The sequence below is a fragment of the Elephas maximus genome, chromosome 1 (genome assembly GCF_024166365.1).
Source record: "Elephas maximus indicus isolate mEleMax1 chromosome 1, mEleMax1 primary haplotype, whole genome shotgun sequence".
In the NCBI taxonomy this organism is placed as follows: domain Eukaryota; kingdom Metazoa; phylum Chordata; class Mammalia; order Proboscidea; family Elephantidae; genus Elephas; species Elephas maximus.
Window position 1 is genome coordinate 243,691,319 of NC_064819.1, and position 124,974 is coordinate 243,816,292.

Genomic DNA, 124,974 nt, shown 5'->3' on the forward strand with positions numbered 1-124,974 from the left:
CCCAGCACCCGCACCCCAGCCCACCCGGCCCAGCTCCAGGTGCCTCAGCTGGGCGTCGAGCCTACGGCTTTGAGAGCGGCATAGAGCCTTAGTCCGTCGTTCTGTCTACCCAGCGCGGCCTCGAGGACAAGCCTTCCACTGCCACCGGCCGGCTGGCCCGCGAGATCTGAGGATGGGCGGGCGCCGGCAGATCACCAGCTGGCCGGGCGGCTCCGGGCGGGGAACATCTGTGCCCCCGTGCTGTTCCGCAGAGCTGGGCGGCTGGGAACAAACGGGTCATTATTAACAAGCAGCGGCTGCCCGGCGGCCTGGGAGCGTGCGCTGCGGCCCCGCACCAGGAGGCCCCTGGGCGGCAGAGGCAGCTCTGGGTTTTGATTTGGATCACCGAGGGAGCTTCTCCCGGCGTACAGAGCCCCAAACCACCGCTTCTTGGCGGGAGACCTTGACAAACTGTGGAGCTGTGGGGCGAGGCCCTGCAGCCCAGTGTCGAGGGTAGGTCTGGGTCCTGTGTCTCCGGCTATTTGCTAGTGTTCACCTTCCTGTGCCAACGTGTCCTGCAGGGATGGCGCATGTGTTCTATGCCAGGGCACACGCTGGGTGCTAGCGACACCAGGGTGCCCTCACACCCTCCGGATGCTCACAGCCCGGCCACTTCAGGGGCAGAGCGAGGGTCCACCAGAGGGCCGAGCATGTTTTATTGCTACCCGCCAGGGAGAAATGCGCTTGGCTGTCCCAAAGGTGCTGAGTGGGCTGGGCCAGGGGCGCCCACTGCAGCCTCTACCAGAGGCTCCTGCGGGGCCCTCCTTGTGACCGCCCTCTGGCAGGCAGCTCAGTGAGCCATGCAGAAGGCGCAGGTGACGTCCCTCCATTCCACAAGCCCGCTGGAATGACTCTATGCCGACACACTCGATCAGGGAAATGGAACTGGACACGTGATCCCGGATACAACAGCCAGTCAAGCTGAACATGGGAGCTGGGGTACCTGAGCCAGCAACTCAGTCCTGGACACAGGAATCAGACATGGAAGCTGAACACGAACGCTGGGACATGAAAGACAGACTCAAGTAGTACTCGAGAGCCAGGACACCCGAGCTGGGACACGGGAGGCAGCCTCCTGAGCAAAACCTGGTGGCTGCTAAGCATGTCTGCCTGCTGCAGGCCAGCAGGCACCCAGGATAGACAAGGTGCCCCCAACCCTGGGCTACACCCCTTGTCTGGTGTGGGTGCGACAGCCCACCCTCAGCATTTTACTGAATGTGCTTTTAAAGTTAGTTTGTGGTCCTGTGATGTTAGAGTGATCTCCTTGACACTGAGGTCCAGGGATCCTTGCTGAGACCCAGCCCCCTACCTTCAGCCCACACGACTTCTCAGAGCTTCCTATCTGGCCTGGTACCCCACTGGAGTGCATTTTGGCTCCTTTCCCACCCACCCCCCAAAATTGCCTAGTTCCCCCCTCCACCCCAGGGCTTTCCCCCTCCTTGGTGGTCTCCCCCCAGCCACCTCTATACCCTCCAGACCCCCCACAGCCCTTTCCCCAGCCCCCCTCCCCCATGCACTGCTGAGCCCCACAGCCATTTCCCCAGGCCCCCTCCCTCATGCACTGCTGACCTCACACAGCATTTTCTCCAGCCCCCCATGCACCGCTGACCCCCACCCCCACAGCCGATTCCCTGGCCTACCCCCCCCCCCATGCACTGCTGAGGTCAATTGTCCAAGACTTTCAAGGATGCATGCCTCCTTATGGTCGAGAATGCCAACCTCCTCACAAACAGGGCCTCTGTTGCTTATTAAGTTACATTTTCCTATGTCTTTCTTCACTGCAACTGATGAGGATAAAATTGTGTTGACTTAGTCACCTAGTGCTGCTATAAGAGAAATACCACAAGTGGGCGGCTTTAACAAACAAAGTTGTTTTCTCAGAGTTTTGGAGACTAGAAGTCCGAGTTCAGGGTGTTGGCTTTAGGTGAAGAAGGCTTGCTTTCTATCTCTGTCAGCTCTAGAGGAAGGTCTTTGTCTCTTCAAAGCCTCCGCTTCTCGGTCATCTTCATATGGCTTGGCATATCTCTTCCCGGACTCTACTTCCTAGCTTGCCTGTTTAATCCCTTTATACCTCAAAAGAGGTTAACTCAAGATACACCCTACTTTAATCCTGTCTCATTAACATAACAAAGGCAATCCATTCCCAAATGGGATTATAACCACAGGCATAGAGGCTAGGATTTACAACACCTATTTAAAAAAAAAACAAACCCAGTGCCATCGAGTCGATTCGGACTCATAGCGACCCTATAGACAGAGTGGAACTGCCCCATAGAGTTTCCAAGGAGCGCCTGGTGGGTTCAAACTGCCAACCCTTTGATTAGCAGCTATAGCACTTAACCACTCACCACTACGCCACCAGGGTTTCCACACCTATTTTGGGGGGACACAATTCAATCCATAGCAGGTGTCATTTAAATGCAGTTAAAATCTGGCCTCAAACAACTCCAAACTAACCAACAAACGTGTTCAGCACCAATGGATTTAAAGGCAAGTCAACTTGACATTTTAGCCAAAGCAATACTCCTACTGTCAGACTTCATTGTCTGAAGATCTCATTTATCTTCTAATTTCCGACCTCTTCCCATGAAAAATCCATTTCCATCCAAGTCTTTGGGCAGAGTGGGAGACCTCAGTTCTCAGCCGAACCATTTTCACCTCTGTCTTGACATCTGTCCCTACAGCCGCTCCACACACAGACATAGAAGGAGCACTTCCAAGAGCTTTGGCGAAGCACACATAGTATTGGCACCATTTCTGGAATGTGTTTTCCACTGTTTTGGAGGTGCTGGTTCATTGAATTTAGACAAAAGAAATTGGAAGTACAAAAATGGAAAAGCAAAAGAAAAAATGGTAATCACTTATAGATTATTTCATTCTGTATATGGAAAACCCGGAGAAGCAACTGAAAGAAAAAAAAATTTTACAAAATATAAGAGAATTTGTCAAGGTGTAAAATTAGGTATAAAATTAGAATATAGAAACACAAAGCTTTCTTGTATAGGAATAAGAACCGTTAGGAAATATGATAGAAGACCTCATCATAGCATCAAAATAGATTAAATATCTAGGGATACAGTTAGGAAGAATTATGAAAGCTATGTGAAGAAAACTTTACAGTGTCTCCAAAGAACACACACTTATACATGTGCACACGTGTACACACTTGTGCAAGCACACACATACGCATGTGTGCACATACACAAGTGCGTACTCTTGCATCCGTATACATGCACAAATGTATGCTCACATACACTCAAGCCACATGTGCACACACATTTACAAACACACACGTGCACACACACATACAGGCTTGAGTGGATGGACAAGCCTGCCATGTGCTTGGATCAGACTCAGTGTCCTAAAGATCCAATGTTTGCAAATTTCTTCTGTACATTTAGTGCAATCCCAGTTGAAATGTGCCTTAGCCATCTAGTGCTGCTGTAACAGAAATACCACAAGTGGATGGCTTTAACAAACAAAAGTTTATTCTTTCATAGTCTAGTAGGATAGAAGCCCAAATTCAGGGTTCTAGCTCTAGGGGAAGGCTTTCTCTCTATGTCGGTTCTGGAGCCAGGTCCTTGTCATCAATCTTCCCCTAGTATAAGAGCTTTTTTGAGCAGCAATCCCAGGTCCAAAGAACATGCTTTGCTACCAGAGCTGCTTTCTTGGTGGTATGAGGTCCCCATTTCTCCTTGTTCGCTTCTCTCTTTCATATCTCAAAAGAGATTGACTTTTGATTCAACCTAATCTTGTAGATTGAGTCCTCCCTCATTAACATAACTGCCTCTAATCCTGCCTCATTAACATTGTAGAGGTAGGATTTACAACACACAGGAAAATCACATCAGATGACAAAATGGTGGACAATCACACAATACTGGGAATCACGGCTTAGCCAAGTTGACACACATATTTGGGGGCACAATTCAATCCATAACAAAATGCTAACTTTTTTTTCTAACCAGACCAGCTAAATCTAAATTTGTATGAAAAAAAATAAACAAGACTAGACAGGGCAAACCTAAAAGATAAAACAAACAATAAAGAGACTAGTCCTATCAGATATTAAAATGTACTATAAAATTATATTTAAAGCTATATGCTATTGGCAAGGGAATAACTGGAAAGTCTGGAAATAGACCCCCCCAAAATACATGCTAACTTATTGTACCTTGCAAACATTTAAATCATTTGGGAAAACACAATTTTTCTGTAACAGTTTTACAATAAGTGAGCAGTCAACTTGAGAAACTATACTTCACTAAAATAAATTCCAGATGGGTCAGGGATTTAAATGCCAAAAAGAAAGAAGTGTGCTAGAAGAACCTCTGGGAGAGATGCTTCATTATATTGAGTATGGAGACCTCAGTATGACACAAAACTCAAGAGCCATACTAATATTAATCCCCCATGTGTCTGTCAGTTTGTCATACTGTGGGGGCTTGCGTGTTGCTGTGATGCTGGAAGCTATGCCACCAGTATTCAGATACCAGCAGGAGGACAAGTTTCAGCTGAGCTTCCAGACTAAGACAGACTAGGACGAAGGACCCGGCAGTCTACTTCTGAAAAGCGTTAGCCAGTGAAGACCTTATGAATAGCAGTGGAACATTGTCTGATATAGTGCTGGAAGATGAGCCCCCCAGGTTGGAAGGCACTCAAAAGATGACTGGGGAAGAGCTACCTCCTCAAAGTAGAGTCAACCTTAATGACGTGGGTAGAGTAGAGCTTTTGGGACCTTCATTCGCTGATGTAGCATAACTCAAAATGAGAAGAAACGGCTGCAAACATCCATTAATAATCGGAACCTGGATTGTATGAAGTATGAATCTAGGAAAATTGGAAGTCATCAAAAATGAAATGGAACACATAAACATCAATATCCTAGGCATTAGTGACCTGAAATGGACTGGTATTGGCCATTTTAAATCAGACAATCATGTAGTCTACTATGCTGAAGAGGAATGGTGTTGCATTCATTGTCAAAAAGAACGTTTCAAGATCTTTCCTGAAGTACAATGCTGTCAGTAATCAGAAAATACCCATACGCCTACAAGGAAGACCAGTTAATATGACTATTATTCAAATATATGCACCAACCACTAGAGCCGAAGATGAAGAAATAGAATATTTCTTCTTTCACCGACATAAACGGCAACTGTACACATAGACCTCGCCAGATGGAACACACAGAAATCAAATTGACTACATCTGTGGAAAGAGACAATGGAAAAGCTCGATATCATCAGTCAGAACAAGGCCAGGGGCCGACTGTGGAACAGACCATCAACTGCTCATATGCAAGTTCAAGCTGAAACTGAAGAAAATCAGAGCAAGTCCATGAGAGCCAAAATATGACCTTGAGTACATCCCACCTGAATTTAGAGACCATCTGAAGGATAGATTTGATGCACCGAACACTAGTGACCAAAGACCAGATGTGTTGTGGAATGACGTCAAGGACATCATACATGAAGAGAGCAATAAGTCATTGAAAAGACAGGAAAGAAAGAAAAGACCAAGATGGATGTCAGAGGAGACTCTGAAACTTGCTCTTGAGCGTCGAGCAGCTAAAGCAAAAGGAAGAATTGATGAAGTAAAAGAACTGAACAGAAGATTTCAAAAGGCGTCTTGAGAAGACAAAGTAAAGTATTATAATGACATGGACATGGAAAACCAAAAGGAAAGAACACGCTCAGTGTTTCTCAAACTGAAAGAACTGAAGAAAAAATTCAAGCCTCAAGTTGCAATAGTGAAGGATTCCATGGGGAAAATATTAAATGAAGCAGGAAGCATCAAAAGAAGATGGAAGGAATACACAGAGCCATTATACCAAAAAGAATTAGTCGATGTTCAATCATTTCAAGAGGTGGCATAAGATCAGGAACCGATGGTACTGAAGGAAGAAATCCAAGCTGCTCTGAAGGCATTGGTGAAAAACAAGGCTCCAGGAATTGATTGAATATCAATTGAGATGTTTCAACAAACAGATGCAGCGCTGGAGATGCTCACTCGTCTATGCCAAGAAATACGGAAGACAGCTTCCTGTCCAACTGACTGAAAGAGATCCATATTTATACCTATTCCCAAGAAAGGTGATCCAACCGAATGTGGAAATTATAGAACAATATCATTAATATCACACTCAAGCAAAATTTTGCTGAAGATCATGCAAAAACGGCTGCAGCAGTATATCAACAGGGAACTGCCAGAAATTCGAGGGAAGGAAATTCTGCCATATCCATCAAAATTGTTGATGCCCATAGCACTTGGCCTACCAATTCTATTTCTGTGAGTTTATCTGCAGACACAATCATGGACCCAGGCTCTAGTCACCCTAGATGTTCCAGCTGGCCCAGGAGCAGCTGCTGCCCAGAACAGGCCCCACTGTGGGTAGATTCTCCGTTCTCCGGCTACAGCCTGGGCACAGGGTCAGTGCGTGCGAATGCATGCATGTGTGCGTGCATGTGTGTGAGTGTGCATATGAATGTGAGTGCATGCGTGTGTGAGTGCATATCAGTGTGTGCATGTGAGTGTTGCACGTGTGTGTGTGCATGCATGTGAGTGGGTATGAATGTATGTGAGCATAAGCATACGTGTGTGGTTGTATGCAAGTACATGTGAGTGTGTACAAGTGTGCACTGTGTGAGTGTGCACACATGTATGCACGTGTTTGTGAGTCTGTGTGCAAGTAGGGTTTTCCCCTCACCTTTCTTTTCTTCAGTTCCAGACTGCTCCTGCTCATATGGTTGGAGGGACAGCAATGGCGGGGCAGCAGAACAGAGGGTGCCCTGTGGCTCTGCATCCCATCTGCCCCTCCAGGGCACAGAGGAAACAGGCCAGAGAAAGGATTAGACCTCATGCCCCTATTAAAGGACCAGCGCTCAGTCCAAGAGACCAGGCAAAGGCTGAGAAGACCTCCTGCTCCCTCCCACTTCACCCTCCAGAATTTTCAGAAGCTGAGAGCCTGGGTCTCCAGCAGTGTGTCTTTTCCAGAGGCTGGAGCTGCTGGCCCACCCACTGTGGTCTGTCAAGGCCACCTGCCTTTGGTTCTGACTGGCCCAGCTCCCTGCTCTGAGCCTGGGGAGCTTCTGTTTGCTGAAGATAGGCAGCTTGGAGGGAAGGGCAAGAAGGAACCACTCCACATCTGAGTTGAGCCCCCAGAGTAAGGCCCCAGCACCCAGTACTTGATGCTGCTTTCTGTGAACCTTGTCATGGGGAAGAAATCCCTCCCCAGTCACCCCGCTGGGGATAAGGAGGCCCAGCCAGCCTGTTGGGTCTGGGGCCCCAGGGAGCAGGGCAGGAGGCTGATCTGGGGGCTCTCCAGCTCTCCCAAACCAGAGGTAGGTGGGCCCTGTGGGCCTGACCCTCATGCCACCCCATCTGCTGACAGCTGAGAGTAACTTCCCCCATCTGGAGCGGCCCCCGTTCAGGGTGCCAGATTTAGTAAAACAGAACAACAAACAGGATTAAAATTTAAATTCAGATAAACAAAAAAAAATTTTCAGTGTGAGTATACCCCATGCGTTATTTAGGACATGTTGTGTTGTTGTGTGCCCTGGAGTTGATTCTGACTCGTAGCAACCCTGGAGGGTAGAACTGTCCCATAGGGTTTTCCAGGCTGTGATCCCACTGGAGCAGATCACAGGTCTTTGTCCGGCAGAGCCGCTAGGCCAGTTTGAACCACTGACAGTAACGGAGCTGAGCCTTGGGGGTTGCTGGGCAGTGAGGTGAGCAAGGTTCTCCTGCGCTGTGCAGAATCCTGATGGTGTGTCCTCTGTGAAGCTGGGCAGATTCTCAGAGGCCCTCCACTTGACCAGGCCCTGTGTCTCGGCCTCTTTGAATCCAAAACATGAATGAGCAACTCTCCAGCCTATTTTCATTTCTTGATTTTTTTTTTAAATGCCTGATATGTGCTAAGCGCCTTACATGCTTTTTCATCTATTAATTTACATAACTCTCGTAACAGCCCTATTGTTTTTAGGTGCCATCGAGTCAGTTCTGACCCATAGAGACCCTAAGTACAACAGAACGAAACACTACCCAGTCTGGGGCCATCCTTACAATTGTTGTTATGCTTGAGCCCATTGGATCAAACACAACAGCCCTATTGTTTTTACTGTTAGATGTCATCAAGCTGAATCTGACTCATAGTGACCCTATACACAACAGAACAAAACACTGCCTCGTCCTGCACCATCCTCACAATTGTTGCTATGCTTGAGCACATTAACTGTGTCAATCCATCTTGCTGAGGGTCTTCCTCTTTTTCCCTGACCCTGCACTTTACCAAGCATAATGTCCTTCTCCAGGGACTGATCCCTCCTGATAACATGTCCAAACCATGTGAGAGAGACGTAGTCTCGCTATCCTTGCTTCTAAGGAGCATTCTGGCTGTCCTTATCCCAAGACAGATTTGTTCCTTTGGCAGTCCATGGTATATCCAATATTCATCACTAACGCCACAATTCAAAGGTGTCAATTCTTCTTCAGTCTTCTTTATTCATTGTCCAGCTTTCACGTGCATATGAGGTGACTGAAAACACCATGGCTTGGGTCAGGCGCACCTTAGTCCTCAAGGTGACATCTTTCCTTTTCAACACTTTAAAGAGGTCTTTTGCAGCAGATTTACCCAATGCAATCCATCTTTTGATTTCTTGACTGCTGCTTCTATGGGTGTTGATGGTGCATCCAAGTAAAATAAAATCCTTGGCAACCTCAATCTTTTCTCCATTTATCATGATGTTGCTTATTGGTCCACTTGTGAGGATTTTTGTTTTACTTTGAGGTGTAATCCATACTGAAGGCTGTGGTCTTTGATCTTCATCAGTAAGTGTTTCAAGTCCTCTTCACTTTCAGCAAGCAAGGTTGTGTCATCTGCATATCACAGGTCATTAATGAGTCTTCCTCCAATTCTGATGCCAGCGTTCTTCTTCTTATAGTCCATCTTCTCAGATTATTTGCTCAGTTTACGGATTGAATAAGTATGGTGAAAGAATACAACCTTGATACACACATTTCTTGACTTTAAACCACCTAGTATCTCCTTGTTCTGTCTGAACAACTGCCTCTTGGTCTGAGTACAGGTGCCTCATGAGCACAATTGAGTGTTCTGGAATTCCCATCCTTTACAATATTATCCATAATTTGTTACGATCCACACAGTAGAATGCCTTTGCATAGTCAATAAAACACAGTTAAACACCTTTCTGGTATTCTCTGCTTTCGGCCAAGATCCATCAGACATCAGCAATGATATCCCTGGTTCCACATCTTCTTCTGAATCTGGCTTGAATTTCTGGCAGTTCCCTTCCAATGTACTGCTATAAACATTTTTAATAATCTTCAGGAAAATTTTACTTGCTTGTAGTATTAATGATATTGTTCGATAATTTCCACATTCGGTTGGATCACCTTTCTTGGGAATAGGCATAAATATGGATCTCTTCCAGTTAGTTGGTCAGTTCTTCCAAATTTCTTGGAATAGACAAGTGATCACCTCCAAGTGTTGGATCTGTTTGTGGAAACATTTCAATTGGTATTCTGTCAGTTCCTGGAGCTTTGTTTTTCGCCAATGCCTTCAGTGCAGCTTGCACCACTTCCTTCAATACCATCAGTTCTTGATCATATATTACCTCCTGAAATGGTCGAACATTGACCAGTTCTTTTTGGTACAGTGACTCTGTATTCCTTCCATCTTCTTTTTATCCTTCTTGTGTCATTTAATATTTTCTTGGTAGAATCTTTCAACATTGTAACTCAAGGTTTGAATCTTTTCTCCAGTTCTTTCAACTTGAGAAATGCAGAGTGTGTTCTTGCCTTTTGATTTTCTAACTCCAGATCATTGCACATTTCATTATAATACTTTACTCTTTCTTCTTGAGCCACCCTTTGAAATCTTCTGTTCAGCTCTTTCATGTCATCATTCCGTCTTTTCACTCTAGCTATTCTAGGTTCAAGAGCAAGTTTCAGAGTCTCTTCTGATATCCACTTCGGCCTTTTCTTTCTTTCCTGTCTTTTTAATGATTTCTTGCTTTATTCATGTATCATGTCCTTGATATCATCCCATGACTCATCGGGTTTTCAGTTGTTAGTGTTCAATTTGTCAAATCTATTGTTGAGATGGTCTCCAAATTCAGGTGGAATATAATCAAGGTCATATTTTGGCTCTGGTAGACTTGTTTTAATTTTCTTTGGCTTAAATTTACATAGGAGCAATTGATGGTCTGTTGCACAGTCAGACCCTGGCCTTGTTCTAGCTGATGGTATTGAGCTTTTCCACAAATGCAGTAGATTTGATTCCTGTGTATTCTCTCTGCTGAGGTCCACATATGTAGCTGCTATTTACATTGTTGAAAAACAGTATTTACGATGAAGAAGTCTTGGTTTTCCAAAATTCTATCATGCTGTCTCCCACATCGTTTCTATCCCCAAGGCCATATTTTCCAGCTACAGATCCTTCTTCTTTGTTTCCAGCTCACACATTCCAATCGCCAGTAGTTATCAATGCATCTCGATTTCTTGTTTCATTAATTTCAGACTGTAGACATTGGTTAAAATCTTCAATTTCTTTATCTATGGCATTAGTGGTTCGTGTGTAAATTTGAATAGTAGTCATATTAACTGGTATTCCTTGTAGGCATATGTATATTATCACTGACAGTGTTGTGCTTCAGTATATATCTTGAAATGTTCTTTTCGATGATGACTACAATACCATCCCTCTTCAGTTTGTCATTCCTGGCATAGTAGACCATGTATAATTGATTCAAAATGGCTAATACCAGTCCATTTCAGCTCATTAATGGTGATTGGAATGGGAAAGTTGGAAACAAAGAAGAAGGATCAGAAGTTGGAAAATATGGACTTGTTGATAGAAATGAAGCTGGCTATCCCATGATGGAGTTTTGTAAGACCAACGTCTTCTTCATTGCAAATACCTTTTTTCACCAACATAAACGGTGACTAGACATGTGGGCCTCAACACTTGGAATACACAGGAATCATATCAACTACATCTGTGGAAAGAGACAATGGAAAAGCTCAATATCATTACTCAGAACAAGGCCAGGGGCCAAGTGCAGAGCAGACCATCAATTGCTCATCTGCAAGCTCAAGTTGAAACAGAAGAAAATTTGAACAAGTCCACAAGAGCCAAAGTATGATCTTGAGCCACCTGAATTTAGAGACCATCTCAAGAATAGATTTGAGGTGTGGAACACTAACGACCGAAGAACAGATGAGTTGTGGAATGACATCAAGGACATCATGCATGTAGAAAGCAAGAGGTCATTTAAAATACACGAAAGAAATAAAAACCTAAATGGGTGTCAGAAGAGACTCTGAAACTTGCTCTTGAACATCAAGTAGCTAAAGCAAAAGGAAGGAATGATGAAATAAAAGAGATGAACAGAAGATTTCAAAGGATGGCTCAAGAAAACAAAGTAAAGTATTATAACTGCATGTTCAAAGACCTGGAGATAGAAAACCAAAAGAGAAGAACACACTTGGCATTTCTTAAGCTGGAAGAAAAAACTCAGGCCTCAAGTTGCAATAGTGAAGGATTCTATGGGGAAAATATTAAACGATACAGGAAGCATCAAAAGAAGATGGAAGGAATACACAGAGTCACTACACCAAAAAGAATTGGTTGACATTCAACCACTTCAGGAGGAAGCATATGATCAGGAAAAGATGGTATTGAAGGAAGAAGTCCAAGCTGCATTGAAGGCATTGGTGAAAAACAAGGCACCTGGAATTGATGGAATACCAACTGAGAAGTTTCAACAAACAGATGCAGGACTGAAACTGCTCACTCATCTATGCCAAGAAAATTGGAAGACAGCTACCTGGCCAACTGACTGGAGGAGATCCATATTTATGCTCATTCCCAAGAAAGGTGATCCGACAGAATGTGGCAATTATCGAAGAATATCATTAATATCACAAGCAAGTAAAATTTTTCTGAAGATTATTAAAAAATGTTTATAGCAGTACATCGGAAGGGATTCAGCTGGATTCAGAAGTACATCAGAAGAGATTCAGGCCAGATTCAGAAGAAGATGTGGAACCAGGGATATCACTGCTGATGTCAGACACATCATGGCTGAAAGCAGACAATACCAGAAATATGTTTACCTGTGTTTTATTCACTATGCAAAGGCATTCTATCTACTGTGTGAACCATAGCAAATTACAGATAACATTTTGAAGAATGGGAATTACAGATCACTTAATTGTGCTCCTGAGGAACCTGTACATAGATCAGAAGGCAGTCATTTGAACAGAACAAGGGGATACTGCATGGTGTAAAGTCAGGAAAGGTATGCATCAGGGTTGTATCCTTTCACCATACCTATTCAATCTGTATGCTGAGCAAATAATCAGAGAGCTGGACTATATGAAGAAGAAGAAGGCATCAGGATTGGGGATGACTCATTAACAAACTGCATTATGCAGATGACACGTCCTTGATTGCTGAAAGTGAAGAGTCACTTCAGACAACCACACCGATTTTGCCCCTGATATGTGTCCAGCTTTATTTTCAAGATTCCCCAACGTGTGCCCCTGTTCTCCTCAAGACCCAAAAATATAAAATGTTCCTTCTGTCACTGGCCCCTGGCCACTTTCCTTGCCCAGAATGTCCTTCTACCTATCCTTTCTCTCAGCCCTGTTTGGAAACTGGGTTTTTTGTTGTTAACGAGTTCATGCTGGAGTACCATGGGTCCTAAATCTAATCCCTTCTTAGTTATAAAAACAGGAGTTCAGATACAGAGACATGCACGGGGAGAAGAGAAACACAGACAGTTTGTCTAAAAGGATTGCCAACTTCTGTTGTTGTTGTTAGGTGCCGTCGGGTCAGTTCCAACTCATAGCGACCCAGTGCACAACAGAACGAAACACTGCCTGGTCCTGAGCCATCCTTACAATCGTTATGCTTGAGTTCATCGTTGCAGCCACTGTGTCAGTCCACCTCCTTGAGGGTCTCCTCTTTTCCACTGACCCTGTACTCTGCTAAGCATGATGTCCTTCTGCAGGGACTGATTCCTCCTGACAACATGTCTGAAATATGTGAGACACAGTCTCGCCATCCTTTCTTCTAAGGAGCATTCTGGTTGTACTTCTTCTAAGACAGATTTATTTGTTCTTTCGGCAGTCCATGGTATATTCAATATTCTTCACCAACACAATTCAAAGGCATCAATTCTTCTTTGGTCTACCTTATTCATTGTCCAGCTTTCACATGCGTATAATGCGATTGAAAATACCATGGCTTGGGTCAGGCACACCTTAGTCTTCAAGGTGACATCTCCTGTCTTCAACACTTTGAAGAGGTCCTTTGCAGCAGATTTACCCAATGCAATGCATCTTTTGATTTCTTGACTGCTGCTTCCATGGCTGTTGATTGCAGATCCAAGTAAAATGAAATCCTTGACAACTTCTATCTTTTTTCTGTTTATCATTATGTTGCTCATTGGTCCAGTTGTGAGGATTTTTGTTTTCTTTATGTTGAGGTGTAATCCATACTGAAGGCTGTGATCTTTGGTCTTCATTAGTAAGTGTTTCAAGTCCTCTTCATTTTCAGCAAGCAAGGTTGTGTCATCTGCATAACACAGGTTGTTAATGAGTGTTCCTCCAATCCTGATGCCCCGTTCTTCTTCATATAGTCCAGCTTCTCCGATTATTTGCTCAGCATACAGATTGAATAGCTATGGTGAAAGAATACAACCCTGGCACACACCTTTCCTAACTTTAAAGCAATCAGTGTCCCCTTGTTCTGTCCGAACAACTGCCTCTTGATCTATGTAAAGGTTCCTCATGAACACAATGAAGTGTTCTGGAATTACCATTCTTCGCAATGTTATCCATAATTTGTTATGATCCATACACTCGAATGCCTTTGCATACTGAAAAAAAAACACAGGTAAACATCCTTCTGGTATTCTCTGCTTTCAGCCAGGATCCATCTGACATCAGCAATGATATCCCTGTTTCCACATCCTCTTCTGAAATCACTCTGAATTTCTGGCAGTTCCCTGTTGATGTACTGCTGCAGCTGTTTTTGAATGATCTTCAGCAAAGTTTTGCTTGCATGTGATATTAATGATATTGTTCTATAATTTCCACATTCGGTTGGATCATCTTTCTTGGGAATAGGCATAAATATGGATCTCTTTCAGTCAGTTGGACAGGAAGCTGTCTTCCGTATTTCTTGGCATAGACGAGTGAGCATCTCCAGCGCTGCATCTGTTTGTTGAAACATCTCAATTGATATTCAATCAATTCCTGGAGCCTTGTTTTTCACCAATGCCTTCAGAGCAGCTTGGATTTCTTCCTTCAGTACCATCGGTTCCTGATCTTATGCCACCTCTTGAAATGATTGAACATCGACTCACAGAAATAGAATTGGTAGGCCAAGTGCTATGGGCATCAACAATTTTGATGGATATGGCAGAATTTCCTTCCCTCGAGGTGGGGCTACCTGATACTTCACCTGAGACAGGTGAGTGCTGCTCTGGCCTGCTCACCAGCCAGTGGGGAGGGGTCTCTGTGCCATTTCAGTCTGCGTTTGTCATCTCGTGAGTGAGGTTGAGCATTGGTACACATGTCTCACAGTGATTTCCATTTCCTCTTCACTGAACCCTCTGCTCATGCCCTCTTCCCCTTTTCCTCACCAGCTTGTTAGTCTCTCTTCTACTGATTTCAGTGGTAGGGGAACTGCACTTTGCTGCTGTAAGCTGCAAATGTTTCTTCCCAGCTTGACCCTTATCTTTGGGTTTGTGCATGGTGGTTTTCTGTCCCATACAGACTTATTTCTATGTGAGCAGCTTTATTAATATTAGTTATTGTTGTTGTTGTTGTTAGGTGCTGTTGAGTCGGTTCCGACTCATAGCGACCCTATGCACAACAGAACGAAACACTGCCCAGTCCTGAGCCATCCTTAAAATCTTATGCTCGAGCTCATCGTTGCAGCCACTATGTCAATCCACCTCCTTGAGGGTCTTGCTCTTTTCCACTGACCCTGTACTCTGCCAAGCATGATGTCCTTCTCCAGGGACTGATCCCTCCTGACATGTCCAAAGTATGTAAGACACAGTCTCGCCATCCTTGCTTCTAAGGAACATTCTGGTTGTACTTGTTCCAGGACAGATTTGTTCGTTCTTTTGGCACACCATGGTATATTCAACATCCTTTGCTAACACCACAATTCAAAGGCGTCAATTCTTCTTTGGTCTTCCTTATTCATTGTCCAGCTTTCACATGCGTATGATGCAATTGAAAATACCATGGCTTAGGTCAGGCACACCTTAGTCTTCAAGGTGACATCTTTGCTCTTCAACACTTTAAAGAGGTCTTTTGCAGCAGATTTACCCAATGCAACGGGTCTTTTGATTTCTTGACTGCTGCTTCCATGGCTGTTGATTGTGGATCCAAGTAAAATAAAATCCTTGACAACTTCAACCTTTTCTCCGTTTATCATGATGTGCTCATTGGTACAGTTGTGAGGATTTTTGTTTTCTTTATGTTGAGGTGCAATCCATGCTGAAGGCTGTGGGCTTTGATCTTCATTAGTAAGTGCTTCAAGTCCTCTTCACTTTCAGCAAGCAAGGTTGTGTCATCTGGATAACACAGGTTGTTAATGAGTGTTCCTCCAATCCTGATGCCCCGTTCTTCTTCATATAGTCCAGCTTCTCATATTATTTGTTTAGCATACAGATTGAATAAGTACGGTGAAAGAATACAACCCTGACGCACACCTTTCCTGACTTTAAACCAATCAGTATCCCCTTGGTCTGTCCGAACAACTGCATCTTGATCTATGTAAACGTTCCTCATGAGCACGATTAAGTGTTCTGGAATTCCCATTCTTCGCAATGTTATCCATAATTTGTTATAATCCACACAGTCGAATGCCTTTGCATAGTCAATAAAACACAGGTAAACGTCCTTCTGGTATTCTCTGCTTTCAGCCAGGATCCATCTGACATCAGCAATGAAATCCCTGGTTCCTTCCACGTCCTTTTCTGAAACCAGCCTGAATTTCTGGCAGTTCCCTGTTGATATACTGCTGCAGCCGTTTTTGCATGATCTTCAGCAAAATTTTGCTTGAGTGTGATATTAATGATATTGTTCTATAATTTCCACATTCGGTTGGATCACCTTTCTTGGGAATAGGTATAAATATGGATCTCTTTCAGTCAGTTGGACAGGAAGCTGTCTTCCGTATTTCTTGGCATAGACGAGTGAGCATCTCCAGCGCTGCATCTGTTTGTTGAAACATCTCAATTGATATTCAATCAATTCCTGGAGCCTTGTTTTTCACCAATGCCTTCAGAGCAGCTTGGATTTCTTCCTTCAGTACCATCGGTTCCTGATCTTATGCCACCTCTTGAAATGATTGAACATCGACTAATTCTTTTTGGTATAATGGCTCTGTGTATTCCTTCCATCTTCTTTTGATGCTTCCTGCTTCATTTAATATTTTCCCCATGGAATCCTTCACTATTGCAACTTGAGGCTTGAATTTTTTCTTCAGTTCTTTCAGTTTGAGAAACACTGAGCGTGTTCTTTCCTTTTGGTTTTCCATGTCCATGTCATTATAATACTTTACTTTGTCTTCTCAAGACGCCTTTTGAAATCTTCTGTTCAGTTCTTTTACTTCATCAATTCTTCCTTTTGCTTTAGCTGCTCGACGCTCAAGAGCAAGTTTCAGAGTCTCCTCTGACATCCATCTTGGTCTTTTCTTTCTTTCCTGTCTTTTCAATGACTTATTGCTCTCTTCATGTATGATGTCCTTGACGTCATTCCACAACACATCTGGTCTTTGGTCACTAGTGTTCGGTGCATCAAATCTATCCTTCAGATGGTCTCTAAATTCAGGTGGGATGTACTCAAGGTCATATTTTGGCTCTCATGGACTTGCTCTGATTTTCTTCAGTTTCAGCTTGAACTTGCATATGAGCAGTTGATGGTCTGTTCCACAGTCGGCCCCTGGCCTTGTTCTGACTGATGATATCGAGCTTTTCCATTGTCTCTTTCCACAGATGTAGTCAATTTGATTTCTGTGTGTTCCATCTGGCGAGGTCTATGTGTACAGTTGCCGTTTATGTCGGTGAAAGAAGAAATATTCTATTTCTTCATCTTCGGCTCTAGTGGTTGGTGCATATATTTGAATAATAGTCATATTAACTGGTCTTCCTTGTAGGCGTATGGGTATTTTCTGATTACTGACAGCATTGTACTTCAGGAAAGATCTTGAAACGTTCTTTTTGACAATGAATGCAACACCATTCCTCTTCAGCATAGTAGACTACATGATTGTCTGATTTAAAATGGCCAATACCAGTCCATTTCAGGTCACTAATGCCTAGGATATTGATGTTTATGTGTTCCATTTCATTTTTGATGACTTCCAATTTTCCTAGATTCATACTTCATACAATCCAGGTTCCGATTATTAATGGATGTTTGCAGCCGTTTCTTCTCATTTTGAGTTATGCTACATCAGCGAATGAAGGTCCCAAAAGCTTTACTCCATCCACGTCATTAAGGTTGACTCTACTTTGAGGAGGTAGCTCTTCCCCAGTCATCTTTTGAGTGCCTTCCAACCTGGGGGCTCATATTCCAACACCATACCAGGCAATGTTTCACTGCTATTCATAAGGTTTTCACTGGCTAATACTTTTCAGAAGTAGACTGCCAGGTCCTTCTTCATAGTCTGTCTTAGTCTGGAAACTCATCTGAAACCTGTCCTCCATGGGTGGCCCTGCTGGTATCTGAATACCGGCAGCATAGCTTCCAGCATCACAGCAACATGCAAGCCCACACAGTACGACAAACTGACAGACACTTGGGGGCCAGCTTCTAGAAGCTGAAATAGCCATGCCCTGAATACAGAAGTCTGGCCTCCTGAACTGTGAGAAAATGCATTTTTGTTCTTTAAAGCTCCCTATAGCGGTTCTGCTATGGCACTTCTAGGAGACTGAGGCACCAGCTGTGAAGGCCACCCTCCCTTTGAGCAGCCTCCCTCCTCCTCCTCCTACCTTCTTCCTCTTCTTGTCCTCCTCCTAACTTTTACTCTCCTCCCCCCTTCTTCCAAATCTGCTGCAAAAGACCTTTTTCAAGTGTTGAAAAGCAAAGATGTCACCCTGAAGACTAAGGTGTGCCTGACCTAAGCCATGGTGTTTTTAATCACCTCATATACATGTGAAAGTTGGACAATGAATAAGGAAGACTGAAGAAGAATTGACACCTTGGAATTGTGGTGTTGGGGAAGAATATGGAATATACCATGGACTGTTAGAAGAATGAGCAAATCTGTCTTGGAAGAAGTACAACCAGAATGCTCCTTAGAAGCAAGGATGGCAAGACTGAGTGTTACATACTTTGGACATGTTGTCAGGAAGGACCAGACCCTGGAGAAGGACATCATGCTTGGTAAAGTAGAGGCTCAGAGAAAATGAGGAAGACCCTGAACGAGATGGATTGACACAGTGGCTACAACAATGGGCTCAAGCATAACAACTGTGAGGATGGCACAGGACCGGGCAGTGTTGCGTTCTGTTGTACATGGGGTTGCTATGAGTCAGAAGGAACTCAAAGAGAGCACCTCTTCCTCCTCCTCCTCATCCCTCCCCTTCCCCCTCCACTCCCCCTCCTCCTCTCCTCCCTCTCCCTCTCCTCCTCCTTCCTTTCTTCATCTCTTCCTCCTCCTCCCCCTCCTCCTCCCCTTCCTCTTCCTCCTCTTCTTCTCCTCTCCTTGCCCATCTCAGGTATTTCCTGGGTGTGCCCTCTTCTCAGGCAGAGGGTTGGGTCATGGTCTTTTAGGTCCAAAGTAAACCCTCCAGGACAGGTTTCCACAGAAAGCAAAACCAAACGCCTTGCTGTTGAGTCTATTCCGACTCATAGCAACCCTATAGGACAGTCAAACTGCCCCATAGAGTTTCCAAGGAGCACCTGGTAAATTCGAACTGCTGACCTAATGGCTAGCAACCATAGCACTTAACCACTATGCTACCAGGATTTCCACAAAAAGCTAAGTGAACATCAACATGTCAGAAGACTTGGTCTTCAGCCTTCCCTGCCTGCCCCATCCACTGGGCCCCTGAGAGCCATCCACTGGGGCTCCAGGTGACTGGCTGGGGACACAATAGGCCTGGGAAGTGGGTGCAGTTTGTTTCAGCTGAGGATTTAGGGTTTGTGAATTTCCATCAACACTTGGCTGAGAAATGGGCTATCTCCACCTTCTTCCCCTCCCTCAGCTTCCAAATGACCCACTGTTGGAGATCAAAGAGCTGCTCCACCCTGCTCTAGCCATCTGCCATGCCTCTCTCTGCAGGGTTCGCACCTGTTGTGGGGGCCTGGGAATGGGGCCTGCAAAGGTGAAAGGGTTTGCACCCACCAGGAGGGAAGGAGTTAAAAGGAGCCCACAGAAGGCTTGGAGGGATCTGCATTTGTTCACGGGCAGGCCTCGCTTGAAGGCATTTAGTTCAGCTTCCCACAGACTGAAGCCCAGAAGACCCCCGCCTCCCCACTTCCACATCCCCACACCCCCTCTCTGCTCGGTAACCAGGCCACTTGGATTGACAGAAGGAGTCATCACAGTCATCTAGAAGTGATACAATGCTGCTATCAGAGAATACAGGTGGGTGACCAGCTGTCCCATCTGCAGGGACTTTGAGGGCTAACCAGATGGTCATTCCCTTCACCTGGGGTGGAGGCAGGCCATCTCAGGAGCTTAATTTAAGGGTCTCAGTTTGAAACAAGGAAAAGCCGACAAACTAGCATTTACGGAGAATGTTCTAGATGAAAACTTCATGTGCAGGCTCATCGAGTCCTCACAATCTGGCCGTATGAGCAGGAAGGCCAGCTTCCGGTGAAGACTTGGACCCATGGTGACCAGGGCTCCTGTGCTGTGACTGCCTTCAGTGGAGTCCCACCAGCAGCACATCCAGACCTGCTCGGATGGATGTTCAGGCAGCTGACCTCAGAGAGCCTCCCCAGCTGGGAGCTGTCCTCCACCACTCCTGAGCTCTCTAAGCCTCCGTCCTTCCTACTCGGAGCATTTTACACTCACCTCTGAACTTCAGGCACTGTCCCCTTGGCACCGTCCCAAGCACCTGTTCCCATTGGCGGCCTGGTCCTGTCCTCTGCCCATGGGACCTTTCCTGAACCCTCAGAACCTACCTGGGACCCAGGCTGTGCTGCCCCACCTGCCACTGGCCCTGTTGAGATGGGGCCCTGTGGGGGTCGGGCAGATGGAGGAGAGGGCTCACAAAACAAGCCCACCTCACTGGGGCACTGGAGTCAGGACAGCTGGGCTGAGCTGTGAGCTATATTGGTGTGGCAGCTGGAGGGGCCCAGTGGATTCCTTTCCACAACCAGTTTTCCTGAACTCTCCTCATGGGATGGGCTTTGTGTTAACAAGTGCAACTACACTAACGGTGGAGCCCAGCAGGCAGCCCTTGGTCTGTGTGAGAGAAGGGGGCTCACTCAGACACTTTGCCAAAATGCAGCCCACCATGCGGATCCCAGCCCTGGAGGAGCCGGGAGGTTCTGACAGTCTGCACACAGTAGGTGCTCAGTAGATGATACCACGTAAGTGACTCGATGCAGCAATTCCTGTGGTTTAGCCTCTGAATAGGAGCCGTGGTGGTGCAATGGTTAAGCACTCAGCTGCTAAGCAAAAGATAAGCAGTTTGAACCCACCAACTGCTCTGTAGAAGAAATATGTGGCAGCCTGCTTCTGTAAAGATTACAGCCTTGGAAACCCTGTGGGGCTGCTTCTACTCTATCCTACAGGGTCACTATGAGCTGAAATTGGCTCGACAGTAGTGGGGTGGGTAATCTCTGCAGGGAACGGTAACTCACCTGAAACTCAGCAAATGATGTATCATTGTTTCTATGAATTTTGGATGGGATTTTTGTCACAACGAGTCCAAGAGGTGGGACTTCTGCCCAACCCTCCACCTGCTGGTTGTGGAGAGCTCAGCTCCTTCCCAGTCTGAGCAGATGCCAGGTGTGCAGAGGCTGCCCAAGCCCTGTGCCCCAGAGTCCACAAAAACACTGTTTCAGGAACAACTGTACTTTTGTTTATAGGAAAGTGTTCCAGTAACAGTCGCCACATGCTGTGAGCTAGTGAGAAGGTGGTCAGTAGAAAGTCTTCCCAGAATAGACAGTTTTCTACTCAAATATTTGGGGACATGAAAAACCCTTTCGAAGCTCTGTAATGGTGCCACAGTTTATTACTGCAATAGTGTGCATGTGTGTGTGGGTGTGCATGTGTGCGAATGCATGTGTTCGTGTGCACATCTGTGCGTGTGCCCGTGTGCATGTGTGGGTGTGTGTCCATGTGTGTGCTTGTGTGTCCATGTGTGTGGTAAAATACACACAACATAAAATTTGCATTTTAACCAGTGGCATTTTATCACACTCACCACCATTTGTTTCCAGAACTTTTCATCTCCCTAAGCAGAAACTCAGCACCCATTTAGCAATAACTCCCCACCTCCCCCTGCTCCAGTCCCTGGTAACCACTTTTCTCTCTGCATTTGCCTGTTGTAGATATTTCCCATGAGTAAGATCATACAATATTTGTCTTTTGTGTCTGACTTCTTTCACTCAGATCATCCGTGTCACAGCCTGTATCAGTGCTTCATTCCTTTCCAGGGCTGGCTAGTGCTCCACTCTGTGGCTGGGCGTTTGTTTATCCATCACCTGTTGGTGGGCGCGGGGTGGTGCCCACCTCTGGCCGTTGTGGTCAGTGCTGTGATGAACATGGGCCTTCATTCACGATCATGCCTTGCTCATCAGAAAGCAGCGGCTTAGGGTTTGGGGATCACACTGGCACACCCTGGAAGATATCCGCCTGTGGCAGTGGACAGAGCAAGTGCTGGTCCTGGAGTGGTCGCTCGTGTAGGAGAACCACCACACAAATCCCTCGTCCAGGGCTCCATCCCAGAGTGCAAGGAGGAGGCTGTCAGCCCCCACCAGGGCAGGCCCCACTGACAGCCTTGCATCCCTCACCCAGTCCTGCATCCACCCCTTCTGACCCCATGGCGCTCGGGTGGACAGGGCTGAGTCCTGCTCCTCCATCTCTTCAGCACCTTCCAGTGCCGGCTTGGGCCCCCCCACCTTCCAGCACCAGGTTGGGACATTCCCTCCGGAACACACCTGTCCCTGAGCTCTGGTCGGGACCACACCCATGGCACGTCCCACCACAGCTGTCAGGTGGCTGTGGTCCCTGTTCCCCCAGCCAGGCTCAAGCAGGTGGTCCATGCAGGTCAGGAGCCCCTAACCCTTTTCTGTTCCTAGCATATCCAATTCCCCCTCCTCCCGGGAGGACTCAGAATAGAAGCCGGACGGCTGCTTGCTTGTGATGGGCGCCCTCCTCTCTTCTGCTGCTACACGGTGAGGAGCCTTAGGACGGGCAGGGGGACTTGATCCTTGTCCCCTTGGTGCTTCTTCCTTCCAGAAAGGCTCATGGAGCTGGGAGATGTCCCGCAGCCCCTGACCAAGCCCCAAGCCCAGAAGGCTTGGCTCCTCAGCAACTAAGGCCAGGGAGTGAGCAGCTTGTGGGACGTGCTGTGTCCACCCAGGGACGCTGCCCTTGATGCAGCCCCTCCCTCTGCTCAGAGCATGTAGTATAAACGGCTTGTGTTTGTTCAGACTGTCACAAGGCTTCACTCAGACTGGACCTCGTGTGGGAAGAGGCTCAGACACGCTTGGCCCAGGTCTCCCCAGGCACCCAACACACCCCTGTGGGCTTCAGTCCCCCACGCCAGCCCCGCTCCTGCATGACGCCCTTCATCTGCCCTGTTTCCACTGTGCCCCCTGGCCTGCCTCTGGGCCACCATCCACAGCTCCTGGTCTTACCCACTGCATCATGGAGGGGCAGGAGATGCCGGCCCTAGAATATTTCAAGGGTGGAAGGACCCAGGAGCCTCAGTGATCCTGACAAATCCTTGTCTCTCTGCCTTCCCCAGCACCCCTGGGAATAGGCAGTGTGGGTATGCCTCCTACCCAGGCCACATGATAAAATCAGCAGAAGACCCTACCCGGAGCTCCCACCTCAGGCCTGGCCAGCCTCAAAGCCATGTGCCCCTTGCCAGCTGGCAGTGATATAGGATGCCCAAGCCTCTCTGTTGGGGTGACCCGCTTTTCAGACCTTCAGAAAGCGCCTGACCCCATCCCTCCCAGAGCCCGTCTTGCTGGGAACCACAGCTCCCGGCACCCAGAGGCTTGGGGAGGCCAAAGGTCTTTTAGAAGCCGAGGAATGCCCCACAACAGGCCCCTCCCTGGTGCCAGCACTGGGCTATTTCCTCCCATCCCGGCCCCCACAAGGAAGCGCCTACAGAAATACGCCACGCCCCTCCCAACCCTGCACCCCTTCCCACCCCACGGCCCCTCCTCACCCTGCCCTTCCCTACTCAGGCTCCCTGTCCACACCCCGCGACCCCTCCTCACCCCGCCACCCTCCCACCTCCGACCCCTCCCCACCCCGCGACGCCTCCCCACCCCACCAGTCCTCCCCACCGCGCAATCCCTCCCCACTCCAGCTCCCCCCCCAACACCGCCACCCTTCCCTACCCTATGACCCCTCCCTACCCCCCACCCTTCCTGAATCTTGCTCCGCCTCCCCACCCCAAGACTCCTCCCTACCCTGGGACCCCTTCCCACCCCAGCTCCCTCTCCCCGCCCCCACGACCGCTCCCCCTCCCGGGACCCCTCTCCACCCTGGTGCCCACCAATTAACTAGACAGTGTCTCCTTCAGCCTCAAACTTTTTTGCACCTGATTTCTAGGCCCTCTTCCCTACAGGAGTGACCACAGAACATGACCATGCACCTGGGGCCCCTGCACACCTGGGACAGGCCTGGCATGGTGGTGATCAGAGTGAGCTTGCCAGAGGGCAGGGAGGGCCCAGGCAGGAGCCTTCTGGAAACCTCCCTAGACTCAAAATAAGACCTCTTACTTACTTGGATTATTTTAAAACTAAAACTATGTAGTTCTGGGGACCGTGGTCTCAGGGAACATCTAGGTCAATTGGCATAACACAGTTTATAAAGAAAACTTTCTACATCCTACTTTGGTGAGTAGTGTCTGGAGCCTTAAAGCCTTGTGAGCGACCATCTAAGATACTCCACTGGCCTCACCCTGTCTGGAGGAAGAGAGAATGAAGAAAACCAAAGATACAAGGGAAAGATTAGACCAAAGGACTAATGGACCACAATTACCACAGCCTTCACCAGGCTGAGTCCACTACCAGAAGGTGCTTAGCTACCACTGACTGCTTTGACAGGAATCACAATAAAGGGTCCCAGAGAGAGGTGAAGAAAAATGTTGAACGAAATTCTAACTCACAAAAGAGAAAAGACCAGACTTACTGGTCTGACAGAGACTGGAAAAACCATGAGAGTATGGCTCTTGGGTGCCCTTAGCTCGGTACTGAAGTCACTCCCAAGGTTTGCCCTTCAGCAAAAGATTAGACAGGCCCATAAAACAAAAGGAGACTAAATGGGCACACCAGTCCAGCTGCAAGGATGAGAAAGCAGGAGGGGACAGGAAAGCTGGTAATGGGGAACCAAAGTTCGAGAAGGGGAGAGTGTTGACAAGTCGTGGGATTGGCAGCCAATGTCATAAAACAATATGTGTACCAATTGTTTAACGAGGAACTAGTTTGATCTGTAAACCTTCATCTAAAGTACAATTAAAATAGAAAAAAAAAACTACTGTATCACTCTTTTAAATGCATCCAGTGGATTCTAACTAATTATTTGGAACCCACCAATAACTTCCCATCACTCCTTAATCTCCTGAATTTGTATTTCTAGCTCTCTTCCCCACAGAATTTTATCCTAAAGTAATGTGCTTTTAGGCTTTAAACACTTTTTTCTGGTCACCCCACCCTATTTCTCTTGTTGATCCAAGTAAAATGAAATCCTTGACTTCCAACTTCAATCTTTTCTCCGTTTATCAGAATGTTGCTTTTTGGTCCAGTTGTGAGGACTTTCGTTTTCTTTATATTGAGGTGTAACCCAAAGGCTGTAGTCTTTGATCTTCAGTTACATTAGTTCCAAAAAAAAACCCATTGCCATCGAGTTGTTTCCAACTCAAAGCAACCCTATAGGACAGAGTCAAACTCCCCCATACAGTTTCCGAGGAGCGCCTGGTGGATTCAAACTGCTGACATTTTGGTTAGCAGCTGTAGCTCTTAACCACTATGCCACCAGGGTTTCCTTACATTAGTTAGTAGTACATAATTGATCAAAACTGCAGGAATATGCTACGAATTTTGATAAGTAAGTAAAATATATTAATAGTAAATTCCCACCACCTGTCTGTCAGTTTGTCATACCATGGTGGCTCATCTTCCTGTGGGTGTTGGTGGGGTCTGGACAGGAGGGAGGGGGCCCCAACAGTGTGGTTGCTGACAGTCTTCATGCCCCTCCACCCAGCCCTCTTTTATGGGGGGACCTGTCACATGTCCAGAACCTAAACCTGGAGGGTCTTTCAAATCAGACTCAGCTCCCTTTTTGAGAAGTTGGAAGATTAGAGAAGAAACCAGAGAAATGGAATCTTTGGCTGGAGTTGCGGTCAGAGACATGTTTGTTTCTCCTTTCCAACAAATTTTTCAGAGGCTGGGAAGAGTATCACCCTGCATCCTTGAACCTCTTGTGGATCCTGAGGCTTCAGGGGCCCAGGGCCAGGGAACTGCAAGGTAAACTAGCCAGGGGCTGTGGGCACCTGGCTCATCTGTGTGTGTGTGTGTGTGTGTGCACGTGTGCATGTGTATGCATGTCTGTGTATGTTTGTGTGTGCGCCTGGCTCAGTGTGTCTGTGTGTGTGTATGTGTCTGAGTGTGTGTGTGCACGCGTGTGTGTGCGTGTCTTTGTATGTTCGCATGTGTGCCTGGCTCAGTGTGTCTGTGTGTGTCTGTATGTGTGTGAGTGTATGTGTGTGCACATGTGTATGTATGCGTGTCTGTGTGTTTGTGTGTGTGCCTGGCTCAGTGTGTCTGTGTGAGTGTGTCTGTATGTGTGTGCCTGTGCGTATGTATGCATATCTGCATATGTGCCTGTGTCTGTGTGTGTGTGCACGTATGTATGTCTGTGTACATCTGTATGTCTCTGTGTGTCTTTGTGGCTGTGTGTGTACCTTTGTGTATGTCTGTGTCTGTGTGTCCTCAGATGAGCACGTTCACACACAGACACCATGGAGCCATGGAAAGCTGTGCCACACTGCCAGGAACAAACCCAACCACAAAACCTCTGGGAGTGTCTACAGCTGGACCAGCTGAGTGTTTTAAGTTGAGAAACTCAAGCAACCAGCAGGACCAGAGCTAAGGGAGAGCATGGGTTTGAGGGAGGAGGACAGAGAAAAGAACGGGGAAAAGCAGCTCAAATATGAACAAACTTGTGGAGGGGGAAGGCTGCCTTCCACTGGGCCACGCCCTGGTACAGAGTCACACCAGGCCTCTGTGGGGGCATGTGACAGAACAGGGTTCTCCACCAACACCAAATCCACCAGGTACTTCCTCCCACTCCAAAACCGTCAGCTGCTGTAAAACTGGCCTTTTGTGTTTGCTTGTCTCTGTGTTAATCTGCTCTTTTTATATCCCAAAAGTGAGTAGGTTTAAGACACACCTTATACTGATGTGGCCTTATTAACATGTTGCTGTTAGGTGCAATTGAGTTGGTTCCGACTCATAGCGACCCTGTGTACAATAGAACAAAACACTGACCAGTTCTGTGCCATCCTCACAGTCATTTTTGTTTGAGCCCATTGTTGCAGCCACTGTGTCAATCCATCTTGTTGAGGGTCTTTCTCTTTTTCGCTGACCCTCTACTTTACCAAGCATGATGTCCTTCTCCAGGGACTGGTCCCTCTTGATAACATGTCCAAAGTATATGAGACAAAGTCTCACCATCCTTGCTTCCAATGAGCACTCTGGGTGTATTTCTTTCAAGTCAGTCTTGTTTGTTCTTCTGGCGGTCCATGGTATATCCAGTACTCTTTGCCAACATCATAATTCAAAGGAATCGATTCTTCTTCGGTCTTCCTTATTCATTGTCCAACTTTCGTGTACATATGAGGCAATTGAAAATATCATGGCTTTCATCAGGCACATCTTAGTCCTCAAAGTGACATCCTTGCATTTTAACACTTTAAAGAGGTCTTTTGCAGCAGATTTGCCCAATGCAATACATCTTTTCCTGACTGCTGCTTCTATGGCTGTTGATTGTGGATCCAAATAAAATGAAATCTTTGACACCGTCAGTCTTTTCTCTGTTTATCATGAGGTTGCTAACTGGTCCAGTTTTGAGGATTTTTGTTTTCTTTATGTTGAGGTGTAATCCATACTGAAGGCTGTAGTCTTTGATCTTCATTAGTAAGTGCTTCAAGTCCTCTTCACTTTCAGCAAGCAAAATTGTGTCATCTGCATATTGTAGGTTGTCAGTGAGTCTTCCTCCAATCCTGGTGCCATAGTCTTCTTCATATAGTCCAGCTTCTTGGATTATTTGCTCAGCATACAGATTAAGTATGGTGAAAGAATACAGCCCTGATACACACCTTTCTTGATTTTAAACCACTCAGTATCCCCTTGTTCTGTTCAAAAGACTGCCTCTGGTCTATGTACAGGTTCTGCACGAGCACAATTAAGTGTTCTGGAATTCGCATTCTTCTTAATGTTATCCATAATTTGTTATGATCCACACAGTCGAATGCCTTTGCATAGTCAATAAAACACAGGTAAACGTCCTCCTGGTATTCTCTGCTTTCAGCCGGGATCCATCTGACATCAGCAATGATATCCCTGGTTCCACGTCCTCTTCTGAGACCAGCCTGAATTTCTGACGGTTCCCTGTTGATGTACTGCTGCAGCCGCTTTTGAATGATCTTCAGCAAAATTTTACTTGTGTTTGATATTAATGATATTGTTCAATAATTTCCACATACTATTGGATCACCTTTTTAACACAGCGTAGAAAATCCTATTCTAAATGGGATCACATTCACAGGTATAGGGGTTAGGATTCCAGCACATATTTTGGGGGGCCACAGTTCAATCTATAACATACGTTTATTCACATAAAGCTGTTCACAATGTAGCATTAAATTTTAAAAAACTGAAAAAAAAGAAAAAGTCAAGCTCACAACAAAATGTTTGCTGTCTACATTGTATTATATACCTAACAAAGTACCACAAACCGAGGGGCCTAAAGCAGCAGAAATGTATTCATCACAGTTCCTGAGGCCAGAAGTCTGAATTAAGGGTGTTGGTAGGGCCATGTGCTCTGCAAAAGCTCTGGGGCAAGACCTTTCCTTGTCTCTCCAGCCTCTGGTGGCCCCAGGCATTCCTGGGCTTGCGGCTGCAGCATCACACCATTCCTGCCTCTGTCTTCACACGGTGCCTTCCTCTGTCTCTTTGTCTACTCTCCTCTTCACAGGACACCGCTCAGATGGGATCAGGAACCACCTTACTCCAGAGAGACCTCATGTTAACTGATAGCATCTTCAAAGACCTAAAAAGGGTTACACTTACATATATTATACATGTCTTTCTTGGGGACATAATTCAATCCTTAAGCACCTGTTCTTTTTTTCTTAGGCCAGCACCCTGATTTATTTTGAGAACCACCTCTCTCCCTTTTTTGGTTGTGGTTTTCCTTGGGTGGACCTACCCCAACTTCAGGGAGGGCCTTCTTTATCTCAGCAGGTCAGCAGGGCCCACCCAGCCAGCCCAGGGGGCAGGGAACATCTCCCAATTACAGAAAGTAAGGTTTTGAGAAAATCTCTTGGGGCTTCTGAGAGAAAGAAAGGAGCCATGGAAGGACCTCTTCCTCATCCTGAATGGTGTGGGGTGATGATTAGGTCACTGGCTGCCACACTGGAAGAGGGTGGGGGAGGGAAGCCCACAGCTCAGAAAGCAGAAGGGCCGTGCGTGTGTGTGTTTGTGTGCACATGCGTGTGTGTGTGTGCGTGTGTGATGAGAAGCCTGTGCCATTTGCCCATCTGCCCTGCCTGAGCTGCCCTCACCCTGGATTTTCAGTTCAGCAAGTCTACTGGACTCCAGTACTGCCTGGGTCCATTTGAATTGGGTTTTCTGTCATTTGGAATCAAAATCGTTCTCAACTGATACATGGGGCATGATCCCATTTTGGTTCTCCGAATACATTTTAAAATACTCAGTCAAAATTCTAGAAGGAGTCATCTGAACATGCTGTTTACACCTACCCATTGGTCCCTCAGAGAGCCTGGCTCTGCTGCCCATGAGATGTATTGACACCTGCTGGGAAAGTTGTCTGCAGTTAAACCGTGCAAGAGATGATGGAGGCGGGTGCGTGTGCATAGGAAAATGCCAATAAAGACAAGCAGGAAAATGTTGACAGTGGCTGCTTTGGTTGCTGTATTGCAATCTTCTCTTTTTACTGATCTGTATTTTCTAAACTTTCTAGAATAAATTTGTATTATCTGTGTCATAAATACACCAAAAGTTTAAAAACATAAAAGGAAATAAATAATTTGGCCTCATTTCACCCTCAATAAAATAATACATTACTATGAGTCCCTAATTCAGTTTGCAAATGCTTAGAATATACAACCTGATGGGTACCGTGGGGGCTTTTGTAGAACAGATTGAATGAGGCCAGAACCCAGCCTGTGTCTCCTAACTCCAGGCTCCACTTTAACGTTAGATTTGGTGCCTAGATTTTTGTACTGTGAACAAACTGAGCAAGTCAGAAAGAGAAAACTAAGGAGCACAGAGAAAGGAGCCTTCCTTCTAGGAAACCAAAACAAACAAGCCCATTGCCGCAGAGTCGATTCTGACTTGTGGTGACCCCGCATGTTACAGAGTAGAACTGCCCCATAAGATTTTCTTGACTATGATCTTTATGGAAACAGATCGCCAGGCCTTTCTTGCGAGGTGCTGCTGGGTAGGTTTGAACCATCAAACTTTAGGTTAGTAGTTGAGCACAAACTGTTTGCACCACCCAGGGACCTTGTCCTTCCCAGAAGGTTAGCAATGTTTTCTGAGCCAAAAGTAGGGACACATGGCTTCCTAACCAGTGTTTTTATACTTGCTAAAGTCATGGTGAAGATACTTTGTGTTTATCCTAGAATCAAAAATCTGAGATTGTGCTCATGAAGTGTCCTGGTGACAGCTGGCGTTGCCTTTGGGGTACTAGGCAGTCGTGGGCTCAGACACTTGCCTCACCATGTTTGGGGTGCCTGGGAGGGGGGCGTGAGGTCAGATCGCTGCCTCAATGTATTTGGGATGCCTGAGGGGGTCATGGACTCAGACCCCTGCTTCACTGCGCTTGGGGTGCATGGGGAGAGTGGGCTCAGACCTCTGTTTCACTATGTATGGGGTGCATGGGAAGAGGGTTGCAGGCTCAGACCCCATGAGCAGCAGAGCTGGCCTCGCCTTGTACAGAACCTGGTCAGCCTCTCGGAGGGGCCCTCCAGCTCGCAGGGCTGAACATCTGTCAGGCAAACAAAAGCAAACGAGAAGAACAAAGGAGAGGGATTATTTTCACTCAAGTTCTTCTCCAGGCTCAGCAGGCGACATCCAAGCTGTTGTCCTCCCTTCCTTCAGGCCACGGTTGTGTGCTGCCCAGAAACACAGGCCACACAAAGGAGGGACAAAGTCCAGATGGAAAGTTCAGCAGACCCACACTCAGATGTCCAGATAGCCCACGTGCCCACTGAATGGGGACACAAGACCGTTCTGTATGCACGTGCGAAGCACTGATCCCAAAGAGATGGAGAGGCCCAGCTGATTAAACTCTTGTTCCACCTTTTCTTTTTCCTAAGTTCCGAGGTGGGAAGGATGGGTGGGAACCCAGGGTGGAGACAGCCCGAGGCCAGATCTTTGTAAAACTGATGGAGCGCAGAGGTGGCCAGAGCAGGGAAGGACACACAGACAGCCAGCTTCTCTTACTGCTTCATCTTCACCAAGTCCCTGTGGGGTGGGCTCTGTGATCATCAAGGCCTTCAAGTGTGCCCTAGAGTTGTGAATGCTGCAGTCATGAGTCACCCCATTTTACAGATGACAAACTGAATCAGTCATAAAGTTCTGTAACTGGCCCAAAGTCCCACAGCTAGTAAGTGGCCAAATTATACTGCTTTACACACCTAGCAACAAAGTTAAGATCACCAAATGCAAGTTAGGATCACATTTATTAGGTGGCTTTTTTGGCCACCAAAAAGCTCAGCCTTTATGAATCAAGTTTAGACATGCCCACTGTAGTGATTTTAAAAAATTCTTTGATGTTCCTCCCTTCAAAGACAGAGTCCAATTCCTCTTCCTTTGAATGTGGCAGTACTCAGCAACTCACTTCTAATGAAAAGAATGTGTAAAAATGCAGGTGTGTCACTTCCAAAAGCAGGTCATAAGAAAGTGTTGTGGCTCTTCTTGCTCCGTCTGCTCACTCACCCTGCAGGAGCCATCTGCCATGTTGTGAGGACTCTCAAGTAGCGCTGTGGAGAAGGTCATGTGATGAGGAACCGAGGCCTCCAGCCAACAACGAGGAGTGAGCCATTGTGGAAATGGACCCCCCAGCCCCCGTTGAGCCTTCAGATAGTGCACCCCAGTCTGCAGCTCGACTGCAACCTCGTGAACGACCCTGAACCAGAGCCTTCTGCTAAGACACACTTGGATTTCTGACCCCCAGACTGTGTGCTAGTAACTGTTTTTCATTTTAAACCACTAAGTTTTGGAGTCATTTGTTATCCATCATAGATAACTAATATATCCACTGTCATCAACCGGATGCCCATCATGAGGTATAAAGATTGTCAAGGTTGAAACATAACTTAAATGCCATCCTCCTTTTAGTGTGACATGTGGAGACTACCTACTCACCAGACCCACGTTCCTTGCCAATTGCTAGGAATAGAATCAGCAGGTTGCTCTGAAGAAGAATGAGCCCTCAGATCTCTGAGATTCGGGCAAACCAAGGGGCTGTCGTCTGGGGGAGGCTGGGCCTGTCAGGAGCCAGAAAGGGCATGGGAGAGGGGCCAAGGCTGAACCAGGGTAGATGAATAGAGGCTCCGTAGTTCTGCAGGGAAGGGTCAAGTACGGGTGGTAATAGGGACTTTCACTTTTTACTCTATTTGTGAATTTTTTAATAAAAAGATACAGTCAAGTAGCATGGCATAATTATAAAAATTTTAAACAACAAAAGTCAAGTATTTCCAAGTTTCTTCACCAGCAGTCTCCAGAATTTTATTGATAATAATGGTAAAGAGCTTATTAGTACTTGTAGGAGCCCTTATCTGGTTCCTCCACTGCCATTCTTACCACCACCGACCACTCCCCCAGCAGCCGGAATTTCATGGGAAAATGCAGTCTGGCCCATCGCCCTCTCTGGATGGAAGTCAACATCCTTAACCCACTCCTCAGGCTCACAGGAAAGGCCTTGCCAACCTCTCCATCCCCATCCTCCACACCTACCACCTTCACTCAGACCAGTCTGTACCTCCCAGCCTGTGTCCTTGCCTTCTCACTGCCCTGACACCGCCATGTTCCCCAAAGTAATCAGAACATCAAACTTACCTATGCACTAGTGCCAGTTACAAATGGGGCATTACCCTTTGATTAACATTGGTCAAATTGGTGGAAATGCTTGTTTATATCTGACCCAGTCACTTACACTAGAAGGCTCTGGCCATATTGGTCTAGGTTTGTGCCATTTCAACTTCGGGGCTTACGTTGATGATAGCAGTTCCAACTTTCAAGTTCAGCACCTCTGTGAAAGTGAAATTTCTTTCCTATTTCCAGTGGGTGGCAGTGCTGCCAGACTTTTGCCTCTGACCTCAGGACATTTCTGAGTTCATGTGTCCATGAGCCAAATTCCACCATGGGGCCCAGCAAACGTGCAGCTCAATCATGTTGTCTACAAACAGCCTAATAACAGGACAGAAATTCGAGGTCAGATTGAATCTGATGTTTGAATTCCATCGGCAGCTGGCAAAAATCAAGAGCTTTGTCAACTCCAAGAATCTCTCTAAAATCATGACTCCAATGGTTCAGATTTGTGATTCTTTTGCGGCAGGGCCAGTGTCATGGGAAAATTCAGCAGCAGATCCACACAGGGGTAGACACGGTGTGCAGATGAACCCATTGGCCAAGCACCTGCTTTTGGGAAGAAGGTGCAGGGCTGCAGGCATCTGGGACCCTTACTAAGAGGGGGTCAGACCAAAATGACACCCTGAAGTTCAGAGGCTCCACTGGGGATGGAGACTGTGGAGGTCCGGGTGCAGAGCAGTGAGTGTCTGGCATGGGGAGTAGGTTCTTCACTTATTTGTCAGTGTACGCAAAGTCTCACAAACATTTACTGGCTGTTTGATGTAAGTCTGGCACCATGGAGGCGTGGAACATGCTGGGAAGATGCAGTTTCTGCCTGTAGGGAATTTAGAGTCCAGTGACTCATACCTGAAGAAACTCAAGAATCCAAAGCAGACTGATCAAGAAGCAAACTGTGGTCAATGTTGGGAAAGAAATGAACTTTTATGCAAACGTGATAATGGTATGGAGGATCTTCTCTCCATAAGATGAGAAGTTATTCACAGGAGACACCACATATGCTGAGAAGGGCATCTGGGAATGAGTGATTTGAGCTGAGGGACCAGAGGGTCAAAGCCCGGGTGAAGATAACTCCACACATTCAAGGAAAAGAGAGGAGGTTGGAGGGGTGGGCTGCAGTGAGCCTTGGGAAAGAGCCTGAGGCAAGGGCAGAAGCAGGAAGAGTATGGCAGTGGGATGAGACTACACAGAGGAAGGGTGCAGAGCAGGATTGGCAGGATCCAATGGAGTTTTAGGAGGCCTCTCTAATGCAAGGTAAGATTTGGGAGCGAATAGCCAGGGAAATGTATGCAGCGGCTACTGGAATGGCCCAGGCCTGAGGGACAACCACCTGAACTAGGTTGTGACAGCAAGAACTGTGGTGGACTGAGATTTGTTCTGGAGGTAGAGTTGATGGTGTTGGGTAGATGTAGACAGTGACAGAGAGGTGGGAATCCAAAATGGCTCTTGGGCACGGACCTTGGATGGCTGGGGGATGGGCATGGCAGGAGGGCCCTGAGGGAAGCCGTGGAGTGGGGTTGGGTACCAGAGGCTCAGTAAGGCTTGTGTAAGTTGGGGGTACAGGAGAGACTATGGGTGGAGTTGTCAACTAGATTTTATAGACTGGGAGACAGAGGAAGGTTTGGGCTGGACATGAATTTAGGACTAGTCAGCAGATAGATATGTTTAGCACCATGGGACTTGTTGGAAAGCCTAGGGAGAGGGTATAGGGACAAAAGATAATTTTTTTTCCTCCATTTATCATGATGTTGCTTATTGGTCCACTTGTGAGGATTTTTGCTTTCTCTACATTGAGGTGTAATCCACACTGAAGGCTGTGGTCTTCGATCTTCATCAGTAAGTGCTTCAAATCCTCTTCACTTTCAGCAAGCAAGGTTGTGTCATCTGCATAATGCAGGTTGTTAATGAGTCTTCCTCCAATCCTGATGACGTGTTCTTCATCACATAGTCCAGCTTCTCGGATTATTTGCTCAGCATACAGACTAAATACATAAGGTGAAAGGATACATACCTGACACACACCTTTTCTGACCTTAAAACATGCAGTATACCCTTGTTCTATTCAAATGACTACCTATTGATCTATGTACAGGTTCCTCATGAGCACAACTAAGTGTTCTAGAGTTCCCACTCTTCAAAATGTTGCCCACAATTTGTTGTGATCCACACAGTCGAATGAATTTGCATAGTCAGTAAAACACAGGTAAACATCATTTTGATACTCTCTGCTTTCAGCCAGGATCCATCTGACATCAGCAGTGATATCCCTGGTTCCATGTTCTCTTCTGAATCTGGCTTGAATTTCTGGAAGTTCCCTGTCGATGTACTGCTTACAGCCGCCTTTGAATGATCTTCATCAAAATTTTACTTGTGTGTGATATTAATGATATTGTTCAATAACTTCCGAATTCAGTGGGATCACATTTCTTTGGAAAAGGCACAAATATGGATCTCTTCAGTTGGCCCATAGGTGTCTTCCAAATTTCTTGGCATAGCGAAGTGAGCACCTCCAGTGTGGCATTCATTTGCTGAAATATCTCAATTGGTATTCCATCAGCCTTGTTTATTGACAATGCCTTCAGTGCAGCTTGGACTTCTTCCTTCAGTACCATCAGTTCCTGGTCATATGCTACCTCCATGGTTGAATGTCAACCAATTCTTTTCAGCATAGTGACTCTGTGTCTTCCTTCCAGCTTCTTTTGATGCTTCCTGCTTCATTTAATATTTTCCCCATAGAATCCTTCAGTATTGCAACTCCAGGCTTGAATTTTTTCTTCAGTTCTTTCAGCTTGAGAAATGCAGAGCATGTTCTTCCCTTTTGGTTTTCCATCTCCAGTTCTTTGTACATGCCATTTTAATACTTTGTCTTTGCAATCAATCCTTTGAAATCTTCTATTTGACTCTTTTATTATTTCTTCTTTTTGCTTTAGGTACTGGATGTACAAAACAAGTCTCAGAGTCTCTTCTGATATCCATTTTGGTCTTTTCTTTCTTTCTTGCCTTTTTGATGACCTCTGGTTTTCTTTGTGTATAATTTCCTTGATGTCATTTCACAATCCATCTGGTCTTCAGTCATTAGTGTTCAACGGATCAAATTTATTCTTGAGCTATTCTCTATATTCAGGTGGGATATAATTAAGAATGTACTTTACTCTTGTGGACTTGTTCTAATTTTTTTTCAACTTGAACTTGCAAATGAGCAACTGATGGTCTGTTCTGCAGTTGGTGCGTGGCCTTGTTCCAACTGATGATTTTGACCTTTTCCTTCATCTCTTTACACAGAAGTAATCAATTTGATTCCTGTGTATTCCATCCAGCAAGGTCCATTTGTATGAGGAAGTGGATGGCCTTGCCAAATTCCATCATGTCATCTCCTGCATCATTTCTATCACAAAGGCCATGTTTTCCAACTACCAATCCTTCTTCTTTGTTTCCAACTTTCTCATTCCAATCACCAGTAATTATCAATGCATCCTGATTGCATGTTTGATCAATTTCAGGCTGCAGAAGTTGGTAAAAATCCTCAATCTCTTCATCTTTGGCTTTAGTGGTTAGCGGTTGGTATGTAAATTTGCATAATAATCTTATTAACTGGTCCTCCTTATAGGCATATGGATATTATCCTATCACTGACAGCGATGTACTACACCATAGATTTTGAACATGTCCTTTTTGACGATGAATGCAATATCATTCCCCCAAGTGTCTGTCAGTTTGTTGTACTGTGGAGGTTTGCATGTTGTTGTGATGCTGGAAACTACGCCACCTGTATTCAAACAGCAGCAGGGTCACCTATAGCAGACAGGTTTCAGCTGAGCTTCCAGGCTAAGACAGACTAGGCAAAAGGACACAGCAGCCTACTTCTGAAAAGCTTTAGCCAGTGAAAACCTTATGAATAGCAGGGGAACACTGTTTGATATAGTGCTGGAAGATTGGAAGAGCTCAGGTTGGAAGGCACTCAAAAGATGACCGGGAAAGAGCTGCCTCCTCAAAGTACAGTTGACCAAACACTAAGGCCAAAGATGAAGAAACTGAAGATTTTTACCAACTTCTGCAATCTGAAGCTGAACATGCAAACAGGATGCTTTGATAATTATTGGAGATTGAAATGGGAAAGTTGGAAACAAAGAAGAAGGATTGGTAATTGGAAAATATGGCCTAGGTGATAAAAACAATGCGGGAGATCACATGATAGAATTTTACAAGACTAATGACTTCTTCATTGCAAATACCTTTTTTCACCAACGTAAACGGCAACTATACACGTGGACCTCGCCGGGTGGAATACACGGAATCAAATCGACTACATCTGCGGAAAGAGACGATGGAAAAGCTCAAAATCATCAGTCAGAACAAGACCAGGGGCTGACTGTGGAACAGAACATCAATTGCTCATATGCAACTTCAAGTTGAAACAGAAGAAAATTAGACCAAGTCCGCAAGAGTGAAAGTACGACCTTGAGTATATCCCACCTAAATTTAGAGACCATCTCAAGAATAGATTTGATTCATTGAGCACTAAAGACTGAAGATCAGACAAGTTGTGGAATGACATCAAGTACATCATACATGAAGAAAGCAAGAGGTCTTTAAAGAGACAGGGGAAAAAAAAGTCCAAAATGGATGTCAGAAGAAACTCTGAAACTTGCTCTTGAATGTAGAGTAGATAAAGCAAATGGAAGAAATGATGAAGTAAAAGACTGAACAGAAAATTTCAAAGGGTGGATCAAGAAGACAAAGTGAAGTATTATAATGACATGTGCAAAGACATGGAGATGGAAAACCAAAAGGGAAGAACACACTCTGCATTTCTCCAGTTAAAAGGACTGAAGAAAAAATTCAAGCCTGGAGTTGCAATATTGAAGGATTCTGTGGGGAAAATATTAAATGATTCAAGAAGCATCAAAAGAAGACAGAAGGAATACACAGAGTTGCTATAACAAAAGAATTTGTCGACATTCAACCATTTCAGGAGGTACCATATAAGAACCAGTAGTACTGAAGGAAGAAGTCCAAGCTGCACTGAAGGCATTGGTGAAAAACAAGGCTCCAGGAATTGACAGAATACCAAATGAGATGTTTCAATAAACAGATGCAGTGCTGGAAGTACTCACTCATCTATGCCAAGAAATTTGGAAGACAGCTACCTGGCCAACCGACTGGAAGACATCCATATTTATGCCTATTCCCAAGAGAGGTAATCTAACCGAATGAGGAAATTATCAAACAATATCACATGCAAGCAAAATTTTGCTGAGGATCATTCAAAAGCAGCTGCAGCAGCATAAAGACAGGAAATCCCAGAAATTCGGGCCGGATTCAGAAGAGGACGTGGAACCAGAGATATCATTGTTGATGTCAGATGGATCCTGGTCGAACGCAGAGAATACCAGAAGGATGTTTACCTGTGTTTTATTGACTATGCAAAGACATTCGGCTGTGTGGATCATAACAAATTACAGATAACTTTGCAAAGAAAGGGAATTCCAGAACACTTAATTGTGCTCATGAGGAATCTATATATAGATCAAGGGACAGTTGTTTGGACAGAACAAGGGGCTACTGCATGCTTTAAAGTCAGGAAAGGTGTGCGTCAGGGTTGTAACTTCTCACCATACCTATTCAATCTGTATGCTGAGCAAATAATCCGCGAAGCTGGGCTATGTGAAGAAGAACGGGGCATCAGGATTAGAGGAAGACTCGTTAACAACCTGCGTTATGCAGATGATGTAACATTGCTTGCTGAAAGTGAAGAGGACTTGAAGCACTTACTAATGAAGATCAAAGACCACAGCCTTCAGTATGGATTGCACCTCAACATAAAGAAAACAAAAATCCTCACAACTAGACCAATGAGCAACATCATGATAAACAGAGAAAAGATTAAAGTTGTCAAGGATTTCATTTTACTTGAATCCACAATCAACAAGCACAGAAGCAGCAGTCAAGAAATCAAAAGATGCATTGCATTGGGTATACCCACTGCCGTCGAGTTGATTCCTACTCATAGCGACCCTATAGGACAGAGTAGAACTGCCCCACAGAGTTTCCAAGGAGCGCCTGGCAGATTGGGTATAATCTGCTGCAAAGGACCTGTTTAAAGTGTTGGAAAGTAAAGCCGTCGCCTTGAAGACTAAGGTGTGCCTGACCCAAGCCATGATATTTTCAATCACATCATATGCATGCACAAGCTGGACAGTGAATAAGGAAGACGAAAGAAGAATGGATGCCTTTGAATTGTGGTGTTGGAGAAGAATATACCATGGACTGCCAAAAGAACAAACAAACATATATTGGAAGGACACCAGAATGCTCCTTAGAAGCAAGGATGGCGAGACTGCATCTTACATACTTTGGACATGTTGTCAGGAGGGATCAGTCCCTGGAGAAGGACATCATGATTGGTAAAGTACAAGGTCAGCAGAAAAGAGGAAGACCCTCAACGAGAGGAATTGACACAGTGGCTGCAACAATGGGCTCCAGCACAACAATGACTGCGAGCATGGTGCAGAACCCGGCAGTGTTTCGTTCTGCGGTACATAAGGTCGCTATGAGTTGGAACCAAGTGGATGGCACCTAACAGAAACAACATTTTTAAGACTTATCATCTGCAGATAGTTTTTACCTTGATGATGTCTTGAAGGTGCTTGCAATAAACCACAGACCAGAGTTTTTCACCAAAAGGGACCCATGAAAAGGACTATGGCAGATATTTGGATGTGGACTTCTAAATGGTACTGCTTATACCATTGGACTGAATCAAGTTTTCTAGAACTCTTGTGGAGAAGCCGATGAATTCATGACTGCTGACCCAGGACAAATGGAAAAGAAATTAATTACAGGACCGAGTAGACTATTATGAGTTCTATATATAAAATATTTTTAATGTTTTGATGTCCTATTTTCTAAATATAAGAAACCCTTTTCTCTTTTCTCCTAAACTATCTATAACTTACAGTAATTTAATAGACTATGTTTATCCAAACAAAGATAAAACATTTTTTCATTTCTACCTAACCCCTCTGGGATTGGAAAACTCTTAATGAGTGTTCTTATTTTTTATGGCAATATAATTACTTATGTGAGTTCAGTAAGAATCTGTCCCCCCTGTTAATAGAGCATAATTGGAAATCTCAATTCTATAATCAAGTTTTGACTGGAAAGTCATATTTGAGAACGGTGCTCAGAGAATCAGGTATGACCAGACTTTTTTTTTTTTAATAATTTTTATTGTGCTTTAAGTGAAAGTTTACAAATCAAGTCAGTCTCTCACATATAAACTTATTTACACCTTACTACATACTCCCACTTACTCTCCCCCTAATGAGTCAGCCCACTCCCTCTTTCCAGTCTCTCCTTTCATGACTGTTTTGCCAGTTTCTAACCCTCTCTACCCTCCCATCTCCCCTCCAGACAGGAGATGCCAACATAGTCTCAAGTGTCCACTTGATGCAAGTAGCTCACTCCTCATCAGTATATCTCTCCAACCCATTGTCCAGTCAAACCCATGTCTGATGAGTTGGCTTCAGGAATGGCTCCTGTCCTGGGCCAACAGAAGGCTTGGGGACCATGACCGCCAGGATACTTCTGGTCTTAGTCAGACCATTAAGTCTATGACCAAACATTTTTAAGAGACTAAGATTGACTTTATTGAGCCAATGCTTACAAAGCCCTTTGTTATGGGTTAAATTGTGTCCCCCAAAAATGTATATCAATTTGGCTAGGCTGTGATTCCCAGTGTTGTGTGGTTGTACACCATTTTGTGACCTGATATGGTTTTCCTATATGTTGTAAATCCTAATCTCTGCCTGTGGTAATGAGGCAAGATTAGGCTATGTTAAAGAGGGCTAGGGTGGGATGTAATAGCCTTACTCAGATCACAGCCCTGATGCAACATGTGAGGAGAATTTACTGGGGTGTGGCCTGCATCACCTTTTATCTTACAGGAGATAAATGGAGAGAGAAGTAAGCAGAGAGATGGGACCTTACGTCACCAAGAAAGGAGTGCGGGGAGTGGAGCATGTCCTTTGGACCTGGGGTACCTGTGCTGAGAAGCTCCTACACCAGGGGAAGATTATTGACAAGGACCTTCCCCAAATACCAACAGAGAGAGAAACCCTTCCCCTAGAGCTAGCACCCTGAATTTGGACTTCTAGCCTCCTAAACTGTGAGAGAAAAAACTTCTGTTTGTTAAAGCCATCCACTTGTGGTATTTCTGTTATAACAGCACTAGATAACTGTCATGGATTAAATTGTGTTCCCTCAAAATATCTGTCAACATGGCTAGGTCATGATTCCCAGTATTTTATGACTGTATACCATTTTGTCATCTGATGTGATTTTTCTATATATTGTAAATTCTATGATGTAATAAGACAGATTAGTGGCAGTTATATTGATGAGATCTACAAGATTAGATAGTGTCTTAAGCCAATCTCTTTTGAAATATAAAAGAGAGAATTGAGCAGAGAGACATGGAGACTTCATACCAACAAGAAAACAGTGCTGGGAGCAAAGCACATCCTTCCTGTGCTGAGCTGCTCCCTGACCAAGGGAAAATTAATGACAAGGACCTTCCTCCAGAGCCGACAGAGGGAGAAAACCTTCCCCTGGAGCTGACACCTGGAATTTGGACTTGTAGCTACTAGATTGTGAGAGAATAAATTTCTCTTTGTTAGTGCCATTCACTTTTGGTATTTCTGTTATAGCAGTCCTAGCTGACTAAGCCAGAATTTGGTACTGAGATTGGGGTGTAGCTCTAACAGATACCTAAAATGTGGAAATAGTTTTGAAACTGTGAATGGCTACAGGAATCAGAAGGAAGTGAACTGTCAACACTGGAGACAGCACAGGTGGTGAGAAGCAGCAGCAGAGGACCAGCAGCATCAGAACCAGGAGACCAGTGTGAGACAATGCTGGAAATGGCCCACGGAATGAGAGAGCTGAGTGCTTATGCACAGGAGGGTTCCTGGCAGAGTGGGGTGCCTCCAGGCACTTATCGATAGAGCTACTGAGCTTTGGAACATTTGCCTCAGCAGGGTAGATGTGGGCACAAGGCCTGAGGGGCCAAGAGGCCAAGGAACCAGGAAGCAGAAGCTGAAGGGACAAGGAACACAAGCTGAGCTGTCTCAGTCTCAAAAGGTATGGCCTTGACCTCTGGGGTTTCAAAGGGTGAAGCCGTGGCCTCTGGTGTTTCTAAGGGTAAAGTCATCACTCAGATGGACTAGGAAATGGTGCGCCTAAAGCCAAAGGAGCAGAGTTGCCATCCCAGTGGGCCTGGAAGGTAGGCAGAGCTGAAGCCCAGAACCAAGGGGCCTGCACTTAGAATCTGGATAATGTGACTAATACCTAGAGTCTGGAGGGCAGGGCCATTGTGTAAATGGTTTCAGAGAACAGGGGATTATTTTCAAGCCTTCAGGGCTAATGTAATATGTTCTGTTGACTTGCTTGGTGCCTGTTATCCCTTCTTTCCCTATGATTCCTCCCATTTGTAATGGAAATGTCTAGCTTGTGCCTGTTCCACCATTGTACTTCGGAATCAGATAACTTGTATTCTAGATTACACAGATGAGGAATTTTTGAATTTTGGACTTGGAGTTGATTTAAGACTTTTGCTATGATATGACGGGGTAAATGTGTATTACATGTAGCAATGACATGAATTTTGGGGGGCCAAAGGGTGGAAGGTCATGGATTGAATTGTGTCCCCCCAAAGTATCTGTCAACTTGCCTAGGTCATGATTTCCAGTATTGTATAAAAATTGTATACCATTTTGTCATCTGATGTTATTTCCCTATGTGTTGTAAATCCTATCACTAGGATGTAATGAGATGGATTAATGGCAGTTACATTGATGAAATCTACAAGATTAGTGTCTTAAGCCAATCTCTTTTGAAATGTAAAAGAGAGAAGTGAGAAGAGAGACATGCGGACTTCATACCACCAAGAAAGCAGCGCTGGGAGCACAGCACAACTCTTGGACCTGAGGTTCCTGTGCTGAGCTGCTCCCAGACCAAGGGAAGATTGATGACAAGGACCATCATCCAGAGCCGACAGAGAGAGAAAGCCTTCCCCTGAAGCTGGCACCCTGAATTTGGACTTGTAGCTACTAGACTATGAGACAATACATTTCTTGTTATTAAAGCCATCCACTTGTGGTATTTGTTATAGCAGTGCTAGATGACTAAGACAATAACTAAGACAGAATATGTTACAGGAGTGGGGTGCTGCTCTAACAGATACCTAAAATGTGGAAACAGTTTTGAAACTGTGAATGAGTAGAGAGAGGCTGGAAGAGTTTTAAAGTGCCTCATTTTTTTTTTTCATAGTAAAAGTCTAGACTGCCTTGAAGCGACTGCTGGTAGAATTACGGACATTGAAGACAATTCTGGTGAGGACTCAGAAAGAAATGAGGAGAGCTATAAACCTGGAGATGGCACAAAGGGTGAGAAACAGCAGCAGCAGAACCAGGCGACTGGTGCAAGACAGCACAGCTGACCCAGAGGGCAAGAAAGCTGAGTGCCTTTGGGCAGCAGGCTTCCTGGAAGAGCGGGGTGCCTCCAGGAACTTATCAGTAGAGCTAAAGAGCTTTGTAACACTTGCCTGAGCAGGGTGGATGCCGGGTCAGCCCAAGGGCCTGAGGGCAAAGAGGCCAAGGAACCAGGAAGCAGAAGCTGAAAAGATGAGGAACACAGGAAGCAGAGCTGCCTCATTCTCAAAGGGTAGGGCCACAACCTCTGGGGTCTCAAAGGGTGGAGCCATGGCCTCTGGGATTTCGAAAGGTAGGGTCCCAGAAGTGTGGAGCATGTCAAGATATTCCTCCTAAAGTGAAGATTAAGTTGTTCCATCTGGCCTTCCTACAACTAAAAAGGAGGCACAATGCCTGGTGGGCCTCTTTGGGTTTTGGAGGCAGCACATTCCTCATCTGGGTGTGTTACTCAGGCCTATTTATCAAGTGACTCAAAAAGCTGTAGTTTTGAGTGGAGCCCAGAACAAGAGAAGGCTCTGGAACATGTTCACACTGCCATGCAAATAGCTCTGCCACTTGAGCCATATTATCCAGCTGATTCAATGCTGCTTGAAGTGTAAGTGGCAGATAGAGATGCTGTTTGGAATCTTCCGCAGGCAATTATTGGTGAATCACAGTGCAGACCCTTAGGGTTTTGGAGCAAAGTCCTGTCATCCTCTGCAGATAGCTAATCTTCTTTGAGAAACAGCTCTTGGCTTGTTACTAGGCCTTAGTAGAGACTGAATGCTAAACTATAGCCCACCAAGTCATCATGCAGCCTGAGCTGCCCATCATGAACTGGGTGTTGTCTGACCCATAGATTCATAAAGTTGGGCATGCACAGCAGCACTCCATTATTAAGTGGAAGTGGTATGTATATATGAGATCGAGCTCAAGCAGGACCTGAAGGCACAATAGCATGAGAAAGTGGCCCAAATGCCCATGGTCTCCACTCTTGTCACATTACCTTCTGTCTCCAAGTCTCCACCTGTGGCCTCATAGGAAGTTTCTTATGATCAGTGGGCTGAGGAAGTGAAAACTTATGCCTGGTTCACAGATGATTCTGTGTGATAAGCAGGCACCACTAGAAAGTAGACAGCAGCAGCACTGCAGTCCTTTTCTGGGACCTCCCTGAATAACAGTGGTGAAGAGAAATCCTCCCAATGAACAGAACTTCAAGCAGTGCACCTGGATGTTCAGTTTGCTTGGAAGGAGAAGTGGCCAGATATGCAACTGTATACTGATTCATGGGCTGTGGCCAATGGTTTGGCTGGATGTTCAGGGACTTAGAAGGGACATGATTGGAAAATTGGTGACAAGGGGGTATGGGGAAGAGCTATGTGGATAGATCTGAATGGGCCAAAGGAATAAAGACATTTATGTCTCATGTGAATGCTCACCAAAGGATGACCTCAGCAGAGGAGGATTCTAACAATCAAATGGATAGTATGACACATTTTGTGGAAACCAATCATCTTCTTTCACCAGCCATTCCCATCATGGCCCAATGGGCTCATGAATTAAAGTGGCCATTGTGGCAGGAATGGAGGTTATGCATGGACTTAGCAACTGGGACTTCCACTCACCAAGTTTGGCTATAGCCACTGCTGAGTGCCCAATCTGCCAGTAGCAAAGATCAACACTGAGTCCCTGATATGGCATCATTCCTTGAGGTGATCAGCCAGCAGATTGCTTACATTGGACCACTTCCATCATAGAAAGGGAACATTCTGTTCTTACTGGAATAGACACTCTCAATATGAATTTGCCTTCCACACCTATAATGCTTCTGCCAAAACTACCATTTGTGGACTTACAAAATGCCTTATCCACCGTCATGGTATCCCACACAGCATCACCTCAGAACAACTGACTCACTTCACAGCAAATGAAGTACAACTGTGGGCCCGTGGTCACAGAATTCACTGGTCTTACCATGTTCCCCATCATCCTGAAGCAGCTGGCTTGATAGGATAATGGAATAGCCATCTAAAGATATAACTATGGCACCAGCTAGGTGGCAATACCTTGCAGGATTGGCACAATGTTCTCCAGGGGGCTGTATATGCTCTAAACCAGCATCCAATATATGGTGCTGTTTCTCCTATAACCAGGATTTATGGGTCCAGGAATCAAGGAGTGGGCAAGGAAGTGGCACCACTATTACCCCTAGTGACCCACTTGTGAAATTTTTGTTTCCTGTCCCTGTGACCCTATGCTTTGCAGGTCTAGAGGTCTTAGTTACAAAGAGAGGTGCAGTGTGATAGATCACTTTTGTGTGGCCTTTCTAGCCACGGTCTTGCAACTCCCACCCAAGTGACTGGGCAAGACTGTGTTGACAAGGTAATTGTGGGCCACCAAAGGGATTGGTCAGTTTTGCCAACCCAATGGGCTTGAAATGAGCCACCCCAGAGGCAGAAAAGGAGAAAATACCACCACCACCAAGGAAGAACAGCCAGGAGCTAAGCACATCCTTTGGACCTGGGGTACCTGCGCCAAAAAGCTCCAGAACCGGTAGACAGAGAGAGAAGTGGGAGCAGAGGCCTGGCAGCAGAGACCCAACAGTAGAGACCCGGCAGCATAGACCCAGCAGCAGGAGACACCATGGTGGGCTTCCTGGCCCATGGAGAGAGAAAGCTGAATAACTTTGGGGAGAGGCCTAGGGTCAAGGGGTGTGCCTGCAATCATGGCTGGGAAGAGGCTGCCTTGATGCACGAGCTGTATCCTGAGTGTTCCTGTGCCTGAATTTTAACTGTTACTTCCTTAATAAACCCCATAATCTTGAGTATTGTCTGTGAGTTCTGTGTGGCCACTGCAATGTGAGTCCAGCAGGGAAGTAGAGATTGCTGTGGGAGGGATGGTTGCTTTCAGAGTTGGTAAAGATGGAGGAGAGGGGAGGCATGTCTGACCTCCACCTCATAGGAATCAGCCTTGGGCTGTTCATCTTGAGTCTGCTTCCCCCTCGTGAGAGGTCAGACATTGCCCCCATGCCGTTTTTATGGGAAGAATGCTCCCATATAAGAACTGGCACCACTGAACCGGCAAGGTCCACATGAAGAGTTGCCATTTATGTTGTTGAAAAAGGTATTTGCACTGAAGAAGCAGTTGGTCTTGCAAAATTCTGCCATGCGATCTCTGGCATCATTTCTATCACCAAGTCCACATTTTCCAACTACCAATCCTTCTTTGCTTCCAACTTTCACATTCCAATCACCAGTAATTATCAATGCATCTTGACTGCATGTTTGATCAATTTCAGACTGCAGAAGTTGGCAAAAATCTTCAATTTCTTCATCTTTAGCCTCAGTGGTTGGTGCATAAATTTGAGTAATAGTCATATTAACTGGTCTTCCTTGTAGCCATACGCATATTATCCTAACACTGACAGCGTTGTAGTTCAGGATAGATCTTGAAAAAAAAATTTTTTTTTTTTTTTTTACGATGAACGTGACACCATTCCTTTTCAATCTGTCATTCCTGGCAGAGTAGGCCATATGATTGTCCAATTCAAAATGATCAATACCAGGCCATTTCAGCTCACTAATGCCTAAGATACGATGTTTATGCATTCCATTTCACTTTTGATGATTTCCAATTTTCCTAGATTCATACTTCATACATTCCATGTTCCAATTATTAACGGATGTTTGCAGCTGTTTCTTCTCATTTTGAGTCATGCCACATCAGCAAATGAAGGACCTGAAAGCTTGACTCCATCCACTTCATTAAGGTTGACTCTACTTTAAGGGAAATCAAATAACGCCTTGCATTAGACAAATCTGCTGTAAAAGACCTATTTAAAGTGTTCAAAAGCAAAGATGTCACCTTGAAGAATAAGCTGCGCCTGACTCAAGCCATGGTGTTTTCAATTGCCTCATATGCATGTGAAAGCTGGACAATGAATAAGGAGGACTGAAGAATTGATACCTTTGAATTATTGTGTTAAGAATATTGAATATACCATGAACTGCCAAAAGAACAAACAAATTTGTCTTGGAAAAAGTATAGCCAGGATGCCCCTTAGAAGCAAGGATGGCAAGATTTTGACTCACATACTTTCGACATGTTATCAGGAGGGATCATTCCCTGGAAAAGGACATCATGCTTGGTAAAATAGAGGGTCAGCGAAAAAGAGGAAGACCTTCAATGAGATGGACTGACACAGTGGCTGCAACAATGAATTCAAGCATAACAATTGTGAGGATGGGACAGGACCGGGCAGTGTGTTCTGTTGTGCATAGGGTCCCTAAGATCAGAACTGACTTGACTGCACCTAACAACAGCAACAACTACTCTGAGGAGGCAGCTCTTCCCCAGTTGTGTTTTGAGTGCATTCCAACCTGAAGGGCTCATCTTCCGGCACTATGTAAGACAATGTTCCACTGCTATTCACGTTTTCACTGGCCAGTTTTTTTCATAAGTAGACTGCTGGGTCCTTCTTCTTAGTCTGTCTTAGTCTGGAAGCTCAGCTGAAACTTGTCCACCAAGGGTGACCCTGCTGGTATATGTAATACCAGTGGCAAAGCTTCCAGTATTACAGCAACACACAAGCCACCACAGTATGATAAACTGACAGACGTGGTGGCAATACATGGCAGATTCTGGTTAATTGGCTTAATACCATGTTTAGTGCCTCTCTTCTACCTCCTAGTTCATTGTGTAGTGCCTGGCATCTTAAAAGCTTGCCAGCATCCTTCCAAGATACAACAGTTGGTCTCTATTTACCTGGAGCAACAGAGGAAGAAAAGAGGCCAGTCAGGATAGGAGGAGGAAATGGAATGTGTGGCTAATTGCCTCCATGAACAACTGCCTCCTTTGCCATGAGACCAAAAGAACTGCATTGTGCCCAGCTACAATTACTGAACATTTCTACCAAAGATTCCATTAAAAAATACTGATCGAACTGTGGAAAATACAGACAAGAATTTCAAATATTCATGGAATTCACACTTTCTGGAGCCATGAGTCTGAACGAACCCCTGCAACTGTTGCCGTGAGATAATCTTTAAACCTTAAACCAAAAATATCCCCTGAAGTCTTCTTTAAGCCAAGCAGTAGTTTAGCTTAACTAATAAAGTACGTCTGCTTTGGACACTGTGCTCTTTTAAGTACTATCTATACAGGATCAAGCTGGCAACAGCAACTCCAACGATTAGGTTGGAACCTCAGGGGGCAGTGTTAATACGGGAGGAACAATTTGAAGGAGGGTGAGAATGCTTGCATAACTTGAAGAATGTAATCACAGTCACTGAACTGTACCAGTAGAAACTGTTGGTGTATGTTCCGCTGTGTACAGTCTCAACAATAACAAAAACAAATTAAAAAAAATATATCTTAAACTCATCCCTAAATAAATGGCATAAAAAAGCAAATCATATTTCTCAGAAAAGTCATACTTTAATGTCAGATGCTCCCCCAAAGCAAAGCTGGCTTTCTGCTTCCATATTCTGTCTGGAGAATGGTCACGGGTCACAGGACCCCTGGTGCCTCAGGGCCCCCACCCCTGCCCTCTGGTCTCTGCCTCTCTTGTCCACGCCTCTTCTCGGAAGTGCGGGAGCTGCTCTAGCTGCCATGAGCACTTTCAGAGGAAATCCTCCCAAGTAGTTCAGCAGGAGAATCACAGTGGGACTTTGTAATGTTGGAGGCTTGAGGAGCAAGAAGGTCTGTGGGTCCTCTTGCCCTGAGCCTGTGAACACTTCAGGGCATCCATGTGGCTCCCTAAGGTCAGAGGGGAACATCAAAACTGTTACAGACGGGAGGAATAATTTGAAGTGCCCTCAACAATCACTTCCAGAAAGTAAATGAAAATTGTATGAGAAACAGAGTCAAGAATGCAGAGAAAACAGAAGCCAGTTACAGGTTTTGAAATAGTTAAAAAGAAATGCTTAAAAACAAAACAAAATTAAGCAGGGACTCTTAAAGCAAGTCTATAAAAGTGCTGAGATTTTCAGAACAACCTTGAATTCAAATTATTTGTCAGAACATGTATCATAGTATATTTCAACCTCTGGCTTGGAAATGCCACTGTAATCACAGACCTTCCTTTATCTCCAGTGATGGGATCTGCCTCAGACTTGATTCCTTTTCTGAGCCAAAGAGTAAAAAACAAATAACCTGTGATACGTGCAGAACACATTTTGCCCCTGCCAGACAATGGCAGAGGGCCCACCTAGCCCAAAGGCCCCAGGGCAAGGCCCCTCCCTCAGGTCAGAGTCCCCAAGGGAATAAGCCCTGTTAGACCAGAAGCCCTAACCCTAACCCCGTGTTAAACACAAGGAAGCCAAGTTCATCCAGCACCTCCAGAGGTGGGGAGCATGAACATTGGCACCACTGGGTCCTGGGACTTCCTGAGTCAGAGGTTTGCTACATGACCCTGCCGACATTCTCCAAAGTGTTGACGACTGTTCCTACAGCCTGTCTGAATCCTCACCAGGAATCTCCACGGCATTCAGAGACTTGGATCCTTGGAGCACCCAGATGCCTGGCAAAACTTCTAACGTCCTCTCGGGCCAACAGTCTGTTCATGGGAGCCTGTAGTTCTCACGTCTCCCCACACCACCACAGCCCCACCATCCTTCCCTCCTCTGCTCCATCCACTGTGGTAGCAAGGATGAGCTGCAATTGTGTGTTAGCAGTATCCCTTCTTCCAGGTGATAAAATGGGTAAGATAGCCTGGGCTCCCTCCCAGGAGCAAAACTGAGCTAGGCCCAACTGCTTGTCTACTGACAAACCCATCGCAGTGCACATGGCGGCTGGGTGGGCCAACACCGCCATCTGGTGGCCACAGTGCCAACTCACAGCCCTAAACTTCCCACCCCGTTTCATGGAGACCTAGGCACTGAGAAAGCACGGTGACATCCCACTTAAAATCACCCATGCTTTCCAGAAAGTCCGCTCTTGTGGGTGCGATCCACACCCCATGTTCTTCGAATCAAGATTTTCCATTATAAGAAAAATGTTTCTCAAAGATGACTCGCCAGCTCAGACAAAGGGGCTAAAGAGATGGCTGGAAGCCCGAAAGGCCATCTGTAGAGAGGAGCGTGGGGACCGGGTGGGGGAGCCCGATGAGGCCTGGTACACCACCCCACTCAGCAGAGGACACGTGTCCTGATTGGACTGTGAGTCCATACAGCACAGCTTCCTGACAGACATGAGTGGGCAGGGCCACCACCATCCAAGACAGACCAAGTGGCCCTGGGGCCTATTTCAAGCCCACCTGTGCCGGGAACCACGAGCCAGTGGGTCAGTCTGCCCCAACTTCTGCCTGCCTTCAAGCCACACAGCCCATGCCCCAGACAAGTGAGACTTGGAAAACAGGGGCCCCAGTGGCCTCCAAGTTTAAGCCCAGGCCTGGCCCCTGGAGGCTCCAGGGGTGTGAAAACATCTGGGAACTGCTCACTGGTACAGGGTTTTTCTTATCAGAAGTGGGGGCTGATAGTTTTCAACCAACAGCAACAAAAGTATCCATTCCAGGCCCTTTAAATATTCTTTATCTTTTTAAATCGTAAGTAAAAGTACCCCCCAAGTCTTGTCCAATGGGAATATAGTGATGGGGAGCTGTTATTACTCACTGGGATTCTGACCTGTGGCAACCCCGTGAGTGCAGAGTAGAGCTGCTCCCTAGGGTTTTCAAGGCTGTGACCTTTTGGACGCGTATCACCAGGCCTTTCTTCCAAGGCACCTCTGAGTGAGTTTGAACCACCAACCTTTCTGCTAGTAGTCGAGCACTTAACCCTTTGTGCCACCCAGTGATTCCTAATTGGGGTTGGGGGCACCATTTAAGAAATAGCAATAGCTCTGACATGTAATGCCGATGGCTCACAGAAGACACCCATGAGATCTACACAGGCTGGGACGGCTCACTGGATGACAAAGCTCCATCAGGACTTTGAAGAGCAGTACTGACAAGCCCCAGGGGAGAGTGGGCACCGAGTGTGGTCAGTACTGAGCAGCCGAATCACTGAGACCACAGCTGGGAGCGGCTGAGGGGTTGGGGCGAGGTGAAGCTGCTGTGCAGGCCAAGTCCCCGCAGGCTGGGGTAGGTGGGCACGATCACATGTCCTCATTTGAGGGGTGCAGGGGCACATGGGGCCCCTTGAGGAGGAGCAGCTCTCCCAGGGCCCTCACCACCAAGGCTGCAGGTCAGAGGAGGGGCTGACAGACACCCTCTCCCCTCCACCTCCCTTCCTGGTGGGTATGCTGGGCTCCTGGCCCAGGTACCACGCATGTATCACCAACCCACCGTCCACTGCAGGTCAGGTCCATTTAACAAACCCTCCTCACGTCCCCCACAGGCTACTTCTGATTAAACTGTCTGGCAATAATCACCCGGTATTCAACAAAAACACAGGTTTTTGTGCCCTACCCAGGAGTCAGGGCCTGTAACAAGCCTGCGGTTCTGATGGAAGGCCCTGCGATCACAATGTGGTCCATAGTAAGGACAAAGATCTGGAGTCAGACACTGTCAGCACAGAAAGGTGGGAAAAGGTACCACCTCCGGTAGTCACCAGGAGCCTTCTGGGTGACTTTACCCTTAGGCTGTTTCCCTAAGTGCTACAGTCACTGGGAGCCTTCTGGGTGACTTCATCCCTAGGCCATTTCCCTAAGTGTTCATCTCCCCAGAAGTGCAGCCACTATGCTCACCATCACATACCACGGCCCGGAGGACTAGGATGTGCTGGACGACACTGGCAGAGTGGCTAGCTTACCCCTTCCCACCCACCTCAGGCACAGGCTGGAGCAAAGACCCTCTGCCACCCATCCCCAACCCCCCAAACTGGTATTTAAAACACAAGCATCTACACAGCACCAGTTCAGTGTACAGATCAAGTTGTACCGATGCCACCCAGCAGTTAACATAACCAGTATGGGGCTCCTCAGATCCCACGCGCCACAAGGGGTCATGGCGCAGCCCGGGAGCGGACCCTGCATCTTGGCAGTTTTCTAGTTGGAGCCAGAGGCTGTGACTGAGCACACCTCGAGCTCTGCCCAGTTTCAGAAGGCTGCCCATCAGCCTGTAGCCAGATGGCACTACCACAGCAAGCAGCAGGGTTAGGTAGACCTGGGAGATGCTCATGCAGCCCACTGTCGACCACGCATCTCCAGCGTGCCTCAGAGGCACTTCAAATGAGACTGTGTTCTAGGCCTGTGAGGGTACTGGACGAGTTTGTACCAGAACGTAGTTACAAAGACATCGAGAACCACCACCATGCACCACTCATCTCTTCTCAATCTGCAGAACCTCCTAGAAGCCTTGGGAGACGAGGGCCTTGCAGAACATTTTTGGCACTCACATGTTTACATAACTTAAAATAGTGAAAAACGATGCCAACATCAGCAGGAAATTCCTTGGGCAAGAAATAGATGTAGTTTATGAAATTACAGATAAAAATATGTCTTTGAAACAGGATTGTCTGGTTTTAGTCAGCACTCCAAGAGATGTGCGCAGACCTCACCACCCACCCCAGTGCCTGTGGCTGAGGAACACCTGGGATCACAGACACCTGTTGTGATTTTAAAACGTGTCTTCTAGGAGTTTTTGACCATTTGAATTAAATTCTTTTTAAAACGAGATAAAATAAACAAAAGCAGTTTCTAAGATTAACTGCCAACATGGTGAAGCCTGTAGCACAGACTGTTATGCTACAAAGCAAAGTGTACCCTGCGTTACATGGTCCAATCTAACACAGCACAGGCTGTTATCCTATAAAGCTAGTTGCACCCTGTGTCACGTGGTCCAATCTGACTATAGCACTGGCTGTTATCCTACAAAGCTGGGTGTACCCTGTCACGTGATCCAATCTGACTATAGCACAGGCTGTCATGCTACAAACCTAAGTGTACCCTGTGTCACATGGTCCAATCTGACTACACCACATACTGTTATCCTAAAAAGCCAGGTGCACTCTGCATTATGTGGTCCAATCTGACCACAGCACAGACTTATCCTACAAAGCAAGGTGTACCCTGTGTTATGTGGTCCAATTTGACTTGCTCGACACCAAGAAAAGTACTCCATTATAACGGAGTTAAAATGTAATTAGTAGCTCTAAACAAAAGCTGTTTTAATGCTATCAAAAATCAGGTCCTGCAGTGTGTGTAACAATTTTTCCAGATCTCTGACTAAAGCCTGTTTAGAGAGTTATTTGTCTTTATAATTTTGCATCCACTCTGGTTAATTTCATTAAAAATACAGCCATCCGTTCCAGACTGCTTCTTAACAGTGAAAGGAATGAAAATCCTGAGGTAGCCCACTTTCACCCATGAAAATCATAATAAAATCAGAGTAAGCCACCCCTTTGTGTGGTTTAAAGATAACCCTCCCTGAGAGCACACTGCCTGGACCCAAGAATGCCTAAAGGCCCTCCTCACAGAGTGGGCTGACCACTATAAGATGACTAAGTTGACCCAAAGGTTGACTTTTCTGCATATACTTCTTGCTCATTAACGTAAGGAAAGCTGACATGACCTCTGTTTAGGGAAGTTTTCATCCCTGAAACATAAAAATCACAGAGAGAGAAAAGGGGAGGGTTGGCAAGCTCGCAGCCCAGAGAGGACAACACGGTCATGGCACGCAGGCTCTTTAATAAACCGGGTTGCCCACAGGCCCAGTGATGAAGCAGGTCAGCCACCAGGCCTTGAACTAAGCAGGTGGCCGGCCCGCAGCTGCAGACCACAGCCGCAGATACAGCTGACCTGACTCAACAGTGGTCAGCAGCTCAGTCCCTCCGCAGGGGCACAGTCTCCTCGCGGACGCCCTCTTGGGTGACAATGCAGATCCGTAGTGCGTCCCCAGTGTACACATCTCGCTCAGCAGCAGAGATAAAGACATCCCGCACCAGGCGCAGCGCCCTGTCCAGGGACAGCGGGACATGCTCCACATTCTGCATGTTCTTAAACCCAACCTAGAGAGGAAAGAGGAGGGAACCTGGGCTGGGGAAGGCAGACGGTCCAACAATGGAGCTCAAGTTCCCCAGCACTTGGACTGCCCACGACCCACCCTGACCTCTAGGTTTAGGTGGCCAGGGACCACAGACACAGCTGCCCTCTGGTGAGGACACAGGTGAGGATGGGGGAGTAGACCCACTACACCCGCCCCCCAGAGCACATGCCGAACACAGGGAAGCATGGTGTTACCTGGTTGTCAAGCAACGGCTGCAGCATCGCACTGGCTGAACCCCCGGCCTTGAAGGAATCTCTCTGGTAGGACCCCACTGGGTCAAAGCTGTACACAGCCCCCTTCCCTGGGGAGAGAACAGATTCTGTGAGGATGACACACTGCCACCAACCCTATCATGGTCACAACAGCTCCAGTCAAAGGAGAGAGAAAAAGCACACTCACTGTCTATACCCATGGCCAGAGCTGGCCTCCTCAGGTCGGTCCCTCCCTCCACCCGGACCTCAGGGTGCCAGGGTCAGCCCACACCCACGCCTATGAGGGCTGTGGCCGCATGTCTGCCAGCGGGAACCTCTGCAAGCTAACTGCCATCCTGTGGTCCTGGCCACCAGGCGACATCACAAACAACAGGTAACTGCCCAGGGACCATGCTAATGCAGCATGTTAAGTCCTCGGCCACTCCTATGCATGAGCTCAGTGCTGGTTTGAACCAAGAGCTAGGATTCCAGCGCATGGGTCATAGTGAGCGCACTCCTTGGCATACGGACCACACAACTAGCATTTAATAAAGAATGTCAGAGAAATACAAATGTAACATACAAAGGGTCAGTTTTGCCCAAAATGTGACCACTTGCTTTGCACTCCCAGAGCTACTAAGAACCACTACTTTATTTGGGACCTAGATCTAGCTCATTCCTGACCAGCAGCTGTAGAGGACGGAGAGTATGAGGTTGGGCACTCCTACAGCAGGCATACACTGCTATGCTGTTTTGAGGTGCAATCTGGCCGCAAACCGTCAGAATGTAAAAGTACATAACCTACAGCCCCATCACTACCTCGCCTGAAGGTGAGAATGAGCCTACAAAAAGCTTTTAACAAATACAGAGATGTGTGTTTTATGAGGTCGCTTCTGCATCATGTAAAAGACCCAACGTTACTAGCACCCTGAGCCCACTGGTAGGACACGGTATCCATGCTGTGCCAGGAGAAAGCAGACTGGGACAGGCTGCTGGCTCCCCCTGCCCCCTGCATGGCCTGGCCAAGCTGCAAGTTGGCCATGAGGCCCCTGCCTCCTATACTGTCTGGCCAAGCTGCAAGTTGGCTGTAAGACAGCGTCACTGTGAACTCAGGGGGTGTGAGGGGCGCAAGCGTCAAGCACTCAGAGCAGCTCCCAGGACACAAGTCTCCTGAGAGCTCAGACGCACCTGCTGCCACCCCACACTCTCGGCCTGGGAGAGCAGGCGTGTACACATTGGGTGATGCAAAGTGGGGGAGCCCCTGGCACACACAGTCTACATACATGTGCAAGTACCACACATGGACGTCTAGGGAGACACACACACACCTGGAACTGTTGTCTTTAGATGGGATTGTAGGCAGAAAAGGGAGAAAATCACTTCACATACTTTATATTATTTGGAGGTATTACAAGAGCAAGTATCACTTTGTAATTTTTGTAAAAAAAAAAAAAAAAAAAGGCCTTGTCTTAGTTCTCTAGTGCTGTTATAACAGAAATACCACAAGTGGGTGGCTTTGACAAACAGAGATTTATTCCTTCACAGTGTAGGGGGTTGGCCCTAGGGGAGGGCTCGCTCTCTGCCCACTCTGGGGGAAGGTCCTTGTCACTTTTCAGCTGCTATTCCTTGGTTCCTTGGCCATCACATGGCTTGTATCTTCCCCATCTCTGCTTTTCTTGCTGTTTGCTTAATCTGCTCTTCTAAATCTCAAAAGAGACTGATTTAAAACACACCCTACACTAATACTGCCTCATGAACGTAACAAATAAAACCCATTCATAAATGGGATTATAACTACGAGTACGGCAGGATTTACAACACATACTTTGGGGGGACACAATTCGATCCATAAGGGGCCTTTTAAAAACAACTGTGTTCTAGGTGTGAGAAAGTACGGCTCACAAACACATGTGGCTTGAACAGACCTTACACCAGCACCTAGACACTCCACTGCAGCTCTGAGTGTTGGTCCTCAAAGACAGTAGACACAGACCACCCTCTCACAACCCGAGGGCCACACCCCTGTCCTGAGAGGTGGGAAGGAAATAGGGACCGTCCTGTTCCACCCAAGGGGCACTATTTCCACTCAGAATCACATGAGCAGAATTCCCTGTTGGAAAAGGCAGCATCTGAGGTCACCTGGGAGAACCTAGAGACATATTTCTGCTGGAAGCACACTGGGACAAGAAGTGAGGTCACAGTCGGTGTCCAGTAACCACATCACAAAAAAGAGAGGGCATGAGGGGCACAGCCAAAGGGGATATCTGTTGCTAGACCGATAGATCACAGAGTGAGGCTGAGGTATTCCCGAGGGTAGAGTCATCTCAGAGAACCACATGCTGTAGAAAGAAAACATGGATCAAAAGGGCGGGGTTTGTCCACAAGCAGAGCGTAGAAAAACAAACAAAAAAAAGCCCACTGCTGTCCAGTCAGTTCCAACTCATGGCAACCCTACAGGACAGAGTAGTACTGCCCCGTAGGATTTCCAAAGAGCAGCTGGTGGATTGAAACTGCTGACCTTTTGGTTAGCAGCCACAGCACTTAACCACTGTGCCACCAGGCTCCAAGACCCCCAGAATAGGCAAGTGCAGGTCAGGGCAGAACAGCGAGCCTGGCCTGCAGCCTGAGTGCTTCTCTCATCACCAGAAACCCCAAAAGGCAAAGACCTAAACGAGAAGAGGGAATAAAGCCCAACAGCTCCTAGAAAGAAACAGTGATTCTGGAGGTGGGGAGACCTTGTGCGACAAGGTGGGAGTTGACAGCCACAGAGACAAGACTGGCAGGGCTGACTACGTGAGGCACACACTAACACGTCACCAGACACCCAGAAAGTGAGAGGCAAAGAACTGGGGGGAAGAGAAGAGGTGTTACCCTACGTCACAGGCTGGATGCACCTGTACGAGTGCCAGTAAGGCAACAGGAACAAAGTTAACCTGCAAATAAGCAAGCAAGCAAAGGTTCACACAGGGTCAACCCCAAAGAAAGGCAAAAGGCCAGTAAAAACAACAAGATGCCCAGCATCAAGAAAACTTATCTCTACATACGTAAAGAGTAAAACAGCTACGGAGCAAACTTTGTTTTTTTAATTGTGCTTAAGTGAAAGTTTACAGCTCAAGCCAGTTTCTCATACAAAAACTTACACACGTTGTTACGTGACCCTAGCTGCAATCCCTATGTGACAGCACACTCTCCCTTTCCACCCCAGATTACCCGTACCTATTCAACCAGCTCCTATCCCTTTCTGCTTTCTCATCCTGCCTCAGGACAGGAGCTGCCAATTTAGTCTCATGTAGCTACCTGAACCATGAACATGAGGCACACTCTTCACGAGTATCATTTTGTATCTTATAGTCCAGTCTAATCTTTGTCTGAAGAGTTGCTTCTGGAATGGATTTAGTTCTGGATTAACCAAGCATCGAGGGGCCATGACCTCTGGGGTTCCTGTAGTCTCAGTCAGATCACTAAGTCTGGTCTTTTTACGAGAATTTGAGTTCTGCGCCCCACTTTTCTCCTGCTCCATCAGGGACTCTGTTGTTTTCCCCGTCAGGGCGATCACTGGTCATAGCCGGGCACCATCTAGTTCTCTGGTCTCAGGCTGATGGAGTATCTGGTTTATGTGACCCTTTTGTCTCCTGGGCTAACGTTTTCCTTGTGTCTGTGGTGGTCTTTATTCTCCTTTGCTCCAGGTGGGTTGGAACCAATTGATGCATATTATATGGCTGCTCACAAGCTTTTAAGACTCCAGGAGCCGCTCACCCAAGTGTGATACAGGACATTTTCTTAATAAACCTTGTTATGCCAACTGACATAGATGTCCCCCAAAACCATGGTCCCCAGACCCCTGCCTCTGCTACACTGTCCCTCGAAGCACTTGGCTGTGTGCAGGAAACTTAGCTTTTGGTTTAGTCCAGTTATGTTGACTTCCCCTGTATTGTATGTTGTCTTTCCCTTCACCTGAGATAATTCTTGTCTACTATCTAGTTTGTGGAAACCCTGGTGGTGTAGTGGTGTAGTGGTTAAGTGGTATGGCTGCTAACCAAAAGGTCAGCAGTTTGAATCCACCAGGCGCTCCTTGGCAACTCCATGGGGCAGTTCCACCCTGTTCTATAGGGTCCCTACAAGTCGGAATCGAATCGACAGCAACTGGATTTTTTTTTTAATCTAGTTAGTGAATTCCCCTTTCCCTCCCTCCCCACCCTCATAATCATCAAAGAATGTTTTCCTCTGTGTTTAAACCTTGAGTTCTTAACATAGCTGTCTCATACAATGTTTGTCCTTTTGTGACTAATTTCACTCAGCATAATACCTTCCAGATTCATCCATGTTGTGAGGTGTTTCACAGAGTCATCACTGTTATCGTTATGTAGTATTCCATTGTGTGAACATGCCATAATTTATCTATTCGTCTGTTGATGGGCACCTAGGTTGTTTCCATCTTTTTGCTATTGTGAACAGTGCTGCACTGGGTGTGCACATATCTATTTGTGTGAGGGCTCTTATTTCTCCAGGATATATTCCATAGAGTGGCACTGCTGGATCATATGGTAGTTCTATTTTTAGCTTTTTAAGGAAGTGCCAGTTCGATTTTCAAAGTGGTTGTACCATTTTCTATTCCCACCAGTCTCTCCACAACCTCTCCAACACTGACTTTGTTTTTTGGGTTAACGCTAGCCTTGTTGGGGTGAGACAGTATCTCATTGCAGTTTTGATTTGTATTTTTCTAATGGCTAATGATTGTGAGCATTTCCTCATGTAACTGTTAGCAGCCTGAAGGTTTTCTTTGGTGAAGTGTCTGTTCACATCCTTTGCCCATTTTTTAAATGGGTTGCCTGTTGTCAAGGTTTTGAAGTATTTTGTAGATTTTAGAGATTAGACACTTATCAGATATGTTGTAGCCAAAACCTTTTCCCTAGTCTATACGTTGTCTTTTTACTCTTTTGGTGAAGTCTTTAGATGAGCAGAAGTGTTTGATTTTTAGGAGCTCCCAGTTATCTAATTTCCCTTCTGGTGTTTGTGCACTGTTATGTTTTTTATTGTTTGTTCCATGTATTAGTCTCCTGGAATTGCCTCTTTTTTTTTCCAAGATTTTTATCATCTTAGATATCATATTTAGGTCTTTGATCCATTTTAAGTTAATTTTTGTGCATGGTGTGAGGTATGGGTCTTCATTTTTTTGCAGATGGATATCCAGTTATGCCAGCACCCTTTCTTAAAGAGGACTGTCTTTTCTCCCATTTAACAGACTTTGGGCCTTTGTCAAATATCAGCTGCTCACAGGTGGATGAACTTACACCTGGATTCTCAATTCTGTTCCACTGGTCTATATACCTGTTGTTGTAGTACTAGTACCAGTCTGTTCTGACTACCGTGGCAGTGAAATAGGTTCTAAAATCAAGTAGTGTGAGGCTTCCCACTTTGTTCTTCTTCAGGAATGTTTTATTTATCTGGGGCCTCTTTCCTTTCCATGTGAAGTTGGTTATTTGTTTCTCCATCTCATTAAAAAATGTTCTTTGAATTTGGACTGGGATTGCATTGTATCTGTAGATCACTTTGGCCAGAACTGACATCATCACAATGTTGAGCAAGGTATGTTTTACCACTTATGTAGGTCTCTTTGGTTTCTTGCAGTAGTGTCTTGCAGTTGTCTTTGTAAAGGTCTTTTGTTTCTGGTTAGATTTACTCCAAAATAAATGGTATTGATTTGGTGATTTCCTCTTCGAAGTTCTCTTTGTTGGTATAGAGGAATCCAACTGATATTTTATGTTTATCTTGTACCCTGATACTTTGCTGGACTCTTCTATTAGTTCCAGTAGTTTCCTTGTAGATTCTTCCGCGTGTTCTGTGTATAAGATCATATCATTTGCAAACAGGGATACTTTTACTTCTTCCTTACCAATTTTGATGCCCTTTATTTCTTTTTCTTGCCTTACTGCTCCAGGTAGGATCTCCAGCACAATGGTGAATAAGAGAGGTGATAAAGGGCATTCTTGTCTGGTTCCCTTCTCAAGAGGAATGCTTTCAGACTCTCTCCCTTTAGGATGATGTTGGCTGTTGGCTTTGTATAAATGCCCTTTATTATGTTGACGAATTTCCCTTCTATTCATATTTTGCTGACAGTTCTTACCAAGAATGGATGCAGGACTTTGACAAATGTCTTTTCTGTATCAACTGTTAAGATCCTGTGGTTCTTATCTTTTGTTTTATTTATGTGATGGATTACACTGACTGTTTTTCTAATGTTGAACCACCCCTGCATACCTGGTATGAATCCCACTTTGTCATGGTGAATTATTTTTTTGATATGTTGCTGAATTCTACCGGGTAGAATTTTGTTGAGGATTTTTATGCCTATGTTCATGAGGGATACTGGTCTGTAATTTTTCTTTTGTGTTGTCTTTACATAGTTTTGGTATCAGGGTTATGCTGGCTTCAGAGAATGAGTTCAGAACTATTCCACCCTTTTCTATACTCTGGTATTAACTTTCTTCTGAAAGTTTGGTAGAATTCTCCTGTGAAGCTGTCAGGGCCAGGGCCTTTTACTGTTGGGGATTTTTTTTTTAAATTACCTCTACAGTCTCTTCTTTCGTTATAGGTTTATTTAGTTGTTCTACCTCTGTTTGTGTATTAGTTTAGGTAGGTAGTGTGTTTCTAGAAATTTGTCCATTTCCCCCAGGTTTTCAAATTTGTTGGAGTACAATTTTTCACAGTATTCTATTATGATTCTTTTAACTTCAGTTAGGTCTGTTGTGATATCGCCCATTTCATGCCTTATTCGGGTCACTTGCTTCCTCTCCTGTTTTTCTTTGTCAGTTTGGCCAATGATTTATCAATTTTGTTGATCTTTTCAAAGAACCACTTTTTGGTCTTGTTAACCCTTTCAATGGGCAAACATTTTTAAGTGAGTTAACCCTGCCACTGGGGAGGATGCACACAGTGGCATCCCGCCCCATGGTGGCAGCCAAGTCCTCAAAGTGCAAAGGTTTATCCATTGACCCAGGAGCTTAGCTGCGTGGAATTCACCCCCCGGACAACCAAGCGTAACTACAGAAGAACTCAAAATACACATGCAAGGGTGTCCCATGGAAGCCACCTTCAGAGTGGTCAGGTACAGCCACACGCTGTGCAATGCCCAGTGATTAAGAGTGATGGCACATGTTTGCTCACATGGGTGTGCGGTCTCCTCCGCTGCAGTGCATGTCTACACACATGGGCATGAGGTCACTGCCATAACAGTACATGCAGTGACAGCTACAGGAAGCACGCAGAGGGAGACCCTGTTTTCAGAGTTGCACGTGTATGCACAAGCACGTACGGGCTCGGAGACATGGGAAGCACCTTTACGGAGTGTAACAGGAATGGTCTCTGGGGCCATGGCTTTTTTTCATCTGTGTATCCCCAGTGCTGTGTAACATTTCTCAGCAAGAATTTCTGTCTTCAGTGCAAAGAACCTGAAGTCAGTTTTAATCTAGGGAAATGTAAGAAGAGACCTGACAGCAGCTAGAGAGCAGCAGTGGCCGCCAGACAGGTGGTAGCCACACTGTTCCCTGTGGGCACTGTCCTCCTGGCCCCCTCCACCTCCACAGAAGATGGAGGCAGAGTCTCTCAGAGATTAAGCAGCTACTCTGGGCTTGGGGACGCTGGGCTCACCAGTGGGCGGGGCAAAGGGCAGGAGCAAAAACTGATGCTGTAAGTGAGAACGGTAGAAAGAAAGCAGAGCCCTTGGGCCTCCTTCCTCCTCTAGGCCTAGAATGCTGTACCAGGTGCACGCCCCTGCCTCATCCAGCAAAGGTACAGGATCCTCGCTGGGAAAAGTGCTGCACCCCCTACCACCCATCACTGCAGGGCACCTGTCAGGAGGCAGCTGGCACAGCTCTCTCTCCACCACCAGGTGTTTGGGCCATCCTCTTAAGTAAGAATCATCAGCCAAAAGGAATTCGAAGGAAGCCTCCAACGTAGAAGAGAGATGCCAAAAATCAACAAGCAAAAAGAGAAAAGGCAGTATGATGAAATGCAGAGAGCTGCTGCATTCACTCAACAAGAACAGGACGCTCAGAAAAAAGGAAACCAGAAAACAGGAAAAAGCTCTTGGAAATTAAAGACAGCAGAAATAAAAAGAATTTAGTAAAGGACTGAAAACTAAAGTTACACAAATCTTCATAAAAAAAACAAAGATAAATAATATTAAAAAAAAAACAACACAGAATTAGGGGCTAATCCTGCAGGTGGTGGGGGAGAGGAGGAAAAGAGAAGGGGCACAGAAAATGAAAAAAGGCCTGGATGAGGAGCAGCACCATGCAGCTTCAGAACATGGGGTGTTAAAAAAGATCCTAAAAGCAAAGTCTCAAAACTGTCCCATGAACTCTTGTTTCAGTAATCTACTGAGAGGTGTCTGCCACCTAAAGAAGGAAGTAAACCAAGAAAGGAAAACACGGGGCCCAAGACACAGGGAAGCCAATGCCGGCAGCAAAGCAAAGGATGTTTTCTCGGTGGCAGCTGCCTTACAGAGCGGGACCGAAGGCCTGAAAACACCAGAGAGGATCCACAGGGGGTAAAGGGTACCAAGACAGTGCGAAGAACTGACAGAAGGTTATAAAAATCTTGTTAGAGAGAAACGTAACTCTAGGAAAAACAAGACAGCTGCCTGAGAAAGGTATTTCATCACAATCTACCATGGGCACAACAGAAATCAACATGCACTCCACGAGGAGAGAGACTACCTGTCACGGGAGATGCTGATGAGGAAGAGGGAAAATAAGCCAAGCGCTACCATCTCCTAGAGCAAACACCCAGAGGTACTGTTTTGTATAAAAGGGCACGTAATCTCTGTAGCGTCTGCTCCAACACTAAATAGTGGCATATCCTGTTCGGGGAGCTTGTGGGGGTCTCTAGAAGCATCAAATCAAAACTGGTGACAAGTGGTGACTAAGTAAGTAATGAGGCAAGGCGGAAACACGAAGTAACAAGACAGGTTGTCCAAGGCCCTCCTAGTCTGATTGACAGAAAATCAAAGAGAAGTCTCAAAAAGCTCTGAAAACACCAGCAGATGCATACTAACCATCCCTCACGACCCGGGATGCATCCACCAACCACCCGAGTGACTGGGGATGCACATCCTAGCCACCTGCGTGAACCAGGACGCACGTCCTAACCACCCCGTGTGACACAAGACGCATGTTTGAACCACCTGGAGCAACTGGGGATGCACGCAGAAGCATGTACCCACTACCCCTAATGACATGGGACACATGCACCAACCGGCCCGAGTGACCCAGGACACATACTCTAACCACCAAGTGACCCGGAACACATGTACCAACCATCTGGAGCACTTGGGATGACACTTGCTAACAATGACTGAAGTCAAATATGTTTGCTAACATGCTATCATTACTAGGTCATGCTGAGCTCAACCTTCTCCAGACAGCTTTCTTTCTCTAAGAAACACATGCCAACACTCGACTTCTGAGCTCACACCTGATCCCAACAGTCACCATCAGAGCAACTCTAATCCGCCGTTCGCTGTGCCTTTGGATCATTGCTTCCTTCCCTCTTTTAGCTTCAGTTTCTTGTCACTTTTCTTATCAGAAACTGGGCTCTCAGACTGGTGCGTTTATGCTCCTTCCCGCCTACTTGAAAACACCTACCTTCCTCGTCGAGCCCGCCAATGATGTTGTAGACGTAGTAGGGGAAGAAGCGCCTTGAGTAGAGGATGGTGGAGAGCATGGCAGCGATGGCCCCGGTCGTCATGGCCTTGTTGTTGGAGTGCTTGTACATCTGCAGAGGTGGAGAGGGTGTACAAGCCTCAGCGAACAGCCATGAAGGCCCTTTCTCTCATGCTCACACGGCACAGCACTGCTAAGAGAAACCCACTGCTTACTACACCCTACCAGTTTGGGTCCAAAAAGAATTTTAAAGGGAAGAATGCTAACTCTGCCCTCAGCTCTTTGGCTTAAACATCTGAGTTTGCGTGCCAACCTATCTTGGGCATAGCTAACTTAAAAGCAAATGCGTGCTCACACACAGGCACTCACTCAGGTGACCTGGGCTAAAATCTACTCTCTCCATCACTCCACATCTAGACAGGGGCCAGCAAATTATGGCCCATGGGCCCAACCAGCCTGCTGTCTGCTTCTGTAAGTAAAGTTTATGGAAACAAAGCCATGCTCACTGATCCCATACTGTCTGTAGCTGCTCTTGCACCATGACAGCAGCAGAGGTGAGTACTGCCACAGAGACCATATGGCTGCAAACCTGCCCTAGTCCCAGATATCAAGTCCCTCTTTGCAGATAGTGAGCAGCCTGTGCAAGCAGCAGACACGAGGGCAGTGTCCTTTCTCTGTGTGGTTCTAGCACAGGCCGACAACCATGCTCCTTTAAGCATGTACAGGGAAGAACCGAGTGTCCAGAACAGGGTCTCAGGACAACAGCACCGCAGTTCTCAATCCTAGGTTCGTTACACCCTTGGACTCCTTAGTTATTCAACAGATGGAGAAATTCTACAGAAATGCAAACATATGATGCCTTCGAGTTCACCAATTTCTCTGTCAATCACACAGCAAGCACCTCTGAGGGGTCAAATAATGTGGGCAAAACAATGAGGGTCAGTGGTCAGCCACACTGTGTGCAGCGTCTAAATCACCCACAGCATCTCATCCAAGAAAAAAGCTCCCAAAGCAAAGATTCTTAGTTTCGTTTCATTCACTGAGCCATGTTCATAATACATTACTAAAGTCAGGGCTGTGCGTTAAGGTGAACTCCTTGCTCCTTATTTCATTTTACTAACAAAACACGACCTTGACCTGTGTCCTTGTTTTTGTCCTCTTCTTTTTGAAAAATACGCATTAGGAGTCAGTGTGTAAACACAAATGAGCCTGGTGGCGCAGCGGTTAAGCGCTTGGAACTCATGAGACCCTCCATGGACGAGAGATGCTGCAGTCTGCTTCCATAAAGATTTACAGCCTTAGAAACCCCATGGGGCGGTTCTACTCTGTCCTAAGGAGTCACTATGAATTAGAATCGACTCATAGTGGGTTTGGTTTTCGGTTTGGTGTAAATACAAAAGCCAATAATGTTAAGTCACTGGAGCTTTCAATGTCAGTAAAAGTTTAAGTAAGTTTTACAATTGATAAATATCGAGTGAAATCATTTCTACACACTAAAAAGGCAAGAGTCAATTAAATAAGTCCATTATGTGCTAGGATACCACTCACACATGTAAATAACCTCAAGCTTTATTCACAAACACATAGAGCAGAATGTGACCAACCCCTGCTAATCCTTTCATGTACCAGATGGACTTGGTGAGAATGTAAACATGACAACGTGTATCCTACAAAGTTAAATAACAAAGGGCATGTGACACTGATGCTATAAATCAGAGCTATCTGAACAATCCTACTAGGCTGTACCTGCTTGAGATACAGAGTGACTCCTCTGAACACTGTGCTTAAGTCAGCCCCTGCTCCAAGCCTGCACTGCTGCCACCTGAAAAAGGACCTTAGTGGTCATCACTGCGCACAGCCCACTTTCATACACTCCATCTCCTGGACCCTCTTCTCCCTGAGCCCTAATCAAGCCCAGAAGTGCCTCTGCTCAGCATGGCTCTGTTCCCTGCCTCCCACTCCAAACATCTAGTGGCAGTGACAGTGCCCACCCACACACTGCCACTCAGGCACGCATCTGGGCCTTGTCTCTTCCTGACACCACCCCCTCTTCCATCCTATCCCCACTGTGTATAAAGACTTTTCCTCAGCTGGCTATTGAGTAAAGCTTACCAGGATGCGAGTGGGGTGTGACTGCTGTCCAGGGCATGAGGGGGCAGTGGTGAGCTGGGTCCCACTCCAGGCGCCTGCTCATCCCTCCCCTGCATCTGGTCAACTAGATGGAGCATGTCAGCAGGCGGCTCCAAACCAAGCTCTGGCCTAAAAGGTGATCTGGGCTAACCTCCGCTAAAGAGGGCTTGTTTTGTCTATTTTGGAGGGAAGAGCCTCTTCAGAAGAAATCTCTTCAGCTCCTCTTAAAGGGTAGAGAACGCTGTTCTGCTCTGTACAGAGCCTAACAGGGAACCTGCAGTGGCTTGCACTGGGCTCCCTAATGATGCTCCAGCAGCCTTGTTTTGCGGCTATGACACAGACAGCCTAACTGTGGGTTGATGCCTCTCCAGCTATTCTCAGCCAGTCATGCTGGAGGCTTCAAGAACTGCACAATCCTTTATTGATTTGTCAACAGCATGGACATACACAACACCACCTACCTTTAGTCTTGCTTCAATGATCTTAGTGAGCGTGAGACAGTCACCATGGAAACCGCTGCACCCGATGACCGTTTTGTCTGTTCTGCAAAAGCACATTGTAGTACACTGAGCTGACTGACAGCAAACCACAGCATATCACGATTTTAAATTTAAAACTACTACTCCAATAGACTAGCTGTCTATCAGGCTGTCGTACAAGTATCTCTGTACCTCAACTCCTTACAACAAATAAATTATTGGTGGACCAACAACTAAATGAAACAACGAATGGACCAGAGAAAACATGACTGGGTTTTTATAATCTTGGCCTGGAAAGGTCTGTTTAAACCCAAGAGCACACAGAAAAGTTTCATAAATTTGACTACACAAAAAAAATTAAAGCTTCTGGAGAAAAATATGAACAAAGTCAAGAAAATAACAACTAAGAAGATCCATTGGCCGCACATATGATCAAAGTCTAATTTTAATTTCCTTACTCTACAAAGGGCTCCTGCCGATAAAGATTAAAGAAAAAAAATTACTGTAAACATATGAAGACCCTCCATTGCACTCAGAAGTTCAAATCTAAACAAGAAACTATTTCTATTCATTAGATAACTGAAATTTGAAAAACTTAATAAAGACTACTGTTGGTGAGGTTGTGAAAAACGGGTGCTCCCAGACACTTGGAAAGCATTTGAGTTGTCTTAACTTTTTAGAAGGGCAATTCGGCAGTACTGAGTAAAAATTAAAAAGCATATCCCTTTGACTCAGTCACTCCCTTGGGAGAAGTCCATCCTGTCGAGACTCACAGAAGCAAGCAACGACACACAGTTGCATTAATGTATCTATCGTTTTAAGACCTCCCCAAGCAAAAGAAACAAAAACCATCTTATTCAGGGAACTAATTAAATTATGGTAGGCCCATAAAATTCAACCATGTGTCCCAAAAATTAACTCCTAAATCTTGATACTGACCTATGAGGAAACCTAAATCCAGCTTGTCAGGAAACACTGAGCAGAGGCCACGTGTTAAAAAGTTTTCCTTTAGAAATTTATGAAGCCCTCACACCTACACAACTAGTCTTGTCCACTTGGGAGCCACCGGCACTTCCAGGGTCATGCCAGCATTTAAAGATCCAGTCCCTGGCCAACCTCACTGCACAGTGAGATGCTCCCACATCTCTCCCCAAGATGGGCTGACAGCTTCGACAGGGTTAGACAGAGTCATAGAGCTTTTCCAGACACTTTTGCAAATATGCAGACACAGTGAAGGAATGGCAGTTTTCACACAAAGAATAAAGACTCAATGTGGAGTCTGAAACATGGGGGAGTGGGGAATGCCCGGCTCCAAGTCAGCCCTGAGGCGGGGTTCACGATGACACAGGAGGGGGCCTGAGCAGCTTCCACTGCATTTATCAGTTTGGATTCTGAAGATGGGTGAAAGACACAGGTGTCCATTAATGTTGTATCGTCTACATCTCTTTGCCAAAAGCATTTCATAAAGAAGAGAGAGTGTTTACATGAGTGCACATGCCAAAATGTTACAGAGATGAGCAGAACCTTGTACAAGGACAGTACCTATATATAAACTTCTGTTCTTAAGCTTTTCATGACACTTAATTGCTTTGAAAATGACAGAAGCTACATCTTACAAGAGGAAAAGTGGTGTGCAGGAGAGAGGGCACCAAAGGTGAAGGAAGTGGACAGATGGCTTGAGGTGATGAAGACAGACATCCATCCACTGGCTTTCAGGTTACAGCGTGGGCCAGCTGAGGGCCAGGAAGGAAGACAGACTTTCTTTCCTTCTTTACCTGCTCCCTACCATACCATGATGCCCTGTCCAAAGGACCCAAAGCTCTGCCTGGTCCCACCCTATCACAATTTAGGTATAGCCAGCTTTTGTGGACTAACCTAGAAATTAACCACCATTTATGAGCATTTTCAAAACAGTGAAATACAAACCACAGCTGATCTGCAAGACACACTTAAATGATATATACAGACAATTCTGTTTTCTAATTACATACAGACGTACTTTCAGGTTTTAGAAAAAATTCATCTAGCCCATTAAAACTGGCTAAACAGGTGAAAAAAAGGGAAGATTTTAAAAACATCTAGTGGATTAACGAATGGACATTGGGGTGGAAAACGGAAAAATATGTGATAAAGTAATTACAGCGAAATGGTGCTGGGTAAAGCCAGGAGATGGGTGTTCACTATTAAAGTCTACCTCTGCTGTATATTTCAAAACTTTCACAATAAATGTCAGGGGTAATCATATTATCTCATTAACAAGAATCAGCACAAAGCTGGTTCCTGAGGCAGAGGTCAAACGTGCTCCTCCACATCGTCACCTTCTCCAAGCTGCCACCCCACCATCTCGGACATCAACCATCTCCCTCCCTCAGCTCTCTTCTCTCTCAACTGGGTCGCATAATTTGTTGCAACATCTCAAAGAACTCACAAACTGTATTTAGTTATACAGTTTACTAAGGAAATAACAGGCTACAACTTGGGATTAGGATCAACTTGGAAGTAATAGGCTATAACTCAGGATTAGTGTCAGGAAGCACTTGGGCAAGGTCTGAAAGGCTCTCCCAAGGTGAAGAGCACACCCCTCCCTTCCTCAGTGTAGGACAGCTCTCATACACTCCCCCTCAGGACAGCTCTCCTCTTGGCTGTGCATGCCACCAGGCACGTGTGTACTCTCAGCCTCATACGCTTGATCGCACCTGCTCCCTCTCTAGGCCTCTTGCCATCTTCAGTATTGCAGCACTACAGCCCCTGACCCTCTGTATTACAGCACTTTCAGCTCTACTGGCAAGCCTGCCCGAAGGCTTTCAGTTCAGCTCTCTCTGATTCTTCTCTCCTTGCTTCTTCTCCTTACCTCTGACCATCTCTGCAAGATGACTCCCTATACGCGCAAGTGGCTCAATCCTACTGTGCAAATTTTCAAGCCACTATTTCCATAATAACCAATCCCCTCACTGGACCACAACTGACTCCATCTACTTACATAATAACTAATTCCCTCACTGGACTTAACTGACCAATCCCCTCACTGGACCACAACTGGCTCCATCTATCTGCATAATAACTAATTCCTTCACTGGACTACAACTGGCTCCATCTACTTACATAATAACTAATTCCCTCACTGGACTTAACTGACCAATTCCCTCACTGGATCACAACTGGCTCCATCTACTTACATAATAACTAATTCCCTCACTGGACTAAACTGACCACTCTCCTCACTGGACCACAACTGGCTCTACCTATTTGCATAATAACTAATTCCTTCACTGGACTAAACTGACCAATCCCCTCACTGGACCACAACTGGCTCCATCTATTTGCATGATAACTGTCATTTTCTGCCGGCAGGGACTGCCTTCTTCCCTGGGCCAAAGTAACAAGCTTCTCCAAAGAACTAGGGCACCTGTAACAACTCGGGGCTTAGGGGAAAAATTTCCCAAGTTGCTTTTTTTCCACCCTGTAAGACCTTTTATAAGACCAAGGCACAAGGTCACATGAAGGAACTCATTTCAACACATGGAATAAAAAAAGTTTAGGCTGGCACAGCACTGTTAGTACCTAGATGTGGCAAATCAGATTGTATGCAGAAAAATTATCAGGAAACACTAATTTATAAGATTGTTTTCTACAGAAAACTCAAGATAAGCTCCCAACAGCAAACCTAAAGAAACCTCACGAAACCATTTGTTTAGAAGCATTAAGTCTTCGCAAAGGAGTTGGGAAATGTGTCCTGAGACATTTACTCACAGTTTGTAACATTTCGGGCTGTCCCGGGTATGAACTGAGAACCCTTCACTCAATCGAGTGTCAGAAGCAACAATTGAAAAGTCTTCTCCAGCAATTGCCAGTACAGTGCTGAGGGAAAAAGAAAAAAAAAATTACTGAATTCTTCAGTATGGTAATGTTTCCCAAGTAGGGGAGTGAACAACAGGGGGTGGGGGAGGGGGGTAGGGCAGGGCAGGGATCAGGCTATAAGCCATCTGGAAAACAGCTGTGAGTACTACCTAAAAAATGCCAAGCCTACACCAAAGCACAGGTTCCTCAGGGAGGTAACTGAAAAGCCACTGAATCACCACCATCACCAAACAAGTAAATGCCTACTTCATGTAGGTCCTGATGCCACGAAGCAGCAGGTGGTCATGGCCCTGCCTAGAGGACCAGGTCAGTGGTACCAACACAGCTGTACAGCATATTAAGAGTAGTTTACAGGGAGGCTAAGGGCCCAAACTCCAGAAGCAGCTGCCAGGGTTCTAACCTGGCCTTCCCACTCAGGAAATAGGTTGGGTAAGTTACTTACCTTCTCAATGCCCCCATTTTCTCACATATACAATAGAACCATAATACTAGCTACCTCATTAGAGTGCCTCAAGGACGAAATGGTCAATAAATGTGAAGCCCTGACAACAGTGCTTAGCATATAACTGTACCTTGGCTAAGTGTCAGTTGTTATCACCATGGCAATGGCACGAGGGGTGTAGTTACATGGTTCTGATTACACTTTCTCCAACTCTACATATCATGGCCCTCAACTCTGGCTTCTTATAAACAAGCACTTGGGCTCAGGAGTTACCCAAGACAGAAACCCGTCTCTGCCACTTAGTAGCTGTGTGACTGGACAAGTTCAGGTGGATGACACCAATGGTACCTGTGCTACAGGTGACTGGGAATTAGATGGCATAATTCACATGCTGAACCTAGCACAGTGCCACACAGAATGCAGTACTTGGTTAACCCCGGCCATTATTACTACTAAGATGGAATGTGAGCTAAAGCTTTGAAGGAGAAAAGGATGGCATGCCAGGTAATACATACAGCCATCAAAAGGAAAACCTGAACCCAATGTCACTGAATCAACTATGACTCACAGTCACCGTACAGGACAGAAAAGAACTGGCCCATAGGATTTCCAAGGCTAAAATCTTTACGGAAGCAGACTGCCACATCTTTCTCCCATGGAGCGGCTGGTGGGTTCGAACTGCTGACCTTTAGGTTGCCAGCCAAGCACCGAACCACTGAGTCAATCAAAGGAAGTAGGTAATAATTCAAAGAGTACATTCAAGCAGCTCATTCAGGACCCTTTTTGTGTAAGTCAGTGGAGGGGCATCAGGCTTATGTGACAACAGGCAGAGGATCCCAAATGCCCAGCTAAAGATTTTATAATTACAGAGAAGAACCACTAAGGTTATCTGAGCAAGATGGAGAAAACCTCTGAAAACTACTGACCAGGCAGTAAAAAAGTAAGCATTATTTTGTAGAAGCAAAGAGTGGAGTTTTGAGAGTCAGCAGCAATAGACAATAAAGAACAAAGATTTAGAAAAAAATAATAATCAGAAAATTGTAAGAAATTAACTTTTAGAGCAGTAATGACTTAAGCTGGGTTACAAGAGTTTAGAAAGTGAGAAATGAGTTCTGAATACTGACCACCTTGAAAACCCTATCATACAGAATTTATAACTGTTCTATGAAATGGGTCTAAAGGCTGCCTTACAATTTAACAATCACAACAGGAAGCGTTAAGAAGTGCAAGAACATACAAACTCAGCTGTGACAGAGATGAATTCAAGCCCTGCCTCAATCTCACTCCAGCTTCATGACTTCTAAGAGCCCTGGGTTTGTTTGTAAAAACGGGGCTAATATCATTCATCGCTTGGTTACTATAAGGATTAAACAAGAACTGCTTGCCAACTTACCAAATGCTTCTCATTTAATTCTCCCAGAAATGCATGAAGTGGCTAAGGCAGACAAGGAAACGTGGGTTCAAGAAGCTGAGAAAGGTGCCATGTACGGGCAGAACCAGGGCAAAAATCATAGTCTTTCACTCTTGCCAGCACACTCAAAAATTTCGCAACAATATTTGAAATTCATATGGAGCTGATTTCTACTTTTGGTTTTCTCAAAGAATTATTTGTTTGTTCAAATTGTGTTTGTACAAAATTTGGTTGGTAAACCATAACCACTGCTTCAATTTATAGCTCCACAATCCTGATTCTTTCAGTGTAGTATCAGGCAAAAGTGTTACTAAAAAGGCGCTAGTTTAAAAAAAAAAAAAACCCACCTTGAATATATCCCATTAAAAAGTCCCTCTTCTGAGCTTTTTTCTATTTAAGATAAACATTTAAAAGCAAAGAGAAAGACACACTAATTTACAAAAGTAATTCTGATCAATCCCAGCTTCAATTTAAAGTAACAGAAAATGACGAAGCCACTTTTTGGGAAGTGTTGCATCTACAGCCATTACTGGGCGCCCAGCCACCGGGGCCGCCGACCACTGCGCTGTTTCCGACAAGCCTGTCCCCTCGGCCTCTAGCCGGTGAACCGCTCAGACCCGCGAGGCCCTAAGGCGCATTCCGAAGGCATTCCCAGGCCGGAGGATGGATGTCAACCTCTACCCTCCCGACTCTCGCTGCGGAACAGGCTGTGCGTGAAAGCGTCCCTGCGTGCGGAGGCCGGGTCGCCAGGGAAATGAGGTGGCCTTGCCTGTGGAGGCCGGGCCGTCAGGGAATGAGGCGGCCTTGCGTGTGGAAGCCGGGCCGTCAGGGAAGTGAAGCGGGACTGCGTGCAGAGGCCGAGCCGTCAGGGAAGTGAGGCGGCCTTGCGTGTGGAGGCCGGGCCGTCAGGGAAGTGAGGCGGCCTTGAGTGTGGAGGCCGGGCCGTCAGGGAAGTGAGGCGGCCCTGCGTGTGGAGGCCGGGCCGTCAGGGAAGTGAGGCGGCCTTGAGTGTGGAGGCCGGGCCGTCAGGGAAATGAGGCGGCCTTGCGTGTGGAGGCCGGGCCGTCAGGGAAGTGAAGCGGGACTGCGTGCGGAGTCCGGGCCGTCAGGGAAGTGAGGCGGCCTTGCCTGTGGAGTCCGGGCCGTCAGGGAAGTGAGGCGGCCCTGCGTGTGGAGGCCGCGCCGTCAGGGAAGTGAGGCGGCCTTGCGTGTGGAGGCCGGGCCGTCAGGGAAATGAGGCGGCCCTGCGTGTGGAAGCCGGGCCGTCAGGGAAGTGAAGCGGGACTGCGTGCGGAGGCCGGGCCGTCAGGGAAGTGAGGCGGCCTTGCCTGTGGAGGCCGGGCCGTCAGGGAAATGAGGCGGCCCTGCGTGTGGAGGACGGGCCGTCAGGGAAATGAGGCGGCCCTGCGTGTGGAAGCCGGGCCGTCAGGGAAGTGAGGCGGCCCTGCGTGCGGAGGCCGGGCCGTCAGGGAAGTGAGGCGGCCTTGCGTGCGGACCGGGCCGTTAGGGAAGCGAGGCGGCCTTGAGTGCGCAGGCCGGGCCGTCAGGGAAGTGAAGCGGCACTGCGTGCGGAGGCCGGGCCGTCAGGGAAGTGAGGCGGCCTTGCCTGTGGAGGCCGGGCCGTCAGGGAAATGAGGCGGCCCTGCGTGTGGAGGACGGGCCGTCAGGGAAATGAGGCGGCCCTGCGTGTGGAAGCCGGGCCGTCAGGGAAGTGAGGCGGCCCTGCGTGCGGAGGCCGGGCCGTCAGGGAAGTGAGGCGGCCTTGCGTGCGGACCGGGCCGTTAGGGAAGCGAGGCGGCCTTGAGTGCGCAGGCCGGGCCGTCAGGGAAGTGAAGCGGCACTGCGTGTGGAGGCCGGGCCGTCAGGGAAGTGAGGCGGCCTTGCGTGCAGACGCCGGGCCGTCAGGGAAGTGAGGCGGGACCGCGTGCGGAGGCCGGGCCGTCAGGGAAACCCAGGCCGTGCGCCCAAGCCGGAGCGAATCCCAGCAGCGGCGGGAAGGGCACGCAGGGAGTTGGCGCCCTCACACCCGCGACCCCAGAGGCGCTGCGGTAGCGAGGGAAACGACGGCGGAAGGGAGCGCGCGCTCCCAGGGCGTTACCCTCCGTTGAAGGCGTAGGGCGAAAAGCGCAGCTGCAAGGGCCCCGCGGCGCCGAAAGTCTCCATTCCCAGGTCGCGGCCGAGCGCAGGAAACACAGCAGCGGAGGACAACATCGCGCAGCGCCTGCGACTGCTGTCTCACAGCAATATGGCGGCTCCGACCGGAAGCGGGCCGCTCTGCTCTGCACTCGCTGCCGACAGGAAACGGATCCGCTTCCGGTCTCCGGCGCGCGGCGGGCCTCTCTGCCCCACGCTCTTCGTTGCTCCCGGAAGCCAGCGCCCCTGGCTTTTTGGTAGTGGCGCCAGGTGTTACAGAAAGCCCACATAGGTGTCAGGGTTTTCTTAAGAAACCGCTCGAATTCACTCCAGGTGGACAAAATTTAAAAAGTCTGACCATACCAAAAAAACTAGCAAACACGTGGAACGACAGAAACTCGAGTACACTCTTGGTTGTTGTTAGGTGCAAATCAAGTCGGTTCGGACTTATAGCGACCCTATGTACAACAGAAAGAAAGAGCCCGGTCATGCACCATCCTCATGATCGTTGTTAGCTTTGAGCCCATTTTTGCAGCCACTGTGTCAGTCCATCTCATTAAGGGTCTTTTTAGCTGGCCTTCTACCTTACCAAGCATGATGTCCTTCTCTAGGACTGATCCTCCTGACCACTATCCAAAAAGCGTAATGAGATGAAGTCTCACCCTTCTCCCTTCTAGAGGAGCACGCTGGCTGTACTTCAACACAGATGCGCGCATTTTTCTGGCTGGAAGAAATCCATATACATTTCCATTCCGAAGAGAAGTGATCCAACGGAATGCGGAAATCATCAAACAATATGATTAATATCAGAAGCCCTGGTGGCGCCATGATTAAAGCGCTGGGCTACTAACCGAAAGGTCAGCAGTTGGAACCCACCAGCTGCTCCTTGGAGGAAAGACGTGGCAGTCAGCTTCAGTAGAGATTACAACCATGGATACCCTATGGGGCAGTTCTACTCTACCTTGTAGGATCATAATCCACTTGATGGCAACATGTTTTGGTTTATCATTAATATCACATGCAAGTAAAATTATGCTGAAGATAATTCAAAAATGGTTGACAGGGAACTTCCAGAAATTCAAGCCAGATTCAGAAAAGGTCATGGAATGAAGGATGTCATAACTAATGTCAGATGGATCTTGGCTGAAAGCAGAGAATACCAGAAAGATGTTTACCTGTGTTGTATTGACTATGTAAAGACATTCGACTGTGTGGATCATAACAAATTATGGACAACAATGCAAAGAATGGTAATTCCAGAATGCTTAATTGTGCTCATGCAGAGCCTGTACATTCCAGAACCCTGTTGGTGGATTGACACAGTGGCTGCAATAATGGGCTCAAACATAGCAATAATTGTGAGGATGGCACAGGATTGGGTAGTATTTCCGTCTATTGCACAGACCGACTTGATGGCACCCAACAACAATTGGTGGGAGTATAAATTAGTACAGCCACTTTTAAAACAGATTGGCATCACGTACAATGGTTGAAGATGCACAACTCTTATGACCCAGCACCTCTGATCCTGTGGGAATTCCCTAACCAGAAGACATGAGTGAGAATGTTCACACCGTCGTTGTTGTTGCTAGGTGCCATTGAGTAGGTTCCAACTCATACCGACCCTACGTACCACAGAGCTAAACACTGCCCGGTCCTGCGCCATGCTCACAATCGTTATGCTTGAGCCCATAATTGCAGCCACTGTAATCAATTCATCTCATTGAGGGTCTCCCTCTTTTTCGCTGACCCTCTACCAAGCATGATGTTCTTCTCCAGGGGCTGATCCTTCCTGACAACATGTCCAAAGTATGTGAGACGCAGTCTCATCATCCTTGAGTCTAAGGAACTTTCTGGCTGTACTTCTTCCAAGACACATTTGTTCACTCTTTTGGCAGTCCATGGTATATTCGATATTCTTTACCAACACTGCAATTGAAAGGCGTCAATTATTTGGTCTTCCTTATTCACTGTCCAGCTTTTGCATGCATATGATGCAATTGAAAATACCATGGCTTGGGTCAGGCACACCTTAGTCTTCAATGTGACATCTTTGCTTTTCAACACTTTAAAGAGCTGTTTTTGAGCAGATTTGCCCAATGCACTGTGTCTTTTGATTTGTCAACTGCTGCTTCCATGGGTGTTGGTTGTGGCTTCAAGTAAAATGAAATCCTTGACATTTTCAACCTTTTCCCCATTTATCAGGATGTTGCTTATTGGTCCAGTTGTGAGGATTTTTGTTTTCTTTATGTTGAGGTGTAATCCATACTGAAGGCTTTAGTCTTTGATCTTCATCAGTAAGTGCTTCAAGTCCTCTTCACTTTCAGCAAGCAAAGTTGTGTTATCTGCATATCACAGGTTGTTAATGAGTCTTCCTCCAATCCTGATGCCTGGTTCCTCTTCACATAGTCCAGCTTCTGAGATTATTTGCTCAGCATACAGATTGAATAGGTATGGTGAAAGGACACAACCCCGATGCACACCTTTCCTGACTTTAAACCACACAATATCTCATTGTTCTGTTCAAACAACTGCCTTTCAATCTATGTACAGATTCCTCATGAGCACAATCAAGTGTTCTGGAATTCCCACTCTTCGCAATTTTATCCATAATTTGCTGTGATTCACACAGTTCAATGCCTTTGCATAGTCAATAAAACACAGGTAGACATCTTTCTGATACTCTCTGCTTTCAGCCAGAATCCATCTGACATCAGCAACGACATCCCTGGTTCCATGTCCTCTTCTGAAAAATCTGAACCTGGCTTGAATTTCTGGAAGTTCCCTGTCAATGTACTGCTACAGCCACTTTTAAATGATATTCAGCAAAATTTTACTTACATGTGATATTAATGATATTGTTCCATAATTTCCACATTCGGTTGGATCACCTTTCTTGGGAATAGGCATAAATATGGATCTCTTCCAGTCAGTTAGCCAGGTAGTTGTCTTCCAAATTTCTTAGTATAGATTCATGAGCACTCCAGTGCTGCATCTATTTGTTGAAACATCTGAATTGGTATTCTGTCAATTCCTGGAGCCTTGTTTTCTCCAATTCCTTTAGTACAGCTTGGACCTCTTCCTTCAGTAACATCAGTTCCTGATTATATGCTACCTCCAGAATGATTGAATATCAACGAATTCTTTTTGGTATAGTGACTATGCATATTCCTTCCATCTTCTTTTGATGCTTCCTGCATCATTTAATATTTTTCCTGTAGAATCCTTCAATACTGCAACTCGAGATTGGAATTTTTTCTTCAGATCTTTCAGCTTGAGAAATGCCAAGCCGGTTCTTCCCTTCTGGTTTTCTATCTCCAGGTCTTTGCACATGTCATTATAATACTTGACTTTGTGTTCTCAAGCACCGCTTTGAAATCTTCTGTTATACTTCATCATTTTTTCCATTTGCTTCAGCTACTTGATGTTCAAGAGCAAGTTTCAGAGTCTCTTCTGACATCCATTTGGTCTTTTCTTTCTTTTCTGTCTTTTTAGTGACACTCGCATTCTTCATGTGTGATGTCCTTGATGTCACTCCACAACTCATCTGGTCTTTGGTCATTAGTGTTCAAAGCATCAAGTTTATTCTTGAGATGGTCTCTATATTCAGGTGGGATATACTCAAGGCCCTACTTTGGCTCACATGGACTTGTTCTAATTTTCTTCAGCTTCAACTTAAACTTGCATATGAGCAAGTGATGGTGTGTTCCACAGTTGGCCCCTGGCCTCGTTCTGACTGATGATATTGAGCTTTTCCATTGTCTCTTTCCACAGATGTAGTTGATCTGATTCCTGTGTATTTCATCAGGCGATGTCCATTGTAGAGTTGTCATTTATGTTGTTGAAAAAAATATTTGCAATGAAGAAGTTGTTTCTGTTGCAAAATTCTATCATGGGATCTCCAGAGTCATTTCTATCATCAAGGGCATATTTTCCAACTATCGACTCTTCTTTGTTTTCAGCTTTCTCATTCCAATCGCCAGTAATTATCAATGCATCCTGGTTACATGTTTGATCAATTTCAGACTGCAGAAGTTAGTAAAAATCTTCAATTTCTTCATCTTTGGCCTTAGTGATTGGTGCATAAATTTGAACAATAATCGTATTAACTGGTCTTCCTTGTAGGCGTATGGATATTATCCTATCACTAACAGAATTGTACTTCAGGATAGATCTTGAAATATTCTTTTTGATGTTGAATGCAATGCCATTCCTCTTCAAGTTGTCATTCCCGGCATAGTCAACCACATGATTGTCTGGTTTAAAATAGCCAAAACCAGTCCATTTCAGCTCAGTAATGCCTAGGATTTTGATGTAGGTGGATTCCATTTAATTTTTGACGACTTCCAATTTTCCTAGATTCATCCTTTGTGCATTCCACATTCCAATTATTAATGAATGTTTCCGGCTGTTTCTTCTCATTTTGATTCATGCCACATCAGCAAGTGAAGGTCCGGAAAGCTTGACTCCATCCATGTCATTAAGGTCGACTCTACTTTGAGGAGGCAGCTCTTCCCCAGTCATCTTTTGAGTGCCTTCCAACCTGAGGGGCTCATCTTCTGGGAGTGTATCAGACAGTGTTCCACTGCTCTTCATAAGGTTTTCACTGGGTAATTTTTTTCAGCAGTAGATCGCCAGGTTCTTCCTAGTCTTATTCTGGAAGCTCAGCTGAAACCTGTCTGCTATGGGTGACCCTGCTGGCTTTTGAATACCGGTGACATAGCTTCTAGCATCACAGCAACACGCAAGCCCCCACAGTACGACAAACTGACAGACCCGTGTGGGCTACTAGACACAGATACAGGTAATTTTGGAATCAGAAAAGACTTTTAGAATGTACTTATTTAATTAAAACCTTCCCATATTAAAAAAATTTTATATTTTACTATAAACAAAGGATAAAAAGTCCATCAAAAACCTGTTGCTGTTGAGTCAGTTCCAACTCATAGCGATCCTATACGACAGAGAAGAACTGCCCCAGAGGGTTTCCAAGGAGTGGGTGGTGGATTCAAACTGCCTACATTTTGGTTAGCAGTCATAGATCTCTACCACCATGTCAGCACGGCTTCATAACAAAGGATAAATCAAATGATTTTATTGGTGGTTATGGACAGAGAAATACTATAGTTAGGACTCTCAAAATGCTAACACGTGCCAGGTACCGCGATGGTTTAGAAAAAAAAAAAAGATGCATTTCCTATCCTTAAGAAGCTTACACACTTATGATAATACAAAATATAAAGGAAGCACATAGGCAAGATCAATCAGCACAAGGTATGATTGTGACTAAACGAACGGTAGAAGGGAGAAAGCAAGGTAGGCTGGAGTCTGATCAAGCACCAGGAAGAAACAGGCTAAAAAACAACTACCAAAAGTCTCTTACTGACAAATATGAAAAGATTGCATAAGATGACATTGCCATCAAGTTGATTCTGACTCATAGTGACCCTATATGACAGAGTAGAACTGCCCCCATAGGGTTTCCTAGGGTGTAAATCTTTATGGGAGAAAGGCTGCCGTATCTTTCTCCTATGGAGTGTTTGGTGGGTTTGAACCCCCAACCTTTTGGCTAGCTGCCAAGCGCTTAACCACTGTATCATCAGAGCTCCTAAGATGAGAGTATCAGAACTAAAATTACAGTTGAATTTGTAAATAAGGGCTGTTTTTTCCTGTCATTCTATATGTTTAAGGAAGATCCTCTAACAACAGCGAGTGCTTGCCATGCCCCAGGTACTGCTCATGGATTGACTTAATTCGCCTCAAAACATCCGCACAGGTTAGACCTAGTAGCATCCCACTTTACGAAGAAGAAACCGAGGCAGAAAAGTCATGTAACTTGCTTAAGGTCACACAGCTAGCTAGTTGAAGAAAAAAAATCAACATTTAAAAATCAATGATTTTCCCACATCTGGCAATGACCAATCAGGAAAGTTCAGGTAAAGCGGCCCCGCCCCAGAATCCCCGAAGAGCTCTTGGTCCCAGGGCAACAAACGGAAGTGACGTAAGGCCCACAATTCCCATGGCCGCCGCTCCTGCCTGAGTAGCTCGTTGAAGCCGAGCGCAGAGCTGGCGGAAGTGACATCATCGGCGCGCGCGGAGTTCGGTAGTATCGGTCAGGGTAGCCGTGGCGGGCGCCTGGGCCGCCTGCGGCTGAGCTTGTTCCTGCGGGGCGATGGTGGTCACTGCAGGGACTCCAGGTAGTAGCCTTCCACGTCCCCGCTTTTCCTGTTCTCTGGGAGCTGTGGGTGCGGGATGCTGGGTCTCGCGCAGAGGCGGCGGCCACAGCGAACTGTCGGGCGATGGCGGACCGGGCGCGGAGGGACGCAGGCCCCGCGCGGATGCTGCCCCGGCTGCCGCCCCCCGAGCAGGCGTGACCGACGGCGGCTCCCAGTCGTGCGGGCCCGGGGCGCCTGGAGGGGCGCGGGGCGCCTGGAGGGCCCGGGGCGAAGAGCGAAGACCTGCCGTTTCCCGGTCTGCATCCGCCGCTCCTCGGGTGTAGGTTGCCGGGCCCTGAGCCGTTTGGCTACCGGTAGGGGTGGTTCCGTTAGGCAGTTGTGCTTGGGACATTCTAACGTTTGTCGGAGGCCCGAGACTTGCGATGTAAACGCACACTACTTTATTCACAAGGCCGACATCCCTGGGCTCAGGCCAGCGTGGTTTTCCAGTTTGAGACTTCGGGTAGGCTTCTCTCTGAAAAGAAGCCTCTTATACGTTATGCTTGATTGAGTTATGCAGACACGAGCAGGCTCCGCAGAACTATAATCGGTCTCTTCCCTCATCAGTGATTGCCTTCAAAAGCTATCGAATTTGATGCTTCCATTTCCACAAGATTAAGACGCTTCTCTAAATATAAGATAGTGCAGAGATAACGATGCCCTTATGATGACTGGGTGGGGAAGTGCCATCATGGGAGTGACATTTGCTCTGATGTTATGACATGAAGCCCCCAACCTATCTCCTTAGGTTTCTTCTTCAGACTTAGTTTGCCAAAAGGGGCCTGGAGCCACCAATATTATGGACAAATTTCTAGGTCGTCGTGTTTATGAATGCTTTAAATCCTACTCCCTTAACCTCTTGCCTCAACCACACCAACGAGCCCTTAAACTGAACTTCAGCCTTCAGTTTTGCTCCCAGGATTCACCCACACTTACCAGGGAGCCCTTCTAAACAGATCTGCCCAGGCTGCATTTTAGAATCCTGTAACCACTCTTATTGCCTGTATTGTAATGTCTAGAACTCTTGGCACTGTGGCCCTAACTATATTTGCTGTCACAGCTCCTGCAGCTGCTTTTCACTCAACCATACTCAGCTCTTGTTGCTGCATATTGCATGCTCTCTTGTCATGTCTTTGTGCCTGACCTTCCTTTTTCCTAAAATGCTGAGTTGTAAATTCTTATTCACCTTGCTAGACCCAAATCAGATGGTCCCTGCTTTGTGAAAACACTATCTCCAGAGTGACTGGCAGTTAGCCTGTCTTGTCTTGTCTTCCATAGTGTGCGTGCGTCCCCTTGTTGGCCTGCAATTACGCAGTGTGAATAGCGTGTGCATCCCCTCGTTCACCTGCGATTGTGCACTGAATGTACAGCATGTGCGCATCTCCTTGTTCACCTGGGATTGCACACTGAGTGTACAGTGCGTGCAAAGACAAAGATACTGATCTCTGCGCTCCGGGAGCTTAGCTGGTGTGTAGCTTCTGCTAGAGCACTTGATGCATTTTGCAGTGATCGTGTGTATGCCCTTTCAGTTGAACTCTTTGGTGCCTCTCCATCTTTATATCTGCAGTTCTTATGTTATTGCTATTATAGGATAACAATGTTGAGAAAATTCTATTTTTTTTTCTCTCTCTGATATATTTTTTAAAGGACGGTTTTTAAATTCTAACTTTATTAAGGTTTTGTTTGGTCTGTTTTTCAGTGATGAGTTGGTAGGATATGAGATCTTTTTTTCTTCTCAAAGAGATTGTTAGGTTCTTTCATTTGCTCCACAGACATCTGAGTGCCTGCTCTCAGGCAGGCTTAGGCTCAGAGTGCAGGTGGTTCTGGTTGTGTGACTCACGCCTTTGAGAGCTGTCAGTTCTGCGTCGGGTGTCTTATTAGATGGTGATGAGTATCTGAACTGAACTCTCGGAGGAACTACTAGCACTCATCCCTCAGTTCTGGAGGGTAACTGGATGCTGCTCTGGATGTGCTGATCCAGTCCAGCAGTCCTGTGTTAATTCACTTAGCTCCCATGGCAGCCCTGAGCAAGCTTCAGGTCCCTCTGAGCTGAACAGAACAGATCTTCCACCAGTCTTGGTTCTTTCCTCTAAGAGTGTGGCAAGTGTATAGCCAGTAAAGAGATGATAATTTTTTAGAAGCCAGATATAGGTACAGTTTACATCCTGCACTTACGTGTTCTTAAGGGGTAAGGTTATTATGTTTACAAGAAGACTATGTTTTATATATCTTTGTACAGCTTCTGTCACAGCCCTTATTCAAGTAGGAGCTCAATAATGATTACACTAAAATGTATTTATCCAACTCAGTATTTATGCCCAGGGCATTGGGGAAGATAAAACTGAGTGGAATACTTAAAAACCTGAATTTGGTCTGACAATGCTGTGTGTACCGTGCTTAGTAAATGATTGTGGACTGATACTACACTTTGCTCAGGAATTCATTTTCTCTGTTTTTTCCCTAAAAGTTTTTAACGGTTGTTATGACACCTTAATTTTGAACAACATCAGAGTATTAACCTAAAAATGTAACAAATCAATTCAATAAAGATTGATATAAAGCTTTTGGTAAGTTTGCAGTCACAGGAAACGTGGAAGGATTAGGCTCCAGGATTATAAGACAAAAAGAAATGTATTCCAAAATCACTTGGTTGGTTGATTGGTTGGTTTTTCTGTTATCTGCTTTTTTATAAGCATGATCCTGGCTTGTAGTACTATATAGCTCACCTGTGTTCTCACTCTAAACTTCACACTTTTTCAGAGTAGCATCACCTTGTTGGTGCGCGTGAAGATAATAACTCAGAGAGTGAAGGAAGTTCCTGAGAAGACTGTGCTGGTGATGCTCTCAGGAGAAGACTGAGTGCTGAGAGCAGGTCAGCACAGGTACTTCTGGTCCGCCAAGAAGTGACACCATGGATCAGAACAACAGCCTCCCGCCATATGCCCAGGGCCTGGCTTCCCCGCAGGTACCACAGCAAAGAGAGGGTGCATGGAAGGGGCAGGCTGTGAAGACCAGGGGCCCCTCCTTCACCCCCCTCACACACCAAGAGCCTGTTGGTACTGGAAGGGTCTCTGCACATTCTCACCTGCAGTTCCACCTGGGCGAGCCCCACAGACACCAAACACCAGCTAGCCTGACCCCCTTTCTCTGCTTCTGTAGGGTGCCATGACCCCTGGGATCCCAATCTTCAGCCCTATGATGCCGTATGGCACTGGCCTGACACCACAGCCCATTCAGAGCACCAACAGCCTGTCCATCTTGGAAGAGCAGCGGCAGCAGCAGCAACAGCAGCAGCAGCAGCAGCAACAGCAGCAGCAGCAGCAGCAGCAGCAGGCAGCGGCAGCAGCAGCCCAGCAGTCCGCGTCCCAGCAGGCGCCCCCAGGGGCCGCGGGGCAGACGCCACAGCTCTTCCACTCACAGACTCTCACAACTGCACCTCTGCCAGGCACCACCCCGTTGTACCCATCCCCCATGACGCCCATGACCCCCATTACTCCTGCCACGCCGGCTTCTGAGAGTTCTGGGATTGTGCCCCAGCTGCAGTGAGTACTTGGTGTCTCTCCGTCCTCAAAGCCCCTGTTCTGTGGTGCAGTCCTGTTTCTAGATGGGCTGATGTGTTCAGGCGCAGTGCCCATGTGTGATGGGCTGATGCGTTTGAAGCATGGCCCCTGTGTGTGATTGATCAATGTGTTTGAGGCGTGGTGCCCACATGTGATGGGCTGACGTGTTTGAGGTTGGCACCCATGTGTGATGGGCTGACATGTTGGAGGAGTGGTGCCTGCGTGTTATGTGCTCACGTTTGAGGCGTGGCCCTTGTGTGTAATGGGCTGAAATGTTTGAGGAATGGTGTCTGCACGTGATGGCTGACGTGTTTGAGGCATGGCCCTTGTGTGTGATGGGCTGACGTGTTTGAGGCCTGGCCTATGTGTGTGATGGGCTAACATGTTTGAGGCCTGGTGCCTGTGTGTGTGATGGCTAACACGTTTGAAGTGTGGCCCGTGTGTGATGGGCCGACACGTTTGAGGTGTGGTGCCCGCTTGTGATGGCTGATGTATCTGAGGCGTGGCTCTCGGGCGCCAACGTGTACTCCGCTCCCCTGAGGAAGGCGGGCAGGCATCTCCGAGCCACGTCCTCAGCGAGAGGCCCACGATCACATTCTCAGAGCACTGGGGGCTTGTGCTCATGTGACTGGGCAGTGAGGTCCGCAGCCAAATACCAACGAGGGTTTCATGTTGTTATAGACGTTTCCTGGAGCTGTTGTGTTGTCTTAGGTCTTTAGGGAGAGGAATCATCAGTTACAGCATCAGTGTTGTTGACAGTGCTCCTTGCTGTTTGTTCCTCTTTTGAAGGCTGTACACCCACCTAGGAAGGGAGGGTGTGTTTGTCCTAAGTGGGTTTTTCTGCCTGAGTGAAGTATGTCCTGTACGTGTCAGAGGAGGGCAGGAAAAATCTCTTCTTCCTGAAAAACGGGCAGATGAAGGAAGCAGCAGCCCAGCTCCTATGAAGAAAGTCTCTTGGTATCCAAAGAAAACACCTGAGGGCTTTGGGTTGGAAAAACACATGAATGCAGATGAAAAGCCACCTGACAGGGCTGTGTCCTGCTGCCCATGTTGCCCTGTGGGCAGCGTCCAGCAACAGACACTGAGTGGACAGATGTCCTGCCCATGGACACAGATGATACAGCCTGAGAAAGTCCTCCTGTTAGGAGAGTTCACACAGGTAGAAAATTTACCTGTTAAAGAAATTAGAATGAGACTCTGTTATGCAGTTACCATAGGGGTCCATTAGATGTTCTTCTAAACCTAAGATATGTTGTGAGGTCTTCGTGATAATGCTTCCTGCATTGTGAAACATTTGTTCTTTGAACCTTCTAGGAATTCTTGTATCGTTACTCATCATTTATTCCCAACTATGTTTTTAAAAAAGGCTAAAGCAGTAAGAAAACAAGCACAGTGGACTCTCCGGGAAGGGTGAGGTGATGGTCTGCGTCATCCTCAGCCTCTCACCATGTTGCCCAGAGCACTGTGCAGTCTCAGGAAGGTGTAAAAGATGTCTGGAGACATCTGTAGGCTTTTTTTTAGCTTCCATATAACACAGTAGGAATTTGGGATTTTTAATTTCCTGCCTATGATGGCAACGAGAGGAAGGTGGTGACGATTCTTCGATGCACCAGAAAGGGGGCATAGAGACAGACTGTAGTGATGAGGGTGAGATCAGTCCTGGTGACCTCAGGCTGCCATGTTCAGAGTCAGTGCGTGAACACAAGAGGTTTGTGATGTGTACGCCCCAGAATTGACTTGATATAGTTCATAAGTGGACAAATGCTGAAGGCAAGCGTGTACACAAAAATGAATGGAAGGAAATGGGTGACGTAGAAATGAAAAAATTAATTGATCGTCCTAATTTATTGTACAATCCGGCAGCAAAGACGATGCCATCCTCTCCAACAAAAGTGTAAGCCGTTAACGTTTTCATAGCTATCACATTCTGACAGCACAGAGCAGCCATGAGCCGGCACCTCTGGAGGCTGGTGCAGGATGCGTGGCGGCCGCCTGTGTCCAGCATATGCCTTCACCACTGGGAAAACAGCATAAACCATGGTCTGCTGTGCTTCAGCTCCTGTTCAAATTTCTAATGAAGTGTTTTTCACACAGTTTTTGTTGTTTTGTGAAGCATTTATAAAATATCTTAAAAACACAAAAAAAATGAAAGGGTTTGTTGGGTCCAGATTGTCAGTGGTGATGTCTCTTTCCTGATTGGCTGAGTGTTAATAAGTGGTGCTGTAGGAGGCGGCAGGTGGGTAGAGTTTCGGGCCAGTGCTGGTCCAGTTAGTGGCTTGGGTCCTGGCCACCCCAACAAGTCGGTGTCATGAGCCCACACAACCCATAAGCCTCAGCTTCTCCACCTGAGAGGCGGGAGCAGAAATAGTCACACTTTGTAGTCATTGCAAGCAGCGAGTGAGGTGGTTTCTGTGAAGTGCCTTGGCAGACATGACCCGTGGAACACTGGCCCGTGATAAAGCCCAGGAAAGGAGTCAGGCTCTGGATAATTGCCCAGCATGCATACTGGAAAGCTTAATGATTCAACTGACCATGTTTTCTTCTACATTTCTGGCAGAAATATTGTCTCCACAGTGAATCTTGGTTGTAAACTTGACCTAAAGACCATCGCACTTCGTGCCCGGAATGCTGAGTATAACCCCAAGGTGAGCGTTATTGTAACATATTTCAAACGGTATGACAGCAGAAGTCTATGTCTGAAGGGCCTAGGGCTAGGCCTAGGGCTCAGCACCAGCAGAGTGAGGATCTCGAGCGAGATGCCTTTCGCTTTCATCTATGATGTTTAGTGAGTAGGAGTCACTGGCCTGATGTTCACGGAGTGTCCACTATGTGAGAGGTCACGAGGTGCACCAAGGCTCTGTCCTCAAAAGCTCGCCTTTTGAGAGCAGATGTATGTAGTGAGATCACATGTGTGTTTGAAAACTGTAGGACAGAAGGTGTGGTATTGGGATTCCTCCAAAGTAACCCAGCAAGAGCCAGGGAAGAGGAGGGGGTGCACGAAAAGAGACAAGACTGGCCAGGAGTTGATGATTGTTGAAGTTGAACAGTAAGCCCAAGGCAGCTTACCGTGATACTTTTATAGCAAAGAGATGAGGGGAAAACTGCCCTGCAGGTTTCCAACTCCGGCAACAGCCTGGGTGCATGCTGCAGGCTCTGGTTAGCAGGACAGGTGTGTTTCACAATACAGGACAGTGAGCATTGCTGCCTCAGAACAAGAAGACATTCCTGGGGGCTTTGACAAACGGGGCTGCTGGGAGTGAAGGACATGAGCAAGATGGGGCCGCTCCCTGAGGAGGGGGCACTGGCAGAGGCCAACGCAGACATGCAGGGTTACCAGCATGCTGTACCATCCTGCCGACACAGGAGACCGTGAAGGGCTTCCTCTAACAAAGGGCAAGGAAGACTCACGGACAGTCGTATCATGCTGTAATCTTTCATGACGTGGTAGCAGATATCTGACCCGTAAAACCAGTAGAGGAAGTTCAGGAAATTCCAAGTAAATTAGGCTTCACCTGATGTCTGTGTAAACTAAGGTATCGTGCTGTTTTTATGTGGTGGTAAAATCAGAGAAAAGACAGACCAATTTTTAAAGTAAAATTGTTAGTTTGTTAAATAGTCATCTTGATTAGGAATATCACATGAATTTTTTCTTATTCTATTAAATATCAGATATGAAAACTTAGAAGTTATTTTTAAAGTAATTCGTTACTTTTTATGTAGTCACTGAGGTCATTAATTCAACCCACAGTTAAAATATCTTCTCCTTGAGATACAATTTTAGCAAGAAAAAGTTTCTTAAAGAGCCAACATGTTTAAAACATAAAAAGTAGAAACTAAAAATAAAAACATTGAGTTTCTCTTAGTTTGCATTTATGTAAGTGCTTAATATGCAAATGTTGATTCTAAAATTCAGAACAGAGGCGCTCACTTGATTATATACGCAGACACTTCTAATCTGAATTAATTCTCTCTAGACGTAGAAAAGGTTTATTTGCTCAAAAGTTGTAAAACAGTGTTACCAGTTATTTTCCTCATTAGAGAACAGCAGAATATAATGTGGAAGCAGACTGCAGAGCAGATTTTGCGCTGCCTGTGCCTCCCTGCTGCAGCGTGTGAGGCACACAGATCTCGCGATCATGGCCACCTGGTGGTACAGGGGTCCTCCGTGTACTGGTCCTGTTCACCAGTTGTCAAGTTCTTTCACTGTCCACTTGTCCAGACAAACTTTGTTAATTACATTCTCTGACCATCGTAGCGGTTTGCTGCTGTGATCATGAGAATAAGGGAGCCCCGGACCACTGCACTGATCTTCAGTTCTGGAAAGATGGTGTGCACCGGCGCCAAGAGGTAGGTGTGGCGGGCACGCTGTGGTGGGGACTGTGGAGAAGGTGCTGTCTTGTGGCTGCAGGATATTGGGCTGATACATTAAAGTGTTACTGCTGCTTTCTTGTTAGAACGGTGGCTCTAATCACTTTAGACAGCAGTGGTCGAGTTTTCTTAAGCTGGGCGTGGCGTTTGGGCACGGTGCAGTGTTTATCCACACAGTTGGGTTGTAGTCTATGCGTGTTTGATATAATGCACCTATCAAAAATATGAATAAAGATCCCTTTATGGAAAAAACTTTACATGAGTTCATCCCCAGTTGGAAAGAAACTGATTGTAGGATATCAGAGCCATGGGGGGCATCAAGGTCCTTGTCCCTGTGATGCCTGCTGACATGGGCCCCTGGCCCCCATCAAAATTGGCTCTTGGTGATGAGTGTTGCGGTCACACAGGGTCGAGTCTTGTGCCTCTCTGAAAACATGCCTGTCCCCGGCAAGTGCCTGACAGGGCCATACATTTGGTAGGTAGACGGCAGAAGTGGGGATCAGTAACAGCGTCATAAAGCCTGAGACCAATTGAACTAAGTTAAACGTGTTAATAAAAGATGGTTAGGATGTGCGTGGAGGTGCTGGTATGTCACGGGAACCGTGGGTGCTTCTGTGCACTTGCATCTAAAGCTGTCTTTTAATGGAGGAGGCTGCGGTGTGGGCACTGGCCCCGTCTCTGACCATTTTCAGAAGGTGGGGAGGAGGCCAGGCCTGGTTTCCACTTTGGCCCCAGCACACAGTGACCTGTGTGCTCATGTCCCCAGAGGGGGACAGAACCAGCTGGTACGTCGACTGGTGTCCATGCTTCCGTGTGGTGTCTAGCCCTCTGTCACAGAGTATTGTGGGCTAAATTCTGTGTGTCTGGTAGGATGGTTATTTTATCAACACAAGAAACCACAATGGACTTACTTTCCCCAAAGAGCACTGTCCACTGCATGCGCCCGTTGTAACTGATGTCAGGGCCATGCTCACAGCTGCGTTGCTGCTGCTATTCCATTTCTTCCACGTAAGCTCCACGTTGTCTTGTCATTTTACCAATAGATGAGGGCACAGAATGCACGAACATCCTCGAATAAGAGTTCGTCTGTGTCTTCTTTAAGAACGAGTCTCACCATCACTTCTTACCAAAACAGAGCCGCTAGTCTTTATCTCAGTAGACGTGTGGGCTAAAATGTAATAGTGATGGTGACGCCACATCTCATCTCAGTAGACGTGTGGGCTAAAATGTAATAGTGATGGTGACATCTCATCTCAGTAGAGACCTGTGGGCCAAACATAATGGTGATGGTGACGCCAAAAACCCAGGCCCTCAGGAACTTGGGGGATGGAAAAGGGGGTCATTGTGAGGCCTGCTGTTTGTGTCAGGGACAGGGGAGTACTTTTAATAAGATCGTTTGGGTAATATCTGTCAACCTTTTCTCCTATTGAGAAATTGGAAGAGGAATGACTAGTTTACACTCTTTCCTTAACAGCTTTCTTAATTGGGAATTTTTATAAGTTATTCATCCAAATAATTACTGCATCTGGTTTTGAATGTAAATGCCTCATGTCTTTCCTCAGTGAAGAGCAGTCCAGGCTAGCAGCAAGAAAGTACGCCAGGGTTGTACAGAAGCTGGGCTTCCCAGCCAAGTTCTTGGACTTCAAGATCCAGAACATGGTGGGCAGCTGCGATGTGAAGTTCCCCATCCGCCTAGAGGGTCTCGTGCTCACCCACCAGCAGTTCAGCAGGTGAGTGTCCTGTGGCAGGCACTCAGGACGAACCGTGCGCTCAGTCAGGCAGACAACGTAGCTGGTTTACTCAGTTCCTTACCGAGGTTCTCGGCCAGTTATCCTTACCTGCCTCCTCCTTCCCCCCTCAGATCATGACATTCAGAACTCCCCGTCACTGGAATGAATCTGATGCCCCTGCTATATTTTTCTTCATCTTATTGCTTAGATTTTAAATGAATGAATCAAATCCACACCCTCTTGTTGCTACTTTCCTGGTTGTCCGAATCTTTTTCGTAGTCCACATCACATCAGACCTACTAGCAGAGTGTGAACATAAGTGATAGGACTATTCTCTCTGCCTATCTTCCTGCTACTTCTTGGTAAAGACTTGAAAGGCAAAGACCCTGCCAGCCTCCCCACCCCTCTTGCCAGACACCTATCCTTGGGCCAGCTATGCTGGTTCTCCAGGTCCTCAGATGTGCCCAGCAGCACCAGGTCTGTTCCACTGTGCTCAGCATACCTAGAAGGCCCCACTCTGGCCCCAGGTGTCTACCCAGCACCCGGTCCTCAGAGAAGCCATTCTGAACCCCCACTAGGGTTAGAATTTGGTGGGGGCCTCATGCTCAATCCAACGTCTGCATTTCCCTCTGGCTAATGACCAGCATTAACAGACAGAGCACTTCTTGTTTGAGGAGGAGAGCAGGAATGAGGAGCAGACAGACTTACTTAGATCTTAGGAATTCATGGCATGGGGTTCTTGTTGCCATGTCAGACTTGGATTCAGCAGAAATTTGGGAAGGCACAGGAGGGGTGGCGACAAGCAGGTCTTGCTGAGAAGAGCAGTCCAGGCTAGCAGCAAGAAAGTACGCCAGGGTTGTTAGCTACGTGGTCAGCCACTTGGCTAGTCAGCTACGTGGTCAGTGGGCCTGCCAGGGCCGCCAGTACTCACCTGGACTTCACTTTACCCCAAAGCATGGGCCCCTTTAAATCCTAAACTGCTCTTGCCATTTCCTTACAGCTACGAGCCAGAGTTGTTCCCAGGTTTAATTTACAGAATGATCAAGCCCAGGATTGTTCTCCTTATTTTTGTCTCCGGAAAAGTTGTGTTAACAGGTAAGTCATGACAAGACATCGTGTCTGAACGGCCTTTGGGACTAACAGTTTCCTCGGTGCTTCGTGTTTATTGAAAAGGAACTTCGTGCATGGTATGGGGTACGTTGGCTTGTGACTTACACAAAGCATGTGTCCCTCTTTCCTGTTGCTCCCATCTTCATACTCTGAAGAGAAACGAAGCCACAAAGGGTGGTGGGAGGAGGATGGTCAGCCTCCAGCCCACGGTCCTCACAGGGGAGGGGACGAGCCTTATACTCACTTGAGTGGGTGGTTACCACCGGGATGGTCCTTGCAGCCAGGTTCAGTCCTGGGAGCCAGGGGCGTCCTCACAGGTGGGGTCAGTCCTGGGAGCTGGGGTCATCCTTGCAGCTGGGGTCAGTCCTGGGAGCCGGGGCCCACCAGAGCATCATCACAAGGCCACAGGGGAGGGTTCTTGAGCTGGGTGGAGGTCATCTGGCCGTCACCCTGCTGGCTCCTTCAGAGTGTGGGATCATGGGAGACAAGGTGCCACATGCCTGCTCTTTAATTTAAAAATCACTTTAGGAAAATTTAATTTTAAAAACAAGCATAGGGTTGTTACCAGGGATGCCACCGTTCATTTTAAATGCCTGCGTCTGCCCATCTGACGATGTGGGGAGAATTGTGCCTGCGGTTTGTTGTCAACTTTTACCTTCTTAGCACATTAAGAGAGGCAACTTCACGTTGGTCTCCACTCTGCCTTCTCCTCAGGTGCTAAAGTCAGAGCAGAGATTTATGAGGCATTTGAGAACATCTACCCTATTCTGAAAGGGTTCCGGAAGACCACGTAATGGTTCTGGCCATGCCAGCACCCGCTCACTCACCCCAAAGCAAGGCCATCTGGTCCCCCAGTGTATTCCTGTGGTGGCCCAGGCTTCTGGCCGGTGGACTGCAGTTGCGGGTGATCCCAGGGCCACCTGGGCATTGGGCAGCACCTCCTTGAGCCACTGCCACCGGGCGGCCATCTGCTGAGGTTTAGTTAAACCCTCACTGCTGTTGACAAGCCGGCTTAAAGGGACAAGCGTCCAGTATTAGCCACCTCTACAATGGATTGGACTTTTACTTCGTTTAATTTTTCCCCATAAACCACAGTTTTTATATTTCTACCAGAAAAGTAAAGATGTTTTTTAAAAGTGTTGTTTCTCTAGTTTGTAATGCCCAAGGTTGTTTTGTGCCAGACACATTCCGGCTCTCAGTGTTGTAGGACAGACAGCTGCACCCGACAGCAACTGGTGTGCACACTTTCTTCTTCAGAGTGCTCTATACAATAAACGCTGTTCATAAATGTGTCAGATTGTGTGGTAAATGATAGTTGCTGACTTGTGTACCATACTAAGAAGAAAGTTGTGTTCTAGACATCAGGCCTGAAACCACTTGGGTTTTGTTTGTGTGTTTTAATCTGCATTTTGTGGTGGTTGCAATGGGGAAGGAGAAACTGCCCAGAAACTACTGATCTGGCATGTCCACCAGCGACCTTGGGCTTTGTCACCAGTCACAGGCGACGCACTGATGACACCAGTAACATCTCCATGTGGGAATTCCACACTGCCGTTTCCTATGCCGTGCCTTGTGTAAGTAGGTTTCATGTGCATGTCACGCCATCTGTACAAATTACACACATACTATACAGGGGCACACACGCACACGCGTACGCACATATATACAATCAGGCCAGCACCTTCTGATGTTCACTGCACTATGCCAGCACAACACTCACTGTCACCCCCCAGGAAGGTGTGAGGCTTTGAGTGGAGAAGAACTTCAGGGTTTGCGGGGACGCATTATGGAGGAATGCAGATCGAGGATGTAAGCCAGAGAGCGTCAGAGCTGCCTGCCCCTCACGTTCCAAACACCACCAACAGCGACACCTCAGATGTGCCTGGTGCTGAGAAAAATGGCTGTAAAACCTTAATGGCCAGAAGATCCCTTAGCATGGTTCAAAGCATGGACTTCGGAATAATGAGCTTAAAACAGAGTATCTGGAGTGGAGCATATCCCACCCTTGAAAGCCGCTCCCCCTTCCCCCACGCAGGCCAGCCAGCAGCTCCCGGGCCATTGACTCCTCGGCCAAGTGGTGTGCTGGGTACAGGAGCCACGAGAGGGATGGGGTTCCCCTCCTGCCCTCCAGCTTCTCATCTGTAACCAGGTGAGTGCTGACCTGTATCAGTTGAGGTGGAGCCTTTTCAAATCAAGGTTTTCTGACCTCAAATCAGTGTTTTCCCCAGTCCTGTGAAGCTGGTTCTGCTCCTCCAGAACTGAAACTCTATAGGCCGTGTCTCCACAGCCCAAATCCCTGTCCCCTCTCACCTTTGCAGCCCACGTCCCCAGCCCCCAGCCACGCTCACCACCGTAGCCCATTTCCCTGGGACCCATCCCTTCTAACCTTTGCAGCCCTGTGCCTGTCCCCTCTCACATCCGTAACCCATGTCCCTGGGCCCATCCCCTCACCTATTCAGCCCACAATCCAGACCCCTGTGGCCTCTCACTGCAGCTGTCCCTGGGCCTCCATCCCATCTCACCAGATGGGTGGGCTCAGCAATGCTTATGTTCTGGGCTCCCATGTACACCACTGGGCTGGGCCATCAGGGACTAGTCTGGTTGTGTTTTTCTAGAAATTTTTCTTTGTTTTAACTTAGCAAACTTTAAGGGGGAAAAAATGTTCTCAGAGTGGTTTGACCAAATTATGCGTATAATCCATTTTTATTATAGAAATATACATGTAAGACCACTTAATCCCACATTCATAGATAACAGGTGTGTATCTTCCGAGGTTCATTTCCGCACATACAGATGTATTAATACTTTTGCAAAAACATGGCCACGCTGTAGATAACCATCTATAATTCAGGTCTGCCTCACTGAGACTGCTTGGCATCCCACATATAGACAGACCAAGGTTTGCTTCATCCCCGGCACCAGGCGTTTCTGTTTTACTAACATTCAGACATCGCGAACAGTGCTTAAGGCAACCTGTGCCTCTCTTTCTGGTGGAAGTGTCTCCTCAGCAGGGTCCCCGAAGTGAACTGCAAGTGTGAGTGGTTCTCACCACTCTTGGGGGACAAGACAGTGTCCTAGGCTGTGTCCGTCACGTCCTGCTTCCACACAAACTCCTCCGTGTAGCTTGTGCCCAGTGCACAGCTGTCTGCGCAAGTGAAGATGGCCAGGACGCCCCAGTCTATGCTCCTGCCCAGACTGTCCGCCTTGAGGAGGTTTAGCAGCTGTGGCATGACCTGAGGAAAGGATGCCTTGAGGGTTGGGCTGGGCACCGCTGCCCAGACACCCCCATACCCTGCTGGCACATCAAGACCATCCAGAACACCCCGTAAGCCACCTTGAGGCCCCGCCTTCTTGCCTCACTGACCATTTGTGTGGCATCTCCCTTTTCCATCTGAAAAAGGCGTTCCTGAAGACAAGCAGCCAGTTACACTCATTGCTAAACTGCACAGAAGAGCTGCGGCTTCTGTTTGGGCAAGTTTATCTTGTATTACTTAAGATGTGAATAGCAGATGCTGTCACTTTACCTGAAGAAACCCTAGCCTAGGGGAGACACAGGGGAAGACCACGTTTGCACAGACTGGAAGGGACCTCAGAGGCCAGCAGTCTAGTTTGAATGAGGGAAAAGTGCTTCAAAGATGCTTTGCCCACTTGTATTTGATGACAGCTTTGATGGTGAGTACTGAGCTGAGTATTGGAGATAGTCTTCCTAATTCCTTTTTCACAAAGACATAAACAAGCATCACTTACTATTTTGTAATCCCGTGAAAGAAGGGTATTTTCACCCAACCCAGGTGGACTTTGATGCTAACAATCCCTTTGCACAAGACATTTACCTAAATGCTTGTATCCATTTGTTCTCCTAACAAACTCACCAGCCAATATTAACTAGAGTATGTCCTAAGATACTCATCTTGCAAAATACAAAGTACACATTAACGGAAACTGAATTGTGTCCCCTAAAACTGTGTGTTGGAATCCTAAACCCTGTATCTGCGGCTGTGATCCCATTAGGGAATAGGAGGTCGTATCAGTGTAGGGTGTGTCTTAAGCCAATCACTTTTGAGATATAAAGGCGGATCAGGCACAGACACGCATACAGAGGGTCCAAGCAGAGGGAGAAGAACACTAAAGAAGCTGAGACAAGGTTTATCCCCCAGAACAGGCACCCTAAATGTGGACTTTTGGCCTCCTGAACTGTGAGAAAATAAATTTCTGTTCGCTAAAGCTGCCCACTTGTGGTGTTTGTTACAGCAGCACTGGGAGACTAAGACAGACCCGATATCATTTAGAATGACAAGATGACAACAGAGGCACTAAAGACAACGGCAACCACACAAGAGGTGGAGAGACAGAGACTGTGCAGATGGTTCTTATCATCACAGAGGTGATGCAACAAAGTAACAAATATCAGAAAAGGCGTGTTTAGAGGCAGAAATACCTGCCAGAAAAGCAGGGACGATGACTTCTTCAGGGACAGGCTAGAGGTGCAGGGAACTCCATCTTCACCACAGGGTGCCTCCACGTGCCTCGACTTCACCGTGTGTGTGCATACTTTGACAAAAGTTTAAGTGTCTAGAAAGGTAACCAGGCTGATCGTATACTTTTAAGGTCATACCTGGAATTCGAATATTCTCTTGGCACCGCAAGGACAATCTGGAATATCCTCCTCTTGAGGGACATTTTCGCCAGAAATCCAGATGGGGGCAGCCCCACGGCCATACCTGAGAATCTGAAACCAACCAGGATCATGGTCAAACGTCACTGCCTCACCCCGAAGCTGCTGACGGGCACACCTGACCACGTAGGAATGAAGGCCTGCTTGCACCCCCGCCGCACACCACCGGTTGCCGGGAGCACCCATCCCCTCGCCAGACATCACTGGCTCCTCAGGGTGGTTCCCCTGATGCGCCCCCAATGCCAACCGGTGCAGAGGACCCCCAACACCTATGTTCTGGCCAACAATGCTTACGCTACTCCATACAGTCAGCTTCCTCCAGGAATTACAGGGGAGGGACCCGGTCCACTTGCTTCCCCACAACCAGTTCTGTCCCTACAGGGCAAGCTTCATGCAAACACAGGAGCTTTAGAAATTCAAAGGGACATGTGCCCAGGGAGACATAGGTGTTTGGGTAAAAATTACAACCACAGGTAGATTTCGTGATAATAAGCTACTGACTGTCAAAAACACATGCACTGAGGAAAACTGCCTCAGCATGGAGGACGAGACCTGTCCCTGCTCTAAGCCCTGGAGTATACTAGCCTCAGTGGCTGGTTCACGGGAATTTAGCTGTGCTCTTTGTTTTTAGTGATGCCCGAGTTTACGACGAGGGAAGTGAAGGGGAGTAATCCTGATGGAATAAAACAGGAGGGAGTCACGTGTGCTGAGCGCTCACCATGCACCTGGACCCTGTGTTTCTACGCCTGGTGGATAAGGTGATGTCAGAGGCTCACTAAAACCTGATGAGTGGGAGGCCACCTGGTCCTTCCAACTCCAAAGCCCGTATTCTGTTCACAGAACCAATGTCTTTGTGTTAACATGCTGACACGCTGGTCTTATAAGCCAAAAGTCCCTGTTGGAAACTGGGCAAATGTATCTTTTTTTCCTTGCCATTTATCCCTAAACTCCCATTTACCCCATGCCCTGGTGTTGAGCATGTAATAAGCCTCAATATATTGAATCCTAGATGGCGAACAGCGTAACCTTTAGTCTTTCAATGGCTGTCAAATGGATCGGGACTGCCAACACCTTTCTACACAGACTACCTGTAACAGGACAGCAAGCGAGGCTTTCAGAACAGCTTTACCACAGTTACTTCTCCTCATGGATCACACCCATGAAACATGGCCTGGTGAGAACACAGTAACCCTTAGGATGAGTTCTAGCTTACCTGGTCAGGTTCAAGGGCTATTTGCATTTTAAACTTCTGGAAAATTTTATCTTCCCTGGATTCATGCTTTGCCATGGATTCCAATTCTTCCTCAAGTGCTTCACCTGGAAGATCACCAATACCATTATGAAGGTAGGACAAGTGTCCACAACTTAACCATGCACACCCATGAGGGACCCATTTTAAACAGCCAGGTTTATGCTGCTGCAATCAGCATAGCAGTGATAAAAGCCGCAGACTTCCCTGCTGGAGGAACCACCCTGACCCCCCGGAGGCCCCAGGGCCAACTCACGACCCAGCTCCTCCTGGCTCTTCCCTGGAAGCTTCAAATAAGAAGTGTCAGCCCAGGGGGGCTTGGATGTGCCGGCAACAAACAGCTTTGCAGCTAAACCGCCACCAGACTTTAGTGCCTTCCACCCAGATGGACCTTCAGTGTAAGTATCTTCAGGCATCAGACACCCGTTCCCGCCTTGTATGTTCATTTACTCGGGGCCTCCTGACGCAGATCCAGGGCCCGAGGTCTCCTTCCAGCCAACCAAACCTCTGCAGGCCCCGCACCCTCCTCCCAGCCGCTCCACCGGGACCCAGACAGCCTGAGCTCGGGCTGCCAACTCCAGAAAGCATTTTCCTTTTTGGTTTTACTTTCTATTTGGGAGAATTTTGAACACATACAACTGCAGAAAGAATACTCAGATGATCGCCATGTGCCTATCAACCAGCTCCCACACTGCTGCCTCAGGTCAGTACACCTCCTCTCTGTCCCTCCTCCCCAACTCAGTGACTCTGAAGTAAATCCCAGACGTATCCCATATGTGGATAATCCCGTACAAATCACAAAAAGCCACAAACTTGCTCAACACCTGGTTCTTTCCCTTGATTTACCAGTGGTCAAAATCCTGAGTTTGCTGCCAGTATCCTACAAATACCATCACTGAGGTGTTTTGTCACTACCATTTTGAACTGATAAATTTAAACATACTTCACGTGTTCTAATCCATGCATCTGTCAGTGTGTCGTACTGTGGGGGCTTGCTGTTGCTGTGATATTGGAAAACTGGCCACTGGTATTCAGATACCAGCAGGGTCACCCATGGTGGACAGGTTTCAGCTGAGCTTCCAGACTAAGACAGACTAGGAAGAAGGACCCAGTAGTCTACTTCTGCAAAAACTGGCCAGTGAAAACCTTATGAATAGCAGCGGAACACTGTCTGATATAGTGTTGGGAGATGAGCCCCTTAGGTTGCAAGGCACTCAAAATAGGACTGGGGAAGAGCTGCCTCCTTAGAGTTGACCTTAATGATGTGGATGGAGACAAGGTTTTAAGACCTTCACTTGCTGATGTGGCACAAGTAAAAATGTGAAGGAACAGCTGCAAACACCCATTAATAATTGGAATATGGAATGTATGAAGTATGGCCCTAGGAAAATAAGAGGTCTTCAAAAATGAACATGTAAACATGGATATCCCAGGCATCAGTAAGCCGAAATGGACTGGTGTTGGACATTTTTAATCAGACAATCTTATGGTCTACTATTCTAGGAATGGCAAACTGAAGAGGAATGGTGTGGCATTCACTGCCAAAACAAACATTTCAAGATCTATCATGAAGTGCAACGCTGTCAGTGACAGGAGAAAATCCATACGCCTGTAAGGAAGACCAGTTACCATGACTGTCATCATTAAGGCTTTGTGTCAGCTTGGCCGGGCCATGACTCTCAGTGGTTTGGCAGTTATGATGTAGTTTGGGAGTCATATGATGATGTGATCATTTTCCATAATGAGATTTGATACAACGTGATCACCTCCATGATGGGATATGCCGTGAGTAGCCAATCTGTTGAAAGGGAGTTTCGTTAGGGGGGTGTGGCCTGAATCAAATATAAGTGGACTCTCTGGCAACTCTTGTGAGCTTTTGCTCACTCTGGATCCTGCAGCTGGCTCTTGCTCGTCTGACCTCTGGTTCTTGGGCTTGAGCTAGCAGATTACCTGCAGTCTTGCCTGCAGATCTTGGGATTAGTCTTCCCAGCCTGTGTGCAAGAGCCCTGGTGCCTGACCCACTGATCTTAGGTTTGCCACCCCCCGTGGCTATATGAATCAGGAGAAGCCTCCAGCCTGACTACAGATTTGGGACATTCCAGCCTCTATGTCATGAGCCGTTTTCTTAGCATAAACTTCTTTATATAAATATTTATATGCTTTATTAGTTTTGCTTCTCTAGAGAACTTAGCCTACGACAACAACTATTGGTCAAATCAAGCCACCAACCACTAAGGCCAAAGATGAAGAAACTGAAGTTTTTACCAACATCTGCAGTCTGAAATTGATCAAACACACAATCAAGACATGCTGATAATTACTGGGGATTGGAATGCTAAAGCTGGAAAAGAAGAATGTTTGCTAGTTGGAAAACATGGCCTTGATGATAGAAATGATGCCAGAGATCTCATGACAGAATTTTGCAAGACCAACAACCTCTTCAATGCAAATACCTTTTTCACCAATCTAAATGGTGACTATACACGTGGACCTTGCCAGATGAAATACACAGGAATCAAACTGACCACAACTGTGGAAAGAGATGATGGAAAAGCTCAATATCATCAGTTAAGAACAAGGCCAGGGGCTGACTATGGAACAGACCATCAACTGTTCACATGCAAGTTCAAGGTGCAGTTGAAGAAACTTAGAACAAGTCCAAGAGAGCCAAAATATGACCTTGAGTATATCCCACCTAAATTTATAGACCACCTCAAAAAAAAAAATTTTTTTTTTTCAAGAACATATTTCACACATTGAAAGCTAATGACCAAAGACCAGACAAGTTGTAGAAAGACATCAAGGATATCTTACATGAAAAAAGGAAGAGGTCAATGAAGAAACAGGAAAGAAAGAAAAGACCAAAATGGATGTCAGAAGAGACTTTGAAAGCTGCTTTTGAACACAGAGTAGCTGAAGTGAAACGAAGAAATGATGAAGTAAAAGGGCTAAACAGAAGATTTCAAAGGGCAGCTTGAGGAGACAAAGAATTATGATAATAAAATGTGCAAAGACCTGGAGATAGAAAACCAAAAGGGAAGAACACACTTGGTATTTCTCAAGCTGAGAGAACTGAAGAAAAAATTCAAGCCTGGAGTTGTAATACTGAAAGTTTCTATGGGGAAAATATTAAATGTTGCAGGAAGCATCAAAAAAAGATGAAAGGAATACACAAAGTCACTGTGCCAAAAGGAACTGGTAAACATTCAACCATTTCAGGAGGCAGCATATGATCAAGAACCGATGGTACTGATGAAAGACCAAGCTGCACTGAAGGCACCGGTGAAAAACAAAGCTCCAGGATTGACGGAATATCAACTGAAACGTTTCAACAAATGGATGCGGCACTGGAGGTGGTCACTTGTCTATGCCAATAAATTTGGAAGGCAGCTACCTGGCCAACCGACTGGAAGAGATCCATATTTGTACCCCTTTCAAAGGAAGGTGATCCAACAGAATGTGGAAATTACTGAACAATATCAGTATCACACACAAGTAAAATTTTGCTGAAGATCATTCAAAACTGGCTGCAGCAGCACTGACAGGGAACTGGCAGAAATTCAGGCTGGATTCAGAATAGGATGTGGAACAAGGGTTATCACTACTGATGTCAGATGAATCCTCGCTGAAAGCACAGAATACCAGAAAGATGTTTATCTGTGTTTTACTGCCTATACAAAGCCGTTAGACTGTGTGGATTATAACAAAATGTGGATAACACTGCAAAGAATGGGAATTCCAGAACACTTAATTGTGCTCATGAAGAATCTGTACATAGACCAAGAGGCAGTCGTTTAAACAGAACAAGGGGATACTGTGTGGTTTAAAGTCGCGAAAGGCGTGCATCAAAGCTGTATCCTTTCGCCGTACTCCTTCAATCTGTATGCTGAGCAAATAATCCAGGAAGCTGGACTATATGAAGAAGAGCGCAGCACTAGGACTGGAGAAAGTCTTATTAACAACCTGTAATGTACAGATGACACAACCTTGCTTGCTGAAGGATTTGAAGCATTTACAGATGAAGATCAAAGACCACAGCCTTGAGTACGGAATACACCTCAACATAAAGAAAACATCCTCATGACTGGGCCAATAGGCAACATCATGAAAAATGGAGAAAAGATTGAAGTTGTCAAGGTCTTCACTTTACTTGGATCCACAATCAATGCCCATGGAAGTAGCAGTCAAGGAATCAAACGACACACTGCATTGGGAAAATCTGCTGCAAAAGACCTCTTTAAAGTATTGAAAAGCAAAGATGGCATTTTAAAGACTAAGGTATACCTGACCCAAGCCATGCATGGTGTTTTCAATCGCCTCATACGCATGCAAAAGCTGGCCATGAATAAAGAAGACAGAAGAACTGAAGCCTTTGAGTTATGGTGTTGGTGAAGACTACTGAACATACCCTAGGCTGCCAGAAGAACGAAAAAATCTGTCTTGAAGAAGTACAGCCAGAATGCTCATTAGAAGCAAGGATAGTGAGACTTTGTCTCATACACTTTGGACGTGCTTTCAGGAGGGACCAGTCCCTGGAGACGGACATCACACTTGGTAAAGTAGAGGGTCAGAGAGAAAGGGGAAGACCCTCGACGAGATGGACTGACACAGCGGCTACAACAATGTGCTCAAGCATACCAATGACTGTGAGGACAACACAGGACCAGGCAGTGTTTTGTTCTGTTGTACATAGGGTCACCATGAGCCAGAAGTGACTCGATGACACCTAACAACACTCCATGCAGTTATTATCCTGATTGATGTTCAAAGTGTCCATCTTTTGCCAACAGGGACCTTTCCATCTGGTCCCTGGACCCTTATGACAGGAGACCAATCATCTGAGTTGCCACAGCCCAATAGAGATGGTGTTCAAAAGCCATTGCCAGGGCCCAGGGGTCCACTGTGGCTGCATCAGCCATTGTTTCTGGGCCTTTTCAGGGGAGAGAGCGCGGAAAGATTTATCTAAATCTTAGATTTTACCTAAAACATATCATGAGTTCATACAGGTATTTCCAATATAAAATCAGACCTCCAGAGTTTTTATTTAATCTCTTCAATCTTATAGCTACATCTTTGTCCCATGCCCAAAACCGCAGTTCTCAGTAACACCAACTGTCTTAGTTATCTAGTGCTTCTATAACAGAGATACCATAAGTGGGTGGCTTTAATAAATAGAAATTTATTTTCTCACAGTTTAGGAGACTAGAAGTCCAAATTCAGGGTGTCAGCTCTAGGGGAGGCTTGCTCTGTCTGCTCTGGGGGAGGACTTGTCCACCAGCTTTACTAATTCTGACACCAACCGTCCCTCGCACAGCACTACTTCTCTACTTGGTTCAGTAACTCACTGCAGTGGCCACACTGGATTCACAGACCATATTCATGATTATGGGGTTAATCAGGGAACTAACAGTTACAATTCAGGTTCTAGAACACTCAGGATACAGCTCTTCCAACAGGACAGCCTCTTCCCAACTATGCTCGCTGGCACTCAGCTTTCTCTCTCCATGGGCCAGGAAGCCCACTGAGCTGCCTCACTGCTGCCAGGCCTCTGCTGGCACAACTTCTCACCGTCTTCAGGGTTATAGCTCATTCTCTCCTCCTTCCAGGAGCTACTCAAGGCAGGGATCCCAGGTTCAAAGGATGTGCTCTCTGCTCCCTGCTCTTCTTCCTTGGTAAGATCCTCCTCTCTACTCTGGAACTGGTTCTCTTTTAAGGCAAAACTGACCAACCACTTTGGTGGGCCACAATTATCCTATCACAGTCCCACCCAATCACCTGGGTGGGATTTACGAGACAATGGCTAGAAAGGCTACACACAGAAGTAATTAATTGCACCACACTTCTTTTTTCTATTCCTAGGTACCTTGGCCATCATGTGGCTTGTATCTTTCCCATCTCTGCTTTTCTCTGCTTGCTTAATCTGTTCTTTTAAGTCTCAATAGATTCATTTAAAATACACCCTATACTGATCCCACCTGATTAACATAACAAAGAAAACTCTATCCCCAAAAAGGATTTTAACTACAGGTACAGGCATACCTCCTTTTATTATGTTCCCTTTATTGCACTTCAAGGTTATTTCCTTCTTTTTTTTTTACAAATTGAAGGTCTATGGCTGTTCCCCTGTCTCTCTCCCTCTCCTTGGGCCTCTCTATTCCCTGAGACACAACAATATTGAAATTAGGCCAACTAATAACCCTACGATGGTCTCTAAGCATTCAAGAGTTACATGTCTCTTACTTTAAATCAAAAGCTAGAAATGATTAAGCTTAGTGAAGAAGTTATGCTGAAAGCTGAGTGAGGCCAAGAGCTAGGCCTCTTGCACCAAACAGCCAAGTTGTGAATGCAAAGGAAAAGTCCTTGAAGGAAACTAAAGTGCTATTCCAGTGTACACATGAATGATAAGAAAGCTAAACAGCCTTACTGGTGACATGGGGAAAGTTTTAGTGGTCTGGATAGAAGATCAAACCAGCCACAACATTCCCTTAAGCCAAAGTCTAATCCACAGCAAAACCCTCTCAACTGTATGAAGGCTGAGAGAGGTGAAGAAGCTGCAGAAGAAAAGTCTGCACCTAGCAGAGGTTGGTTCACAAGGATTAAGAAGCCGTCTCCATAACATAAAAGTGCAAGCGGATGCAGCAAGTTATCCAGAAGATCTACCTAAGATAACTGATGAAGGTGGCTACACTAAGCAACAGATTCTCAATGTAGGTGAAACAGCCTTATGCTGGATAAAGATGCCACCTAGGACTTTCACAGCTAGAGAGAAGTCAATGTCTGCCTTCAAAGATTCAAAGGACAGGCTGACTCTTCTGTTAGGGGCTAATGCAGCTGGTGACTTTAAGCTGAAGCTAATGCTAGTTTACCATTCCTAGAGCCCTTAAGAATTATGGTAAGTCTACTCTGCCTGTGCTCTACAAATGGAACAAGGAAGCCTGGATGACAGTACATCTGTTTACAACATGGTTTACTGAATAGTTCAAACCCACTGTTGAGATCTAGTGCCCAGAAAAAGATTCCTCTCAAAATATTACTGCTCACTGACAATGCACCTGGTCACCCAAGTGCCCTAATGGAGAGGTACAAGGAGATTAATGTTGTTTTCATGCCTGATAACACAATATCCATTCTGTAGCTCACGGATCAACGAGTTTTTTCGACTTGAGTCTTTTTAAGAAATATATTTTGTAAGGCTATAGGTGCCACAGATAGTGATTCCCCTGAAGGATCTGGGCAAAGTAAATTGAAAACCTTCTAGAAAGGATTCACTATTCTAGATGCCATTAAGAATATTCATGATTCATGGGAGGTCAAGATATCACCATTAACAGGCAAATGGAAGTTGATTCCAACCCTCACGGATGACTTTGAGGGGCTCAGGACTTCAATGGAGGAAGGATCTGCAGATGTGGTGGGAAGAGCAAGAGAACTAGGATTACAGAAGTGGAGCCTGGAGATGTGACTGAACTGCTGCAATCTCACGACAAGGCTTTAACGGATGAGGAGTTGCTTCTTATGGATGAGCAGAGAAAGCGGTTTCTTGAGATGGAATCTATGCCTGGTGAAGATGCTGTAACATTGTTGAAATTACAACAAAGGATTTATAACATTACATAAACTTAGATGATAAAGCAGTAACAGGATTTGAGACAACTGACTCAATTTGTGAAAGAAGTTGTTAACTGGTTAAAATGCTATCAAAAGACATCACTTGTTACAGAAAACTCTTTGATGAAAGGAAGTATCGACCAATATGGCAAACTTCACTGCTGTCTTATTTTAAGCAATCGCCACAGCGACCCCTACCTTCAGCAGCCCCTACTCTGACCAGTCAGCAGCCATCAACATCGAGCCAAGACTCTCTACCGACAAAAGATTAAGGCTCACTGAAGGCTCGGATGATGGCGTCTCAGTCATCTAGTGCTGCTGTAACAGAAACACCGCAAGTGGATGACTTTAACAGATATTTACTCTCTCACAGTCTAGTAGGCTAGAAGTCCGAATTCAGGAAGCCAGCTCCAAGGGAAGGCTTTCCCTCTCTGTCGGCTCTGGGGGAAGGTCCTTGTCATCAATCTTCCCCCAGTCTAGGAGCTGTACAGGGCAGAGACTCTGGGTCCAAAGGACGTGAGCTCCTGGCTCTTCTTGTGTGGTGGTAACGAGGTCCTGGTCTCTCTGCTGGCTTCTCTTTTATATTTCAAAAGAGACTGACTCAAGATACAACCTAATCTTGTAGATTGAGCCCTGCCTCAGTAACATAACTGTCTCAAATCCTGCCTCATTAACATCACTGAAGTGGGGTTTACGACACTTAGGAGAATCACATCAAATGATAAAATGGTGGCCAATCACAGAATATTGGGAATCATGGCCTAGCCAAGTTGACACATATTTTTGGTGGACACAATTCTATCCGTAACAGATGGTTAGCATTTTTTTTAGCAATAAGGTACTTTTTCATTAAAGTATGTACATTTTTTTAGACATAATGCTATCGTACACTTAATGCGCTATGGTGTAGCATAAACATAATTTTTACATGTGCCAGGAAACCAAAAACTTTGTGTGATGAGAAGGCAGAAGGGGACAGAAGGTAGCTGAATGGACACGGGAATACAGGGTGGAGAGGAGTGTGCTGTCTCATTGGGGGGAGAGCAACTAGGAGTATATCCCACTGCCGTCGAGTCGATTCGACTCATAGCGACCCTATAGGACAGTGTAGAACTGCCCCATACAGTTTCTAAGCAGCGCCTGGGGGATTCAAACTGCCGACCTTTTGGTTAGCAGCCGTAGCACTTAACCACTTAGGCACCAGGGTTTCCTAGGAGTATATAGCAAGGTGTATATAAATTTTTGTATAAGAGACTGACTTGATTTGTAAACTGTTACTTAAAGCACAATAAAAATAAAAAAACAAATTCGTGCGACTCGCTTTATTGCTATATTTGCTTTATTGAGGTGGTCTGAAACTGAAGCTGCAGTATCTTTGAGGTATGCCTGTATAGTAACATTTGTAACACCTATTTTGGGGGAACACAATTCAATCCACAACGCTGACAAAATGACTCATTTGCTTTTCTCCCCAACACACACCTTGGAATAACAGCAGCAACACATTCAATGAAAACACTAAGAGTTCTCTTCTGTTCTTTTCTCCTCAGGTGTATTCCAACAGGGATACACCGCCAAACTAAAGTGTCTCGAAGCCACTGAATTTTCTGTACACCAGACTCTACAGCTAATTCGATGCACAGCTTCATGTTTCATGTACTTGGGATTGTTAGGACTGCTTTTAAAATTTAACTTTACTTTTTAATTGTTAAGATATTTGCACCATCTGTCATGGATTGAATTGTATCCCCCCAAAATATGTATCAACTTGGTTAGGCCATGATTCCCAGTATTGAGTGGCTGTCCTCCGTTTTGAGACTGTAGTTTTACGTTAAAGAGGATTAGGGTAGAACTGTGACACTCTTACCCAGGTCACATTCCTGATCCAGTGTAAAGGGGGTTTCCCTGGGGTGTAGCCTGTACCACCTTTTATCCCTCAAGAGATAAAAGCAAAGGGATGCGAACAGAGACGGGGGACCTCATACCACCAATAAAGCAGTGCCAGGAGCAGAGCAAGTCCTTTGGACTCGGGGTCCCTGTGTGGAGAAGCTCCTAGGCGGGGGAAGACGGATGAGAAGGCCAAAGGAGAGAGAAAGCCTTCCCCTGGAGCTGACTCTCTGAATTTGGACTTTTAGTCTACTTTATCGTGAAGAAATAAACTTCTCCTTGTTAAAACCATCCACTTGTGCTATTTCTGTTATAGCAGTACTAGATGAGTAAAATACCGTCCCACAGGTAAACCCACAAAGAATAAGGCATATTCAAAGTCTAGCTCTATCCTTGACCCCCTCCATCCCCCCTCCCCTAAAAAGAATCATTTTTATGGTTTGTTCTTTGTAAAATGTAAGCAGTAACATGCTGTAGTGTGATGGATCACTTTTATATGGTCTTGTAACGCCCACCAAATGACTGGGTGGGACCATGCAAATAAGGTGTATGGAACCATAATGAGGGGATTGGTCAGTTTTGCCATCCTGCTAGGTTTAAATGAGCCACCCTAGAGGCAGAATGGGCGGACCTAACTACCACCGAAAAGAAGATATGGGAGCAAAGCATACATATCCTTTGGACCCAGGATCCCTGCGCTGAGAATCTCCTAGACCCAGAAGACAGAGAGGAAGCTATAATACTGGAAATAGCTAGAGATGTTGAGAAACAGTAGCAGAGAGGCAGCAGAACCAGGAGACCGGCAGGAGACGGCATGATGGGCTTCCTGGCCCACGGAGTCAGAAAGCTGAGCACCTTCAAGCAGGAGGCTTGCTGGCAGAGTAGGGCGCCTTCAGGCACAGTAGGGCGCCTTCAGGCACTTGGTGGAGCTAGGCTTGCCACTCAGAGAGTGAGAGCTCAGTGTCTTTGGGCAGAAAGCTTGCTGGCAGAGTGGCCCACCCCCCCGCCCCCAGCTTATCAGCAGAGCTCAAGAGCTTTGTAACACTTGCCTGAGCAGGACAGAGGGCAGGGCAAGGGGCAAGGCCAGAAAGAGGCCCGTCTCCAGGAATGGCTGAAAAGAGGCTGTCCCGATGGAAGAACTGTATCCTGAGCCGTTTCTGATTCTCAATTGTAACCTGTTACTACCCTAATAAACCCCATTAACTGTGAGTACGGTCTGTGAGTTCTGTGTAGCCACTGCAATGAATGACTGAACCGAACAGAGAAGAATAAAGTGTGCGGTGGGAGGGACGTGGTGTTAGAAATGGTAAAAAGATTGGATTGGAGAGAGGAGGCACATGTGACCTCTGCCTCACAGGGTCAGCCTTGGGGTGGTGCTGATTCTCTGTACCCCTCGTGAAGTCAGAGGAGGTCAAGTGCCTCTGAGCCAACTTTTTTTTTATTGTGCTTTAAGTTAAAGTTTATAAATCGAATCAGTCTCTCATACAAAAGTTTATATACACCTTGCTATACACTTCTAGTTGCTCTCCCCCTAATCAGACAGCACACTCCTTTTCTCCACTCTCTATTTTCGTGTCCATTCAGCCAGCTTCTGACCCCCTCTGCCCTCTCATCTCCCCTCCAGACAGGAGCCGCCTGCATAGGCTCATGCATCTACTTGATCCAAGAAGCCCACTCCTCACCAGTATCACTTTCTATCGCATAGTCCAGTCCAATCCCTGTCTGAAGAGTCGTGAGCCAACATTTTTACACATACACTTGTCTTAGTCATCTAGCACTTTCATAACAGAAATACAAGTGGATACCTTTAACAAAGAGAAATTTGTTCTCTCACAGTCTAGTAGGCTACAAGTCCATATTCAGGGTGCCAGCTCTAAGGAAAGGTTTTCTCTCTGTGTTGGTTCTGGAGAAAAGTCCTTTTCCCCTGGCCTAGGAGCTTCTCAGCACAGGAACCTCAGATCCAAATGCCAAGCTCTGCTCCTGGTGTTGCTTTCTTGGTGGTATGGGGTCCCCCTGTCTCTCTGCTCGCTTCTCTCTCTTATAACTCAAAAAAGATTGACTTAAGATAAAATCTGATCTCGTAGGTTGAGTTCTGCCTCGTTAACACCATAGAGGCAGGATTTACAACACACAGAAAAATCACATCAGATGACAAAACCATGAATGATCACACAACACTGGGAATCACGGTCTAGCCCAGTTGACACACATTTTTCGGGGACACAATTCAATCCGTAACAACATGGAAACAAACATGTTCTCTGTGATGTCCCAGGGCCCCAGGCACCCTGCCATCACGTTGCACAGCACACAGATCCACTCTTTCTTTGACTGTTGGATCCTGTGGGGGACCGTGTGTGCCGAGTGCTGACAGTGTGGGTCACCAGACCAGGCATGCAACAGGACCCCAATGTGCCTGTTGTGTGCAGTGAGTGACTTCTGTAAATTAAAAATTCACAAAGTGACTTTTAACTTAACGGCCATGATAGTGAAAGTTCTAGCCAGTGACAAGCGGCTCAAACCTCAGTTTTGACCCCATTCTCATGACCAGGCGTCACCCAGACATCAGCATCCTCTCCTGTGAGACGGGCAGATTTCCAACTGTGCTACGGCTGGGATAGTGATGAGGCGGTGTTTTGCGCCCAGGCGGGAGCATGAGCTAGAGGCGCGCAGGCTGCAGCTATGAGTGCATTTCCTGGGTGATCACACCAGAAACCCACAGCCACACCTTTTGGTGCAGCCAATTATTTAAAAGGACCTTTCTAGACTCACACACGATGATCGAGTGGGACCATGAAAATAAGGTATATGGAACCCTAACCCCACTAGGCTTAAAATGAGCCATCTCGGAGGTGAGAGGAGACGTTCTCACTGCCACCAAAAGAAGCCAGGAGTGGAGCGCATCCTTTGGATCCAGGATTCCTGCATTGAGAAGATTCTGGAACCAGGAGACTGACAGAAAGAGAGAGCGAGCTGTAACACCAAAGACAGTGGGAAGCAGTGGCAGAGAAACGGCAGCAGCAGAGGCAGGTAACTGGCAGGAGACCAGAAGGAGATGGTGCAGTGGGCTTCCTGGCCTGCAAAGTGTGAAAGCTGAGCACTTCCGGGCAGGAGGCTTGCTGGCAGAGTAGGTTGCCTCTGGGCACTTGGTGGAGCCAGGTTCAGTGCAGAGGCCAAGTCATGGGGCCGGGGAACACAGAGACCTGCCTGCGGGCACGACTGAGAAGAGGCTGTCCTGATTGGAAGAACTGTGTCCTGAACATGCCTGAGCCTGAACTGTAACCTGCTACTTCCCTAATAAACCCCATAAAATGTGATTATGGTCTGTGAGTTCTGTGTGGCCACTACAACAAATGATCAAACTCAGCAGAGGAGAGTGCCGTGGGTGGGACAGCTGTGTCAGAACCGGTTAAGGCTGAGGAGAGAGGAGGCACATCTGACCTCTGACCTCTGCCTCACATGATCAGCCCTGGGCTGTCGATCCTGATTCTCCTTCCCCCTTGTGAAATTAAAGGTCAGATGCTCCCACCATGCCATTTTAACACATTTCCACAGTCTGAAAGTGGGAGAGAAACTTCCCCTCAGGGTCCCTGGCACAGGCCAGCAATGTGCCGGGTGCCCATGGGGTCCTCCTCCACCTGAGACGAACCCTGGGCCCAGGTGGATGCACCCAGGGTCCACTGTCCTGTGCGGCCTGCCCATCTAGACACTCCGTTTCGACATGTCTCCTCCGCAGGCAACCAGAGTGCCTGACCTGTGCCGGGGCGGGGGCGGGGAGGGCAAGGAAGGGGGTCCTCCCCTGAGGCAGTACTTGAAATCAGAGGGTGTGGCTCCCGCCCATCTCTTCATCACCCTGAGAGCTTCCTTTCTGACATTATGCTGAACTACTTAGTTCTGAGACTGACTCCTTACCCATGCTCCCAACAGGCTCCACGTCATCTTCCTCTTCCAAAACCTCAGGAGGGGCCTCATCTTCTGTTTCTATTACAATCTCATACTCTGGAAAGAGGAAGTTGTGGCCTGGAATTGTATCAGCTACATCACCTAAAACAAAAGTTGTTAGCATCGTTAGTAGTTGCTTACTTTTGAAGGTGATCTAGCAATTTCCTATTTCCAACACACCATATTCCCAATCTTAACAGTTTTTCTTAACAAATTAACATACGCTGTTTCTGCATTTTACCTTAAGGGTCATAAGCTAAATACCTGTGACAGGGTAAGCATAGAAGTAGGAATAAGTGGAGTAAACTGGGTCTTAGAAACCCTACCTCTGTCTTTGTCTTCCCATCTTTGGTAGAGATGTGGGCACTAAGAAGTATTCATTTACCATAAAAACAAAATGCCAGCAGGACAGGAAAGGGTGATTGCTGTAGTCCTTACCCCCTCTCTTTCTTCCATAACAAAAGAATCTCTGATATTTAGTGGGACACACTGCCTCCCAGAACATAGCTCCCAGCCTCCATGCCCCCAGAGTGGCTGTGTCGCAAAGCCCTGACCCATGGGACGAAAACACAATGGTTGCTGAGACTTCCAGGAAGTGTCCTCAGAGAAAGAGGGTCTTGGGCCCTTTTTCCTATTGCCTGGAGTGTGAACCTAATGGCTGAAGCTGCAGTAGCCATTTTGGGCCATGAGCAACCTTAGAAATTAAAGATACACAGGTAGAAGAAGTGAGTCCTCCACACTGTGAAGCACCACCCCACCCAGTCTGACTGCCACTGGACTCTCATGTGTGAGAACTAAACTTGATCTTATTTCAATCACCATTACTTTGGGTTTTCTGTTGTCATTGATAACATATTACAAGAAACATTGGGAGACTAAAGGGTGACTGGAGAAGACAGGCCTGTGGTTGGGTACAGCTGGTCTTCAGCTCCAAAAAACTGTAGCCAAGTGGAGGTGAGCCCAGCACTGCTAGGTCTACCTTTTAAGCAAGCCAAGACTTCTGACCCTTTATATGAAATCTCTGTGTGAACCATTCTGTGGGTCAACAAACACCCATGACTCAGGTCTGGTTGCTTGGTTACAAGTTTATAAGCCATCCTAGAGAAAATGTAAACAGGCAGAGGACTGAAGGGCAGAACACAAGTCCATTAAACTTCTCTCTTTAGAAAATTCCTCAACATAATAAAGGGCATTTATACAAAGCCAACAGCCAACATCATCCTAAATGGAGAAAGTCTGAAAGCATTCCCCTTGAGATTGGGAACCAGACAAGGATGCCCTTTATCACCACTCTTATTCAACACTGTGCTGGAGATCCTGGCCAGAGCAATTAGGCTAGACAAAGAAATAAAAGGCATCCAGATTGGTAAAAAAGAAGTAAAAGCATCTCTGTTCACAAATGACATGATCTTACACAAAGAAAATCCTAAATAATCCTCAAGAAAACTACTGAAACTAATAGAAGAGTTCAGCAGAGTATCAGCATACAAGACAAACACATGAAAATCAGTTGGACTCCTCTACACCAACATAGAGAACATCGAAGAGGAAATCACGAAATCAATACCATTTACAGTAGACCCCAAGAAGATAAAATACTTAGGAAAAAATCTTTCCAGAGACGTAAAAGACCTATGCAAAGAAAACTACAAGACACTACCACAAGAAACCAGGAGAGATCTACAAAAGAGGAAAAACATACCTTGCTCATGGATAGGAAAACAACATTGTAAAAATGTCTATTCTACCAAAAGCCACCTACAGGTACAATGCAATTCCGATCCAAATTCCAACGACATTTTTTAATGAGATGGGGAAACAAAGCACAAACTTCATATGGAAGGGAAAGAGGCCCCGGATAAGCAAAGCATTACTGAAAAAGAAGAACAAAGTGGGAGGCCTCACTCTATCTGAGTTGAGAACCTATTATACCGCCACAGGAGTCAAAACAGCCTGGCACTGGTACAACAATAGATACATAGAGCAACGGAACAGAATTGAGAACCAGACATAAATCCATCCACATATGAGCAGCTGATACTTGACAAAAGCCCAAAGTTAGTTAAATGCGGAAAAGACAGTCTGTTTAACAAATGGTGCTGGCATAACTGGGTATCTATCTGCAAAAAAAATGAAACAAGACCCATACCTCACAACTATGCACAAAAACTAACTCCAAATGGATCAAAGACCTACATGTAAAATCTAAAACAGTAAAGATTATGGAAGAAAAAATAGGGACAACACTAGGAGCCCTAATGCATGGCATAAACAGTATACAAAACATTACTAACAATGCAGAAAAAAACTAGACAACTGGGAGCTCCTAAAAATCAAACACCTAAGCTCACCCAAAGACTGTATCAAAACAGTAAAAAGATTACTTACAGGCTGGGAACAAGTTTTTAGCTATGACATTTCCGATCAGCATCTGAACTCTAAAATCTACATGATACTGCAAAAACTCAACTACAAAAAGACAAATAACCCAATTAAAAAATGGGCAAAGGATACGAATAGGCAATTCACCAAAGAAGACATTCAGGTAGCTAACAGATACACAAGGAAATGCTCATGATCATTAGCCATTAGAGAAACGCATATCAAAACTACAGTGAGATTCCATCTCACGCCAACAAGGCTGGCATTAATCCAAAAAACACAAAATAATAAATGTTGGAGAAGCTGTGGAGAGACTGGAACACTTATACACTTCTGGTGGGAATGTAAAATGGTACGACTACTTTGGAAATCGATTTGGCGCTTCCTTAAAAAGCTAGAAACAAAACTACCACATGATCCAGCAAACCTGCTCCTTGGAACACACCCTAGAGAAATAAGAGCCTTTACACGAACAGATATATGCACACCCATGTTCACTGCAACATTGTTTACAATAGCGAAAAGATGGAAGCAATCAAGGTGGCCATCAACAAATGAATGGATAAATAAATTATGGTATAGTCACACAATGGAATACTACACGTTGATAAAGAACAATAACGGATTTGTGAAACATTTCGTAACGTGGAGCAATCTGGAAGGCGTTACGCTGAATGAAACTAGTCAGTTGCAAAAGGATAAACATTGTATGAAACCACTACTATAAGCACGTGAAAAATAGTTGAAACAGAGAAGAAAATATTCTCTGATGGTTATGAGCGGGGAGGGAGAGGAGTTTTCACTAATTAGACAGTAGAGAAAAACTATCTTAGGTGAAGGGAAAGACAACACACGGTACAGGAGAGGTCAGCACAACTGGACTAAACCAAAAGCAAAGAAGTTTCCTGAATGAACGTTTCGAAGGCCAGCGTAGCAGGGGCAGGGGTTTGGGGACTATGGTTTCAGGGGACATCTAAGTGAGTTGGCATAATAAAATCTATTAAGAAAACATTCTCCATCCCACTTTGGAGAGTGGCGTCTGGGGTCTTAAACGCTAGCAAGCAGCCATCTAAGAGGCATCAATTGGTCTCAACCCACCTGGAGCAAAGAAGAATGCAGAACACCAAAGACACAAGGTAATTATGAGCCCAAGAGACAGAAAGGGCCACACAAACCAGAGACTACATCAGCTTGAGACCAGAAAAATTAGATGGTGCCTGGCTGCAACCAATGACTACCTTGACAAGGAACAAAGAATCCTGATGGGAGCAGGAGAGTAGTGGGATGCAGACCCCAAATTCTTGTAAAAAGACCAGACTTAATGGTATGACTAAGACTAGAAGGACCCCAGAGGTCATGGTCCCCAGACCTTCTGTTAGCCCAAGACAGGAACCATTCCCTTCTCTTCAGACAAGGATTACACTGGACTATGGGATAGAAAATGATACTGGTGAAGAGTGAGCTTCCTGTATCAAGTAGACACATGACACTCTGTGGGGAGCTTCTGTCTGGAGAGGAGATGAGAGGGCAGAGGGGGTCAGAAGCTGGCCGAATGGACAGGAAAATACAGAGTGGAAGAAAGGAGTGTGCTGTCTCATTAGAGGGAAAGCAACTAGGAATATATAGCAAGATGTATATAAATTTTTGTATGAGAGGCTGACTTGGTTTGTAAACTTTCACTTAAAGCACAGTAAAAACTAAAACCTTCTCTCTTTAAACAGTTTAGCACAGAAAAGGGTGCTCCCAGAAACTATGAACAGCAATTAAATCAGCACAACCTCTCTGGAACTCCACTTAGACCTTTCCATAAACGGTACCTAAGATTTTCACACAATTACAATTAAAAAGCCTGGCAAGGCATATGGCAACTTGGTTTAACGATGGTGGATGTGCTAATGGGAAGACACTACTCCGGAGAATTGTGAACAGATGAGACTGGTCTCACGACTGCAGCTGGCATGCTCAGAATCAGGGTGTCCACAGTCCACAATGCTACCCAACAGCTCATCAACCAGTAACCAACCGCCACCGAGCTGATTTCAACTCATGGCAACCCCACGTATTTCCGAGTAGAACTGATCTCCGCAGCGCTCTCAGTGGCTGTGATCTTCCAGAAGTAGCTCGCCAGGCCTTTCTTCTGAAGCGCCTCTGGGTGGACTCACACCTCCAACCTTTCAGTTAGCAGCTGAGTGTATTAATCGTCTGTACCACACAGGGACCCAGGCAGCTCATCAGTCTGCTGTAACCTAGTTACTGCACCAAGAATCTGTCAAGTTTTGTTTCTTTTTTCTCTCCCGTCATAAACTGTTTCTGACTGTCTTGTGACAAATCTGATGACTCCGTAACGTCTGAGTTATTCTTTAACATGGAAGAATGACTATGACAAACTTTTCATTGAGATGGGGAATTTACAAAATGTATAAAACATAATTAATTTTTACTAAGACATGTTTTTGTGCATACACTCAAAAACACCTGGAAGGAAACAATGAACCCAACAGGTGGCCAGACACAGAACTGAGGAGGGGATAGGTGTTTTCCTTAAATACGCTTCTGCATTTTCTGAATTTCTTTACAACCAGCAGGTTTTGCAAAATAAAGTTACAAACTATAAAAACTCTCCTTACTTTACCTGTTCACGTAGTACAAAAATTAGTGACCACATTAAAGTCAATACATCAGCTATTCATTATTCTATACATGATGATCAGACACTCCCACCCTCTCTGAAGCTGGTACTTGGGCTGCATCAGCCTGAGGGAGGTGAGTCAAGATTAGAAACAAGCGCAAAGTTTTAAATCCAAAAAGGAAATAGAAACGAAAATCATAATTTTTAATGCAATGTTTTCTCTCAAAGGTGAGAGGATCCTCAGAGAAACTGACGGCTTCTATGTTTGGAGTGTCTAAGTTGCCATGGCAGCCAGACCTTTCTCCGAGCCTGCAGAGGTCAGGACAGCCCCAGCTACGCACCACCAGCATGCTCATGTGGCCAGCAGTGAAAATCCTGAAAGTGCTCCATCTTTCCTCATGTTAACTCTTACACTTGTCCTCGAAGAGACAGAAGCTGCAGACCTGAGAGTGACCAGGATGAGCCTCACCTGTCTGCGCACAGGCCTGCCTGTGCCACCTCCAGTCCAGGGTCTGGTGCTCCTTGCTGCAGTAACGCGCCCTGTGGCACCTGGAGCATGTCTTGGGGGCCAAGCAGCCGCATACCCGGCAGAGATGAACACCAGACTTGAGCTGGAGACACACAGATTCTCCCGTGTCTGGGGGAGGCTCTTCAGAAGGTGGTTCATAGGAATAAAAGTCATTTTTCCTGGGTAGCTGATTCCTAAAAACTAAGACACGATGAGGAGAAAAATTATATTTTCAATAAGATAATACAGCAATTCAGTTTCATAAACATTTGAACTCATACACAAGACTGAAAAGACGCTCACTTATAAAAATAAAGCAAAATAAGAGGAAGATTTTCCTCTCAGGGAGCTAACTTTCTGGAAGAAGAGAATGGCAAAAACTTAAATAGAAAAGAACAAGAAACTTCTAAACATTCAGAAACTCAATCTGTGTGGATGGAGGTTGGCTCCTGGGAGCGTGTCAAGTGAAGAAGGCTAATGGTTAACCAGATTGCCGGAGTGTGAAAAAGCTACTGGGGTCCACTTTTCTACCTGAACGTAACAGCCCTCATCTAGTTTTCACTGATCGAGGCTTTGTAAACCCATGTCCCTTCCCTAACGCACAGGACACCTCTGGAGGACACAGGGTCAAGTGTGAACAGTGCGGGCTCCACAGGGAAGCGGGGAGGTACTGCCATCGTTCATCCAAGCGCCGCGAGAACGTTAACGCTGTGCACGTAATAACCCAAACCCAAACCGTAAGCATGAGTGCACGTAACAGCTGCTCCAGAACACAAATAAAAAGGAACCCAAGAGAAAACCTGGACCTGAGATCCAGGGGGACCGTCCCCGCCGCGCCTCCCCACCCGGCCGCGCCGCCCCGACCCCCGGCGCGAGCCCCGCCGCCCCGGCCCCCGGCGCGAGCCCGCCGCGCCCGGGCGCCCTCACCGCGCAGGCCGGCGCAGCAGGACGGGTCGCGGCAGCAGAAGAGGAAGAGGCCGCGGTGGAAGGCGTCGGCGCGGCCGGGCAGCGGCGCGTACAGCTGCAGCAGGAAGGCGGGCGGGCGTCCGCAGCGCGGGCAGGAGAGCGCCGCCGGCCCCGGCAGCCCCGCCTCGCCCAGCCATGCAGGCCGCCCTCCCACCTTGCTGGGGAAGAGCGCGCTCCGCAGGCGCCACGGCGGCGCCTCCTCCGCGAAGCCCAGCTCCACGACCGCGGCCAGGGGCGCGGCCATGGGACTGCCAGGCGCTGGCACGTGGGACTGGAAACCCGGGGCCTGGGCGCCGGCGGGGACTCGATCCGGCGCACGGCCGGGGCCCACAGACCGGAAGACGGAAACCAGCCCACGGGAGGACCGGAAACCGATCCCTAAGCCGACGGTGAAGTGATTGGAACGTAGGGGCGAGGAGGCGGGACAAAGGAAACACGCGGGCGGAGGCCCACCTCTCGCGCCCTGACTTCCGGCCTTGCGCTCGGGGAGGAGCGCGTGCGCAGTCCGGGGGGCGGTGCTGGCGAGGGCCCCGGGGAGCTCGAGTGGTACCTCAGATCGTGGTGGCGACCCTGACAGACGCTAGACTGTGAGGCCTGCTTTGACTATATCACTAACCTATGGCGCGGAATGACGCCAGGACGCCGTCGCGCATGCCAGGGTTCAACGCAAAAACCCCTTGTGGTGGAGTCGATTCCGCCTCATAGCGACCCTGCAGGACAGAGTAGAACTGCCCCATAGGGTTTCCAAGGAACGCCTGATGGATTTGAACTGCCGACCTTTTGGTCAGCAGCGGAACTCTTAACTACCGCCCTACCAGGGTTTCCGGGTTCAACATTACCGTTTGTCTTTTAGGATCTTCTTTTGAAATAAGTCCAGTGCTCGGCTTTGATGTGCAGAAACTCGTTTAGTTTCTTGCAAGGTAGTCATTGTAAGGCACGAAAGTTAAGACCTCTCAACAGTCACTTAGAACCTGCGAGTCAGAATGAACAATTACAGTCCCTGTGTTTATTCAGCGGGTGGAGTCCAAGTCTTTAGACTTCAGGGATTTGCCTCTTACGAGTAGTCTGGGAGGAGGGCTTGACCACGACGTGGCGGAGACCCTTCACCTGGGGTCTGGGGATGGTGGCAGCAGGCAGCCTCAGCCTCCGCTCTGTCCGGGTCTCCTCTTGGGAGGATGCCAGAGTTGAGAGGTGACTCTGTCTCTGCCTTCTGTCATCAGATGAGTGGACGTTCATTATACATGAACGTCTTACCTGGCCTCACGTGTGACATCAAAGATTAGTATGTTACATTTTCTTAGGGTTAGAGATCAGCTGAATGTAGAATATTCAAGCTTTAGAAATTAGGGAGGTTATTTACTATCATGTCTATTCCTCAAGGTTTAGAGATGTGGGAGGTTATGACATGTCTCAAAAGTAGTTTACAAAGATTAACTATGTGTTATCACAGTGCACGGGGCAAAGACAACTAAAAGGCCGTTTACCACATTCACAGACTTGTATGTCTAAGTAAAGAAATTTTGTGCTTCTAAGTTACATTACAAGTAACTTATGCGTCTGTGGCTTAAGATCATTACAGAAGCAATAAAACAGTACCGTATGCATATTTGGAAACCCTGGTGGTGTAGTGGTTAAGAACTATGGTTGCTAACCAAGAGATCGGCAGTTTCAATCCACCAGGCGCTCCTTAGAAACTCTATGGGGCAGTTCTACTCTGTTCTGTAGGATCACTATGAGTCGGAATCGACTCAACAGCAGTGGGTTTGGTTTTTTTTTTTTTTAATATGCATAGTACAGACATGTGGTTCCATACCATTACAAAAAAAGCATACATAAAAGCATTAAAGCAGATAATGCATCGGAAATCTCTGCTGCTGCTACCGCGATTACTTTTAGCATAAGTCTCTCTAAGGAGCTGAGAATGGAAGAGGAGGTGGCACTGGAAGGGTGAAGTTACTTTTCTAACAACGCTTTTATATTCTTCAGAATTTTATCTCAAACACCATGATCTTTATAATGTGCAGTGAAAGAAAAACCATTACTAAAGACTATAAAATGAAAATGGAGTAAGAGTAATTACAAGTTTCTGCAAAATCAAGGAACAAGAGATCTAGGAGAACAACGTTTTATGCTTCAAATTATTTATGTACCTTAAACCTTTCCGTTATCGTGCATTAAGAATACTGTCACTGTAGCTAGGGTGTTGGGTGTTTAGTTTTACCAAGTTAGGATTCAAATAAAATTAAAAGTAAGATGAATGACTACCATAAAAGTAAACTATAAAAAACTTGCTATCCAATGAAGCAGGAGATGGCCACAATAGGTTGAAAACAGGGACTCAAGTCAGGGCTCCCTCCGTGTGAGTACTTGGTATGCTTACTTGGTTTTTATGTGGTCTATACTAAACCAGGGAAACCCTGGTGGTGTACTGGTTAAGTATTACGGCTGCTAACAAAAGGGTCGGCAGTTCAAATCTGCCAGGTGCTCCCTGGAAACTCTATGGGGCTGTTCTACTCTGTCCTGTAGGGTTGCTATGAGTAGGGATTGACTCGATGGGACTGGGTTTTTCGGTTATACCAAACCAGATTGCAATTCTGTTTCACTCATACTCTTTCCAAAATATGCAAAAAATCACTAGAAACCTATGGAGAATTTAAGATATTTATGAATTGAGTAGCTTCCTTTGAAAGCAATAAATGTTAAGGATTGTATTGTGTCCCCCCAAATTTGTTGTTGTTGTTAATTGCCGTCAAGTCAGTTCTAACTCATAGCGACCCTGTAGGACAGAGTAGAACTGCCTCATAGGGTTTCCAAGGAGCAGCTGGTGTATTTGAACTGCCGACCTCTTGGTTAGCAGCCGAGTTCTTAACTGCTGCACTACCATCATAAATCCTAACATCCATGCCTGTTGTTGGAGCCCAGGTGGTGCAGTGGTTAAGAGGTATGGCTGGTAACTAACGACATTGGTAAAAAACAAGTCTCCAGGAATTGACAGGACACCAATTGAGGTGTTCCAGCAAACAGATGCAGCTCTTGAAGTGCTCACTCATATATGCCAAGAAATTTGGAAGACAGTTACCTGTTCAACTACTGGGAGAAATCTGTATTTGTGCCCATCCCAAAGAAAGGTGATACAACAGAATACAGAAATTATGAAACAATATAATTAATATCACACAAAAGTAAAATTCGCTGAAGATCATTCAAAACCGCTTGTGGTACATTGACGTGGAACTCCAGAAATTGAAGCTGGATTCAGGGAAGGACATGGAACAAGGGATATCATCGCTGATGTCAGATGGATCTTGGCTGAAAGCAGAGACTACCAGAAAGATGTTTACCTTTGTTTTATTGACTATGCAAAGCCATTTGACTGTGTGGATCATAACAAATTATGGATAACATTGCAAAGAATGGGAATTCTAGAACAATTGTGCTCATGCAGAACCGATATATAGATCAAGAGGCAGTCATTCAAACAGCACAAGGGGATACTGCATGGTTTAAAGTCAAGAAAAGTGTGTGTCAGGGTTGTATTCTTTCACCAAACTTATTCAATCTGTATGCTGAACGAATAATCCGAGAGGCTGGGCTATATGAAGAACAGGGCATCAGAATTGGAGAAAGACTCCTTAGCAACCTGCATTATGCAGATGACACAACCTTGCTTGCTGAAAGCAAAGAGGAAGCACTTACTGATGAAGATCAAAGACCACCCTTCAGTATGGATTACACCTTAACATAAAGAAAACAAAATTCCTCACAACTGGACCAGTAAACATCATTATAAGCAGAGAAAAGATTGAAGTTTTCAAGGATTTCATTTTACTTAGATCCACAATCAATGCCCGTGGAAGCAGCAGTCAGGAAATCAAATGGCACATTGCATCGGGCAAATCTGTTGCAAAAGACCTCTTTAAAGTGTTAAAAAAGGAAAGATGTCACTTTAAGGACTAAGGTGGGCCCGACCCAAGCCATGGTATTTTCAGTCACCTCATATGCATGTAAAAGCTGGACAATGAATAGGGAAGACCACAAAATTGATGCCTTTGGATTTTGGTGTTGGTGAAGCATACTGAATATACCATACGCTGCCAAAGGAACAAATGAATCTGTCTTGGAAGAAGTACAGCCAGAATGCTCCTTAGAAGCAAGGATGGCAAAACTTCTGACATTCTGTCTTAGTTTTCTAGTGCTGCTATAACAGAAATACCACAAGTAGATGGCTTTAACAAAGCGAATTTTATTCTCTCACAGTCTAGTAGGCTAGAAATTTGAATTGAGAGTACCAGCTTCAGGGAAAGGCTATCTCTGTCTTTCGGCTCTCGGGGAAGGTCTTTGTCAACAATATTCCCCAGTCTAGGAGCTTCTCAGTGCAGAAACCCCGGGTCCAAAGGACATGCTGTGCTCCTGGTGCTGCTTTCTTGGTGGTATGAGCTCCCCCTGTCTCTCTGCTGGCTTTTTTTTTGTATTTCAAAAGAGATTGATTTAAGACACATCTTAGTCTTGTAGCTTGAGTCCTGCCTCATTAACATAACTGCCTCTAATCCTGTCTATTAACATCACAGGGGTAGGATTTACAACACATAAGAAAATCACATCAGATGACAAAATGCTGAACAATTGCATAATACTGGGAATTGTGGCCTACGCAAGTTGACACACATTTTTGGGAGACACAATTCAATCCATGACATTCCACCCCTTGGCCCTCCCCCCCCAGATTAATGTCCTTGACACATGTAAAACACATTTACCCCCATTATATCATAGCAAAAGTCTTAACTCCAAGTCCAAAATCCAAAAATTCCTCTTCATCTGTGGAGCCTAGGATACAAGTTATCTGCTTCCATGGTACAATGGTGGAGCAGGTACAAGCTAGACATTTCCATTACAGATGGAAAAAATTGGAGGGAAAGAAAGTATGGCAGACACCAAGCAGGTTAGCAGAACACGTTACATTAGCCCTCAAGGCTTGAAAACAATCCTGTGTTCTCTGAGACCATGTAGGCAGTAGCCCTGCCCTTGAGATTCTGGGTGTTGGTCACACTCTGGATTCTAGATGGAGACCCCTTGGCCCTGGGCTTCAGTTTCACTTTCCAGGACCACTGGAATGGCAACTCTGCTCCCTCGGCTTTGGGTAGCCCCACTCTCCTATTCCAAATGAGTAGCAACTCCGCTTAGATGAGAGCTCACGCTTGAACCCATTGTTGCAGCCGCCGTGTCGATCCATCATGTTGAGGGTCTTTCTTTCGAAGATCCTCTCCTTTACCGAGCATTATGTCCTTCTCCGGGGGCTTGTCCCTCCTGATAACATGCCCCAAGTATGTGACTGGGAGTCTAGCCATCTTTGCTTCTAATGAACATTCTGGCTGTACTTCTTCCAAGACAGATTTGTTCGTTCTTCTAGCAGTCCATGGTATATTCAATATTCTTTGCCAACACCATATTTCAAAGGGATCAATTCTTCTTAAGTCTTCCTTATTCATTGTCCGGATTTTGCACGGATATGATGCGATTACATGTATATAATGGCTGGGTCAGGTGCACCTTAGTCTTTAAAGTGACATCTTTGCTTCTTAACACTTCAAAGACATCTTTTGCAGCAGATTTGCCCAATGCAACGCGTCATTTGATTACTTGACTGCTGCTTCTATGGGTGTTGATTGTGGATCCAAGTAAAAACGAAATCCTTGACAACTTCAATCTTTTCTCCATTTATCGTGATGTTACTTAGTGGTCCAGCTGTGAGGATTTTTGTTTTCTTTATGTTGAAGTGTAATCCATGCTGAAGGCTGTGGTCTTTGATCTTCATTAGTAAGTGTTTCAAGTCCTCTTCATTTTCAGCAAGGAAGGTTGTGTCATCTGGATAACACAGGTTGTTAATGAGTCTTCCTTCAATCCATGGTTTTCTTCATATAGTCCAGCTTCTAGGATTATTTACTCAGCATAACATAGTGAATAAGTATGGTTAAAGGATACAGCCTTGATGCACGCCTTTCCTGATTTTGAAACTACACAGTATCCCGTTGTTTTGTCTGAACGACTGCCTCTTGGTCTAAGTACAGGTTCCTCCTGAGCACAATTGAGTGTTCTGGAATTTCCATTCTTTGCAATGTTATGTATAATTTGTTATGATCCACACAGCGGAATGCCTTTGCATAGTCAATAAAACACAGGTAAACATCCTTCTGGTATTCTCTGCTTTCAGCCAGGATCCATCTGACATCAGCAATGATATCCCTGGTTTCACGTCCTCTTCTGAATCCAGCTTGAGTTTCTGGCAGTTCCCCATCAACGTACCGCTACAAGCATTTTTAAATGATCTTCAGCAAAATTTTACTTTTGTGTGATATTAATTATATTGTTCTGTAATTTCTGTATTCTGTTGGGTCACCTTTCTTTGGAGCGGGCACAAATATAGATCTCTTCCAGTAGTTGGCCAAGTAGCTGTCTTCCAAATTTCTTGGCATAGGTGAGTGAGCAATTCCAGCCCTGCATCTGTTTGCTGGAACATCAGAATTGGTATTTTGTCAATTCCTGGAACCTTGTTTTTCATCTTTGCCATTAGTGCAGCTTGGACCTTTTCCTTCAATACCATCGGTTCCTGATCATATGCTACCTCCTAAAATGACTGGATGTCAACCAATTCTTTTATGTACAATGTATTCTTTCCGTCTGCTTTTGATGCTTCCTGAGTTATTCAGAATTTCCCCCACTGAATCCTTCACCATTGCAACTCCTATTCTATAGTAAATATAATGTTCTATCTCTAGGAGACCTTAGTGAACTTATTATGTCATTAGGTGCCATCCATCATTTCCAACTTATAGTGACCCTATGCACAACAGAATGTAACTCTGCCTGGTTCTGCCTCATTTCCACAATCATTGCTATGTTTAAGCCCTTGTTGCAGCCACTGGGTCAATCCATCTCATTGTGCATCTTCTCTTTTTGGCTGACCCTCTACATTACCAAGCACGATGTCCTTCTCCAGGGACTGGACTCTCCTGATAACGTGTCGAAAGTATGTGAGACGAAATCTCACCATGTTTCAAAGGACCATTCTGGCGGCTGTGCTTCTTTCAGGACAGATCTGTTCATTCTTCTGCCAGTCCATGGTATAGTCAATATTCTATGCCAACACCATAATTCAAAGGGATCAGTTGTTCTTCGGTATTCCTTATGCATTGTCCAGCTGTCACATGCATATGATGCAACTGAAAATACCATGGCTTGGGTTAGGGTTAGGGTTAAGGTTATGGTTAGGGTTTAGGGTTAGGATTTAGGGTTAGGGTAAAAGGGTTAGGGTTAGAGTTAGCGTTAGAGGGTTAATGTTAGGGTTAGGGTATGGTTAGGGTTAGGGTCATGAAAAAGGTTAGGGTCTGGGTCATGGTCAGGCTCAGGGTTGGGTTGGGTCAGGGATAGGATTGGGTAAGGGTTAGATTTACGGTTAGGATTAAGGCTCGGGTTATGGCTGGGGCTAGGGATAGGGCTGGGGTTATTGTTAGGTTTATGGATCTGGGTTAGAGTGAGGTTTAGGTTAAGCGTTAGGGTTAGGGTCAGGGTCCAGGTTGGTCGGGGTGAGAGGTTATGGTTCAGGGTTAAGGTTAGTGTTTAGGTTTTAGGGTTGGATTAGGGTTAGGGTTGAGGATGGGGCTGCGATTGGGGTTAGGGTTAAGGTTACGATTAGGGCTACAGTTAGAGATTAGGGTAAAAGAGTTCTGGTTAGGGTTAGAGAGTTAATGTTAGAGTTAG

The 124,974-nt window shown here is 46.1% G+C and overlaps 3 protein-coding genes across 5 annotated transcripts; 1 reads left to right on the top strand and 2 right to left on the bottom strand.

The window, feature by feature from the left end:
• Nucleotides 1–39,886: 39,886 nt before the first annotated feature.
• Nucleotides 39,887–74,523, bottom strand: PSMB1 (proteasome 20S subunit beta 1). 2 transcript variants are annotated; one of them, XM_049852557.1, is made up of 7 exons: nucleotides 74,353–74,523; nucleotides 70,294–70,401; nucleotides 66,526–66,607; nucleotides 63,917–64,046; nucleotides 54,276–54,382; nucleotides 53,835–54,043; nucleotides 39,887–48,857 (listed from the first exon to the last, which is right to left on the bottom strand). In XM_049852557.1, the coding sequence occupies exons 1-6, from the start codon at nucleotides 74,463–74,465 to the stop codon at nucleotides 53,858–53,860; spliced, it is 726 nt and encodes a 241-aa protein (XP_049708514.1). In that variant the 5' UTR covers nucleotides 74,466–74,523; the 3' UTR covers nucleotides 39,887–48,857; nucleotides 53,835–53,857. The 2 variants fall into 2 exon arrangements, with proteins under 2 accessions (XP_049708514.1, XP_049708505.1); XM_049852548.1 differs by lacking the exon at nucleotides 39,887–48,857 and having other exon boundaries at nucleotides 53,704–54,043.
• A 5,962-nt stretch (nucleotides 74,524–80,485) lies between these two features.
• On the top strand, nucleotides 80,486–92,662 carry TBP (TATA-box binding protein). 2 transcript variants are annotated; one of them, XM_049852583.1, is made up of 8 exons: nucleotides 80,486–80,584; nucleotides 83,363–83,567; nucleotides 83,762–84,144; nucleotides 86,720–86,807; nucleotides 88,418–88,509; nucleotides 90,093–90,260; nucleotides 91,261–91,355; nucleotides 92,085–92,662. In XM_049852583.1, the coding sequence occupies exons 2-8, from the start codon at nucleotides 83,514–83,516 to the stop codon at nucleotides 92,162–92,164; spliced, it is 960 nt and encodes a 319-aa protein (XP_049708540.1). In that variant the 5' UTR covers nucleotides 80,486–80,584; nucleotides 83,363–83,513; the 3' UTR covers nucleotides 92,165–92,662. The 2 variants fall into 2 exon arrangements, with proteins under 2 accessions (XP_049708540.1, XP_049708549.1); XM_049852592.1 differs by having other exon boundaries at nucleotides 83,368–83,567.
• Nucleotides 92,663–94,344: 1,682 nt separating this feature from the next.
• Nucleotides 94,345–117,576, bottom strand: PDCD2 (programmed cell death 2). The gene is made up of 6 exons (XM_049852571.1): nucleotides 117,178–117,576; nucleotides 116,212–116,451; nucleotides 110,702–110,833; nucleotides 97,259–97,362; nucleotides 95,986–96,099; nucleotides 94,345–94,603 (listed from the first exon to the last, which is right to left on the bottom strand). Exons 1-6 carry the CDS (start codon nucleotides 117,458–117,460, stop codon nucleotides 94,445–94,447), a joined length of 1,032 nt encoding a protein of 343 aa, XP_049708528.1. The 5' UTR covers nucleotides 117,461–117,576; the 3' UTR covers nucleotides 94,345–94,444.
• Between the last annotated feature and the right edge of the window lie 7,398 nt (nucleotides 117,577–124,974).

Coding starts and splice junctions, on each gene's coding strand:
- TBP (XM_049852583.1), top strand. CDS start 83,514: ATGGATCAGAACAACAGCCTCCCGCCATATGCCCAGGGCCTGGCTTCC. Junction 86,808..88,417: donor ATGCTGAGTATAACCCCAAG/GTGAGCGTTATT, acceptor TGACCATCGTAG/CGGTTTGCTGCTGTGATCAT. Junction 88,510..90,092: donor GTGTGCACCGGCGCCAAGAG/GTAGGTGTGGCG, acceptor GTCTTTCCTCAG/TGAAGAGCAGTCCAGGCTAG.
- PSMB1 (XM_049852557.1), bottom strand. CDS start 74,465: ATGTTGTCCTCCGCTGCTGTGTTTCCTGCGCTCGGCCGCGACCTGGGA. Junction 70,402..74,352: donor CCCTACGCCTTCAACGGAGG/GTAACGCCCTGG, acceptor TTTTTCCCTCAG/CACTGTACTGGCAATTGCTG. Junction 64,047..66,525: donor TCATTGAAGCAAGACTAAAG/GTAGGTGGTGTT, acceptor CCACCTCTGCAG/ATGTACAAGCACTCCAACAA.
- PDCD2 (XM_049852571.1), bottom strand. CDS start 117,460: ATGGCCGCGCCCCTGGCCGCGGTCGTGGAGCTGGGCTTCGCGGAGGAG. Junction 97,363..110,701: donor GGAGCCTGTTGGGAGCATGG/GTAAGGAGTCAG, acceptor GTGATCTTCCAG/GTGAAGCACTTGAGGAAGAA. Junction 94,604..95,985: donor AGAGAATATTCGAATTCCAG/GTATGACCTTAA, acceptor TCCTTTCCTCAG/GTCATGCCACAGCTGCTAAA.